The sequence below is a fragment of the Hibiscus syriacus genome, unplaced genomic scaffold (genome assembly GCF_006381635.1).
Source record: "Hibiscus syriacus cultivar Baekdansim isolate YM2019G1 unplaced genomic scaffold, ASM638163v2 tig00110597_pilon, whole genome shotgun sequence".
Lineage (NCBI taxonomy): Eukaryota > Viridiplantae > Streptophyta > Magnoliopsida > Malvales > Malvaceae > Hibiscus > Hibiscus syriacus.
In genome coordinates this window covers 4,359,376-4,502,392 of record NW_024062795.1, presented here as the reverse complement: position 1 = coordinate 4,502,392, position 143,017 = coordinate 4,359,376, and the positions used below count along the sequence as shown (strand labels likewise).

Sequence of the window (143,017 nt, the reverse complement as noted above, 5' to 3'; positions counted from 1 at the left end):
GAAAATCATTTCTTCCTATATTCTTATTCTCCTGAATAAAAATATTCAGTAGGAGACATGAGCATCAAATTCGATTTCCACAACATGTCGACACCAATATCAAGCCATCTACAGTGCTAAAATACTTGCTGCAGTACATAAGATGATGCTTCTTGTTACTGATGCTGCAACGACACCTAAAAGTCTCATATGAAGTATAATAGTAGTGCAATTTACATCTGACATGAGGATATTCATCTTTCTTTTCATGAATATGGAGGGTTCTTCATGTGGTCGTGTTCGAAGATGTGTTGTACATAAATGTCGAACATGAATACTTGAGAAAAATAGAGTCTGAACATATCAGTAGTCTAACTCTTATAGAAGCTGATAAAATCAAGGTAGAAGCAGTTAACCTTTTAATTCATTTATTTTCTTGTTTTGTTGGCAAAAGAGAATGTCATTCTCTTTGAAGGACTCGAGTTCCTCAAAAAGGAAAAAAACAATTACGTGCTTCAGCTTAGAAAATCACAGTAGCTTAGCAAGGACATATGGTTCTTCGTGTATAAATAGAAGACCGACTTCTTTCCCTCAGCAATCACTTAAAACTAGACCACCAAGAAACTTATCAGAATGGAAAGAAAGTGGCAGCCATAGGAAGATAGAGAATTAGTCCAGTAAAGATGGAAGCTGCAGATCATTCTAATCAATCATCTACTGATATAGGCTGATTTGTAACATACACAACTGACGAGAGACGTCTTGTGATCCCCTTGGCTTTTCTCGGCAACCACAGTTCCCTTGAGCTCTTCAAGATGTCTGAAGAGGAGTTCGGACTAACAAGTGATGGGACTATAATGTTTCCATGTGATTCAGTTATCGTGAATTACATTGTATCCCTTGTGTAAAGAGGATCGGATAGGGGTTTAGAGAGGAAAGTATTGAATTCCATAACTATCTATCATTAATTTTCATATACTTTATAATAATCAAGCACACACAATCAACATTTGGTGTCATGGTGTAGTTAGTTATCACATTGGTCTAGCACACTAAAAGTCTCTGGTTTGAATCCAGGCAATACCTTCTTTTCACATTTTTATTCTGATATCGCTGCTCATCACATACTTATTTCAATCAAGTACATGCGAATCAACAGCCACTTCTTCGTTGATTCGAAGTAAATATGCTTAGTCATATTGTAGACGAATCTGCTACATAAAAACAACTAATGTTTCTAGGTGTAAATTATTCAAATGTATCATATTCATAGTGTATAAACAAAAGATGTTTCCTTATAAAATGATTCTGATTAGAAGATGTTTCACTTTCAGTTACTACCCCTGTTCAACTCTTTCAATGTCAGGAAGATGTTTCTAGGTAGTGACAAAGTGCATTTGCCGGCTTAACCGAAACTAATGCCGCCGATGTTCTTCCATTCCGGATCATATTGACGACCATCCTCCTTTTTCACCAGCTTGAACTTGTAAACATGTGTACCAGAGTTCCTTCTAATCTCTTTCCAGTATTTAGTCACCAAGTACAAGCCTTCACCACAGTACGTAAACGCATTGGAAGAAATTTTACTAGCACTCTCGCATCGACCGACTCGACAATGCTTGTAGCCTAGGTTCTGCCATTGAGCGGTGAAATACAATCTATTAGTCTTTGAAGCTTGTTGTGAAGCCCAACAATACATAAATCACCTCTACAATGGAATTCATCACCGATTTTAATCCCTGCAACAAATCTTATTTGCTTCATCGATCTCTACGAAAGTCATGCCATTCTTGGGTAAAAATACTCCCTTCTTTACAACAAATTTCTTTGGAATAATCCTTAACATGTTGTATTCTTTTGGCGATACGACTTGTTTACTTGGACTTGGAAAAAGATCCCTTCTTTTCTTGGATTTGGACGTGATGCCACCATGGTTAGTCCTAGACATGGCAAAGATTTCAACTTTAATAGGCAAGAAGGGTGAGAAGAAACAAAAATGGGTTAATACCATCAAACAAATAGGATGTGTTGCAGGGATTAAAGTCGGCGATGAATTCCACTGGAGAGACGAATTATGTATTCTTGATCTTCACAGCAAGATTCAAAGAGGAATAGATTGTATTTCGTCGCTCAATGGCAGAACCCGGGCTACAAGCATAGGCGATCAATATGGAGAAGCCTAAAGAGTTATACAAGCACTTCAAATCTTTTCTTATTGATTCACTCCCTGCTTCGAAACCCGGAAATTATAGCAATGGCTGTAGAAAAGATTGAAAGGTATGCAAAAAGACCGAGGATAACTCGGAAGTTGCTAGTTTCTCACGTAAGCCTACTTTTACTGGTGTCTAGCCATTTTGCTTGAAAATGTCTTATTATCACCGTTAATGCCAAATCTTCTTGCTCGTTTTTCCATGTCTTACCATTAAGACTTTTTGTTCGAATTTGGAATTTATGTATGAATTCTCCAATCTCAAGCTTAGATTGTCATCAATGATGTGTCCAGGCGATGCCATTTTGACGTTTCTTTATTTTTCAAGTGTTCTATTAGAATTATATAAATTATTTGAAATGGAATAAATCGATGGTGTCGTGGTGTAGCTGGTTATCACGTCAGTCTAACACACTGAAGGTCTCCGTTTCGAGTCCGTGCGATGCCATTTTAAAATTCCTTCTTTTTTTGTTTTCACTTTTTTTTATACCGACGCGCTTTTCTTCTTTTGATGTTGGGATTCATGCCGTCAGGGACAGTAGGAACTAGAATCTCACGAACGTAAGGCAAAATCAAATTTCTGCTCTGAATCCAGTGCAAAACATATATTGCGAATCCCATGAATAGACACAGTCTTCCGTTTTTGGACATACTCTTCCTATTTGAAAGCATTTATATTATGTTAAACAAGTGTAGAGAAAGATCCAGAAAGTGAAACAAAATATGATCCAGCAGCAAAGGAAAAATCTTAGCATATGAAATTTGGATATTTTTGCAGGATTCAGAGGAACTTGTAAGAGAATGGGAGATATATAATTAGTCCAGAGATTGAACCATACTATCTTAACCAGCAACCAGACCTAAAAGGACGGTAGGCACAAATAAAATCCAAATTGAGGAGCCCTCGCAAAATCTTAGAACTATGAAAAGCAAGTAAAGAGGCGGAGAAAGCATTGATTATGTGCGTAGTTAGTGTCCGATGCTCGTCATCATCGTATCCCTATCAGCAACAAACAAACCAACGGTTGCCACAATTGAGCTTCTAAAGATAAAATGTCATGTTCGTAATTTACCCTATATATATAATGAGAAATCTCCATATTTTGTTTCATTTATAGTTGTCTGCCATGTCAATCATCCTTTGTCAGCTCAACCATGGAAGATTGTTGTGAAAAGTGGAAACCGTTGTTTCAAATTGACCCAACTGCATATGCCAAAAATGTGTCTGATAATTGAAAAAAAAATGGCATGGCCACCTTCCAGGACCTGTCAATTCCCTCGGTTATCATAACACAGTAAACACCGTACAACTTGCTGATGTCGAATATCAAAATTCTTTCTTTTGGCACGAAAAAAATGTTTTGATGGGCAGAATTGACAGACTTGATGGATTAAAAAAGAAGAAGAAGAAAACCTCAGGTTGGAATTTTCTTGAGGATGAGTCTCATGGAAGGTATGGATGTTCAGGTTTCATGGCTTCCACAGTTGTGATTAAAATAGCTGCACCTTGCACTTTACAATATAATCAGACATTTTACCGTTGACCAATCAAACTGAGTCGGCGCCGAAGCAAGCGTACCAACTCATTTAGCATTAATAATTGATCATGTGGACATAATTAGTTAACATCTGCTATAGGTTGGTAATATTGGCTTCTTCCTTTCGGAGGACTGTCATTCTCTGTTTCCTGCTCATTAATTAACAACTATTATTTTGCCTATAATCGTAAAACAAATAAATCAACTTTTCCCTATTCCATAAACCGATTTTTAGTTACTAACTTTTGTAGTTTTTAATTTAATCTTTTAAATTTACTTGTTGTCGAAGTTAATGTTTAAATGTGATAATCTTCTTCTCTTTAGTCCTTATGATAGTATGATACTATGAGATTGTAAAAAATTAAAGTTGTGAATTCGAGCTCGGAAAAGTTCATCTTAAAGGGGTAAACCTTATAAAATTTGGAAGAATTCAAAGTATTATATGCATACGTTTATATGTCACGATCTGAAATCAATAAGATGAATGGTGATTTTATATAACAAATATAAAAAAATTAATATCATGTAATTACATAATTCATTAGATTCATTAATTAAAAATGAATAAAAAAATAAGTTTAAAAAGTCAAATTATGGGTTGAAAAAAATGATGAAATTATGCTACAGTATTTTATTTTCCTGCATTTTGAATATTAGTAGTAGAATATTTATAACTATTTTTTTCTAAAAGCAACTACTCCTCGTCAGCAACCAGTAAACCAAATTCATATTACTCCATTAAGACTATGTTCCAAAAAGTCTATATATCGGAGATATTTTAGTGCATATTTGTGAGGGAACATAAGGGGAAATCATTTACCAATAATTTGAGAGAGTTCAAGGTGAGAGCATATTTGGGAAATAAAAATGGTTGATGTTAATGAAATAGGCTCCTACCCCGGAACACCGAGACCGGCTTGCCGCCGATATCGACTACTCCTTCGCAGTTTCACTCTCCGTCACTCGCTCGATCACCGCTTCTTTCCGGGGACGATCGTATCCAACCCGCGACCAAAAAAACATCGAGAAATGTTACCCCGAGGATTCGAACCCCATGATTTATTACTCCGTTGGAAGTCCAATTAGAAGGGCTCTTAAGCTTACCAGGCTTGACCCTCACTATGCTTGGCTTCCCATCACTGAGTCGAGAAATGGAAATGCCTACTACGCTGCGTTTCATACTCTCTGTTCTGGGATTGGTATCCAAGCCCTTGTGCTCCCTGTTGCTTTCACAATCCTTGGGTGGTACGTAATGGACGATGAGCTCTTCGATTCGATCTTTGTTTTATGAAATTTGCAGCTAAAAGTGACATGTTTACCTATGCTTTTTGTTGTTTCCAGGTCTTGGGGTGTCATAACCTTGACGTTGGGTTTCATATGGCAGCTTTACACTCTGTACTTACTGGTGCAACTCCATGAATCAACCGAAACCGGAATGCGTTACAGCAGATATCTTCAGCTCTGCGGCGCAGCTTTCGGTAAGTCCGTTGACATAACGTAATGTAACATTCTCGATTCACTTGCTAATTTCGAAGTTGATATTGAATGCTTATTCATGATCAATTCAGGTGAGAGGCTGACAAATTGGCTAGCAATGTTCCCCATCAAGTACCTATCGGCAGGAACATGCGTGACCCTGATCATCATCGGTGCCTCATCATGTCAATTGTTTTTTGATACTTTAAGTGGGGGAACGTGCTCTGCTCATCCGCCGACCACTGTGGAGTGGTACTTGATATTTACCTCTGCCACAGTGCTTCTGTCTCAGCTGCCTAATTTAAACTCGATTGCCGGTGTATCGCTCGTCGGAGCCATCACGGCTATTGGATACTGCACTCTAATTTGGGTTGTTTCACTTGCTGAGGGCAGAATGCCTGGAGTATCACACAACCCTGTACGAGGAAGAACTGAAGTTATTAGGATTTTTGACGTTCTAAATGCGCTTGGGATCGTTGCTTTTGCGTTTAGAGGCCACGATCTCATACTGGAGATTCAGGCAACCATGCCGTCGGACGAGAAGCATCCGTTCCGTGTGCCGATGTGGAAGGGAGTCAAGGTCGCTTACACGCTCGTTGCAATGTGCTTATTCCCTCTTGCAATTGTTGGCTATTGGGCTTATGGTCAAATGGTACTACTTGCTACAATCTTTCACTATAATTCAATATTTTCAACATTAATCCAACAACAAAAATTAAAATTTTGTCACTCATTGACAGATACCAGCAGATGGGGGCATGCTAACAGCCCTATTCGCATTCCACGGGCAAAACACATCCGAATTCATCCCCATGGTGGCTCCGAGCAATTTTCCGAGCTTTGTTTGGTTACATATGCTTCTTCGTGGCGGTGGCGATCCCCTTCTTGTCAAGCTTCGCCGGTCTCGTCGGCGGGATATCGGTGCCGGTGACCTTAGCTTATCCATGTTCATGTGGCTTAAGATTAAGAAACCCAAGGTTTTTGGCCCAAGATGATGGCTGAATTGGTCGTTGGCTCTCTTAGGGATGGTTCTAAGTGGAGTTTTGATAGCGGCTTCGCTCTTCGTTATTATTGATAGGGGAGTTGAAGTGAATTTCTTCGACCCTTAGTAATCTCATACATTAATGTCATTAAATCAAATAAGTTCTACATAAAGTTATGTACAAGAGTTTGGTTCCATATAAATGTGAAATATTTTTTGTATACAAAATAATAAGATTCAAAGAATAAAAATGAGTAATATTTTGTAATTGGTCATATTCTCGCATTAGTCCTTATATCATGTGTACATTGTGAATTTGATCTTTGTATTTTAATTTAATATTCTTGTACCTTTATTTTTGTAATAAGTCTCACCCGAGGCCATCAAAGTCATGCTAGGCAGCTTGAAATATCAAAGCTCCACGCAGCAGAGCAAAGTGGAAAAAACTTAATATGTTAAAAGCCAAGCCAGTGTCTCACCAGACCCAATACGAAAACGATGGATTTAAATAGCAGTATGTTATTAGAATAATGTGTATTATATAATAGTAATATTATCGTTTGAAATTGTTATTGTATGAATATAATATCGTAATTATCGTAATAATATTTATTACGTTCATAATCATAATAAATACGATCAAATCAAATACACGACCGTAATCATAATTTAAATTTTATGATTATAAAATTCTAGATGTCTTATGGATGCATGAAGAATCAGTTAACTTCAGATGATTTTGGTCGGTATATAAATAATAAACAATGGTTAAAAAGAACCTGAAACAGAAAAATTCTCGAAGAATCGTAGCGATTTGAGATAATAAATTGACGCTGAATCTGCCGCTTTTGTTCTCCAATAAAAGGAGAGTTGGCTGAGCTTTTAGATTCTAAATAAATAAAATTTTATAGGAACCCAAATGTGATCAGAATCTTTTTTTTATATAAATTATGTTAAATATCACTTAATTTTTAGTTATGTATCTTTTATTTATTATGCTTTAAATCATTTTAATTTTAACATTGAATATTAGTTTAGAATGCAATTAAGCTGTTGGGCCGATAAACTGTTAACAACGTGATGATGTGATTTTTTCTTTTTTATAAATCTTAGTTTACGTATTAATTTTGTCATTAAAATTTAAAATTTCTTAATTTTAGGCATTAGACTTTTATTTATGTATCAATTTGGTACCAATAAAAATTGTCAACTCTTTTGACTTTCATTGTCGGTCGATCGTTGCCCATCATCGATCATAAAATAATAGAGTACAATTACACAAGTTCACCGGTATTTAGGGTGATCGTGAAATACACAAAAAATGACAATTTTCAACGAACGACTAAAATTAAATGAAAGAACTCTTTTTTTTCATTTCTATGTCAGTACAAATCAACACATCAGACATGTGTTAATGGCTTAAGGGTCCAACACTTTTATTGAACATGAAACTAAAGTTTAATGTTAAAAATGAATCAATTTAAAATTCAGTGGTGAGATTAATACAAACTCTAAAATTCAATCACATTTAAGATAGTTTACTCTTTGAAAACATTTTTCTTCTTATTTTTTAAGAGGTTATGATAATGGTAAAGAATTATATGTTTAAAATATTTTTTTTAGTTATTAATAATACGCATCCAAATACAGAAAGACCTAGCTCACATATAATGATTAATGAGATTTAAATATGTTGCGAAACTATTAAAAATAGATAAATATAGTTGTTGAGATAAATATTGAGAGAATTGATTATAATAATTTAGGATATATAAGACACATATAAATGATTAATGAGATTTAAATCAAATATAAATTTAAACATAATAGACATATAATTTTCATAAATTAAGAGTCAAACTCGAGAGTGCATGGAGGATTCCTTAAATAAGTTCAAATCCTCTAAGTTTGAATGCAAGAGATAATAAAACTATTTATAGATAATATGATTTAATCGAAAATTTAATTATTATAGATACTTTAATAATTTTGGACATACTCTGAAACAAGTTTTACTTAGAATAAAAATGAAATTTATTTAAAATCGTAAGTCAACTTTATTCTAATATTATTATTCCGATATGATAATATTGAATATTAAATAGTTATGGGAGTGGACACTATTTATTCCAACGCGAACGAACATCAACTTGTTTACCTTTTGACGAGGATACACCAATGCAAAGCAATTCCACCTAATCGTCACCCGTTTCGAATCACTTCTTTTCGCGTACACATCTCCTAAAAGAAGATTGTCTTTGTTTGCAGGCTAAAACTATCATGTGATTTGATTTTGATCGTATGTGATTAAAAAACTAAGGATAACGTCACGTTATTATTGGGGAAAAAATAAAATACCATGTTAGTAATTTATTGATTTTTTTAATAGTGCATGACAAAAATAAAATAAAAAATTAAATATGATTCTGAAAAAAAAATAATTGAATAATCAAAACATAATCACTTAAATAATTGGATGACAAAATACATAATTTACCTATGATTATAAAATGTATATCAAAGAACTCACGATTTTTTATATAAATTTTTTATATTCTTTGGATGATGCTGTCACGTTCGACGATCATGTTAATGATCGACACTATTAAATTAATTTATAAAACATTAAATTATAAAGTACTAAACATATAATTATAATTTAGTTAAAAATCTAAATGTAATTTAATTAAAATACAACATTTATAAAATATTAGTTTTTTAGGATAAACTATATCATTGACCACCTAATTATTTACCCCTTTTACTTTAACCATTGATTTTTAATTTTATAAATCGGGTCCCCTAACTATTTAAATCTTGTTAATCAAGCCACCTATCGATAAATATTAACGGAGGAGATGATGTGGTCGTTAATAAAATTTGTATAATTATACATTTAGTCATCATTACTTACACATTCTATTAATTTGACCCTAACTTTTATTTAATTCAATAAATTTAATCTTCAATTCGATGGTGGCTTGTGCCACTGTGTGATTGGAATTTTTTAATATTTTTTATTTAATAAATTTTTCATCCAATCAAGTTGTGCCGTGTGTCACCAATTAAATAAATGAAAAAAATTAAATCAATAACCGCAATTGGTGGGATTTGAACCTGGGAGTCTGGGACGCAAGCCGAAAAACTAAATGCCTTAACCACTAAACTGGACCACTAAATTTGTACAATATACATAACATAATCTATATAATTTATAATATATATAATTAATGATAATAAATGACCTTATAAGGATTCAAACATGAAATAATTGAATAGTATAAAAATATAAAATATATATAAACAAATATTATAATTGATTAACAAATGAATATGTTTTATTTATATTTTAAATCACATTTAATGTAAAATTTAAAATAAAATTGAATTCAATATGTCATAACTGAAATGTATCATTTACATATTTCAAATTAGTAAATTGTCTTCATTATTCTAATTTTATTGAATTGAAATGCATCATTTTACATATTTTAAATTGATAAATTATCTTCATCGTTCTAATTTTATTGAACTGAAATGTACCATATTTTATATTTTAAAATATTATAACATCGATCGGATTCTAATATTCTTTAACAACACTCTATTAAAATAGACTAATTCAATAAAATTAAGTTTCCCCTAAAATTTTCTTCAAATATTTAATGAATAATTAATAAAATATAAAATTCTTACTCTAACTCGGATATAAACAAGTCAATGCATAGGTTAAAATACTTACTACGATAAGCCTTCAACTATCAGAAAAATTCTAAGTTACTGAAACTCTTCGTTATATTTCAATTATAATATATTAAAATTAGTTTTATTTTATTTTTCATTAAAATGATTTAAAATATAAATAAAATACATTGACATATTAATCAGTTATAATATTTGTGTGTATACATATATATATTATTGTATTATTCAATTATTCCATGTTAGAGTTCTTATTACGTCATTTCTCCTCTCTTTTTTATTGCCATTAACTATATATATATTATGTCGTGATATGTTTGTTATTTGAATGGTGCAACACAATGGTTGGGGCATTTTGCTTCCTCTCCTCAAGTCTTGAGTTCAAAACTTACCAACATCGGTTATTGATTCAATTTATTTCTATTCATTCGATTGGTGATACGTGACACCATTTGATTGGATGAAAATTTATTAAATTAAATAAAAATATTAATGAACAAATCTAATCACATAGTGACACATGTCACCATCTGATTGAGAATTAAATTTATTGAATTAATTAAAAGTTAGGATCAAATTAATAGAATGTGTAAGTAATGAGGACTAAATGTGCATTTATACAAAATTTATTAACTCTCATGTCGTCTCCTCCTTTAATATTTAATGACATGTGGCTTGATTGACAAGATTTAAATAGTTAGGTGACCCGATTAACAAAATTGAAAAATTGGTGGTTAACATAAAAAGGGTAAATAGTTAGGTGACCCGTTTGATAAAATTGAAAAAGCGGCGGTTAAAGTAAAAATGGTAAATAGTTAGGTGGTCAATGATATAATTTACCCTAAAAATTAATGTTTTTATAAATATTGTATTTTAATTAATTTACATTTAGTTTTTTAACTAATTTATAATTATACATTTAATACTTTATAATTTAACGTTTTATAAATTAACTTAATGGTGCTCATCGTTAACGATGTTCATCCACGCTCGACGTATTTTGTAGAAATTTTCATATTCTTTTTGACAAACTCTAAATTTAATTCTAATTCTATCTAAAGGAGAGGGAGAGGAGAAACTCTAGCGGAAGGAATAGAAGTACTTATAGTAGGTATAAAACTTATAATCTAAAAGAATATAAGGGAACAAAGATGAGCAGCTAGGCCAACTATCCAAATATACTTCAATTTTATTTTAATTGTTAACGTTTAAGTCTCCCTTTATGTATATAATTTACGTAGATTTTATTTAAATTTATTTTTACTTAAATTTTATCACGTATAAAATTATTTTGGTCTAATTTTTTTTATTGGAGCGCAAAACAGTTAATATATATATGTATGAATTATTATCATGTATACTATCAATAAAAAAATAAATTTTTTCATAAGTAAGATTAGAACACTTATAAGTGTATAATTAATTTATTTTTAAAAAACACATTAATCTTTTAATATTGATTAATATAAATAATAGTAACATTATATAAATCAACAACCAGTTGATCTAGTGAGATGAGGCATTATATCCCTTGAGTTAAGTAAGATGTTTGAATCCTAACATTTGCGAATGGAGCAAACTGGGTTATAATGATCGCTCTTGCCTTTACCGTACTCAATCTGGATTAATCAATTAATAAATTAAAAATCGATGTCTATATCAAAAAATAATAATAACACTATATAAATATTCTATCAACTTTTGAGTGGATATGTTAATGACATAATAAGATTCCCCATTTTGTTGCCTTTCATCAGCATAAACTACGTTCTCCAATGCTTTTATTTTGTTTGTTATACTTCGGTTGATGCACACGTTAATGGAATTTGTCCCCTTTTTTCGTTTTTAGTTTAGGTCCAATTTTATCATTACTCACTATACATATCATTACTCCCTATACCATGTACAAATTATAGTCTAAACATTTTGATTTGATCCATTATAGTCTATGTACGTTTTGAAATTTCAATAATAACACAAAATGGTACGTTTTGAATTATTTAAATTAAAAATGATCAAAATTTTAGAATAAGGACTAAATCTACTATTTAGACATTGTATATTGACTAAAATAAAATTTGACTAAATAGATTTAATAATTATCATTTAGTTCAGAATTGAAGTTTCTAAATTTTGAAAATATAGGAAACCAAATCAGAACATATAAATTGTATCCGTAAATTATACAGAATAAAGGGACTAATAGAAGAGTTTTACCTTTAATTTACTTGTTAAGAAGTCTTCCATTTCTTTACCACAATAACAAAACGGTTTGTATTGAGGAAGATATCGATTTGTATCTGAACATACAGTTCACACATTCTTGGTCACCAAATTAACTACCAACCTTTTCTTGTCATTTTTTATAAATAAAACATAGTTAATATTTTTATATAATTATCGATATTTGATTTGTAGATCGATTAATCTAAATCGGATATTATAAAGATTTATTATAAGAACAATTCTCTTAATTTATTATGTTTCATTCACGATGTTAGAATTTAAATCGTCAACCTTACTTGAACGACTTGTCTTTTATATCGGTAGACAAACTGTTAATAAAAACTATTTAAATATTCCATTAATGTTTCAAAAATTCGTGCTACTTTTAATTTTCTAGTCATCAGATTCTTAATATGTGAACAACGTGTCAAAGTTTTTCATAAATACCAGTATTATTTTAATACTTTATATTTGAGTTTTTCACGACTTTGGAAAATGATGTTGGTAATGCATTGTTTCTGACTTATTTTACGTTGAAAAAAAAACAATTACAATTATTTTGAACTGATATTTTAAATATTTCTGACGGAATATAAAAAATTAAAGCGAATAAATATTTTGGGAAATAAAATTCGTCTCTTGTGGTGATAGACTCTTGGAATGAAAGATTTCCAGGATCATAAACGAGATTTGGTAATATTGTGTATGATTCGCCAACGACAGCATTATTAATATGCCAAGAAAAATATATATTTTTTCTAATCAAAGTGGGGGGAAAATCATATTTGAACAGATTTTCCATTGACATGAGTCCCATGCATTAAATTAAAAATTAGGGGAAATAAAATACTTGATCTAGAAAAAAAATATTAATACATAATTATGTCAGTGGTATAAAAATAACAAACGTCGTAAAGCCATAACCGTGTATCAGCCCAGCGTATTTTCCGTTTTTTTTTTTTGAGTTAATAATTTAATATTATAATTTCTTTTAATAGTTTATGAGATTATAAGTTTAGTATTTATTCATAATAATTATATCACAGGTACAAAAAGATTCATATTTATTTATACATATTGCTGATATGAATGCTTAAATCTGAATATTTTAAGAAAAATATCATTTATTTTTATCATTGATGTCACTTAATAAATTCAATTTAATATTGTAATAGAATTAAAAATAATATTTTTTATTTATTAAATTTAGTTATATTGGTATGATCTTTGGTGTAACATACACAGAAACAAGAATCGAATATATTTAAACATTCAATATCTTTTAATGAGTGGAAATGAGTCTTAATAATCTAAACTTTGTATCTTAAATAGTTTGATTATATTTCAAATTAAGTGTAAATTCAAAAATTAATGTTCAATCAAAATTAAAGCTGATATCGAACATTAAATTTTAAATCAAAATTAAATTTATCACTATTCAAATTCAATTCAATTCATGTTTTTATTTTTGAAAGATTAAATGAAATGCGGATGATTGATTAATCTTGTAGAAACCTATAAAATTATTATTATTATTATTTAGAAAAGAAAAAGGGGAAGGAAATTGATGATGTAATGAGGGTGACGTATGCCATTACACGTTTAAAGTAGCTCACAGGCAGTCTGCTGATGGTGTAAAAGACCAGACCATCGTGAAATTCATTCTTTGAAATGAAACAGCAGATATTTAGGACCCGCTGTCCATTTCACATGTGCACAAGTTTTTGTCAACTATATAAACCCCAATCTCCCCCATCGTTTTCGTTACTCATTAGCTTCCATTATCAAAGGGGGTTTTAGTTTTTGGTTTTGGATCATGGGAGAAACAGTAGTTCCCATTGACGATGATTCTATCCAAGAGCTCCCCACCTCAATCAAGGACACCCCCGTCGCTCGACAAGCGGTTCCGGGACTCGATCTTCGGGAACTCGAATCGTGGCTGCCGCTTACTGAGTCCCGAAACGGCACCACATTCTCTGCTACTTTTCATCTGCTGTGTTCTGGAATTGGATTTCAGGCCCTTTTGCTTCCTGCTGCCTTTTTAAGTCTTGGATGGTGAGTTTTTGCTAGTAGTTTTGCCATCACTTTTATCCCACACTCTTCAAATTACTACAAAAAAAATGATCAAATTCTTTTTGTTTTAATTTGTATAGGGCATGGGGGATCATATGTTTGTCCATAGCATATACATGGCAACTCTACACCACATGGCTTCTTGTAAATCTTCACGAGCCTGTTCCCGGAACCCGCTGCAGCAGATTCGTCCGCCTCTCAATCATTGCCTTTGGTCCGAAGCTCGGGAAGTTGCTGGCGATCTTCCCGGTAATGTATCTATCGGGAGGCTCTTGTGTCATGCTTATCATCACAGGAGGGAACTCCATGAAACAATTCTTCAACATCATATGCGAAGAAGGCACCATGTGTAGATCCAAGTCCTTGAGTGGTACACATTGGTTTCTCATATTCACTTGCATAGCTCTCATCATTGGTCAATTACCCAATTTAAATTCAATAGCCAGAGTCTCTCTAACCGGTGCCATAACTTCCATTGGGTACATTACCACCATATGGGCTCTATCGATCAGCAAGGGCAGGGCTAATGGTGTTTCTTACAGCTTACCGGAAGCGGAGAAAACCGGTATGAATGGATTCAGTAACATCTTGAATGCCATTGGCATCATCATGCTTGCATTCAGGGGCCACAATCTTATCCTAGAGATTCAGGTAACGATCATTACTGGATTTCTCGATCTTCGTATATGTGTTGGACATTGATTATTGTGTTTATTTGTTGATGCAGGGGACATTGTCATCCGACTCACAGCATTCATCTGGGAAGTCTATGTGGAGAAGTGTAATGGTGTCGTACCTTATAATACCAATGTGTTTGTTTCCACTTGCTATTGCAGGATTTTGGGCTTATGGAAACAAGGTAAAACAACATTCATTCACATCACGTATGCAGTATTGCAATTGAACATGCATAATTGATTAACATAATTAACTTTTCTTACAGATACCTGCAAGTGGAGTGGGGATTCTAACAGCATTTTCAGAGTTTCGCATTCAAGACACTTCGAAGTTCGTGATCGGCCTAATCTACGTATGGCTAACAGTAAGTTGCATAACCTCGTACCAAATCTATGCCATGCCCGCTTTCGACAATTTGGAGTTTGTTTACGCCAGAAGTCGAAAAAATCGATGTCCGGGGTGGGTTCGGGTAGGTTTACGTCTTTTCTTCGGAGGGCTCACTTTCTTCATCGCGGTGGCGTTTCCCTTCTTGGGAAGCTTGGCACCTTTGATTGGGGGAATGGCAGCTGTGCCTTTAACGTTTGCATATCCATGTTTCATGTGGATTTCAATCAGAAAACCCAGATCAAATGGTGCAACGTGGATTCTAAACTTGGTACTTGGTTGCTTTGCCATTTTACTCAGCATTTTGTTAATAGTTGCTGCTATATGGAACTTAGCTTACAATGGCTTGAATGCCAATTTCTTCAGACCTTAAATGACATGTAAAAATCTTCCAAAAAAATGACATGTATAAAAGAGGGAAAAAACAGAGACAATAATGATAATGGTAAAATTGCAAATTCCAATAACCATAATCATCTTGCTGTAATTTTTATTTTTGTTCATAGGAAATAGACAAAAGAATTAACCTGGCTGTATGAATGGGAAAAAGCAGCAGTCAAAAAGTAAAATCGGATGATAAATAAATAAAAGAAACAAGCTTGCCTATGAATTGAGGAAGATTTGACAAAGAATTGCTACGTTTTTGGTGCAGTTCCACCGGCCATTTGTACCTATTTTATTTGTTGGTAACACTCAATCCCACGTAATATGGAAAATGTAATTGGGAATAAATATTTAAGGCTTGTATTCTCTGCACCCTTATTGAGTGATAGAGAATAAATACAACTCTTGTGCATGGCAGTTGTCCGTCTTGACTTTGTACTCGTAGTAATAAATGTCTTCGACGCATGAATATTCTCCAAAGATTTTATTCTGATATTTATAAGTTGTTGATGACTATTTAAATTTTAAATAATTCAAAAGATAACAACTGATTAATTAGTTGTTTTAATTTCTAAAAATTAAATAATTTAACAATAATTTTTCCTAAATTAAATAAGTACGTTAAGATTTATCTGGATTGATTTAAAGGAGAGACAAACTGTATATTTTAAGAGTTATAGGAGTTACAAGATTTAATAGCAGGAGTTCCAAATTGTTAGATATTGATGCAATGAACCTGGGTTGTTTTAGTCCCAGGTTCATCAGATTAATTCAACTATTATAACAAGGGTGTTAATTCCATAATTAAATCAGATATTAATTTATTTTTTGTTGGACACTTTTATCTCTATTTCGAGCCTATAAATAGAGAATTTTGTTCATTTTCTCAACTCATTCCTCCTCACAATTCACTCTAAAAAATGTTCTTAGTTGTTCTCTACTTTCCATCAAGAAGAGCAATAGCGCAGATAGTCTACTCTAATTTTGGATGTACAAAATCTTGGAGAGACTGTGTTAACCATGAGGGACGATTCGCCTACTTTAGTGATTACACACAACGGGATGAATTCGTTTCTAAAATAATGTTTTTACCACGATACGATTACGATTTCAACATTTAAATTATTATTTATTTTTCCAATTAATGCTAACGGTGTTATTTTACGGTAAATATTTTCAACATTATTTCCTCCAATATGGTTTATTTTTCTGACCTTTTAGAAACCCCAATGCTAGAATTGTATCATGGGTGAGCATTATTGAGATTGTAGCTGCTTTAGGACAATGTTACCCACAACCTCCTCCTGTATTATTCCATACTAGTTGCTTTTTTCGATTCATTTAGCAGGAACAAAATTTATTGAAAGGTTTTGGAACTTGTGTATACTTTTAGAGTAAATTACGTATTTAGTCACTTAATTATTTTTATAGTCTTGTTTTGATCACCTAACTATCTTTTTTAAAATCATACTAAAGTTACATTTTAGTTCCATTTTAGTCACCTGTTGTATTAAAAAATAGAATTGTTGACGTGATATTTTTTCGGTTTTCTTCATTGAAGATGTAGTATTACCTTATGGTGACACGTCATCATCACCGTTAATTTTTTAACAGTGAGTGACCAAAAGGTAACTTTAGGTATGATTTTGAAGAAAAGTAATAATTGGATGACATGAACAAAACTGTGAGAATAATTTGATAACTAAATACATATTTTACCCTAATTTTTATGATTTTATAGAAACATAATTTTGATTAAATAAATTTTGAAGCTAATAAATTGCTTGTTTAATTTAATAATTTTATAATAAATATGATGAGAGAATCATGTGAAATGTTGTTTATGGTGCAATTGGTGGATTCTCAAACAAATTTGATACAACCTCTAGTTAGAGTTTTATCTCTTGAATTGTGCGGAGAGCTACTAAAAGATTCAAATAGACAAAAGTAGCTCATACTCAAATGGTACCGTGTTAGTTGTTACCATAAAATTTGTCAAGGTTTTCTCTTGAACTCTGTCGAGAGTTACCAGAAGATTCACATAGATGAAAGCACCGCCGCCGGTGATATCGAAGCAACAGGAGCATAAAGAAATAACCATGGACAGAAGAGTAAAGAGGACAAGGCAAAGTAAAATTGAAGTTAAAAGTTGCCAATAAACAGTATCATGGATGCATGCTTGTTGTCAATGTGCTCGCACTGCATTCTGCTCTTATCAGCTCCCTATTGCATTTGAATGCTTTTCTAAATGCATATCAAGTTAACGAGTTCAAAAGTCATACATTAAACAACCGTAAAAAGAAGGAATCGAATTCGACAAGAATCATCGATGTCTACAACGAAATATTCAAGGTTTCACCGTCTACCGCATAAGTTTTAACCATCATGGAGTATATGCATTCTTGGTATTTCGGATAAGCAAAAAAAATGCGATTAACTCAGTTCGGTCATGTCACTGATAAATACATGAATTTGTCAAATTATGAGGCTTCCCAATCTTGTTACCTCTGAGAGTGACGGAACATTGGATTCGCCCGTAGAACTTCGTCTTCACTAATCTTCCCAAAATGTAGGCCCTTGACCTCATCACAAAAGTCAAGTTAAGAGGCACCGCAACGGTGTTCAGATGCTCCCTAGAGTTCACAAGAGCCGGTATCACACCATACAGTGGAACTTGAGACCCTCCGACGATGGTCACCAGTTTCCGCTGACTCTTCCGCGATTGCCTAAACTTCTTCATCTATTTCATACATTAATGACAACAGTAAACAAAACAACATCAAACGAAAATAGACAGGATAAGGGATCCCAGTTTAAAACCATGTAACATTCCTTACAATCCTAGGGAAGAATGTGTGAAGCCATATTGTGATCCAATGTCTGCAAGACAGCTAAGCAGCAAAGGTCCTTTTTGAAAGGCATTTTTTTCAAATCAAATGGCCACATTCATAACTGAACTTGAAAAAAAGACACTTTGATTTCTCTGTGGGGACCAATTGAGATTATGTTGGGTGCAGTGTTTGCAGCCTTTTTAAGGCACTGGAATAAAGACGTAAATAACAGTATTCAAAGCGCCTCTGTTCCAATTTCCCACTTCTCTAGGCTGCTAACCCAAAAGTCATTGCTTTCCCATTAGTTTAATTAACCAAAAGTTATCACTTTTGACCCTTTATTTTAAGGATTTTTAAACTGCTAATACAAAGGATTAGAAGGGGGAATGGATTCTATTTTTTACCTGTCCAGAGGCAATTTTGAGCTGGAAATAGTGAAGCTCCCAAGGGGTAGATGTGACATGGACGGCATAGAATGTAGCTGGGTTTCTGTATGAAATCTGAACCGTTGAATTCAGTGAAATCATATCTGTTGGCACCCCAGATTCATCATTTCCTGCCTGATAATGCAAGCTCTCAAACACTATGTGCTGCTCACAAGATCAAAACATATAATTTTGGGAATGTTTAGCGGTGTAATGATTTTATTAAATTAATTATCAAAATAAGGCTCAAATTACGGGATAAAGCAATTAAACCAGCGCCCCATTCCATATTCCTAAGCTCTCCTAGATATCTGTAAATGCCCCATATTTCATGGGAAAAACTAGTTAACTGAGTCACTGAGCTGACTCATGTAGTCTGGGTTTAAAATTTCATCAATCAATGGAAAAGAAAAATCCTTTTTGTTTTCCCAAGAGCATTCAATGCTATAGGTGCCGAATTGCGAATGCCAACCATGTTTTGCAAAAAATTTAAAAAAAAAAGGATTAAAAGTTACTTTACACATTTTAAGTAGAACAACAAATAATCACTGAGTCAAAAAAAAAGCCCCCGGGGGGGGGGGAGTTCAGTAGCTCTACAAGCAAGCACCGATGGCCCAAAACAAATCGGGTGGCAACTGAGTCAACTCAAAGAAGAATCAATTTTCCAAAAAAAAATTCTAACCTTGACGAGGATTTTAGGCTTGTAACTCCTGCTAGCACCCCACAAGATCAAAGAAAACACTGTGAACAGCACGAAAAACAAGAAAACCAGGCAAAGATAAAGCCTGACTTTATCAGCCTTACTGCCATCACGACCGTCCATTTCGTCGTCGTCGTCATTGTCGTCACCGTCGCCACGACCAAGCTGCACATGCTTCCAAGCAGAAAGACCCCCGGGGTTCTTAAGAGAAGCCGAGAATCTAGACGTAGACGATTCCCGGGAATGATGAATGGGGGAGCAATGGTAATAATGGTGCGTTGGTGAAGCCGTGGGGCTCGAACCATACGACATCTTCTCGACATCGTGGTTCGAGGGACTCTGGACATAGTAAACCGGCCGCCGGGGCGACCTCGGCGGCCATGAGGCATCGACGCTCGTCCCTTCTGAATCCGTTTTTGCATGCATTTTTAAAAGTTCCGGGTGTTCTTTTCTCTCTTCTTTAGAGTGAACGACAAAGGACGAAGGTCGAAGAAGGGGGAGTAGCGTTTGTTTGTGTCTTAAAGGGACTTTGGAGCTTTTTTTTCTTCTTCAAGTTTTGACAGTCACGAGACACGGAAAATGTTCCATTTCTGTCTAATGGTTTCCAAGTTTGTGTTATTGGAATAAATATGGGACAGAGAGTCAGAGACACAATGAGAAAGAAGAAATGGCAGGCTGGGCTTACTTGGGTAATTACGTTGGCGCACGTCAAGATTAAGTCAACGGTTATTAGTTAACCATCGTTTCATTCATCAATCAAATCCAAGAACCGTTACTTATTTTTTTAGGTAAATTATAAATTTCATCATCAAACTTTCTTTCACTCCTATTTTAGTTTTACTCAGATGACAGTATTTTTTATATAAATTTTAAGATAAATTATTTATTTGGTATTTAAATTATTAGTTTTGGTATGTTTTAGTATCTAAATTTTCACTTTTTCAAATTCATACAGAACCCTTATTTTTTTCATTTTAGTATCATGCCATTCAAAATTTTACAGATGTGTTGACATGGCATAATTTCGGTGGACGGACGACCAATCTGAACGATAGATCACGAGAGAATGACGAATCGACCAACATGGTACAGTTTTAGACCCATCAGACAGTGGGCTATAGAGATTGGAGGATGAAGAAGTTGAAAAGTCCATTGTCGATTTGGGATATAGAGGTGTTTCTCGATGAAATGGAGGCCAAAATCATATTTAAGTGTTCGAAAAGGTGTGGAATAAAAAGTTCGAGCTTCACCGGCCGACAACGCGATGATCGACTACTGTAGACGCTGGTCGTCAAGTCCATCTATTAAGTTTTTAATGTTGAGGAAAATTAAACAAAAAAACTAAACTTAGGCATAGTTTTGATTTTTTTTTGAAAGTTTAGGTACTAAAATGGATCAAAAATGATAATTTAGGCACTAAACGCGTAGTTTATCTAAATTTTATCATTTCTCAGTTAACAAATTAACATCGAAGTTAGACGGTTATCAAATTTTTAACGAAAAATGATAAGTTTGGAATATATGAATAATCAAGTGATTATATTATAACTTTTAATAGTCGGGTGACTCAATAAAATAATATTCTATAATTAGGATTATTTTATAACTTTTAATAATTAAAAGATTCAACAAAATAACACTTTTTAAAGGGAAACCGTTTATATACTTTATACTAGTTTAAATATTGTAGTCAGATATTAATTTAAAGATGATGTGATTAGTGAGTTTTATATTGATTATATATAATATAATTAAGGGTGTTGACTACTCGCATTTTGTTACAAGGTACCCACATAGCCCAACCACATTAAAGCAAAAAACTTGGGGCTTAAATTAATGATATTAAACTTATAAGGATAGCCCATTGTTAGAGGAATAGAAGTTGGTTGGGGTTCCGTATTCCGTCGTCACAATCACCAACGCCATGAAATTTCGTGGCAAGTCGCTCAAGAGCAGCCTGCTATTTCAATGCCTTCCCAAATCGGGTTGGTTCAGTTTCCATGACATTAAGAGGTTGTTTGTTTGTCTCTTAATGGAACCATTTAGGGCTGAATGCTGAACCGTTCAACATTCAACGTGTTTGTTTCGTATCTCTGAATGATTCAATGCTGACTGATTTAGCAAAACAGTGCTGAATGATTCAGCACAGAAGTACACTCTGAATGATTCAGAGTCATTATCAAACAGCATGTCACATTCAGAGCTAATTCATACAGAATCTCTGAATCATTCAGCGCTTAATCATTCTGAAATAAACAAAACATCCCTTACTGTGAAACAGAGCTGACTATATAACCCACCCAAGTGATTCCATTGCAACACAAAACAAAAACAAGCTGTAACTTGTCCAACTTCATCTTTAGTCTTTAGTGTAAAGTGGAGGTTGTTGCTATTGGTTTGTTTACCTCTTTTTGTAAAGTGAACGCAATTATAATTTCACAAAACTTGGACCACATTCCCTCTTTTGGAGTCTACTTTGAGGAATCAATTCCTTCATTTCGGGATCCAAATTTTGATTACAAAGCTCCAACTCTTTTCTTTTACAATGGAATAAGAGAAGAGGTTGCTTCCAAGACTAAACTTTCGATGACTTTGAAGTAGCAATGGTTTGAAAGCTGAGTGATGCTTGCCGGAGGTCAATTACTTGTGCTAACCAGCAACACAGCTCAGCAGCTGAAATTGAGGGATTGTCCAACTGGCAAACTCGCCTGAAAAGAACTATGACATCAACATGTTCTATATAGGTTCATTTTCAATCTTGTCGTCAAGTATTAAACAATGCTTATTTAATCAAAACGTTTCCTCAATTAATTGTTTGACAACTACTTCAAATAATTTGGAAATGTTTTTTTTAGTACAATGGCTATCGTTTTCGTGTCATCTCGTCTCAATAACATTATGGAGAAATCAGAACCCATGCGCTAAATTGTAATCTTAGTTTTACCATATGCACAAGTTACAAGCCAATGGATTTATTAGCATGACATTCGACTTTGCAATCAGATCAAAGACATTCACAAATATGAAAACTCACTGTCATAATTCTGTCGAAACAACTGGAAGAAACGTCCTACAGGCTACAACATCTCATTTGTTCCCATTACATTCTCCGCGTACAAATTAATGATCAATTTCCCATTGTCCAGAAAAGACTAATTATCATCCATCTCCACCCTTCATTAAAATGGGTCTCAACTTATATCAGCCGTTTGATCTAACCCAACCTGGACTTGTTAGGTCCGGAGTCCACAGTAAAGCAATTTTCCCACATGGAAATGCCGTGTGTCTCGTCAGAAATCACGGGCATGCAATTTTAATTTCTCTAATTCTACTTTTACTCCCTTTGTTATGTTTCAGTTTAATATCTAACCCTTTTACTCTAATTTTACATAGTTTAATTAATTTTTTTTTTGTAATTTGATTAGTGAACTCAAATTCATAACATCTTCAATCGATAACGATGTAAAAAGTGTTAATATTTTAATAAAAAATCACACCATCACTTTAAAAATAATAATTAACTATGTTCTCAATTTAGATTTATTAATAATATTATAAAATTATAATGATTAAATTATATTAAATTAAATTTTAGTGGTAGATTAGACGTTGGCTTAGTGACAAAAAAGAGGATTTAAAAACTTTGAAGTCCTAAATTCAAATATTTATCATATGTGTGTTTGATCGAGATTTATTTGTTTTTGAATTCAATCATATAGTTGTAAGTTATACCTTAAAAATAAACGAAAGGATTAAATATTTAATTTTTAGCATGGTAAAGGGACTAAACTGTAATTAAAACATATCAAATCAACCCAGCTCAGCTCATGCATCAAAGTCCCCACGCGGTTCCCTATCGGTCTTGATTTCATACTTTCTATTATTATTATTATGAATGAAATGACATCCAAACACAAGGTTTTTAATTTTGGGTCGTAGGATCGAGTACCACAGAAGATATTTTATAATTCGGAGGTCTCTTACGAAATATGTTCTCAACTTAGTGTTAGGATAACCTACTATCATACCTCCCCTTACCCTCGTTATATATGGGAATGAGGGTAAGCTAATTTATTATTATTATGAGATAAGTTATTATTATTATTACTATATATTTCAAGGACTATATATTTGAGATGCACCTTACGTGTCAGACACTTTAGGGGTTTAATTACAGTTTAGTCCAAATAAATTGTAAGATTTTCGTGGCTCAATCACCGCGTAATTTCACTGAACCCCCAACAAACTTAAGCACACTATAAAAACATGATTAACACTTCAACAACCAACACCAAATCATTCAATTCTTCTTCTTCCTTTTTCGCGGGGAGGTTGGATTTTCCTTCATCTTTTTGTTTATTTCATTCATTTCTTTATTTTCCCCCCCTTTAAGTCACGTACCAGTGTCTCCTGCTCTTCTGTAAAGCTTGTAACATTTTTTGTTTCTGGAGCTTCTTAAACCCTCTATATATATCTTCATACTGTGTGCCCTTATATCACATCCAGTTTCTTCAGAAAAAAAAATGTTGCTTAAAGGATCATCTAGCAGCTTATGGAAAAGATTTGCTGTTGGTTTTGTTCTTCTTTCTGTTGTTGTTGTTCAGGCTGAGGATCCTTACAGGTTCTTCACCTGGAATGTTACTTATGGAGATATTTTCCCACTTGGGGTTCGCCAGCAGGTTTGTAACTTAATATTTTTCATTGATATTCTATTTTTGCAATTAATTTTACGTGCGTCTCTGTCTATTATGATGTAGTAATTTGGTTTTCTATTTCTGGGTTTTAGCTGATCATTTGACAGAGACGTTTTCATTTGTGCTTTTCTGCAGGGAATTCTGATCAATGGACAATTTCCAGGGCCTGATCTCTATTCTGTTACTAATGACAATCTCATCATCAATGTGTACAACAACTTGGATGAGCCATTTCTTCTTTCATGGTGAGCGATACTTTTAAACTCGTAGTCTTTAGATTGTTACAACATTAATCACGATATCGACTGAAAATATATCGTTATTTTATGTAGAAATTGTAAGTATAAAAAGTATTTAGTATTAGTATACCTACATGCATTGTGTAGATTTCAACTAATTATAAATCTATATAAAAACAGGAATGGGGTGCAGCAAAGGAGAAACTCGTTCGAGGATGGAGTGTACGGCACGACTTGCCCTATCCCGCCGGGCAAGAACTTCACGTACATTCTACAAGTGAAAGACCAAATCGGTAGCTTTTACTACTTCCCATCCCTTGCTTTCCACAAGGCCGCTGGTGGGTTCGGTGGCATCAGGATCCTCAGTAGGCCGAGAATCCCAGTTCCTTTCTTGGATCCCTCCAGCGATTTCACTGTTCTTATCGGAGATTGGTTCAAGATCGATCATAGGGTAAAATAAACAACTTAAACTTAAAAGTACGATAATAGAGATTACGAATTCGAATATTTATATTATTAAATTTTGGCAGAAATTGAAAGCTAGGCTAGATGGGGGTCATAAACTTCCTTTCCCTGATGGTATTCTAATCAATGGTCGTGGACCTAATGGCGCATTCTTCACAGCTGACCAAGGTACACTTTGGGTTAAAAAATTTAATCATTTTCTTTTACCAAATATGAACACATTTGAACAAATGTTAACAATTTGGTATTGTTCCATGTTACCCACAGGCAAAACTTACAGGTTTCGGATATCAAATGTTGGGCTTCAGAATTCACTGAATTTCCGAATTCAGGGTCACAAAATGAAGCTGGTCGAAGTGGAGGGAACCCACACGGTTCAGACCATCTATGAATCACTCGATGTCCATGTGGGTCAATCTTATTCTGTGCTTGTTGCTATGGACCAGGCTGCTCAGGATTTCTACATCGTGGCCTCGACTCGATTTACTGACAAGATCCTTACAACCACTGGAACTCTTCATTATAGTAACTCCAACAAGCCAGTTTCAGGGCCGATTCCTGGTGGACCGACGACCCAAATTGATTGGTCTCTTAACCAGGCTCGATCCATTAGGTAAAAGTTTGATCCAACTTTTCAATTATTTTTGGGTAAAAATCAGTTCTTATTTAACACTTCATATCCAACCTTTCCATCTGTGTTTTAAACGTATTCCATGTTAAATTTGTTTAGGGATGATTATGGGTTGGTTTGAGTCGATTTTTTGCTTGTTTTAAAGACTCGAGTATTACACCCCACCCAACATTCAATTGAGTTTAGAGAGGTTATACCCCATTTTGATCTAATACAAATATATGAAAAAATTCTTATTTTTATTCGACAAAATAAGGATTATTTGAAAAATATATATAGAGAAAAAGGTATTATAAAACTTATTTTTGATAATGTATTAAAATACTTATCCTTAAACAAATTGAGGACAATTATATTATAATAATTGAAAAATCTAATCTCATAAGATAAAAACTTATCGAATTTGAATAAAATAATTATCTTGAAATATATTAACATTTTAATGTCCAAACTAATAGATAGACTAACGAAATGATCTCATCCTCATAATATTTCATTTTGGTGCACTTCAGGACCAACCTAACCGCAAGTGGACCAAGGCCGAATCCACAGGGATCATATCACTACGGTCTCATCAACATAACCAGAACAATCAAGCTAGTGAACTCAGCTGCTCAAGTCAATGGGAAGCAAAGATACGCTGTTAACAGTGTTTCTTTTGTTCCACCTGATACACCTTTGAAACTAGCCGACTACTTCAAGATCGGAGGCGTTTTTCGAGTCGGAAGCATCTCCGATAACCCAACCGGTCAACCAATGTACCTCGACACATCGGTTATGGGTGCTGATTTTCGAGCCTTTGTGGAAATCGTGTTCGAGAACCATGAAAGCATTGTCCAAAACTGGCATATTGATGGATATGCCTTTTGGGTCGTCGGGTAAGAACTCGTACATAACAACCAAAGTAAAAAAATATTATCTTCTTAAGCAAAAATCCAAACATTTTCCACCCTAAACTCGCATTACTTTTCCATGGCAGCATGGATGGAGGATTATGGACACCGGACAGTCGTAAAGAGTACAATCTAAGAGATGCAGTTTCCCGATCCACCACACAGGTTCGAAACCTTTTATATATATGGGGAAGAATTCAATTACATAGGGCTGAGATTAATAGTAAATAAATATGAAAATATTCATTGAAAAAAAAAACAATGAGTTAATTTTAATTTTTGATTTTCCCTCGTCCAACTATTCTAAAAAGAAGTTTTACACTAAGTGGATCCTAACCCCTCTCTCTCTCTCTCTCTATATATATATATTCAAATTGACCGAATTTAGATTAACCCGACTCGAACAACGGTTGGTGTTTGCAGGTATATCCTAGATCATGGACTGCTATTTACATGGCTCTTGATAATGTTGGGATGTGGAATGTGAGGAGTGAATTTTGGGCACGGCAATATCTTGGGCAGCAATTTTACTTGAGAGTGTATTCACCCGTGCGATCAGTGAGGGACGAATATCCCATTCCGAAGAATGCTTTGCTCTGTGGCAGAGCCCAAGGGAAAATCACAAGACCTCTCTGAAACAGTTAACAGCCGAAACCATTCTGAAGTGTCGATAAATGTATCAATTTTAAGCATTCTTTTTCTTTGTAACAAACTTATAATGTTCGATTTCTGTTATAAATAAGTCTTCTGAACCCTTCCCTATTTTAAGACATTTTGGTAACAAAAAACTGTAATCCGGAATACAAAGTGTAGTAAATGTTAAAATTCAAACTTGGAATATGCTAGCCATACAAACATTTTAATGTTAAGAGAGATCAACAGTAACTCTCGAGTTTTCAGCCTGATTCTTATATGCATCTGTTTATCAAATTGTTAACAAGAAACCTTTACATTTGACTAAGGAAACTAGGAGGTTTTTAGTTGCCGAGTCGTAGTGAAGAGGGTTCATATAATAATTTTTCCAGAAAAAGGCCAAGGAAGAGAACCTAAGGCTTTTAGTTGAGGCCTCCTAATGTCTCCTAATTTCTCAAGTTTTTTAGTTGATCATTGTTCTCAATGTTTATTGTCAAACCGAGTTGATTTCATACTTCCAGAAACCGAATGTTGTCCCGATGGGAGGGCAGGTATACCAATTCTCTATGGTCTACAACGATCTCCTGGCAATCAAAGGTCAATCAGAAACAGAAGCTTTCCTCTCAAAGTCTCTGTTCTTCATCAGCGTTGGGGAAGAAATAGCAAAGGCTGAGATCCGAACCTACAATGATTCGACCCCATAAATCCGATGGTTCAAACCCCAAAAAATTGAATTCAAAATCAACTCAAACTTGAAACAAACCAAATTCAAAACTGATTTGAACCCAAGTGGCTCGAAACTTTTTAAAATCTAACCCGACTCGCCCAATTGATAATATGATTCCATCTCAATCCATCGAATCGATTAGCTAGGTCATGCTTGATACAAGTAGTCAAGATAATTTCTGTCCATTTAGAACTGAAGCCAAGCCAATATGCAGAACCTAATTAAAGTTGGGGCAAGGGAAAAAATTAGCTGATGTAAAAAATGCATGTTGTGGAAACGGCACATCATTTTTTATTAGCGGCAACACTTGGCTCAAATCTCCGTAAATACTTGTTCCGGGATCTGTTGCACACCACACAGACAGCTTCAAAAATGGCAGTTTCTATCCTCTATGGTGGTGAAACAGAATATGTAACTCCTATTAACTTTTCCCGACCAGCAGAGGCTTATTATTAACCTAGAGAGTGCCTTAAATCTTAATAATCTATAGAGAATTTCCCCTCTGAGTTGCTCTCTGTAATTTATCCGCTTGTAGCAGAATAAATAAGGGGTCGGTTTAATTGTATAATCGAGCATTCTTGTAATTTTTTTATATATAAAAAAAACAAAAAATATTATATAAAAAAATAATATAAGCATGCTATCTATTCTTACAAGCAGGAAGAGAAACATTGTATGAGCATGCTACTCCAGAGCTAAAACATCCACATACAGTTTCAGTGATGGTAATAACTAATAATAGACCAGCTATGTTTAAAAGGAAGGAATAGTAGCAATCCAGCAAGTGTCACAAGACCATTACTCTCCCAACAGAAACGATCTATTGAGGTCATTTGGGTGTGTAACACTCGCTACTTATATATGTCCAAAAACCTTATGTTTCCAGTCTAATGTGAGATTAAAGTAATCTACCAAGCACCATCTTCACATTGTAAAGAGGTAGATGGAGATGTCAAAAGAAATGTCTTTTAAAGAGAAGGCAATCAGGCAAAAATTGTCAAGAATAAGCATTCCATAAATGCATGGTAAATGAAATTGCTGTAGGCTCCAATACCACCTGAGCATCAGTCTATTATTTCCTAACGAGGAGCAAATCCAAAATCCATAACAGTGATAACACCATAACACGAGTTAGTTTCATCATATGCAAATCAACCGATTGGATGAATAACAATTCATAAGAACATAATTTTGGTAATGTCCTTACCCGAAAAATCAGGTAGAACACATTCGCAGTTCACATCAATATTTCATAATCTCATGATGTAAGGAACCATATTGGTTAACTCATCCTTATTATTAAAAACAAGACATGTATTGATTTTTCATTGATGCGCCTAGTCACAAGTAAAAAAATTACCCTTCAACTACGTTATGGTATGGTCATTAAAAGAAATTAGTTATTGCACATTAAATTGGCCCAACTGGAAGAATGATGACGGGCATCGTTCTAGTGCATGAGAATTTATCACTATTCCAGTTGAGATAAATACATGCATGAGAATTTAATCAATAGACTTGAGATAAATACCATTTCATAGACTTATTGTTACCTCATTTTTTATTTAATCAATATTCCAGTTGAACATACAACTTCAGTTTCTAATCTTCCAAAAGACCATAAAGACCACAAAAAGAGCCATTCAGCAATATTGATGACACATAACATCGAAGAATTTATCACATTTTTCCACGGAAAATCAGAAAGCAACATCCCATAAAATTTGAAGAGCATTCCGATGAACAAATCACATTGACCTAGATATCTAAAAGCATCACGAAGACGCAAGCTTCATTAGACCTTTTCAATCATTGAAACAATTTTATTAAGGCATTGCATTGCTAATTCATCCTACTACAATTGAAAAACTGGTTGAGAACAATGTTTTAAGTGAATTTACTTCCATCTCTGAGGAGTCATACCTTGTTAGAATCCTTGGCCAGAACGCTTCCAAATTTTTATTCACACTAGATTCTAAGTGATAGCATACCTGAGAGAGCTGATGATAATGTGGAAACCTGGTCTTGGATCCATGTTGGACCAATGGTTGATTTAGCTGTTAAATGGATACCATTGAAGTCTGTATGGGTTTATTCTCAGGATGGAATAATGGGAAATTCTATTCTCCATGACAAATCTTCCTCTCCCTTATTGTCGGTGTACTCAGCTGTCATGCACATGCTTTCCCGAATGCTTGAGAAGGTGATCCCTGAGGATGCCATGGACATGCAACAAGATGGTGGTCACGTTCCGTGGTTGCCAGATTTTGCTCCTAAGGTTGGACTTGAAATTATTAGAAATGGTTTTTTGAGCTTTACAGATGTGGACAGTGCACAATATGGAATTAGCCTGGCTGCAGGTAGTTCTTTTATTGAGCATCTCTGTTCTTTAAGGAAGCAAAATGAATTCGAAACATCATTTACTTCTCTATGCTGCCTTCATGGCTTCTTCCAGGTTTTTATATACATTAACAATTTGATCCAGTTAACAAAGATTGGTCGATAATCCTTCTCAAGTATGCAGTTTATCACATGAAGAGAACATACTTGCGAAGGGGATACTGGTGGAATCTTTGTTTGAATTGACTTATTTCCTTAGCTTTACTTCTTTCTCTCTTATTATCTTTCTTTTTCCTTCTTTGTCCATCTGATTTTATTAGTTTCGCGTAAAAAATTGGATTACATTCTGATTGTCTTCTTGATTTTCGGATTGTTTAAAGCTTTGGGTTTTCATTAGTTCGTCCTTTTATTTCGAATTAATTTTGTTTTCATTGTCTTATTCTCTGGTTCTGTCAATGGGCTTGGGTGAGTGTCATTTCTGTATTGAGCTCGAGAATGGAACAGAAATGGGTGGAAATGACCTGGGTTTGGAGGAGGAGCCAAAAACTATGGCCATTGAAGAGTGTGTTTGATATTTTCTCCAAGTTAGTCGCATCAGAATGGCAGTTTGTGAAGTCAATTGAGATTTTGGTCGAAAACTGTTTTATTGGCACAAACAGATGCTTGGTTGCTCAGTCATAGAAATTTTGTCCTTAGATGAAGAGAGGACCTTTACCGGGGATATAATCCTTTCTGCTATAGGATTATGTTTAATTGCTGGACCAAGAGACAAGGTCATCGTGGAGAAAGCCTTGGATGTTATGCTTCAAGTACCTGTGCTAAAGTACCTGGATCTTTTCATTCAGCGTTTTATCCATGATAAGGGAAGTATAAAATCATATGGGTGGGAATATAAAGAAGATGATTATATGCTCTTCAGTGAAAAATTAGCTTCTCACTTCAGAAATAGATGGTTGTCTAATAAGAAAAAATTGAAAGCCTCGGGTGTTGATAAAACACCAAGGGGTAGTGTTCCTCTGGAAACCATACCAGAGGACCTGGACACATCAAAGATGTGTCCAGATCATGACTGCACTTCATTGATGATCAAATGGGCACACCAGAAGCTGCCGCTTCCCTTGCACTGGTTTCTTAGCCCAATATCAACCTTATGTGATAGCAAACAAGCTGGGCTTGGAAAGGCCTCTGATATACAAAATATTTTGCAGGAGCCTGGTCATATAGTTGAAGTTTCTAGAGCTGCAATGTTTTTCCTTTTAGGTTTGGAAGCCTTGTCCACGTTCTTGTCTGCAGATGTTGTCTCACCTGTTCGGAGTGTTCCTGTAATCTGGAAACTACATTCATTATCCATCATATTACTCGTTGGAATGTCTGTGCTTAAAGATGAGAAGACTAGGGATGTTTATGAGTCTTTGCAAGAACTATATGGACAACTTCTCGACGAGAAAAGGACTAAGGGAAGACGTGAAACTATTTCAAATACGTCTACCAGTTTAACACCAGGGACAGGAGAAAAATATATAGTGGAATTTCTGATGTTTCAATCAGAGATTCATGAAAGTTACTACATTTATTGATACTCTTGTCGAGCAGTATGCTGCTTTATCTTTTGGTGATTTGACCTATGGTCGACAAGTTGCAGTATATCTACACCATTGTGTTGAAGCTCCTATACGCCTGGCTGCCTGGAATGGATTGTCAAATTCTCGTGTCCTTGAACTTCTTCCACCCTTGCAGAAATGCCTGGGAGAGGCCAAAGGATACCTTGAACCTGTTGAGGTACTCCCTGTTATCTGTTAATTTTGTGTTCTATTAGTGCATGGCCATCTGCACTGTAGGCTAATGTAATTGAATGTGCTTCTCATTAATTTCTTATAATGTATCGTAATGAACCCTCAGTTTGGATTCAACGCCTGAGATAGAACATTGTAAATTTATTAGTTTATTTCTAAATCGTAAATATTGTGGAGATAGAAATAATGAACTGTCGTAAAGTTGAATCTCTGACTCCAATTCCCATGGTTAACTAGGAAGTGAACTCCATTTTTGTTTCTGATATAATTTGAGGGAAAACAATACTTCTGGTTTCTATTCCTAGAGGACTGATGATTATTCCCAATAGAAGAACCAATTATAAATACATACATATATATTCTGGGGAATTTCTGAAATAGATAGAGCCGTATACTTGGTTTCTATCTGATTTAGCATCTTAACAGAGGAGATATTTGCCAGCTACATGTTATGAGAATGCCAAGTTTTTGTTGTTTACAGGAGAATGAAGCGATTTTGGAGGCATATGCGAAGTCATGGGTGTCCGGTGCCCTCGACCAAGCTACAACTCGGGGATCGGTTGCATTCATATTGGTTCTTCATCACATTTCATCTTTTGTTTTTATCTCTAACAAAAGTGACAAGCCTTTGCTACGGAATAAACTCGTGAAATCCCTACTGCGAGACTACTCCAGGAAGAAGAGCCATGAGGTATGCAGCATTTCCGAAAAGCTCTCAAAACTCTGAACTGGTTCAACAAGTCGTTTGAAAAATGAAAAACATGTATATGCTCAATTACCAATGCCTGCTTCTAATTATTTGCAAGTATTCTGCATGACAAGCATTATTGTAAAGACATTTATGCCATAACTCACTAAACAGGATCTAAAATCATACTAAGAACAATATTGTAAAGACATCCAGGATCTGTTGCGACAAAGGATGGTTTGAATCTGAATTGATGTCTATGTGAGTCAAAAATTAAATGGTTAAATTAAAATTTTATGAACTTTAGTTACTCAAAATAGGGATGATAAGAAAGTTGAATGATTAAACTTATAATTTAACCTTGTCGAATTCGTACGTTTTGTCTTTTTCGTATTTTTTTCGCACTAAAAACTTTTATCTTTTTGATGTCGAAACTTTCACTAAATCGTAGTAATTGAGATTGACCTAACAGCGAAAGTTTGGTTCATTTCATATTGGTGAAAGAAAAGAGCCAAAAAAAAGAAGCGAAGGCTGAAAAACACAGAAATGATGGCTTTTTCTACTGTGTTAACATCGATTCCAAACCTCTACTTGACGAAGAAACCCAAGAATTTCCACATCCCAATTCGATGCCTTTCGTCACCATCTGTGTCAGTTTCAAGCGGTCAATCAAATTTGACCCAATTCGATTTGAAGACTTACTGGGCTACCCTTTATGCAGAAATCACTCAAAAGCTTGAAGAAGCAATCCCAGTGAAATACCCAGATCAGATCTACGAAGCCATGAGGTACTCTGTTCTCGCAAAGGGTGCTAAGCGATCCCCTCCTGTCATGTGTGTGTCCGCTTATGAAATCTTTGGGGATAATCGGCTCGCTGCTTTTCCTACAGCTTGTGCTCTTGAAATGGTTGATCCCCTTTCTCCCTTTTATCCAAATTTCCTATGTTTCTCAGGTTATTTAACTTACTGTTTATATGATATGATCACTTGGATATCTGTTTAAATATATGATATGATTTCTTTTACATTAGTAGACGCGGCTAAGAAAATTGAATTTTAATTTTTTTTTTAGAGAATCAAGGTTTATATGATCATTTTGTTTTTCAGCTAGAACTATTGTTGATTATGGAAAAAGATGACCTTTTTTTCCAAATGATTTCTGGATTGTTTTTGAATAATTATGTCAGTGTTCATATTAACATAAAATCTTAAATGGAATGAGAATATATCGCTGGATCGTTTACAATGATTTTCTAGTTATTGTGCTCTTTACTTTTGGTATTTGCAGTTAGATTTATTCGATTAATTCAGCTTAACGGATTATTTTCTTAGTACACTCTTTAAGATTCACTGGCCATGGAATTCAGACTTCAATTTAACTTCAGCTTTTAGTTTGTTTTACTATGTAGTATATCATCTTTTTGCTAAGTAATTAAACATCCAAATATGAAAGAAGGCCGCCACGATAACCAATCTCTCTGTAGCCCAGCAATCTAAGAGACGTCTTTGGTTTGTTGTGTGCAAGCTCTTCTATTTGGACTGAAGTCGTCTTCTATGTTGTCTTTATGTAGTTTAAACTGGTACCAATTGGTGTAATATGCTGGTAATTTTATCGAAACTCAATTGAAATAAGTGCAGGTTTTATTGATCTCTTCTTTTTTGCAGGTTCACGCTGCCTCCCTCATTCATGATGACCTTCCTTGCATGGATGATGCTTCGGAACGCAGAGGCCAACCGTCGAACCATAAAGCCTTTGGTGTTGACATGGCAATCCTTGCTGGTGATGCACTCTTCCCTCTTGGCTTCCGCCATATTGTCATGTATACGCCTCCTGAACTCGTTCCCGAACCCCGCCTCTTGCGTGTGATTGCCGAGATTGCCCGCACCGTGGGATCTGCTGGCATGACTGCTGGACAGTTCCTAGACCTCAAGGGCGGCCTGAATTCTGTTGATTTTATCCAAGAGAAAAAATACGGTGCAATGGGCGAGTGCTCCGCCGTGTGTGGAGGGTTGTTGGCTGGCGCCAAAGATGACGAGATAGAAAGGTTGAGGAGATATGGGAGAGCTGTTGGCGTATTGTATGAAGTGGTGAACGATGTTCTGGAGTCAAAATCTATGGAACAGAAAGGAATTGAGAGGCACCAAAAGAAACGTAAAGGCTACGTGAGTTTGTACGGGATTGAGAGGTCGGTGGAGATTATAGGAGAGCTTCAAACGAAGGCTAAGAACGAATTGGATGGCTTTGAAACGTATGGTGACCGTGTGGCACCATTATATAGCTTCATAGATTATGCTATTAATAGAGGCTTCAATGTTAGTGACTTTAGTCAATGATATGCTTTTTTTCTTTGCGATCTAAAATCGATGATACACTTCATGCTTGTGAATTTACATTGACGATTGCTAGTTATTGATACGGTTAACATCTGTGGATTTTCTTAAAATTGAGTTATTCGAGCCCCAGAAAAATAGTTGTCCCTTTTTCCCATATGTATGGGGTAAGGGAGATGTAAGATAGTAAGCTACTCCCAACACCAGGTTGAAACAGTTTTCGTAAGAGACCTTCGAATTATGAAATGCCTTCCGTGGGACTCGATCTCACGATCTCATGATCTCATTTGTCTCAGGCCGCGATTGATGACTGGCGTTGGTCTTGTCGCTGGTGCTCTTTTTTACTTCCTTTCTTGCCTTTCTCCTATTGATATGGGAGACTTTATACCGGAAAATAAGACCCCTTTAGTCAGTTGTGACTCGGGACTTTCGAATCGTTGGTGACTCGTTTTTAAGACGTCTAATTTATGGTTAGTAACGTGATAAGGCATCACAAGCACTATAAAAGGAACAGTTAAGTTGTACGCACTAATGGATAAATCTGATCTAATGACGGACATCAATGAGGCATGTATCCGAACAATCAACACCCTTAACAGATTTTCATTTTAACAGTTCTAATCTCACCTATCGGTTCATCAGAGAGAGTCATCAAGTTGTAATCTCTATGTTAATTAATATGCTTATCTACACATAACTGCACTTTCTTTTTCTTGACCACTCGTATATATTTAATACTTAATCGGCCAGCGCCAGACCATCTTTTGGGTCCCACGTCTTCAACATTCTCATTACATGATGTTAACTAATTGCTTTTCGTTTGACTAAGAAAATTATATTAATTGCCCTCTTTATTATATTAGGCACGATCTTAATTAATAAAAATTAGTTATATTATCTTTTAATCAATAAATGTTTACTTATATTTTTCCATATGAATTTTGTAATATATTTTCTAAAAAAGTATCATTTGAGTAAATTAATGATATAAAAAGTTATGAACGGGTGATTTTGATTGATTGAGATGTGACAATTGTTTTAATGAAGATTCATAATATAATTTTTCTTTCAAACGTGAATATCATTTAAAATTAAAAACAATATTTTATATACTCTAATAAAATAAAAACTAAACTATATATATATATATATATATATATATATATATTAAAGTTATGGTTAGATTACTAAAACAGTTGAACTTAAAAAGTTACAAATTAGTTATCAATTGTTAATTTATAAATGAAAAAAATAGAATAATAATAAATTTATTTTTTCTATTTATATATATATATATATATATATATATATATATATATATATTTAGATAGTGGTTAGCAATGTGGATCGAAAGATATGATTGTTTACTTAATCGTTAATTTTTTTTTAAGTTATGATATGGTGGTTTAAAGGGGTTATACGTAATGGTTCATGCATTACAAAAAATTATATCCATTGTTTGATAAGTAACAAACGAAATCTATTTATCAATGAAAGGTAAAATGTCTATTGGTACAATATTATCGTCCCTCAACTAATCACGAAAGAGTATATCGTCTTGACTCATCATTATCATCATCATCTAGACAATCATAGCAGACATTGTCGATGTCACCAACATTTAACCAATCGAAGCAGATGGAATATTCACTAGATATGGTTCACCTCTTTTGAGTTTACCATAAAGTTACGATACATAAGTACTATCAAAAATTCAAAATTGTGATTTGTTTTTCATATATTATTATTAACAAGTGATGCTCACTTACTAGTATCATCACCACAACCAGTCCAGTCAACAACATCATATTCATCAATGACACCTTATGATTTTTTGTAGTTTATATTTAAAGATGAGATTGTTAATCAGACACATTCACAATTGTTATTCTTTAAAGGTCAGTCATCATCGAAGGAATGAGTCATGTTGGCGAATGTATCTATCTTATCAGCATACATTAATGACAACAATAGTGGATATACTACCAACAATATTAAAAATAATAACAATAACGGTCTTGTTGAAGATCGATTAATACAAATAAATCATGCATATAAAAAACGATCATCACACCATAAAACTCATTCACGTATAAATCTTAAGAGATATGGTTTCTTATTCTTATTTTTAAGTTACATGTCAATTATAATACCTTCATTTTCTTTGAATTTCAATTTTTTTAAAAAATTTTTTATTTTTATTTAACTTAATTATTTATTTGATGTTTTTATAGTTTAGAAATTAAAAAATTGCACATACAGCCCGCATGATAAAATTTAAGAGAAAATGGAAAATCAATGGAAAAACTTTGTGGTGAAGAAGACCAAGACAGAAAGGGGTGATTTTACCGATATATCACCGGTGATCGGTAATATTACTGATCTAACACCAGTCAGACTATATTTCTCGATCTAACACCCTTAGCAGTAAAGCGCGCCCCCTGCACCACGCTATACGATGATTTGGCGCTACGTGGGGTATAGCGCGTCCCCTGCACCGCGCTATACGATGAGCTGGCGCCACATGGGTATAGCGCGGCCCCTGTAGCGCGCTATACCTATATATCTGACACGTGGGGTATAGCGCGGTGCAGGGGGCGCGCTATACCCCTAATTCACGTCCCCAACCTCCCTATAAATACCCCATCCTCAATAACTTTTATCACACCAAATTTTCTCAAATTCTCTAAATTTCTCTCAAATACTCTCTTTTTAAGGTATATTTTATAATATTTTTACTATTATGTTTTTACTTTATTTAATATTTTACTAATATAATTCTTTTTCAGATATATAATGGAAGGCAGTCTACTTCGCTCGGATAGAAATCATATATCTCTACACTTTGCTTATACGGTAACATTTTAACGTTTTAATTTAATTTAAATTATTAGTAATATTTAGTTGATTCATTTAATGCATGATTATTAGATTAAGAATTAATTTTTGTAATTATTTATTTTTAGGAGAATGACCGTGCATTAGATCCTTTTATTAGGAATCTTAAGTTAGTGATGCCCAGTCGTGTCTTGTCGTATTTAGTAGAGGTTGGATTCGGTTACATAGGTAGATATCAGGGTCACTGTAAGATAGAGCCAGACCTGATTTCTGCTTTAGTAGAGCGGTGGAGGCCGGAGACCCACACATTCTATTTTTCGTGCGGAGAGTGCACGATCACGCTTAAGGATGTTTCTATGCACCTGGGGTTTCCGGTGGATGGAGATGTGATATCGGGGATAACTTCCGGTTCTTGGACTGCTTTGTGTCGGGATAGTCTAGGACGTGTCCCATAAAATTTTATCGGAGATAGGATACCGTTAAATTGATTAGATGCCAATTTTCGGGAGTTGAGTGCAGACGCCTCTGAGGATGAGGTTAAGATGTATGGACGGGCATGCATACTGCAGCTGATAGGAGGGTTGCTGATATCGGACAAATCGCGCAGCCTAGTTCATTGCATGTGGTTGCGACATCTTAGCGACTTTCGTCTCGACGGATCATTCAGTTGGGGCTCGACAGTTTTGGCTTTGCTGTACAGGGAGATGTGTGGAGCCACTGACTACAGGCGTAATGCTATCGGTGGACGTATCCTGCTGTTGCAGTCTTGGGCATGGTATCGATTGCCCTTTTTATGTCCCGTTGTGAAGAATCCATTCGTATTTCCACTACTTCTGAGGTAATTATAAAACTGATTTTGTATATTAATAATTTTATACAGCGTATAACAAATTTTTTTTCTTGAATAGGTGGTCTACTGATAGGAAAAATCATCAGGAGCTACCTGATGATTTAGAAAAGATAAGGGTGCTAATCAATCAGAAGGCTGGCACACATGTATGAATTTTAATGTTTAAAAATTGATTTTAGATTATAGTTATATAATTAGATTATTATTTTGATAAAAATTATATATTATTTGTTTTAGTTTGAATGGGTGCCATATTCTACTGATGATGTGAGGGCGATGATCCCACCTGAGTTGAGGGGTCCATTAGATGTTTGGATGGCGATGGTCCCTCTGATCTGTTATGCGACCGTCGAGTGGCACTCCATTGATCGCGTGCTCCGGCAGTTTGGTTGTTTTCAACCAATTCTGGAAGCACCTCGCAATATGGACGAGTTGCATAGCTTAGATAGACGCGGCAAGACAGATACAGATTAGCTGGTGAGGCATCATGGGTGGGTCATATTGTGGGAGGATCGACATTGGCGTCTTCCACGTAGAGAGCCCATTTTTACTGACTTCCTGATGTATACTGAGGATTATTATGAGTGGGTTCAACAGTAACGGGAAACCGTTTCTACTTCCCGAGGATGCACGAGGGAAGATATTTCCACGACGTCGACAGAGACGTTCACCGACACAACACCATCGTCCCCCGACTCGTGGACGGAGAGCAGGTGCTTCCGGTTCATCCTCAGCTGCACAAGCAGGACCTTCCTAACAGCCACCGCAACCATATATGATGCCGTAGCCATATATGATGCCGCCATCGCCTTTCCATTACCAGATGCCACCGCCGCCTTCACCCGGTTTTATGACCCCGCCACCGTCACATATGACCCCTCTTGGAGGCTATTATGGGTCTATGTTTGCAGACCCGACTTGGGGTTCATATGCTGGATATTTGGCAGGTTCAGCCTCATCACCCATGGCACAGCACAAACACCGCCTCCTGTACAGTTTTCACACTCGGCGATGTCTGGGTTTTATGAGTTTTCCCAGTTTTCGCAGGCTGGTGGGATGGTCAGTCATACACCTCCAGGGTCCTTATTCTACAGAGGTGCTTCATCGTCATCAGCTCCTCATGTACCGCAAGATGACGACGACGACGACGATGACAATGATGATGATGACAGCGAGGAGTCAGAACCAGTGATACGAAGAAATCCTCCTCGAGACCGACAGCCACCGCCCTGCAGAACACATTCGCGTCGCATGCATCGATAGATTTTGTTTTTTTATTATATTTGTATTTACTTTATTTTGTTAAATTGTAATTTTTTTTATTTCTCATTTAATACTTACTTTATTTTGTTAAATTTGTTTGACTTTTTTAATGTATTTCAGTTCGTTTTTTTATTACCATTTAATATCAGTTATTGTAATTTGATTATCATTTACCATTTAATACTTATTGTTATTAGTTTGTTAAAATTTAATGATTGTGTTTGTTTTTTTAACCTTCATCGGTGATTATCAAAAGATATTAACTTGAAGTAAATGCAAATTAAAGTAGAAGAATTATTATTTGACAATAAAATACATCATTTCCTCATCAATTGTTACTTGATGACAACAGAAGTGGACATGTTTTTCTAGTGTGTCCTGGGTTTCTACAATCCCCACATCTTCTGCCTTGTCTAGATCTTTCTCTAATATCCATATCGTAATGAATTCGATTGGATTTTAGACAACCACGCTCCCTCAATAAACTCAAATTTGGTACAATCGGAAGCCAATCTTGAACCTCATCAGGGTCTTTGTCATTACCTATGTGGGAAACTCAAATTCGTATACCTTAAAAACTTTAGATAGTAGGTATACGGGATCCACAAAATGGTTATAGTCTTGACGTGTATGCGAGCAAGTTGTTATCACATGAGAGCATGGATACTTCAGAGCTTGAAAAAACCCGCAGTCGCACATTCTGTCCCTTAGATTTACTCTTAACGACACAGCTTCAATCCCTTGAAGAGGTCGCGGCAACTCTGTGACACGAAACATTTCATGCCTTCTAGAGAAACTTGTTACAGACATTCCATTTGATGCAGCAATTTTTTTTGTAGATCTGCAACTAATTTAGGGTGATAGACATGACCGCCTTGCATCCAGGTTTGAGCTTGTCCCCCAAGCTTCGCAAAAAGCGCCCCCAAACAAAAATATGTAGTTTTTACCAAAGCCGCTACTGGTAAGTGACGTGCACCCTTTAAGGTTGAATTGATTGCCTCTGTCAAGTTGGTCGTCATGTGTCCATATCGATATCCACCATCATATGCGTTCGTCCACATTTCTTTATCGATGAGGCTGATGTAATCATATCCTTCCTCGTTCTTCGCCTGCAACTCTTGAAACATGTATTCAAATGTTCGAGGAAGTAGTTCGTAACCTGATCAAAAAATGTATAACTTACTAACATGCTGTCTTTGCAAAATTAAAACGATAGAAAGAAAACAAACTTGCTAAGTTTCACTTACCCATGCACACAATTAATTGACGCTCATCATTCTTCTTGTATCTTCCATGGTAGTTCGCGGCAATGTGTCGAAGACAATACCTATGTTGGACAAAGGGTGATTGCCACATTGGACCCAAAGACTCCATTGTTGCTTTGATCCCAGCTTCGCGATCTGAAATGACACAGATGTTTTCCCTTGTGATAACATGTGCCCGTAAATTTCGGAGGAAAAAAGCCCAAGAAGTTGTATCTTCTCCTTCGACAAGAGCAAAAGCAACTGGAAGAATGTTGCGATTGTCATCTTGGACAACTGTCAATAATAAAACTTGCTTGTATTTTCCATACAATAAAGTCCCGTCGATCTGGACCACAGGCTTGTAGTATTTGACAGCATTAACGCACTGTGGGTAACTCCGAAAAACCCGGTAGAATTGGCATCGATCGCGAAGAACTCGATCATTATGGTATGCATAGGAGGTTTCGAAGTCCACAATTATCCCAGGATTCAACGTTCGCACCAGCCTAAACCAACCTGGAAGTTCGTTGTAAGATGCATCTCATTTGCCATGTAGTTTGACAATGGCATTTTGTTTTGCCAACCAAGCTTTATATAGGAGACAGTGTACCCATACTGCGATTGTATAGCTGAAATAAACACTGCAACAGCTATATGAGAGCTTGCTTTGACCGTGGGCATGATGGCTTGGCATATCACTTCAGAGTTCAAGTTGGGATGATCTTGGTTGACCCCTCAAGCACAACATGTGTGAGGATCGTTGTATACTGTTAGTTCCCATCTGTTGTTTTTCCTCTTCCTCTTCGATACGCGAACCATCCAATTGCATCCGTTTTCGCGTTGGGCACAGTAATATACATATTTTTCGGTCGTGGACCGGTCTACTCTGGACTGAACAGAATTACGGATGTTGTAATTTTTGATAGCCATCATCGCTTCTTCTTTGCTTGAAAACTCCATGCCTAAAGATAACTCACCATTATTTATTGATGAGTAATGCCCATAGTCACCGAGATGAGGCATATCCGCAAATTCTGGCCCGTACATTGCACCATAATCAGCTTCATACATGTGTGCAAGAGGGTCAGTTTGTGCCACATTTCCTGGAACTTCATCATCATCGGAGTTGAATTGCGGTGATTCTGGGTCAATAAATAGTCCAGTCTCAGCACCATCCGCATCAGGCTCATGAAGTGGTTCTTCTAGTGGAGATGATGGTTCCTCCATGCTCTCCACATTTAGGTTGAAGAACCTACTACTTGCACGCCTTCCCCTTGAACAGGAAGGCATATCAACATTGAGATCGAAAAAGCTCGCAGTCGAATGCCTCCCCCTAGAGCTTGAAGCCATCGCGTCAAATGGAAATGCACAGATGGTTACGTCGATGGCATCTCTATATTAAGGTCAAAGGGATTTGCAGATGAATGCCTTCCCCTTGAACTGGACGCGATGTTGCCATATGGATTGTTCGTGAACCTACCTCGGTACATATCGTAAGGAGTTGCGGATGAATGTCTCCCCATTATGGCATTAAAATCATTACACATTACTGTCGTCGGACTGTCAACTTGATCAACTTGTTCAGTCAGCCCATAGTGGGAGCTTAATGATTGACCCCGAACAGCACGCACTTGAACAAAATGTGCATACATCTCAATAGCGGCGTCTGAATAATTACTTTGAGCTTCAACCATCATTTCAACATCATCATTGTTCGAAAGTTCAAACACTGTATAAGTTAATGGCAACAATGATGTTGGAAATCTATACTGCAACGACGACACTCTTCTACTACTTCCAACATGAATCTTCCTCGAAATCTTCGCTATCAGCTCCTCAAGAGTTATGTTTCTCTTGAATGATATTTTAACACGCTCATTTGATACGAAAACAACGCCGGTTTCATCTTCTCGAATTTCACCATCATAATAAACAATAACTGAAAGTCGCGCCATTATTTGAGTTTAAAAGTGCGACACTATTAAATTTGCAAAAAAAAATAAATGAAACAAACCTGATTTAATAAATTATATATGAACGAACATATAACACAATAAAATTTTTACACATCAACGTAAATAAATTAAATAATATAATTTAATATTATTACCTGCACCGTAAAACTATTTCGACGTATGCTCCCGCTTTCCAATTTTACAAACACAAAAATTAATTGAAAATAATTAGTATAATATTTTTTTTTCAAATAATCATAATAAACAATAAATATAATAAAAAATTATAACAAAATTACTTTATAATGAAAAATCGCACGAACTTCTAAATAAAATATGAGAAGATTGCCAGAATTATTAACTCGTTGACGGAATTGTTGTATTAATTTATAATTTGAGAGGAGAGATGTGAGAAATTAACCAGCGGAGAATGGTATTTATAGTGAGGAAAGTTATACAAAACGCGGTACATGATCCGCGTTATATAAAATTATGTCAGAGTAAAGGTATGTCGCGATACCTGCCCCGCGCTATATAAAATTATGTTGGGAGTAAAGGTATAGCGCGGTTCCTGATCCGCGCTATACCCCTACGTGGCATATAGCGCGCTGCAGGGGCCGCGCTATACCCACGTGACGCCAGCTCACCGTATAGCGCGGTTCAGGGGGCGCGCTATACTTACGTGGCGCCAAATCATCGTATAACGCGGTGTAGGGGCGCGCTTTACTACTAAGGGTGTTAGATCGGGAAATATAGTCTGACCGGTGTTAAATCGATAATATTACCGGTCACCGGTGATATACTGGGAAAATCACCACGGAGAGGTAGGTGTAATTTACGTAACTGTTGCCACCTACAATTGATGCTTAATAATTCTGCAGATTTTATCCCACTTTCTTTCATACCTTGGGAGAAAATGAATTTTAAAAAATAAAGGAGAAAATGAAAAGATAAATTTAAAAATTTTAAGAATTAAATTTATTTTATTTTATTAACTATCATATTAATTTTCATTATAAATAAATAAATAATGATTTTTTATAACTTTTTAATAGTTTAAATGATCAATTTATATTTTTTTAAAATTTAAATGATATATTTAATAATTTACCTATAATCGAATGATTATATGGATAATTTAAAATAAGTGTCATTATAAATATAATAAATTGAAAAACTCTTTTTTTAAATCAAATGTCTTTGTGAATTTTTAATCAATGTATCATATAATAATTGTTATTTTTAATATTTTTTCTTAGCTTGTAAATTATTTATAGAACAAGTGATTAAAAAACTTTAAATTTATACTTTTCTTTTCTTTTAGGTTGTGCGTTTAATATTCATTACGGATACAATTTTTCTTCTTTCTTTCCTGCAGTGACAGATCCATTAAGGGCTAAGGGTGGGCACATATGTACCATGAAATATGAAATTTCTTTCGTTAGTTACTTATTTTACTTGTGTTCCCATCCTAAAATCCAAATTTTCTTCAATTAATTACCTATTTCTTTTTTAGATAAACCATTTTTATTATCCAAAGAAGCAGTAAAACTGTTACAATCAACAAGGCATACAGCCACAACCACAACCACCATTACAAAACATCAAAACCCCAACCGTTCACCTCAAATGTTCCACCTAGAACAAATCCTTATATTCACAGGATCATCCCTACCCAAATTTCTACCCTGCAATCTAATGCCAACCACACTAAAATCCCTGTGAGGCTTATTAAACAACCTAGCATTCCTCTCATCCCATACAAAATAAATGAAAGCATTCCATGCCAACTTAAGAATGGAAACGATAAGAGACTTACCTTTCAAATGATCAACCAACCAATCCATCTCCTCTTGCCAACATCGAGCCCCTATCCTCACATCACACAATTCTAGGATGGCAGCCCAAACGCCAACCGAGAAGGAGCATTCATGGAACAAATGATCCCTAGTCTCAGCCCCAACCCAGACAACAGGCAATGAGCATCAACAACCATCCCCACCCGTAAAAGCCTATCTTTAGTAGGAAGCTTCCTCTAATAGGAAGCTGCATCAAACAAGCTTTGTTCCATCCGTGAATATCCCTAAGGCCGAGACCCCCCTCTGACCGTAACGAACAAATTTGTTTCCACTTGAGCACCAACAGAAGGAAGGTTTCCCCCTTTCCAGAAGAACCGAATGCACAACTGCTCAATCCTATTGAGCACACCTTTGGGAAGCACAAGCTGTCGACACCAATAATTAGATATGTTGAATAAAACAGATTTAATAGGCTGCAATCTTCCCCCGTAACTAAGATGCTTAGCCGACCATTGCCCCAACCTCAACTTAATTCGATCAAGTAGGACAGAAAAGTCCTTCTCTGACAGCTTCTTAGTAACCAATGGCACCCCCAAATAACGCACCGGAAGCTGCCTCACCTGAAACCCGGAAGTGCGTTGAATGCTTCCCAACACCTCCACAGAAACCCCAGATGCAAACAACTCAGTTTTAGAAGCATTAAGATTTAACTCGGAATACACATAAAACTGATCAAGAACATTTTGGATCCCAATCACAGAATCTAACGAACCTTTGCAAAAGATTAATAAGTCATCCGCAGAACAAAGGTGAGTCAAAACCAACCTTTTACAACGAGGATGAAACTTGCAAAAGATTAATTATTTATTTTATCGATTATGTTGATCTGAAATTTTATTTATATTATCTATTTATACATTTTGTGTTATTAACATACATTTATCAATCTTTAAAAATATTTTTAAATTCACCAATATTTTTCTAAATATCAAATTTTTTAATTTATTAATATCTTATTAATATAATTGTTCGAATTTGAATCCCTTAAAAAAACGTGTTTTTGTTCAAAGTAAACCTTGGTTCGCGGGCAGTGTGCCCCTCGCCTGACCTTTGGTGAAGCCCAAAGGCTACTTTTGCCACGTCAACTATTACCTTCAGTAAAACGGCAACCACCAAATCCAAAACCAAACAAACGAGGATTAATTAATTCCTCCCTCTGTCCAGATACCAACTCTTATCCTATCTTCTCCAGCCACGTGTGTGTGCATCCTCCAACATTAAATTTAAATTATATAAGAATATTAAGCCAAAATTATCCTTCAAATGATGAATCAGACATCATTATTCATTATTTAATTTGTTCTATAATAAAATAAATTATAATTTTCTATTGGTCATTAGAAAACAATTATTTATTATAAAAATATTTTAAAATCAAATCGTATATTGATTAAATTTAAACATTTCTCATTAAGAAAACGTTTATAAAAAATCTTAGTTTTAAAAAACATGGGTTCTAGTGATTGTTATGCCCAAAGTTGCTGAATTATGTTAATGGAATTGTTTTTTTTAATAGTTGATTCTCAAACATGATCCACGATTTGCAGTAAAGGATTTAAAACCTTTAAGCCCCGTTTGGTTCAGGATATATTTATTTCCTGAGAGGAATATTATTTTCTTGGATGAATATACCCATGTTTGGATAGGTTGTATTACCAAGTGCCGGGAAAAATTAATACCAACAAGAAATTTTTTTACTGCATTCCCGGGAATGTCTATCCCTCCTCTCCCTTAGGTATTTACTCATTCCCGTCCCCGTTGTCTAAAATAGCCTTCTCTCTTGCCTTTCGTTCCGCTGAAATCTTCTTATTCTTCTTCTTCGATTTAGCTTAGATATTTGCTTTTGACGTTCATATTTCAGGTTTTACATATTTCTTGGTTATGAAAGAACACAAAAAAAGAACCCAGAGTGGTGCACCGCTTATCCTTCACTTCTGTGCTTCTTGGTGTGAGGCTTCAAAACAAATGGACAAAGTCTTTTCTCATCTCTCCATTGATTTTCTCAACGCTCACTTCCATAGGGTTCCTCTTCGAATTTCCTCTTCAAAGCAAATGGACAAAGTCTTCGGGCTTCGTGACCGAGTTTTGATTTTTGGTCGAAATTCCGTTATACCCATGGGAGTGTTCAGAAGAGGAACTCGTCGAGCTCTGTAAACCCTTTGGGAAGATCGTTAACACTAAGTGCAATGTCGGCGCCAATCGAAACCAAGCTTTTGTTGAATTTGTAAGCTTATAAATCCTTCCATTTTTTTTTGAAGTTCTTTGTTTATAGTTTATGGATTGCTTTGTGTCAGCGAAAAATAATGTTCAATTTGTGTTATGTAAGGGCAATCAATTGTTGATTGTCTACTATTTTGGGAATTTGATTTTCTAGTGTAAATTTCAGTGTGTTCCTTCAATTTGTCGAAGTATGAGTTCTTTTTGTGAGATTTGTTTTCTTTGCATACGTTTATATTTAGCTGGTTTTTTAATGTTTTGATGAGTAAATTTGATGGTTAATTGCATAATTGCAAAGTGTTATTATTATTTTTTAATTTGGTGGTAAATTGGGATGGGGAACTGATGCTTTTCACATTTGAAAGTGTAAAAGAAATGTTATTATGTGACCCGAGTTAGAGCAGTTTTGTCAGCAGTTGTGTGTGAGTTTATTCTTATTTGAAATCAGACACATATACAGCCTTGTAATCATATTAGAATCTTCAAGAAAAGAATGTGTAAACATTGATGTGTTACTTCACCGCCAATCGGGTTGGATTTTGAATTTTCTTGGATAATGGTTTATTTTGATTTGTTTGGGGTTAACTTATCATTTGGGTTCTATTCTTCTTCTTCTAGGTTGAATATCGATGGGTTAATTTCATGCAGTGAAATTTAGAGAATATTTGTAGGTTGATCGGTTAGTTTTTATGTTAATTATGTTACTTTTATTTTCAGGTAGACTTAAATCAGGCTATTTCGATGGTTTCATATTATGCTTCATCAACAGAGCCATCACAGGTTCGTGGAAAAAATGTATATATTCAATATTCAAACAGACATGAAATTGCCAACAACAAGAGTTCCAGAGATACCTCAGAAAATGTTTTGCTAGTTACCATTGAAGGTGTGGAAGCTAATGATGTGACCATTAAGACGATTCACTTGGTAAGTGCTTATTACTGGCATGCATTTCTCAACTAAATGCCTTCAATTGTTACAGATTCTCTATTCTATTTCTGCTATAAGAATTGGCTCTCTAGAATTTTTAAAGCCTCTTTTTGCTTCAGGTGCTCTAGATTAAGGAATGAGCATATTTGTATGACTAAATGGAGACATCTTGAATTTCTATGTCTAGACTCTAAAAGTGGCCTAATTTAGTTCATCAAAATCTTGTGAACTGCCATGTATGAAGTATCACTTCTATTTTCGTGTGTTATTTCTTCTACGACTGATGAGAGATGCTTAATTTTCTTAAATCCTGTATTTTAAGGAATATGCTTTTTAATATGAGAGCACAAAACTGTTTCTTATAGATTTAAAATGAGTTAAACAATTACCTTTGTTGGAGATTGCAGATTTTTTTATCGAAATCAGTTGAATCACATATGGTTATGCCCCTATTTATATTCCTTTGTTGGAGACAGTTTGGAAATATTATCATGTACGTCATACTCCTTTCTAAGGTCTATCTTGAGCCATGTATGCACAGGTGTCATTCTGCACTTATTTCTTGTCCATTTGGATTTGTTAACAAAGACTTTTACATTATACCTATCTTTGTGACGGTTTATAATGTTCTTTTCTTATTTGTATTTGTGATATGTACTTGTTTCTGATTTAATTTTGTTCCAGGTATTTTCTGCATTTGGTTTTGTTCACAAAATTACTACATTTGAAAAGGCTGCGCGATTCCATGTGAGATGGCAAAAGTGCATTTAGATTTTTGGATCTGTGGTGATTTCATTTTTTTCAATATGATGTTCATATTTATTGCAATTGTTGGCAGGCATTAATCCAATTCACTGATGCTGAAACTGCTTCTTCAGCGAGGAATGCCTTGGATGGTAGAAGTATTCCCAGGCATGTACTTCTTCCTTGCATCTTCTTCCTCCTTCCACACCAGCACATTCATTTTTCTCATTTCTCTAGCGTCATCTAATTCTCTTCATATTAATTATAAATGTATGGTTTGAGAATTGTAAAAAAAATTGGTTGCATGTTAATGTTCTTTTCATGATGTTGTTTAGGTACTTGCTTCCAGATCATGTTACTTCTTGTCACCTGCGAATCTCGTATTCTGCACACACTGATCTGAATATCAAGTTTCAGTCTTATCGGAGTAGGTACAAGTGGATCCATGAAAACCAAGTTGTTTTCTCATTGAAATTCACTGTTTTGGTCATGTTTATTCCTGAAATTTCAAGTAATGTGACTACTAAGCTTTTATTGTGGCATCTGATACATTGTTCATCACTTTCCGTTGGTCAAAATGAACGGTAACATCTAGAGAGTCGGTTGTATTATAATATTCTTTAATCAATAAAGTTTGAAAGCTTTTGTTTCTCTTTGTTATGTAATTCAAATCAACTGGAAACTCATATTTGCTTGATCTGTTATTTATGTTAATCAGGATGCTGCTGTATTTGAGCCCACAATTCTTTTCTCATTCTGTATATTCATTTGCAATAGCATAACTTTGTTACCCTCGTATGCTTTCTATCTCGGCCAAATTGCAATAATTATTTGACATTGGTGATTTAATTTTATACTGGTGATTTAATTTTATACTGGTGAAATAATAAGTTTTTTCACTTATTATACTGGTGATTTAATTTTATTGTTGTCAAAGATAATAAATTAGTTCTGATTAGTCCTTAGTTTATTGTTGAGAAAGAGATTACTGGAACACAATTATTTTTAGTAATTATGCTTATAAATATGTTTTTTATTATTATAATAATGATCATACCAATCAAAGTAAATATTTTAGGTTATATAATAAGGATAATCCATAGCTTGAGAAAGAAAAAGTAAATTATTAGCTTTAAATAATTTTTAAGTAAAATAATATTTTAACCAATCAAACATGGCTTTTAGATTATATAATAACAATTAAAATGATTAATTAATTGTATTTTTTCAAATAAAAATTTAATTGATCCATAAATTTTCAAATATGAAATATTTTTTGTTTAATATTGGCTTATAATTACATGTAACTTGAAACAATAAATTTAAACAATTGTACTCGTTAATAATGTGTCGGAACTAAGATTGACGAATTTAGAAATACTTCATTTGAAAGACAATTTCAACAGTAGCAATATATCATCTTTTGGTAGACTTCCAAAAATAAAGCATTTGTCTTTTGAATATTACGAATTGAACAAACCGACACATATAGTTAAATGTTGATGTAAAATTTTAATATATTTTTACATAAATTATATAAAATTTAATATTAATTAAAATAAAAATAATACATGATATATTTAAATATTCAAGTAATATATTATCAACAGATGAAATTTTTATATAAATAATTTTTATTTAAATATTTAGAATTTTACTTGTTAAAAATATAGAACAAAGACAATTTGATTAAATATACATTATAATAATCTTTTATCATTCATGTTCTTTCTCGGCCTTCAATAAATAAACAATATTTTGATTTTGAATTTTATATTTACTAAAACATACTTTTATTATATATATATATATATATATATATATATATATATATATGTATGAATATATTTGATTTGATATAAATTATATGCACATTTTGTGTTATTTTTTTATTAATATGAGGTAATTATAAAATAATATATGTATATAATTTTAAATTAATTGATAATAAACAAACATATATTCGAAAAATTTATACTCAATATCTTTAAAGAGAACAATATTATTTTTATCACTATATATAGTTTATCATATATTAAAACATATATAGATTAAATTTATCTAAATTAATATCATTATTAGTATATAATATAAAATTGAAAGACCATGACCTTCTTCATTACATTACATTTCATTATATAGTTTAAACATTATAATTTCTACATAACTTAAAATGTATTCTTCTTTAATATTAAAATTTGAAAGCATGTGGTTGAAGTTCTTTATACAAATACTCAAATATGTTCATGTTTATTATTTTCCCACTTAAGTTACATTATACGATATATAAATTACCTATAATCCTTATAGTTTTTTATAAAATAAATAATTATACCTAAATGTATTCAATTTGCAAACTTATAAAATTATCGATCAAATTAAAATTAATCACTTTTATTGTAATTTTAATATAAAAAAACCTTTATTTCCTTTATTATTCTCTTTTCTAGTGGCAGATCCATTTTTATTTGAAGGTAGATAAATGTTGATCAGAAAATTTAAAATTATTTATTTTATTATTTGTGATTATCTTGAAATTTTATTTGTACTCGTTCATATATAAAATTTTATCTTATTAATATATGTATCTACTTTGAAAATATTTCTAAATTCATCACTATTCTTACTTAAATATAGAAAAACCTATCAATAATCTCTATAACATGTGAGTAAAAACTCTAAATTGACAACCCCTTTCTCCTTTAGGTTGTAGGTTTAATAACCATTAGGAATAAGTTTTTTCTTTACCTCCTTTCAACTAACAATTGTTTAAAAAAATAAATAAAATAAATAAAATATCACATGTATTTGTAGTTTTTATTTTTTAAAGGAGAAAAAAACCTCATTAAAAATCACTTTATACGAAGATCGAATCGAAGTTCAATCGCGATAGTGAAAGGGGAAAAGAGTGTCCTAGATTATGTATTTATAGGTTGTTCTTTGTTTTACAGACATTTTCGGTCCTAATTCAACTCGACTACTCAAGCATGTAAGCCTAAAATATAACACAATCAAACGTTACCGCATAAGGGAAAAAGAACAGTTTCATTATGTCAAATAATAAAGCTACTTTATACGAGGTGACCCTACAAACTGACTACTGCTCCAAGCAGTGATGAGAGATGGCTTATTTTGCTCACGGTGTCGTCTTCCCTTTCCGTATATGAAAAAGACATGCCATCTTCCTTTAATCGGGACCGTTTTGGTTCATTTGGCATTTTAGTGAAAACAAATTCGCATGAGATTCAATTACAAAATCAACATTATCAATAATGTCTTAATTTAATGTACAGAAGATATTTAAAAAAATTTAAGATCCCATAATCAAACTTGTTTATTCTAGTTTAAATATTTTCAAATTATTTAAATTAAGCTCAAGTTTTTTATTTTTTAGTTTAAGCATTTTTTAAAATTTTTAAATTATATTATTTTAACTCATTATTTTATTCTAATTATATTGGAATATTAAAAAAGTCCGGTTTCAAAAAAAGAAAAAAAAAGTGGGGAATATACATTTAGGTCCACAAAAAGAAAAATAAAGAGGGGAACATACATTTGAATCAAAGAGAACACTTGTAATACGTCCAAACTTTATTTATTAGGAATGACGTGTCCCAAAAAAACTAAAGGGGTATAATTGTCTTTTCGAAATCAAAACCTTATCCAAATCAGTGGGTGGTGGCTTTTCATTACGGATTCATAGGGGATTATTCATTTTAATTTAATTTAATTTAATTTAATTGTTTTATTTTCACTTTATTTAATTTAACTATTGAACGTATTACTGACGTGGCTTGCATAAGGATTAATTAGTGATTACACCTCACATAATTTAATAATTTTACGATACAGAACTTCGAAAAAGAAGGGAGAAATATACAAAGTTGCGCAGCCTTATCAAGTCTGATCATCTGATGTGGCTTAACCTTTTCACCTCACTTAATTTGACCAGACCCAAATCCCTTTAAGAAGTCCACCCATTAAAAAACAATTTCAAATATTGTTAGTTATTTTTAATTTTTCATAAAAATTAACTAGTTGCCAATAAATAAATAAAACGCAATAAAATAAATGCATCGTTAAAAATCCCCTAAACCAAATAAAAAAATAAAATATATTTATACAATTGGATGAAAGATAATTTACATTTGGATAAATCATATTTATTTGGTAGTTAATCTTATCTTTATTTCTATTTTGATTATTCAATTTCAATTTTTTTGATTTTATCATTTTATTTTTTAATTTTATTTTTCTATCACTTAACTGTAAAGTATCTTTTTAAATTTGTTAATAATATGTTAAAAAATATATATTTTTCAATTTAAAATTTTAGATTCATTTTTTTGTATCGTTATTGAAAATATTTTCTGTTAGATCAAAACAGTTAGAGATAAAGAAAGAATAATATATCTCAATTTCACAATAATCTAACAATAGAGATAACATATCAAATTAAGATGATATTAAAAAATTAAAAAAAAATATCATTTTTTTAGAAAAACTAAAAAAATAGAAAAAATAAAAATATTTTGATATTAATTTCATTATGAATGAATATTTGATGACAGTCAAAAGATAATAAAAAATTAAATATTAAGACCTTATTCATCGTTATTTTTTAAAATAGTTGTACAAAAGTGATTTTGATTAGTGTTTTTAAATTATTTAATTTAGAATTTAAATATTTAATATTATCATTAATTTTTATAGAAGACAATGACTATAAATTTAAAATATACATTTAAACGATATTCAATTTTTTAATGTTATAATATAAAATATATCAATTTAAATCATAATAAAATTATAAAAAAATATTTAAAAACATTTTTTAAAATTTTATATGTTTTATGATAATATATAAATTTTAAATAATTTTTATCTAAAAAATTTGACATGAAAAGATATAAAAATTTTCAACTCATTAAATAACTTATTAATAAAATAATTATATTTTGATAAAATTATAAATTATAATAAACATATACTAATAATATAAGAAAGAAAGGTCAAGATTATAATTTGACTAAAAGTATTTTTCCAAATGTAAATACTAAAAATATTAATTTTTGTGTTTAAATTAAAAAATATTTTTTAAAATTACTTTTTCCCTAAAAGTTATTTATTTAACATTACTTGTAACTCTAAAATACTGTTAACCTCAAATACATTTTTAATAAATAATTAGTAAATATAACAAGTTAATTTTATATTTAAAAAACAAACAAGTTAATTTTACAAATTAAACTATCGAAAGTTTCTACGGAGTGACTAAAAGCGTAATTTACATATAACATTTTTTTTGTTAAATCTTCGGTTTTCCCGTATAAATCTCAACGTAAATGAAAAGCAAAAGATCATCTCATTCACGCCTTTCTTTTCCTTGCCTTGCTTTTTAGGCCTTTGCCTAGCATTTTATTTTTCCCCCTTTCATTGCTTTTTTGTTTTCTTCTTGTTTTTTCAATGGTGATAGAGGATAACGAGAGTTACGTGAGCAAAGCGAACGATTTGTCGCCGTTGCAGAGCCGGCAACAGCGGCGAAAGCTCGAGGTCTACAATGAGGTGCTCCGGCGGCTACGTGATTCCGACCTAGAAGAGTCTAATCGGCCTGGCTTCGATGACGAGCTTTGGGCTCACTTCAATCGTCTCCCTACTCGGTATCTCCTTTTTTACATTTTGTTTTATTTTTCTTGAAAATTTACCTGCATGCATAAAATACAAAAACAAATACTAGTAATATTTCTACATATTTTTCATGTTCTTTTATCCGTATCTGTTATGATAATTTTCTTTTTCTTTTTGAAAAATTTGAGATACTGAATCTCAACTTGGAGATTCCTTTTTATCCTTTTCCTCTGTTTGGTTTTTGTTCTTCGCATTTAACTTAGCTAAGGAACTGTTTGTCTTAATATTTTGTCTAAATCAGTAAGGTTTAATATGAATTTTTTGCTTAAGGTTTTGTTTTGCTTTTTAATTATTGTTTTGATTCTTCATGTTTTTTTGTTGATTTTTGGCTTGTTGCCTATAAGATCAGAAATAAGTAGAGTGAAGCAGATTTGATTCATCCTTTTCTCATTTTGTTTTGATTTAATCATTAGTTGTTTTAATTAAGCGCGAGTTTACTCATTGCAGCTATGCGTTGGATGTGAATGTGGAAAGGGCAGAAGATGTTCTTATGCACAAGATATTACTGCATTTGGCTCATGATCCTGCCAATAGACCGGCAATGGAAGTCCGGCTTGTGCAGGTGTCTTGTTCTTTCTTCTTAGGTTTCAATTTCATTACGGGGTACTATGATTTGCTTTACCTTTTCAGTACAAGTTTAAATTTGTTATGTTTCTTTGTCAAATCTTTAGAATGATGGGATGCTTATAGGTTACTGTCATGAATCATCTGATTTGGTGTACCTTGCCTTATCAGGCCTTGTAAATTGAAAGTTTTCAGGTTCCAGTTCCAATTAGCTGGTTTTTTTATATTATATTTGTTTTCAAATGTTTTGGTACTTTGTTGTGAACTTTTGTTTATAGTCAAACGCACCATGGTGGTTTCCTTCTTTTGTAGGTCCAATCTGTTTCTGATGGAAATTCAGCTGTTTCAAATCCCATGTGTGGGGAGTCTGCTCAATGTTCTCCAAAACACTCTATAAAACAGAGGTTTTATTTTAAAAACTTTGCCATCTGTGATTTACATTTCATAAAACATGTGTGGGGCTGATATCTTTTGATTTTTTCCTTTCAATATTTTTGTTGGTCATTTTGCATCTTGATTGTTGTTGGTGTCAGTGCTGACAATTTTAGCTGGCTTTTGGATTGTCAGCATACATCCGCCTCCTGCCTTTGGCTCATCCGCTAATCTGGAAGCCCTTGCACTTGAAGCAAATAAATCTCAAGATGAAGATGGTGATAGCTCTGTACATGCCAATTCACATTTTTCCCAGTATGTATTCTGTCTTTAAAAGTCCCTTGTCAAGAGCTTCCTTTGGATTTTCTTATCATTTTCCAATATTATATGCTATTTCTTTTAAATACTCAGTAGTGCATTGATAAGCTCGTCTTCAACTTTCTTACTTAGAGCCATGAATCCTCACTATCTTTAAAATATGCGGTTTAGGTGTGTTTTTGCATGTTCATGTGACGATGACATCTATCGACATATTCAACTTTTGTCCATCTTTGTTTCTGTTCACAGACTGATACATGTGTCATTATATTCTATCCATTTGGACGGCAAAATTTACTTTGTTTTCTAATTGTTGCTGATGCAGTCCCATGCATGAAATTATGTTTTCAACAGAAGACAAACCTAAACTTCTCAGTCAGGTATATATAATTTTGTTCGTCAAATAGAAATGTAAATTTTTGTGTTCATCTTGTTATTTTGAAGTTGTTGCTTTAAGAACTTGGATGGTCAACACTTGGATTTTTGGAATAAAATAATAGATAAAGAAGCATCTTAAATTCCATCTAAGCTCCTGACAATTTATACTGTTCTTAGGCTAGTCATTTTTCTTGCAGAAACAACTATTTTTATACCTTGAATTACTTCAGTATTGTGTCCTTGACCTTATATGTGAGACACAATTCAGTATTGTTTCTCATTCCATTGGATCTTGCTCGTGTGATACTTGCAGTTGACTGCATTGCTTGCTGAGATTGGGCTAAACATCCAGGAAGCACATGCATTTTCCACCGTTGATGGTTACTCCTTGGATGTTTTTGTTGTTGATGGTTGGCCTTATGAGGTACATTTCATTATAATATGTTACATATGGACATAATTTTTTTTTTGCACTGACCATTTGACTAGAATAAAAAATTACAGACCCAGTATTTTATGCTTATCTGTCAATAGAACTGTTTCTATCATTCCTTAAAAATTTTATAAACTGTCCATTTCCTCAATTTGTGATTTCTATTTGTTAATTTAGAGGGCAATTATTTTTTCCTTTCACACTCATATTAAGCTTTCAGTTAGTGAACGGCATTGGTGCTTAATGTACTTAAATGGTTTAAGCGTTTATCTACCAGAAAATTATAATATTTCTAGAACTTGTTTGACATGTTTGTGATATGAAATTGTCAGGAGACAGAGCAGCTTAAAGTTGCTTTGGAAAAGGAAGTGTTAAAAGTTGAGGTAATCCATCCATCCGTCCTATCAGCGATTCAGCATAGCTTATATTCTCTTGCACTGAGTGTGCTTATCATTTTTATGTTTCCGGATTATGCTAACATACAGGTTTATTGAGAGTCCAATTTAGAAACATGTTTGAGCTATTTGTCTTTTGTTGTTTTCTATAGCTTTTGTAATGAAGCCCTGCAAAATTATTCAGCTGTAAATAGGTCTACGGCCTTTTGAGTACTTGAAATGATTATTTATGATATCATTCTGAATTATTACTTTTCATGCACCGTTAACCCTTTTGTCACTCTTCACTGGAGGTTTACATCTGGCCAACGTCAACTAGTTCTAAGTAGTTTGATGACGGACTTTAAATCTTTATTGATTAATATGTGTCTTCTGATCTGCATAAGCTCTTTGGATGTATTACATGCTTTCAGCCGTAAGTGATTGGTACCACATTACTGCTGACATGCTGAATGTTAATAGAGAAATGGACATTTCTGTTGTGAAAGTTATAATTTTTTAGCTAAAAGATTGTATTTTATTATGAGCAACTCAAACTCAGTTTTTCTCTTTCAATTGGTTTTCTGCAGAAGCAATCTTGGTTGAAGCAACATTCCTTTTCTCCTAGGAGGGACTATGAGAAAATGGGGTCAAATGGTGATCAGAATCACGTTGCGATTCCTAGTGATGGGACTGATGTTTGGGAAATTGATCCTAGACACTTGAAGTTTGGGAACAAAATTGCATCTGGGTCATATGGGGATCTGTAAGTTAATTAATTAATTTCTTATGAAGATTCTTTTAAGCTTTCATTCATATAATATTTTTCCTTTTTATCTTTTTTAGGTTTAAAGGTACTTACTGTAGTCAGGAAGTGGCTATTAAGGTCCTCAAGCCTGAGAGTATAAATACTGATTTGCAGAAAGAGTTTGCCCTGGAAGTTTTTATCATGAGGTTCGTGATGAAATGTCTCAATGATTCTAACTTTAAATTCTAACAATATGGCATCTGCAGATTTTTTATTTTATCAAAATGTAATGCTTCTTAGTTCCAGGAATAATCTATTCTGCTCACCAACAATTTTCCTTCAAATGTGCAGGAAAGTTCGGCATAAGAACGTTGTGCAATTTATTGGTGCATGTACCAAGCCACCAAACTTGTTTATAATAACAGGTACCCTACTGATTCATTAGTTGTCTTTATTAACTTGATGAAAGTGAAATGTATGATTATTGATCTTTCTCACTTGGTTATTCTCTTGTAGTTGAAAGAAAATGCTAATGCTAGTTTTCTTTGTCTTTTCTCTCTACAGAATTTATGTCTGGTGGAAGTGTATATGACTACCTTCACAAACACAAGGGTGTTTTCAAGCTTCCAACCTTGCTTAAAGTTGCAATAGATATTTCTAAAGGAATGAACTACTTACATCAAAATAATATAATCCATAGGGATTTGAAGGCTGCCAATCTTCTAATGGATGAAAATGAAGTAAGATGATTGAAGTTACTTAAGTTTATACATCGAATTGACTTAAGCTTCTCACGAATTACTCCTTTCCTGAAACCTTTTTTGGGAACATTTTATTGTGGTCAAATTCTAATAATGGCTTTGCATTACAGGTGGTCAAGGTTGCTGATTTTGGGGTTGCTAGAGTGAAAGCTCAATCTGGAGTTATGACAGCTGAAACTGGAACATATAGATGGATGGCTCCTGAGGTGAGGTCTTATTGCAAAAGCGTTTGAAAATGTTCCATGAATATCCCTAAACTCTCCTTTGGGTGTCCCTTGAATTATAAAAAAGGATATGGTAATCATAAGCGGTGTACCATGTTCTAGAAATGTGGTTTGCCTTAATGAATGCAAGCTGATCCAGTTAGTTAATTTCCGGTAAAAGTTAATTAGAGAACTGAAATCCTTGATGAACCATGATCCAAGTTGTTTTCTTCATTTTTGACCCTAGTTTAAAGCCATGCGTTCGCTAGTTTTTTTTTTTTGTAATTTAAAGTGCAAAAGTTGTCCTCCTAGATATTAGATATTTTAAAACATTCAGGTATTGGTTTATTTGCCTCTTCATCTTCGCTTTTGTATCTTTATTATGACTAGAAAGGACAAGAGACTTGTAATCAGTTTGCTCTCTTTATTCATTCTTGCCTTTGTTTTCATCTTTAAGTAAATTGGTTATACCATTAATCCATTTGAGTTTAGATTATGTCATTCCTCCTCTAATTGGTTGTTCATCTCCTCATTTTCTTACGACAGTTCTTTTGCATTGAAGGTAATTGAACACAAGCCATATGATCACAAGGCTGATGTTTTTAGTTTTGGAATTGTACTGTGGGAATTGTTAACTGGAAAGGTATTCTCTCGGTCGCTATCTTTTCTTTGATGTGTTCGGGTTACTTATACCTGAAGATGCTTGCTGGTTTGTTTTGGTATGTTCGTTGGTTCCCCTGGTTATTTGCTTTTGTTTGCATTTTCAGATTCCATATGAGTTCTTAACCCCATTACAAGCTGCTGTTGGAGTGGTTCAAAAGGTTTGCCCTCTGTCTCTATCCATTTAATCTTAAGGTTTAGAACAGGATTACTTTTGTAGTGCTTAGACAAATGGCGGTCACTTTTGTTTTAAAATTCATATTGATTCTAGGGTCTACGTCCTACAATTCCAAAGCATGCTAACCCGAGGCTCACCGAGCTGCTCGAGAGATGCTGGCAGCAAGATCCGGCACTAAGACCCGATTTCGCTGAAATCATAGAGATTTTACAGCAAATTGCCAAGGAGGTTTGTTTTCATTCTCTGCTAATGGCCTTTTTGTTCTCTTTTATTTTCGAACAGTCACTCTCTTCCTTCTCTTAAAGCACAATCTGGACAGCGAAGCACAAATAATGAATATGAACATCAATATAGAAAGTTTAACGCTGGATAAATTTGTAAAACAGGTAGGAGATGAAGGTGAGGATCGACGGAAATCTTCAGGAGGATTTTTGTCTGTGCTTAGAAGAGGCCACCATTAAAGACAAAAGACGTTTTATACGGTAGATATGTTTATAACCTGAATATAAAGCTTTTTATAGCTATGTCGGGCAGGCCATTCCCGGCATTTTTATAGCACTGTACAGTATTTTTCATTCACTTTTTTCTCTTATGATTTATGGTCGTCTACAACCATGCATGCCAATTCTTTCAGCCAGCTGTTTCCATTGGGATATAAACGAAAGGGTACATTTTGTAAGTGTTAGCATTCGAATCTTAAACTTGTCTTACCAGTGATTTGCATTATCCGATGGGATAAGTTTCAGGTTCAATGTGAGTTTTCCTTTTATTGAACAATTTTCCCCCTTTGCTGTTAGATCAGCAATCAAGTCATTGTTTTATTTATTTATGAGCAATTAAATCATCGCTATATCAGAAGGGCGAATATTTGTTGTTCTAATGAATTAGACAATATATTATTAGAAATAGGTTTAATTTTAATATTTTATAATAATATAGATACATGAAATTTTATATTGTTAATGCATCAAATTTTAATCCTTATAAAAGATAAAATTTCATTAAAATTATTTTTATTATCCTTAAAATTTTGAATATCAAATCTTAATTGATAGAATTTTATAAAAATTACTTTAAATTTCCTTAAAATTTATATTCAACATCTTATATAAACAAAAATCAAATTTTATTTTTTTAAGTTAATTGTAGAAGAGATTTTCAAATCATTTTTGTCATTTCAAAATAATTCTTAAAGTTTAAAATAATTTATTTTAATATTTAAATTATCTATATTATTTTGCTTTTTTTTTTTTCATTTTTCGTTACCTGACTATTGTTTATACGGGTTATAATCAATCAATGATACATACCATCATTTGATTGGACGTAATATTTTGGTGAAGGAAAAAGTTTAACAAAAACATTTCTGCCTGAAGGAATCAAACTCAGAAGACATTAAAATCAATCATTTTTCCTTTCTACTTTTTTTTCTCAGTTCTGATTATTATATTGTTGAGAATAGAATATTTAGAAGGAGATTATAGTTTGGGGATCTCTTGTGGAATAAACCCCAAATCTTAAATTGTTCGACCTAACATGGGTTGGTAGAAGTAATTGTTTATTTATATTCCGGTGTTTAAAAGTGCAAGCTTCTTATGAGTCGTTCGGTTTTAGTTCTGAAGCTGAACATGAATGCCCATGGCTTCTACACAGTGACACGTATGAATTGGTTGACTTTAAAAAAAAATTGTTCCAAATATTGGTATCACTCTTCATCTATCTCGCGTGAAAACTTTCTTGCAACATGTTAATGATTTTCACATGTCTCTTCCTCTCTGTCAACACGTGACGTATTAACTCTCCACTCCGCCGAGATTTTACCTACTTTCAAGTTGCGATCAACGTGAGAAGAGGGACCAGACAAAACAGATTACCGTGAGGATTTACTCTGATAAAAAATAGTAAAAAAAAATTGTTCCAAATATCCTAAAGGACTTTTTCACCAAAATGGAAGAGGAAGAGGAGTCTCCGCCGGTCACCAAGGCGACCCAGGCGGTGGAAGGGGAAGGCAATGCAGTAAGAATTCACAAAAGAATCCGTCCAATGGAAGGTGTTGGTGCTCCCGTAGAGGAATTGCCAAGAAGATCTTGGAAGGATGCGGTGATAAGCCCTACCTTCTTCCCGGAAACTTTCAATTCTCGACTGAAGATGAAGATGAAGATTCTGATGATGAAGTTATTCCCGAAGGGGATGACATCCCGACGGTTTTAATCCCCCAAGAATTGAAAGGTAAGTTGAGGAAACCATGGAGAAAGGCTTTAATTATTAAGATTTTGGGTAGAACATTGGCTTACAAAACCCTAGTCGGTAGGTTAACAAATTTGTGGAAATTAGAAGGTGAGTTTGAATGTATCGATCTTGGGTATGGGTTTTATGCAGTTAAATTTCAGAATATGCTGGATAGAGTAAAGGTTCTCATAGACGGCCCTTGGAAGATCATGGATCACTACATCACGGTGCAGAGATGGCGCCCCAATTTTGTGGCAGCGAACGCAAGCATTCCTTCTACGGCAGTGTGGATTCACATCCCAGGGCTCCCTATCGAGTACTTTGAGGAAAGTATACTATGTAACATAGGGAAGTTAGTCGGAAAACCACTCAAGATTGACTATCATACAGCTTGGTCAACAAGAGGACGTTTTGCTAGAATATGCGTGGAAATTGATCTAGGCTCTTCCTTATTGTCCAAAGTACGCATCGGAAAAAAGGTATACAATATTGAATATGAGGGTTTGCACTCGATCTGTTTCAACTGTGGTATGGTGGGGCACAGAGTCACAAACTGCTTAGCGAAACAGAAAGCGTCTCCGACGAACAGGGAGGTCAATAGAGATCCACAGGATCAAGAACATCAAGGTAGTTACGTGGAAGTTGAACAGGAGAATTTTCAACATGAAGAGAATGAAGTACCTAAGGAGAGATACGACCCCTAGATGTTGGTTCAAAGGAGGGTTCGTGGAACTAGGGTTAACCAGAAGAACCTAAGTGGTAGAATTAATGAATTACGACAGAATAATAGATTCGATAGTCTGAAGAATATTGATGTAGATGAGATGAGTAAGGTGAAGGAGGATCAACGCTGAAATCAAGAGGTGCGTAGAAATACTAATCAGATGAAGTTGGCATCTACAGACAGGAGACTGATCCGAAGTGAAGAAGGTAGCAGCAGAGCTAATGCAAGTTATTTGGCAGAGAGCTCGGAAGGTGAGGTTCGTAGGAAATCAGTTGAGTTAGTTAAATCTCCCAAACTCTCTTCTAAGAGAGGTGAACAGGGTGGAATGTCAGGTAGTAAAAATAGTTGGGGAAAAAGCCATAGAGTTTTCATGGAGTCGAAAATGGAAGTGAGCAAGAATTTGGAATTTTAGGGAGACATAGTTATGGAAGTTGACAACGTTATTAGTGAATCTGATTTTCAATTTACTCGGGGTTTTGTTGCCGATCAGAGTGGATCAGAACAAGGTGTTTGTACAAATGTGACGATGGCCGTTGAGGCTTGCACGAATAATAATCTCTCTTTATGAAGTTAATTTCTTGGAATTGTCGTAGAGTAGGTAATAATAATTTTATCAGGAACAGTAGAGAGTTGATTCGGGCGGATAATCCTACCATGATTTGTCTACTTGAAACGAAAGCTAAGACTTATACTGGGCCGTTGCTTCAGGAAAAATTGAAGTTTGATATGCACTTTGAGGTTCTCACTCAAGGCCTCCGGGGAGGTATGATTCTTCTTTGGAACTCGAGTTCGCATGAGGTTATTATTCGGCAGCACACGGATCAGGTTATTCACTGTGAAATTAAAGAAGACGATAGAAGATGGTTGCTTTCTACGGTCTATACACAACCTCATTCACTTAAAAAGAAAGAAGCCTGGGAGAATATCTACGCTTATTCCACAACTATTGATCAGCCTTGGATAATAATGGGCGACTTTAATGATTTTGCTACTTTAGAAGAACGATTAGGTAGTAACTCCGATTGTATGGACCGTATCATCAAGTTCCGTGATCACTGGAATAGATGTAATCTTATGGATGCTGGTTATGTTGGTAGTAAGTTTACTTGGACTAGATACCTGCATGGTAGAGTCATTCTTCAGGAAAGACTCGATAGGTTACTTCATAATATGGAAATGATCGATTACTTCCCAAACCTTAGGGTGGTTACATTAACAAGAGTGTACTCTGATCATAACCCGATTCTGATAAACACGAATTTGGAAATTCCTGTTGATAAAGAGAGAAGACCTTTTAGATTTGAAGCAGCTTGGCTTACGCATGAAGATTTTAACAGAATCTTTAGTGTAGCTTGGGATAAAAATAAAGATTCTCTTGTGGATGCGGTGGAAGAGAATAAGAAAGCGATCATAGTTTGGAAGGAGAGTTCCTTCGAGAATATCTTTAAACGCAAGCGAATTCTGTTGAAACGAATACAAGGGATTCAACGATCTGCTCTGTAACATCCCAAATTATGGGTTAGTGACCAATTTGTAAAGTTTCAGAATTTGATAACTAAAGTAGAAGAATGAAATAGTTCAATGATTATTGGATATATATGATGAAGGTTATTTAGTAATTATTAAAGGAAATAAAGGGTAAAATGGTCATTTGATCATTTAAGGAATAAAAAAATGGAATTATATACACGTGGAAAGTGAGAGAATTCTCCAGAGTTCTCTTCTCCTTTCTTCTTCTTCTTCACGTGGAAGCCAAGAGCAAAGGTAAGTTTGATTTAGCTTTTGATTTCTTGAAAGTTTTAAGTTGGATTCGAGTCTTTGAGGGTTATATAAGCTTAAGGAAAGCTTATATAAGTTTAAAACAACAAAGAGATAGAATTAGAAAGGAATTTCTATTAAGGGTTTATAAATAAACTTTTGTTATATAAAGGTTTTTGAAGTTCTAAAGTTGGATTTGACTTGCCATCAGCTTAATTAAGAAGTATTAAGTGTTATAATTGGATTTTAAACATGTGGAAAATAGGGTATGATTCTTGAAATTCCTAAAGAGGAGAGGATATTAAGGTTAAAGATGAGATAAATGAATATTAATGAGTTTAATTATGTATATGAAAGTTAGGAATATGAAAGGGGTTGAAATATGAAGGATTTAATCCAAAAAGAAGGATTTTTCGGGTTCAAAAAGAGGTTATGGGCAGAGTGCATCGATGCATATTCATAGTGCACCGATGCATCAATGTTAAAACCCAGAAATTGTTTGAAGGTGTATCGATGCATTGGTAGTGCATCGATGCACTCTTTTAAAATAAATACATCGAATGCAATTTGTGCATCGATGCATAAGTAGTGCATCGATGCATCCCATTAATAAGGAAACATCGAATGCAATTAGTGCATCGATGCATAAGGCATGCATCGATGCATCCCAGTAATAATACAACATCGAATACATTTTATGCACCGATGCATCAGTAGTGCATCGATGCATACCTTCATTAAAAGATGAAATTGACTTTTCTCTTGGTCTAAAGAGTAAACCATTAGAGTATATTAGTTATGATAATGATATAGATCTATGTATGATTATGTAGATATAGAACGTGATCCCGTTCCGAATCAACTGAAGGATTAGAATCGAATCAAAGCAAAGCTAAGGTGAGTGCACCTTCTCTAGTATATGAGGTTCAAGGGAAAATAAGACTTGTGATAAGTCTATTTCCAATAGTGAAAAACATGAATTCATAGAAGTATGTATTTATTATGATTTATATGTGTGCATGAGTATATGTGTTATTGATATGAATATGGTAAGAAAAAAAATGATTAATGGTGATGATAAGAATAATAATAAGGATAATGAAATGATACGTATATGTGAATATATGTATTGATGTGTTTTGTATGTATTGTAAGATGATATGTTTATGTGATAACATGATAAGATGTCAATGATTTACATGTTATATGAACACATGAGAAATGTTATGAGCCATATGAAAGAGAAAGTATATGTGATACATGAGGGTGAATCCTATGCTTATATGAATATGAACTCATGTGAGAATTGACCTGAAATATGTGATTACATGTATATGTGAATGAAACCATGAACTTATATGAATATATGATATGGTTAATGAATATGTAAAAGGATATAAAAGATAATGCCCATGTTATGTGTCATGAGAGCTAGGGGTATAGTTGGCATGCCAAGAGTCGAGGGTTTATGTGGTCATTCGGGACATATATGTATTCTTTGGAACATGTGTGAAGTCTGGTGAGACACATACTTGATCCTTGGCATATGTATATGATTCTTAAGGAATGATATGTGGTCCTTCGGGACATATATGTATTCTTTGGAACATGTGTGAAGTCTGGTGAGACACATACTTGATCCCTAGTATATGTATATGATTCTTAAGGAATGATATGTGGTCCTTATGGACATTATTATATGGCACTACGGTGCAATTCTACGCGGCACTCCGGTGCAATTCTACGTGGCACTTCGGTGTAATTATATGAGCTGTGGTGACAGCATTAGTGCACAACCTCTATGTACTCGCATATCTTTAGTTCTCACATGAGTATCATGGGCTATTAAATAGATAATATTAATAAAGTGATATGATAATATGTTTGTTTCCTTGTGGAATTTCATGTGTGATATTGATTGTACAAATGGTAACTTATAAGACCATATGATGAAAGGAATCAATGATAGTGAAAAAAAAATAAGAAAGAAATGAAGATGATAATATAATTGCTTGGGTATACGTGTTTTATGATAGTATATATATATATAGTGTACATGACATGATATGTATATGTGCAATTGGTTATGGTATATGTTATATGATATAGACATAAGAGATCATAGGAGCATGAGATAAGAGATATGAATGATAATGACATATATGTATGCATATATTTGTTACATGTAAAAGTATGAGTGATATGAAATGATAGTAGTAATTGTTTAGGTATGATTATTAGTTACCGTTTACCTTATATGTTTATATTCCTCACTAAGTCTTTGACTTAGCGTGTAAGTGATTTACACGTAGGTTTCGAGAAGAGTAAAGAGCAATGTGGAGCAAGACAGGTCAGTTCTTCTTACTAAAAGTCAGATCAGAAAAGATGTAAATAATATGTATTTTAGTATATAAAGTTCTAGTTGGCATGTTTTCAAAAGAATCTATTGTTTAAGCTATGAACCGTTTTATAAATGTTTCGAATAGTTATATGTAAATAATAAGTGAAAGATATATGCTCTGATTGGTTTTGTAATAATGAAAATGTCTTTTATGTAAATTAGTCATTTATATGTTATAAAAGTTTTAAATTACTCACTATTTTATACAAGTACATGTTTTTAAAGGTCAATGTGACACCTCGGATTCGTATCCAGGTTGGATACGGGTTGTGGTGTTACATTTAATGGTATCAGAGCTACGGTTTAGCCGATTCTAGGCTTAAATCGAAGTCAGAAGTGTTTTAAAAAGTGTACATGCCAACTCAAAGTGAAAAATTCTGATTTGATAGTGTAAGGAGTATGTTGTCTTGCTAATAAAAAAATAGATTATTATGTGATAATAGAAGTATGATAATAAGAGCTTCGAAAGAAGTGAAAGGTAATAAACCTGAAGGTAATAGCATTCACCTGCCCTGGCCAGGCAGGGAGAAGAGCGAACACCTCAGGAAATGCCTGTATAAAATTTGGAAAATTATTCTTCATGTTGAAGAATGTTCTGATGTGTTTTCAATTTATACTTCTTTAACTCATAGAATGAATGTATCAAATTAGTTGATAAAGTTGCGAGCACCCAAGTTCAAGGGTGGATTTAAGGAAGGTTCTATTGTTATAGACCTTTGATTGAATGGTATGATAGAAGGTTTTCATTTCTTCAAAGTGGAGATGTTTAATTGAGTAGTTTTGTTACTACTTTGGTAAGTTAGAGTATGGTGGACAATTGTCACCATAAGAACGTTAAAAGATTAAATGATGTGATTAGAATTGTATAAGAGTTCAAGAATAAGTGTATTGATGACCAGTTTATAAGACAGATGAAACTGGAATACACGAGCTTGAAACAAGGGAATTACACCTTGTATGAGTATGATTATAAGTTTATTAAGCTAAGCAGAATTGCTGCTGAGTTAATTCCGACTGAAAATGATACATGTGATATTTTGTTAGGACTTGCGCCTTAAATTAAAAGAGTGTTACTGGTTTTCAATTTGTTATCATTTCAAGAAATGGTTAATTGTGTTAAAGCTTTAAAGAGAAAAAGCTCAGAACGAAAAGTTTGGAGAAATAAAATCTCAGATGATTAAGAGAATTAGTGCTTCATAGAATTTTAGCACCATCAAAGAAAGGTAGAGATTCTGGTTCAACTTTAAACCAGACATGAATTAGTTGTATTCTCCGTCAGATAATCAAATCAGATGAGAGTTTGACAGACTCCAACCATAGGTTTGATCTTGAAAGATTAAACAAAGAGTTAATTGAGGATAAGTCAAGGTTAAGGACAACCCTTGTGAATTGGGTTAAAAGCTCTTTTAGAAGTTATGTAAATCGAAGCAGAAAAAGTATTTTAAATGGATTAGATGAGTATTGAAATCTGGTGATTTTTTTAAAACAAGTGGAGAAAACATAAGTATAAGAATGATAAAGAATAAGGTTTTGTGCGAGTAAAGTTGACTATCAAAGTAATGAAAATGTGATACGGAGTGATAGTTATGGATAAATATATGTGATATAAAAGAGCATGGGATTATAAAGAACATGATATGGTTTAGTTATGTATAAGACAATGCGGATTATAAAAGGATAAATGGATAAAGATCAAGGAATGAATTAAGTGTTTTGCTAGAAATTAAATAATGTGAAGGATAAGAAGTATTTTAAAGGTATCAAGTGAGGTAGATACTGTTTTTGTATTTAAGATAGAAAGAGTTAGCGTGGGCTAACAAGATTATGGGACGGAATGTATTGAAATTACAAGATTTCAAGATATGGTAGGTTATGATAACCAAATATGAAGTGAATCTGGATACAGTTGTATACTGTAATTATAGTAAAGTGATAGAGTGAAGGAAGTGAGGATTCAAATGTTTGAGTAAAACTAAGGATTGATAAGAAGAGTTTAAGTATGGGTACATCAATGATCAGTTTATAAATAAAGGAAGTTAGAATGTTAAGCTTGAATAATGAAAGTGACATGGTGTATGAGATTGAATGTTTATTTGATTAGTTGAGTAAACTATTGTTGAAATAATTCTGACTGCAAAGAATGTGTATGAATGGTTCGATGAAGGTTTATGTTTAGATTGGAAGAATCGATGTGACTAACAGAGTTATAAGGTAGTAGTGTATTAAAGTTAAAGGATTTGAAGATGATTTCAGGGTAAGCTAATTATGTATGGTGGATTGAGATATGGTTATGTATTTTAATCATTGAAATGAAAGGTAATAAAGGAGACAAGGCATAATACTGTATATGAATGAGAGTATGGGTTCAATAAGTGAATTACACTGGGATGATTTAACTGAAATGATGTGTATGATAATTGATCAGGGCTTACGCCCTAGATTGAAAAGTTGTTATTAATTAGCTATAGTGGCATGGATGTTAGAATTATCAGATTTGAAGGAAACATAAAGTAAGTTAATCAAATGAGATACGAATCTGGATGTGGTTGTGTATTTTGATCTATAGATATATGGCAAGGAGATAAATATTTATGTGTTTTAAAGAAAATTTGAAGGAAGAAAATACAAGCAAGATACGATAAGAATGAGGTTTTGTATAGTGTTGATTAGTAAAGTTGTAAAGATATAATAAAGACTGGTAATCAGGGATAAGTTTAAGTGATAGGAAAAGAGTATGTGAACATGAAAGAAAGATATGATTAGTGTATAAGAAGATTTTGAGTTATGAAGAAATAAAGGATGAAGTTTAGATTAGATGTATAAAGATTATGTTGAGATATAGGTTATAAGTTTAACCAGAAGTAAGAAGGTATGTCAGGTAATATGAGAAATTGTTTAGTTATGCAAAGTGTATGTTTAATCAGTTATGATGAAGATTTAAGGTTATGTTTCTTGGTCAAGTGAATGTAGTCAGAGAAATGAATAAAGATTTAGTATTAAGGAAGTTTTGGAGTCAGTCAAGTAAGGATGAAATAAAGTTGGTGATTCTGAAAGACAATTGAAGATTGACAAGGAATTTGATTGGTTTATGAGTTTGAGTAATAAATTAATGTTATTGTCTATCTGATAAGTGACATGATAGGAGATATAAAGTAAACAAGTAAGGATGAAATAAAAGTTTGGTGATTCTTGAAAGACAATTGAAGATTGACAAGGAATTTTGATTGGTTTATGGTTTGAGTAATAAGATTAATGTTATTGTCTATCTGATAATGACATGATAGGAGATATAAAGTAAAAGGTAGTCCAAATGGAAAGATAGAACCAAGTTATTAAGATGATACAAAAGTTTAAGTTCAGAAAGCAGCATGAGAACGTTAGAAGATATGCCCTTCTCAGGATGTGCAGTGAAAATTCGAGGACGAATTTTTTTAAAAAGAGGGGAGATTTGTAACATCCCAAATTATGGGTTAGTGACCAATTTGTAAAGTTTCAGAATTTGATGACTAAAGTAGAAGAATGAATAGTTCAATGATTATTGGATATATGATGAAGGTTATTTAGTAATTATTAAAGGAATAAGGTAAAATGGTCATTGATCATTAGGAATAAAAAATGGAATTATATACACGTGGAAAGGGAGAGAATTCTCCAGAGTTCTCTTCTCCTTTCTTCTTCTTCTTCACGTGGAAGCCAAGAGCAAAGGTAAGTTTGATTTAGCTTTTGATTTCTTGAAAGTTTTAAGTTGGATTTGAGTCTTTGAGGGTTATAAGCTTAAGGAAAGCTTATATAAGTTTAAAACACCAAAGAGATAGAATTAGAAAGGAATTTCTATTAAGGGTTTTTAAATGAACTTTTGTTATGAAAGGTTTTTGAAGTTCTAAAGTTGGATTTGACTTGCCATCAGCTTAATTAAGAAGTATTAAGTGTTAGAATTGGGTTTTAAACATGTGGAAAATAGGGTATGATTCTTGAAATTCCTAAAGAGGAGAGGATATTAAGGTTAAGATGAGATAAATGAATATAATGAGTTTAATTATGTATATGAAAGTTAGGATATGAAAGGGTTGAAATATGAAGGATTTAATCCAAAAAGAAGGATTTTTCGGGTTCAAAAAGAGGTTCTGGGCAGAGTGCATCGATGCATATTCATAGTGCACCGATGCATCAATGTTAAAACCCAGAAATTGTTTGAAGGTGTATCGATGCATTGGTAGTGCATCGATACACTCTTTTAAAATAAATACATCGAATGCAATTTGTGCATCGATGCATAAGTAGTGCATCGATGCATCCCATTAATAAGGAAACATTGAATGCAATTAGTGCATCGATGCATAAGGCATGCATTCCAGTAATAATACAACATCGAATACATTTTATGCACCGATGCATCAGTAGTGCATCGATGCATACCTTCATTAAAAGATGAAATTGACTTTTCTCTTGGTCTAAAGAGTGAACCATTAGAGTATATTAGTTATGATACTGATATAGATCTATGTATGATTATGTAGATATAGAACGTGATCCCATTCCGAATCAACTGAAGGATTAGAATCGAATCAAAGCAAAGCTAAGGTGAGTGTACTTTCTCTAGTATATGAGGTTCAAGGGAAAATAAGACTTGTGATAAGTCTATTTCCAATAGTGAAAAACATGAATTCATAGAAGTATGTATTTGTTATGATTTATATGTGTGCATGATATATGTGTTATTGATATGAATATGGTAAGAAAAAAAGGATTAATGGTGTGATAAGAATAATAATAAGGATAATGAAATGATACGTATATGTGAATATATGTATTGATGTGTTTTGTATGTATTGTAAGATGATATGTTTATGTGATAACATGAAGATGTCAATGATTTACATGTTATATGAACACATGAGAATGTTATGAGCCAAATGAAGAGAAAGTATGTGATACATGAGGGTGAATCCTATGCTTATATGAATATGAACTCATGTGAGAATTGACCTGAAATACGTGATTACATGTATATGTTAATGAAACCATGAGCTTATGAATATATGATATGGTTACATGAATATGTAAAAGGATATAAAGATAATGCCCATGTTATGTGTCATGAGAGCTAGGGGTATAGTTGGCATGCCAAGAGTCGAGGGTCTATGTGGTCCTTCGGGACATATATGTATTCTTTGGAACATGTGTGAAGTCTGGTGAGGCACATACTTGATCCTTGGCATATGTATATGATTCTTAAGGAATGATATGTGGTCATTCGGACATATATGTATTCTTTGGAACATGTGAAGTCTGGTGAGACACATACTTGATCCCTAGTATATGTATATGATTCTTAAGGAATGATATGTGGTCCTTATGGACATTATTATATGGCACTACGGTGCAATTCTACGCGGCACTCCGGTGCAATTCTACGTGGCACTTCGTGTAATTATATGAGCTGTGGTGACAACATTAGTGCACAACCTTTATGTACTCGCATATCTTTAGTTCTCACATGAGTATCATGGCTATTAAATATAATATAATAAAGTGATATGATAAATATTTGTTTCCTTGTGGAATTTCATGTGTGATATTGATTGTACAAATGGTAACTTATAAGACCATATGATGAAAGGAATCAATGATAGTGAAAAAAAATAAGAAAGAAATGAAGATGATAATATAATTGCTTGGGTATATGTTTTATGATAGTATATATATATATAGTGTACATGACATGATATTTATGTGCAATTGGTTATGGTATATGTTATATGATATGGACATAAGAGATCATAGGAGCATGAGATAAGAGATATGAATGATAATGACATATATGTATGCATATATTTGTATATGTAAAGTATGAGAGATGAAATGATAGTAGTAATTGTTTAGGTATGATTATTAGTTACCGTTTACCTTATATTTATATGCCTCACTAAGTCTTTGACTTAGCGTGTAAGTGATTACACGTAGGTTTCGAGAAGAGTAAGAGCATGTGGAGCAAGACATGTCAGTTCTTCTTACTAAAAGTCAGTTCAGAAAAGATGTAAATAATATGTATTTAGTATATAAAGTTCTAGTTGGCATGTTTCAAAAGATCTATTGTTTAAGCTATGAACCGTTTTATAAATGTTTCGAATAGTTATATGTAAATAATAAGTGAAAGATACATGCTCTGATTGGTTTTGTAATAATGAAAATGTCTTTTATGTAAATTAGTCATTTATATGTTATAAAAGTTTTAAATTACTCACTATTTTATACAAGTACATGTTTTTAAAGGTCAATGTGACACCTCGGATTCGTATCCGGGTTGGATACGGGTTGTGGTGTTACATACTATTTCAATTCGGTTAACCTGCAAGAATTAGAAAAGACCCTGGACGCCGACTATCAACGAGTGTTGGAGCAGGAGGAAATTTTTTTGCTTCAAAAATCAAGACTGGACTGGATTTTGAATGGTGAAAGGAACACAAAGTTTTTTCATCTAACGACCATGGTCAGGCGCAAATTTAATAAAATTGTTGGTCTATATGTTGGGAGCGATTGGATCACAGAGAAACAGACTATTTGCCAACACGTCTGTAATTTTTATAAGGGTTTGTTCGCTGGGAAAGAGTATGTTCAGTTGTCAAGGGATTATGATAGGTTCATGCCTAGATTAAATGGAGAAGACAGAATAGAGCTAATGAAGCAAGTCACCTTGGAGGAAGTTAAAGTAGCTTTGTTTTCTATGAAGGGTTTGAAAGCTCCGGGTCCAGACGGTATTCAACCCATATTCTATAAAAAGAATTGGGACACGGTTAAAAATATCTTATGTGGTTTTGTGAACAAAACCTTGGAGTTGGGAACGATGGAGACAAAAATTTTAAGAGCTTTCCTGGTTTTTATCCCGAAATCTGGTGCAGCAGATAACATTACTAAATTTCGGCCAATTAGCATTTTGAATACGTCTTACAAGATCTTCTCCAAAATTGTTGTTCGTCGTTTGTGTCCTTTGTTGCAAAGGCTGATTGGTCCCTACCAGAACAGCTTCCTGAAAGGTAGAAGCACGTCGGATAATATCTTGATCGTTCAGGAGGCAGTTCATTCCATGATGAAACTGAAAGGAAGGAAGGGTGCGGTGATTGCTAAAATTGATCTTCAGAAAGCATATGACAACGTTAGTTGGAAATTTCTCAAGAAAACCCTCCAAGACTTCAATTTTCCTGGAAGACTGATAGAGACGATAATGTTTTGTATTTCTTCGTGCATAATTGAACCGTTATGGAATGGGGAAATCACTGAGAGTTTGAATCCTGAGCAAGGACTACGCCAAGGTGATCCGTTGTCACCTTACTTGTTCATTTTAGTTATGGAAAGACTGTCTCACATCATTATGGAGAAAGTTGAATGGGGAATTTGGAAACTGTTTAAGAGCTCGAGGGGGAGAATTGAGTTAAGTCACTTATTTTTTGCGGATGATCTCCTATTGTTTGCAGAAGTCGATCCCATTCAAATGCAGCATATGAAAAATTACCTTGATGAATTTAGCCGAGCAGCTGGAGTTGAGGTAAATCTCCTGAAATAAAAAAATTTAATCTCACCAAATATTAGTTCTTCTACAGCCCATCACTTAAGTGAATTGTGTGGTATCCCTCTTACGGATAACTTGGGAACCTATTTGGGAGTCCCTATAATCCACACAAGGGTTACTTCAAGAATCTATGATCCCCTCATTGAGAAAGTTATGACAAGATTGGCGGGCTGGAAAGGGCGTGTCTTATCCATGGCGGGAAGAAAAACTCTCATTCAAAGCATCTCTAATGCTATTCCAATTCACGTGATGCAAACGTCCGTGCTTCCTGCTTCGGTGTGTAATAAACTGGACAGATTGAATCGTAATTTTTTTGTGGGGAGGTGACATCCAGTATGTTCATAATCATCTCGTCAGCTGGGATAAAGTTTGTCAAGCCAAAATGACGGGAGGTTTAGGCATTCGTAAGGCAAGGTTAATGAACATCGCTCTCATGGCGAAGAACAGCTGGAAACTTCTCACCAGACAAGAAAATTTATGGTGCAAAGTGATAGAGGGTAAGTATCTAAAACATAAAGGATTCTTGGAAGCAGATAAAAGAGGGAATTGTTCGTCCACTTGGAGAGGCATGTTAGGAACTCGCAAGTTAATAAAACAAGGGCGTAAATGGCAGATTAAATCAGGTGTACAAGCTAAGTTCTGGCAGGACTGGTGGGTGGGCAAGGAACCACTTAAAAATTTGTATCCTCTAATGGATAACCCGAGTAGTAACGAAGAGGTGGCTAGTTACATAGATGATGTCAGATGTTGGAACTTTCAAGGAGTTCAGCACATTATCTCTGAAGATACAAGAATGGAAATCCAAAGAGTTTTGTTACCGCATTTAAATGATCCACTCGAACAATATATAAACACGTGGGGCTTCTCCAAGGATGGGCAGTTCACGGTTTCTTCAGCCTACCAAACCATGTCTACAATGGTAATGGGTGGTCATTATGGAGAAAATCTTACGTGGGTATGGAAAACTAGAACTAGTGAAAGAATTAGATTCTTTATTTGGTTGTCCTATCTTGACAAGCTTAATATAAATGAAGTTAGATGCAGGAAGAACATGTCTCAGGATGTGAATTGCAAAGTTTGTAGAGATGATACAGAGTCAATTGATCATATATTCCGGACGTGTCGAGTAGCTAATTTCGTTTGGGAAGAACTTAAAGCGAAGGAGCAAGACTGTCAGTTTAGTTCGATGGAATTCAAGAGTTGGTTGAAAAGGAATTGCCTTTCAAAGAAGGTCGGGTTGGATGGATTAGAATGGGGTCCTTTGTTCATGGCTACTATTTGGGGCCTGTGGAAAAGCAGGAATGAAAGGATTTTTAAAGTGATGAGCGTTGATCATTTTAAAATTATACATTCTACAAAACAGTTTGCAAGGAATTTAGAGAAGGTCCTGTCTAACCCGTATAGCATAGTGGTTAATGATCCTTGTTGGATTAAATGGAAAAAACCTCCTGAGGGAGGTTGGATTCTTAACACTGATGGGGTGTATAAGTTGGATTCAGGCCTGGCTACGGCAAGTGGCTTAATCCGTGACAGTAAGGGTGACTGGAAAGCGGGCTTCATGTTGAGACTAGGGAGGGTTACTAGTTCGATCGCGGAAATTTGGGGGGCTCGACAGGGTCTCATTTTGGCTAAAAGTCTTGGTTTACAGAATTTGATCCTAGAGATGGATGCAAAATGGATTGTGGACTTCTTCAATGGAGATAGGACGGACGATTTTTCAGATTCTGATCTGATAAACGACTGCTTAGATATGATAAAGGAAGGATGGGTTTCTGAAGTTCGACACATCTGGAGAGAGGGGAATAAATGCGCTGATAAGCTGGCGAACCTCGCGCTTAATCAATAAGAAGAATTTTCCATTTTGTGGTCGCCTCCAACTGAAATGCAGGGGTTGTTAGGAGCTGATAAGAACGAAGCGAGCGAGCTGCGTTTTTAGAATTTTGTTTTCTCATGTGTATCAAAAAAAAATAAACTAATAAAAATGAGATAAATTATAAATGTCATCACTCAACCTTTTTCTTACTTATATTTTAGTCACTGAGGTTTTAAAAAAATTAATTTACTTGCTGAACTTTCGACTTTTTCACCACTTTGCCGTTAAATGCCTAAAGCATTTTGAATGGATATTTCTCTTTTAAAAAATGTGAAAGGACTTCAAGACTTTCTTATTTTTTGTGAAATAAACTCCTAGTTTTGATTTTTTATGAGTTTAGATGGTGAAATATATTCTTTCAAATTCTAATGGTGGGGAGGTGGAAAAAGAGGAAGTTAATTGTATATTTTAATTTCACGCTGGTCGAATTATGAATTAGAATGATTTAAAGTTTCATTAGTTTTATGACTTTTAAAGTGATTTAGGTAAAATATAAAATATTGAGTGATGGAAGACAATGAAACAAGTTTATCAATATCTTGAATGATTAGAAAAGATGATAGAGAGTAATAATTGGAGCTTTGATGTGACATGTGATTGAAATTGTAAAATTTTTATTTTTAGAAAAAGAAGATAAATCAAAAAAGAAAAAAAAAGAAAAATGACATGGATCGCATATAAATTCCATGTCGATAAAAAGCAATCTATATCAGCATCACGTGGTTGCTATGCCATCATTTTTATTTATGATTTAACACCTTAGTAATAAAAATAAAAACAAAGAAAATATTAACGAGTATATCTTTTTACGAATTTTAATGATCAAAATAATAAAGAAAAGAAAATTGAATGATAAAAACTTATAATTTACCCTTCAACATTTTTATTAAGACGTCTATACAATCTTGAATAAAAATACAAAAGTTACTGGTACAAAAAAATGTTACGAATATTAGAAAATGTGGTATTATTTGAGGGAAAAGACCTTGAGCTTGGGAATTAGATATATATTGACCAGAAAAAATATTAATTATTACAGATGAAAGAAAAACCCAGAAATTCTTATATATTAATTTACTCTTTATAATTAGCAGTAACGGTGTAACCATGCATTTTCTCCGTCTCTTTCGTCTTCAACTCCACCTTTTACTCTTCGCTTCATATTGATTCTCTCTTTCTCCGCCGTTGTTGATTGTTAGAATGTTTTCATTAACGATTTTTTCTCTTCCAGTTTTCTCAACAGAAAAGAAAAGAAAAACTCATTTGGAAGTAGATCAAGCACGACATCAACATCTTAGCAACCCCAAACCCCACGTTTAAGATTGAAATTTTTGCACGCTGCAATGCAGCGATTGCATCCATGGCCTTCATTGAAGCGAATCCTCAATGCCCAAATGGAAACCGAAGGCCTTCTCGTCGTAGAACTCGTCCAAGAATGTAGAGGAAAACAGAAAAGGCAGCAATAAATCCAGCACCGAAGAGGTTCCCATTGTATCCGATTTCGATAGCCACGAGGAAGCGCTATTCATCATGGATGGTGATCCCATGAAATCTTCGGTATCGCTCGAGCCGGCAGAATCAAGGACGGGCAACAGAGATTCAAATCACGAAACCAGTTTTAGGCAACCTAATTACGAGTTCTGGGGTGATAGGAATGAGAGGATGGACGGTGGTAACGATAACTTCGATTACAAGCAACGATGGCCAGCGGGCGAACAATCGTGGAAGATGATGAATGATCATCTCATGAACAAAAGCACCAACAGCAACGAGATTGCATTAGAGATGGGGATAGAGATAGATGATCTTAGACATGACCCGTCCGCTATATCTCGAGACTCTAGAAGAGTTTCTTTCGAAACAGGCGCTGCCAGTTTCCATAACCAATCGCAAGGACAGGACGGAAACGGAATAAATGATAAGACCGACAATGCGTCGAGACGTGTATCGAACGTCTCAGCTCCTTACGGAAAGTCGGGTCTGTTATCAAGGCTGAGGAGTACCAAGTCGAGGCTTATAGACAGGTCACCGGAAGAGGTACAATTGATGTCCGGTTTGTTAGGAACTTCAGGTCAGATGAAGTCTGGAATGTTAGGAAAAGCTTCGGAAAATGAAGAAGACGATGACCCTTTCGCAGATGAAGATTTGCCCGATGAGTTCAAGAGAACCACTCTTAATGCATTCACTTGGATTCAATATTTGAGTCTTGTTGCTATTATCGGTGCTTTGCTTTGCAGCTTAGTCATCCCTTCATTGAAAGATCTGGACCTGTGGCAACTTAAGCTATGGAAATGGCTAGTTTTCTTGCTGGTTTTGATATGCGGCCGATTGGTTTCAGGTTGGGGAATCCGAATAATCGTCTTCTTCATCGAGATGAACTTCTTTTTAAGGAAAAGGATGTTGTATTTCGTTTATGGTGTAAAGAGACCGGTGCAGAATTGCTTATGGTTAGCCCTGGTGCTTTTGGCTTGGCATTTATTGTTTGACAAGCAAGTTGAGAAGGAAAGCCTATTTCTTCAATACGTTACCAAAATCCTCGTATGTTTCTTGGTGAGCACGTTCTTGTGGTTACTCAAGACACTACTAGTAAAAGTACTGGCCTCATCTTTTCATGTTAGTACTTATTTCGATAGGATTCAAGAAACGTTGTTCACCCAATACGTGATAGCGACACTCTCCGGTTCTCCGGTAATCGAAACCCGAAGGATGGAAGAAGAAGATGAGAGAACTGCAGCAGAGATCAGAAGGTTGCAGACTGCCGGTGCAACCGTGCCCTCAGATCTTCGTGAAGATGCCTTTCTACAACAACAGAGGAGTAGTGGGATGTTGAAAAAAACATTCACCAGGTTGAAAACACTTCCTAAATCGGGTTCACTGAAGAAAGCCGATGGCGGGATCGCATTAGAACATGTCCACAAACTCAATCAAGAGAACATTTCGGCTTGGAACATGAAGAGGTTGATGAAGATGGTCCGGCACGGGACACTGACGACATTAGATGAGCAAATAATGGAGGATGACTCGGTGAAACAGATCAGAAGTGAAAAAGAAGCAACAGCGGCTGCCAAGAAGATTTTCCATAATGTGGCTCGCCGTGGCTCGAAGTGAGTATCATTGCAAAAATGAATTTGTTTCAAAGTTAAAAGATCAAAATAAACTTGTTAAGGAACAATCATTTTGGTTGATAGATTCATCTACTTGGAGGATTTGATGCGGTTCATGCGAGAAGACGAAGCTTTGAGAACAATGGCTACCTTTGAAGGCGCTTATGAACAGAGTAGAATCAGCAAGAAATCCTTGAAGAATTGGGTGGTAAGAATCTATATTGCTCCGACTCTTTATCTTTATTAAAATATCCATGTCCGACACATATTCGAATACGAATAGGACTATATAAGTACCCTACCAATCTGTAAAAGAACTAATTTGTTCATTGTTGGAACTCTATCTATACATACATTAGCTTTTTGTTTCAGTTGAATGCCTATAGAGAGCGAAAAGCTCTTGCCTTGACCCTGAACGACACAAAGACGGCAGTGAACAAGCTTCACAAGATCATAAACGTCGTCGCCGGAACCATCATCGTCATAATCTGGCTCGTCGTTCTTGAAATCGCTTCGTCACGGATAATCACACTTTTCAGCTCCCAGTTGGTCCTAGCGGCCTTCATCTTCGGGAACACCTGCAAAACGATCTTCGAATCCATAATCTTCTTGTTCATCATTCACCCTTTCGATGTCGGGGATCGGTGCGAGATCAATGGAGTGCAGGTACAATAAAAAAAAGGCCATCTTTGATTCATTTTTGTGTTTTACATCATGTCATCTAAACATGTTTTGGTGGTTTTAGCTGGTGGTGGAGGAGATGAACATTTTGACCACCATTTTCTTGAGATACGACAACATGAAGATGGTGTTTCCCAACAGTGTTCTTTCAACGACGCCGATTGGAAACTTTTATCGCAGTCCGGATATGCTTGATTTAATCGACTTCACCATCCATATTGCTACACCAGTCGAAAAGATTGCCATCGTGAAGCAAAGAATAACAAAGTACGTACAGGAAAACACCATCTCCATTGATTGAATCATACCGTATATTGAATTCATTTCGTTTTGTTTGCAGTTACGTAATCAACCGAAAAGACCATTGGTGTTCTGATCCGATGATTGTGGTCAAAGAACTCGACGAATTGAACAGGATGAAGTTTTCGCTTTGGGTAACTCACAAAATGAACTACCAGGACATCGGAGAGAGGCTGGAAAGGAGATCCCGACTTGCAGAGGAAATAGCCAGCATCTTCAGAGAACATGACATTCAATACCGATTGTTCCCCATCGACATCAATGTCTGCTCCTTGCCTACCTCCTCTCGTTATCCTTCCACGTGGCCTACGGCAGAAAATTCTGAGCAAAAAGCTTCCGATTAATTGTTGTATAAATAAGGTTATATATTTTACTGCTACTGAGATGTTAGTGTAGACAGGGACGACATCAGAACCCTATCCTCAAAACTATTTAGTTCCCTAGAAAATAATCATACAATTACTACTCGACATTTTAAAAAACTATAATTTAGTCCAGTTGCTTTCGTCCTTTGCTCAAGTTCTTGGGACCTTTTATGATTTTGTTGCTAATTTTCATTTTTTTTTTGCCTTCTTGTAATTCATTTCTTTTAATAGATGAAATTTCATGAGAACAAATAGTAATAAAAATTCATAATAAGATGATATGAGTGATTGTGTCTCTTTCGTCCGTCCATTCTTTCACCATAAAATACTCATGTTCTCCTGTGAAAGGTAAGAAATCTGACTTGTATTCCTAGATGCCAAGCTAGCTTTACCATCTAGAATGACAAGAAGCAATGTTTTGTGGTGTTGACCAGTATTCTGATGGTGATTTTTTAATTCAATTAACGCATATGTAATTATTTGAACTCGAATCTTCTATAAAGAATAATATTTTGTTTTACTCTTAGATCATTAAATAAATTCAGTTTTTTTTTATGTAGACCTTGGTATTGTTGCTACTTTCGCTGTTGGTAGTCTAAGGAGGTCTCCCTATCATCAAACTTTGAAAGAAAGCAATCATCTGACAGTCGAAAACAAAAGAAACCGTTTCAGTCGCACAAGGAATGAAGCTGTTTCTGATAATAAAAAACATCGATAGAGTGCGAATGATACAAAAGAAATCATTTGGTAAGTAAAATGGCAGTGTATCATATAGGCAGTTTCATACCAAAGTGATTGCTATGCAAGTAATACTAAAGCCAGGGATTTTTATTTCAATAACATAGGATGATTATAATCCTTAAGTTTGAACTTAAGTCTTGAGGGAGAATGATACTCCCTTCGACCATTGAGATTGTTTGATAGCGTCCTAAAGTCATTGATATAAAATGGTGCTTCTTCCGACATCAACGATAAACATTTTTGTTAGGAATTTGGAAGCAGAAAAATAATCAAAATGACGTCAACATAAAATAAGACATGCACAGGAGACGAGATTTAAAGTGATTTGGTCTTTTCTACCTCTACAAACAAGATGAATAATAATTCATTATAAACGTAAAGAACACGAAGAGCATAAGTGCATGATATTACATGTATCCCAAAACTTAATGTATGTACCAAAACGCAATATATTCTAAAAACTCTCAATATCCTTACAAAATTATCTCTGCAACATAAATCTCAAAAGTTGCAGAGAACCAAAAAATGATTATATTTTTTCAAAATAATTCTCTTTCACACATTTTAAAAGCTAAGACATTATTTTTACTTGTAGAGTTGAATACTTAATCACCAAAATTTTATATGAATACTTAAATATGTGTTTAGATTAAAATGTTTAAATTAAATTATAACTTTTATATTTAAACCAAAATATTTACTTTTTTAAACGTATATGAATTAAAATGTTTATTTTTTTTTTAAAAAAAAAAAGGTAAATGAAACTTTGTTAAAAATCTTTCTCATAACTCGATTCAGTCGAGACAGGAAAGAAAAATACTCAAAATTTTATTAATGGGCTCCAAGATGTGGGATCCACAACTAAAAGCCTAATGAAATCACAATGTATCACGTAGACAGAGTGGCCCCTGAAGGAACAGAAAGAAGAGAGTGCAGTAACAGTCTCCTAAGTCCTAACGCAAATACTTCCCTACCAGAAAGCCACGAAAGTCCAAAGAGGGCCTTCTTGCACACTATCAAAGCCATCTGAAATTACATCAACTTTTAGTAGACTAAAACGTCTCCTTTTTCATATAATAATTGCTTTACATAAACTTTTAGTATACTTCAACCAATATTATAATCACTTTATCCAATTAAATTATTTTTAATTAATATTACATTTATTTTTACATAATAATACAAAATATTATTTTTAATATTATTTATTAATATTAAATCATAATGGAAATTCTCATCTATTCAAAAATTTTATTAAACTCACTTTTCTATACATTATTGAATATATTAAAATAAGACCACGATGAATCATCATCTTATTAGTCGAATAAAAATATTAAAAAAAATCCTTACGTCGTCTTTTTTTATATTTTTGTTTGATCGACGGCGACATCAACCTTAGTGCTAGTTGTCAATCGCCGGTGTTTTTTATTTTTCACTTATTTTCTTATATTATATCTTTATTTTCATTTTGATTTTTAGTTTTCAATAATTCTGTTTTTGTAGCACGTTTTCTCCGTCCTTGTAGGTTTTCTCTGTCCTTGTAGCCATTTTCTCTGCCTTTATGACATGTTCTCTTCTGCCTTTTGGTATGTTTTTTGTCGTTTGATTTTTTTTTTTCGATTTTATATTCTCAGGGTTGGATTTGACCACGCTTCAACTGATCAAGGAGACGCTTATTTATTATCTTTATGATTTTTCCTGCTTTGGACACTGTGGTTGAATTAGGATACGTGATTGCGTTTGTGGATAGTTTCCTACGTCGCTCAACTCTGATATGCGGTTTGTCAGTGGTCTTTCGATAGTTTTTATCATCTTTTGTGGTTCGTTTGCCGATGCAGTCAAATCTTTTCGTATCTATATTTGTTCGAGTATTTTGGTTGGGTTTTTAACATTTTCCTTATATAGTCCTTGTGTGATCTCGAGTGGCTAGTTTCTTGTGTTAATAGTTATAGGAAAATATCCTAATTATGTGTTTAGTTTACGGTTATGTTGTAAACATTCATTATAATTTTGGATATTTTTCTTTTGATAAAACTAGCGGCTTTTATTCAAAAAAATTAAAAATATGATTAACGATGAAATAAAAATGATATTAAAATTTGAAATAATATAAATATTACATCAATATCAACATTAATTTTTGTATGGAGAGTGATCAAAACAATAACGAAAATGTTAGATATGATTTTTTTTAAATACTTATTTAACTAAAATAAAAATACAAGAATAAGTGAGTGACTAAATAGAAAATTTACCCTTATTGTTTCCGCCGTCTCAGTTAATAGTAATAAAATACTATAATACTAATGGGTTTGATGAAAGGTGGCCGCTGACTGAAACAGAATTAACGGTTACGCTATTACATTCTAGAAATCCAAAGAGGAGCTTTTGATTTCTAGTGGCAATCTCTCCAACTGCTGAATCTTGATACCAACTTCAAAATGGCTGCAACTCTACTCACTCACAATTACTTTCCCAATTTCAACGCACCCAGAATTGTTTCTTTGAACCCCTTCGAACCCCCCAACCCAAACCAAAGCCATGACGCTGTAACCAGACCAAGATTTCCCAAACCAAATCAACTCCGTTTAACCCATTCCAATGCTTCAAAAACCTTAACCGAACGGAGCAATATCACACTCATGGATGCACTTTATTCCTTCATTGATTCCGGGTCGATAGATGATGCACTCTACCTGTTTGAAGAAATGAACCACTCGGATACCTTCTCCTGGAATATTGTGATTAAGGGTTTAGTCCAAAAAGGGTTGTTCGATGAAGCAATTAGTTATTTCCACAGGATGGAATTTGGAGGAATTAGACCGGATAAATTTACATACCCATTTGTGCTCAAGGCCTTTGCTGGGTTATTGTCTTTGAAGGAAGGGGAAAAAGTTCATGCGAAATTAATTAAGGTTGGATTAGACTTGGATGTTTATATTTGTAACTCTATTATTTCTATGTATATGAAAGTCGGGTGCGTCGAATCAGGAGAGAATGTGTTTGAGGAGATGTCTGTGAGGGACTTGGTTTCTTGGAATGCTATGGTTTCTGGGTACCAACTAGTTGGTGATGGTTTGAGCTCGTTGGTTTGCTTAAGGGAAATGGTTTCGGTAGGAATCAGACCGGATAGTTTCAGTTTTATTAGCAGTTTTGGGGCCTGTTCTGTGGAGGGTTGTGGAAGAAATGGGAAAGAGATTCATTGTCAGGTTATTAGAAATGGGTTTGAAATGGATCCTAGAGTGGAAACCTCACTAATTGATATGTATGGGAAATGCAGAAATGTGATTTATGCAGAGAGGGTGTTCGACATGATCGTTGACAAAAACATGGTCGCTTGGAATGCTATGGTTGCTGGGTATGCTTCCAATGCTCGTTTCTATGAGTCATTCTCTTGTGTTAAGAAGATGCAAGATGTTGGTAAGCTGATGCCAGATGTTATCACAATGATAAACTTACTTCCAGCTTGCGCACAAACGGGAGCCCTTTTGATGGTTAAGTCTATTCATGCTAGATCAATCAGAAAAGGGTTTCTCCCTCATATAGTATTGGAGACTGCTCTGGTTGATTCTTACAGGAGGTGTGGGAAGTTGAAACTGGCTGAACATGTCTTTACGCGAATCAAAGGAAAGAACTTGGCATCATTGAATGCGATGATTGCTGCTTATGTACATAATGGATGGTATTCAGAAGCCTTGGAACTGTTCCTAGACATTTGGTACAACTCCGTTAAAGTTGATGCAATAACATTTGCAAGTATATTACCAGCATATGCTGAAGTAACCTCCTTGAGTGAGGGTAGGCAAATACATGCTGTTGTTACGAAATTGGGGCTTAGTTCGTCTAATACCATCATCTCAAATTCGATTATTTATTTGTATGCCAAGTGTGGAGATCTCCAGACTACAAGGAGATGTTTTGATGGCATGGTTTGTAAAGATGTTGTGTCATGGAACACAATCATTATGGCTTATGCCATTCATGGGTTCGGGAGAATTTCCATCCAGTTATTCCACGAAATGATAGAAAACAGTATCAAGCCGAACAAGAGCACTTTTGTTTCTCTATTATCAGCTTGCAGCATTTCTGGCATGGTCGATGAAGGGTGGGAGTACTTTAATTCAATGGAAAGAGACTACGGTATTGACCCAGGAATAGAGCACTTCGGGTGTATGCTGGATCTTATTGGTCGAACTGGGAATCTTGATCAAGCTAAGCATTTTATTGAAGAAATGCCGCTTGTCCCAACCGCCCGGATTTGGGGTTCTCTACTATCTGCAAGTAGAAAAACCAACGACATTGAATTAGCAGAAGCTGCATCCAAGCATGCTTTATCACAGGAGCATGACAATACAGGGTGTTACATCTTGCTTTCTAATATGTATGCCGAAGCTGGGAGGTGGGAAGATGTTGAGAAGATCAAAACACTTATGATTCAAGAAGGCATAGCAAAAACAATGGGATGTAGTGCAGTTGAGAAAGACTATAAAGTTCACAGGTTTGTCGATCAAGATGGGTCAAACGCTGAGGTGAACATGGTCAATGACGTGATGGATATCATTGTGAAAATGACAGCGGAGGAGGAAGATGTTTATGCTCGTCGTATTACCAAGTTGAGAAGAACAGATTTGACAAGAAAGAAACCAAATGTACCAGAGAATCATAGTGTGAGATCGGCCATCTCTTTCGGATTGATCTCGACAAAGTTGGGGTCTCCGGTTCTCGTTAGAAAGAACATCAGAATTTGCGAGGATTGCCACAATTTTGCAAAGAGGATCTCAAAGATTAGTAAAAGAGAGATAGTAGTGGGAGACTCCAAGGTGTTTCATCACTTTGAAGACGGAAATTGCTCTTGCGGTGATTATTGGTGATAGCTTCTGTTGTACAACCCATATAGCTAGAAAAACAATTGTAAACAAACCTCCTACACAATTGTAAAAGACCAACGACAAATGCATAGGGACAACTGGACATTGTGTATAGACATGTAAATTCATATTCGAATTCGATACGATTAATCTAGATTAAATACAACATCTTGGCTAAAGAAAAAGGTAGAAGAAAAGGGTAGACAATAAAAGGCGACCAAAACAGCAAATCAACAGCAATCACAATGACCCAAAACAGGCGTGTAGGAATGGAGTTCTTGCACCATTAATTAAGAAAATGATTTGTCATTTGTTTGTGGTTATGAAAATTTCAGTCAATAGCCATAGATGATATTGGTGTTAAAGACTTAAATGTAATTGAGACTAATCAAACTCGACCATTAAATAATTACTCCCATGTATTAGCTTTATCACGTAAAAAAAAGTTAAATTATTCTTAAAAATTTTAAATTTTCATATAATTTAAATATTTTTTTATATTTTTCATTTAACAATTTATTTTTATCTTTTAAAGTTTTATAAATTCTTCTAAAATTTTATAAGTTCGCCCCTAACATAAAATCTTATATCCGTCTCTACTTATATTTATCCTTTTCATTTTGGTACAATGCTATTTAAACTTTTTTTATCGTATTTTAATATTTAAATAATCACTTTAACACTAATTTAACTCAAAATAAAAATATATCAAAATTTAAACTCTTAATATTTATCAAAAGAATTTGATAATTTATTATATTAGAACAACTAATAAATGACTAAAATCAGTTTCTATGATTGTATGTAAAATCATTTTGAACTGTGTAAACTGCAAACAACCTTCTACAACTCACATTTTATTCATCAATAATATATAATTTAGTATTTTAATTATTAAATTAAAAATTTTCTAATCAATTTAAATTAATCTTCATTCTAATAGTTGCATTCTAAGCTCCGATCAAGGACATCGTGCAAAAAGTAGAAAAATCCAGGAAAAAAGAACTCTAGATAATTATGAAAAAAGTGCATATTTACAAATTGAACCATTATCTACCGGTCAAACAAGCATCGATTTGAGTTTCAGTCAACCTTGTCTTCATCGTCTTCATAAGAATCATCCTCTTCTCTGCTCTCCCAAACCGCCTCCCTGACGTTGCTCCAAACGACATCGTACAGCCAAAAAAGGCACCCACTTTCACGGCAGCACATTCCCTTAAGCCCCCCAAACGAACCCTTTTCCGCCGTCGCCGTGGGACTCGACATAGGCTGCAAATAAGCCAACGCCGCATGCTTAACCAGCGGATTCTTTATGGGAATTTCTTCGTTCCAACAACTCCAATAACTACTATTATTATTTTTATTATCGTGTATCGTCGGGGTACTGATCCCGGTCTGATCTGCTGTTGGAGAAGACAACAAGTCCTTCAAACTCGTGTAAGAAACCGACTGTATCTTGATCATCTCTATGTCTGAAACTTGATGGGATGAAGGGAAGCCGTCGTGTAAGAGAAAAGTTGGAGAGTGGGAGTTTATTGAAGAATGATTAAGGTTCATGTTGCTGGCTTCTTTAATCATACAAGTTTCCATGAATGGGAAATGGTGACATAAAACGGATTTTATTTCATCTTTTTCAATGATGATTGGTAAATGTGAAAGAATTTCCAGGGAGAGTTAATTTTAAGGTTTAGTTTGTATTCTCAGATGCTTCTTTTGTCTTTGTTTGAGGTAATCACGATGAAAAACACACTCATAATTCTGATCACTGTTGATAAAAAACATATATGTCTCATTGTTATTAATAAAGGTTTGCATTTTATCACATAATCATTACTTTATTTTCAAAAACATACGATAAGGAATATATAAGACCATATTTATAAATTTCAAAATTTGTCTCTTATTTTCTGATGTAAGATTCGCAACCCTATTTCTTTAAGACGTGAGATTCTCTCTACGTCGCCCTCATCATGAGGTATCGTCATGATTCTCCATCCTGTCTATCTTATCCACTGTATACTTTGCGTGAAATCAAATAATAAAAAACCGCTTAGACACCACTTATCACCTCCTCTCAAGACATATCTAATAGGAAATAAAATCCCACCGTTCATAAACTCCAGGATCTTCATTTTCTTTTTCGATGTGAAATTCATATCCCCACTTTTTTTACTTCCTCAGATTGGCTGTCATTTGCCGAAGGACAATCGTGCGTTTTTAACTGGGTTTGTCCTCTGGAATCAAAACTGTTGGGACTCCGTCATCAAACTTGCCAAGTGAAACCCTTCGTAAAGCTCCTTTTTATGCTGTTATTTGTGCACATTTTGTTGCTTGATTCCACTTGAACTAATGGACATATCAGGGATTGCTAAAATCCTCTGCTAACGTGTATTCAAGTAGCGGTTTCCGGCTCGACAATCGAACGAATGATACCAATAGGGATCTTAGCAAAACAGCTTTCAAGATATCGTAGCGCCGGAGAAATAAGCAACATTAGAACTACTTAATACAATAATTAAACAAATATGATCAAAACAAAGAAACACAGTATGGCATTCAAAGAATCAGACTGAGAGACCAGCCTAACATTTATTGTTATTTAGGCAAACAGTAAAAAACAAAGAAAAAATCAACCCTCCAATTCCAATAGTATGTTTCAGATCTAGAATAATACAGAAAATAACACCCCAAAACTAGGAATAATAGAAGACAATGAAAGCCCTTGTACAAAAAATCTGTGGAATCCACAGATCAAAACCCTATCCCTATCTCACAAAACAATCAAACCAAGAAAATGTCTCAGTTAAAAATAACAAATGCAAATGCTTGAACCAGATTACCTTACCCCATGTTTCAATTACTAAACACCAAATAGAACTCCCTCTTCAAACTTTTTGGAGGCTGCATATTCCTGCATGCTAAAATCCATACATAAATACCCCTCCCCCTCCTCGAAACCATGCATAATGGGGACAAAGCCAACTTGTTTCAAGACAACAAAAATGATATGCTTTGTCTCGGAAAAATCCACGACCACCTATCGAAATTAGCTTATACAAATCGCAGCTCCAATACAGTCCGATAATGCATAAAATATACCAACAGTATTGATGCTGATAAACATCTCTGAAGAACCACAAATGATGTAGAATAATGACAAGCATGGATAATGACCAAGTTCTTATACTTGATACTTTGAAAGTTTATCCTTGACAGGTGGTTCCAGAGCAGACATACATTGGTCCCATGCCCCATTCCTAAGCATCTGCAGGCAACATTTATTCACTTGACTCAGTAACTGAACCTAGTCTATTGCATGTTATAATAATAATGTATACTTAGCAAAAAATAAGCAACCAAAAAGTACTAAAGTTCCCTTGTTAATTGGATAAAGAAAGAAAGAATGCAAAGGAAAAGAAAAAGAAAAAGAAAATTCAATCAATAAAAGGGCACAAAACAAGAGATTCATAGGCAAGGAGATAGCGTAACCCATATGATTGCACAAGTACATAGAAGCAAAAAAGGCATGCAAAAACAAAATATAAGGATTTTGATCATTTTAATATATATTAAGGGTTGTTTGTTTACTTCAGAATGATTAAGCGCTGAATGATTCAGAAGTTCTGTATGAATTAGCTCTGAATGTGACATGCTGTTTGATAATGACTTTGAATCATTCAGAATGTACTTATGTGCTGAATCATTCAGCATTGTTTTGCTGAATCAATCAACACTGAATCATTCAGAGGTGCGAAACAAACGCACTGAATGCTAAATGGTTCAACATTCAACATTAAATAGTTCCATTAAGAGGCAAACAAACAGCCCCAAGTTAAAATAATCAGAACACCACAAACTTCCAGCAAGAAGGTATAATCAGCAAAAGCAAAGCTGACTATGACAAATGCCTACCTGTTTGTAACCATTCAAGACCTGACAAACTTCATTATGTAGTTCTCCGCTCCTTATTTCCTACAGGCAGAGAAAAAAGTCGAGGTCAAACTTTAGTTTAACATGACACAAAAGCCTAAAATACAACTAATAACAGCATCCTTACATGCCAACTTGCAATAGCTTTGCACATGAAAACAAGTGAACTCAAAGCCCCTGATGGATTTGCCCTGACCTGGAAAAGTGTACATCCAGGAACAAATTAGTTTCTTGCCACTGTTAATTAACATTATTACAAAAACAGATGCATACCATTGCACAAAGACCTCGAAAGGCATCTTCTTTCTCAGCATCATCCCGTATCCTGACAGTTATTTGTCAAATGAGTTGAGATAGACGAAGCAACAATTACAGGTGTAACTTAGCTCTACATCAAAGCAACAATTACAAGTGACGAAAATAAATTATACTTACATAGACAAAGCAATACACCAGGATTGCATGAAATGCTCCATGTGTGGTGATACAAGATCTGGACAGACCCATGCAAGCCTCCCTAGTGTAATTGCACTATTTTCAACAAGTGACTTGTTGAGCCCCTGCTAATCATACAGAGATGAGATTATGGCATCAAAATGACTAACACAAGAACTAACATACAAACAATAGTTATGCATATATGAGGATGCATACCAACAAACTTCACCAAAAGAAAGGGAATATTACCTCTGCATGCTGAAGGATCGGAACCAAACATGAGACCACTGACATGACAATTGGAGAAATTTCTTGACGAACCTGAAATTCAAAAGGCAAATAGTAAAAAAAAAGATTCAAAGCACCCAAAGGGGAATCAACTTATGAAGGCAAGTCAGTAAAACGTTAAGTAATCTAATTTTATCATGATTGAGAATGCAGAACACACATACCTTAATTGCTAGCTCGCCGATAGCCCAGCATGCATTATTTGCTACTGAAATGGTTTCCTTTATCTTGGGGGTATTCTGCATTGGGCATAATATACTTTGTAAAAATGTAAATGTGGCAAACTGAAATATGGAATCCCAAAATGAGTCCTTACCAATTGCTTTGCTGCGATATCAAGAAACTCAGACAAATGAGGATGCAAATGAACAGGGCACACCTAATCAAAGTCCAACATTTGAATACAGTTAACATAAGTGGCAGAAAAGTCCTCAAGAAGGGATGTTTTATAATTGACCATAATTGAGACTTATCTAATAATTGACTTGCAAGCTTCATGTCCTTAGAGGTAGAAAAGTGATGTTTTATTTAGTCTATAGCTCTAGACTAGCAATAAGTGGTGAGTTCATTTTTAACGTACTCTTGCAAGGTCCCCAAGAAGTGCAAATGCACTTTGACGAACATCAGAAGCATCATCATCCATGCAACACTGCAGAAGCAGATCCCTCAAATTGCTCTGTGAAACCTGGCATATAAAAGGTCCATGTGTGCAAAACAACATCTCAGTTCACATTACACGTTTTAACTTATCATAAATTTTATAGTTAAGGAAAATTTCCAGTTTGCACACCCAATATCAGGAACAAATGGACAAGTCCTCGAAACCTAGGTATGATGACAATTAATCCATTATACAACAAGGCAGGAAATGCGAAAATTTTAAGGGACATATAGCGTAAGAAAGTTTCCATGAATAATAGTCCATTGGCTCATTACAATAATCCATGTGTTCTCTGCAATTACTCCAGCGCCTAACATTGGATAATGGTAAAAAATCTTGCTACACATGATTTCTCATTAAATACATAATTCCATGGACTAAAAGAATAGCCCACTTCAGTTCAAGAAACGAAAAAAGGATGCAAGGAGAAAGCAAGTACCAAACTCTCTATTCCGCTACCAAGGCCCTCCGTCAGTCCAGAGAGCAAATCAAGTGCGCATACAATGAACTCCTTATCATACTGAACCCCAGATGAAACAGGATCAACCTGCAATATAAATTCCATCAATTTCTTCAAAAAACTAAAACTGAAATATGTTTATAGATCAGAGAAATAATCATATATCCCGTAAGCATTATGCAAAGAGAAAAGCATCATGAGATTAAGAAAATGATTCAGTTGCTTTGAGGTTTCAGGCACAGGTTGGAGTAACATTACTATGCAAATAGAACATCAGATTGAAAAATCATGTGGTGAAGTGTATCAAAATTACATGCAAAAACTTTCACTAGTGGATAATATAATACACACACACATATATGAAGGTGCAGATAAATGCAACTGATTTCTTTCTATATCTATTTTAGCTTTAAGCTTTTCAAATCAAATAAATTTGAACATATATTGTTAATGCAACACAAGTTAAAGGAAAGCACTGTACTTGACATATATTGCACAAGGAAATTTAAGATAGTCTTGGCTAAGCATCTCAATCCCCTAAACCAAGCACATAATAACATGACAGAACAGAACACAAATTAAACAAATAATCAAGGCACTAGTCAATATGCTGCTTGATTGAGGTGATTAATTACAGTGAACAAAAAATCTATAAAAGCATCAGTCAACCACGAAGAGGAAAGCACAATTTAACAAATTAAAGTTGGAAAATTGTTGATGAGCATAGAAGTAAAAAAGAACTTCATAAAAAACCTTGGCCAATTGTTGACTCTGGATGATATTTATGCACCTTTGGAATACAGGTGGAGCAAATTGAGAGAACCCAGTACCCAATGCCTGAAAAAGTAAAATACATTAATCCCAGTGTTAACTTTACTATAATAGCGTACAGTCATCTTGTACAAATATATAATCCAATATCATGTTGAAGAATGCTATGGTGCTAAACTGACAGCAGATAAAAAAATTATGCAGATTGGACTGTCACTAGAATAAATACGAAATTCTAGTTTGCACACACACCCATCTTCCAGGTTATATTATGCAGAGGAATATGTAATTCAGACAACTCTATATCAGCTTTAAGTCTCTTTCCAAAATACTTCAAGATTCAAAGACCGTACATCTATCCTCCTTAAAGAAAAATATTATAAATAAAAAAGTCAGACAAGAAGAGACAACAGACCTGTGCTATGGATGTGAAGCACTCAAGCAGTGGAAAGAGATCCTTGTCAGAATTTGGAACCTGATGCCACTTTGCAATAAGTGGAGGCATCAGAATTTCAAGATAAACAGGCTGCAAAATGACAAACCAGTCAATAGAGAGAATCATCTTTATACCAAAACAGTGCAACGACTTTTGTGCATAGTAAGACACAAATACACAACAGAAGAGACAAAGTGCAAAGAACATTGTTCATATTTTAGCATACAGATATACCTGATTTAATTCCCCTCCAACAGCATCTGCTAGAGTTCCAATAGCATCATAAACAATTCTAAGGTTCCGTCTCTGTAATTATACATAAATGAGAAAATCTTATTCAAAGTTGAAGATGAAGCAGAGCATCTATCATAAGGCATAGTCGCAACAGGCGAAAGTAGATTTATTATCCAGAAAACAACCTGATACTTGCCAAAAGCGCACATAAGATGCTGCAAAATTACTTCCAACCTAGGTGCCAACTCTTCGGCAGCCTCCTGCAAACAAAATTAATATATTATATATATGTTGAAATGTATAAGAATTTAAACCCCATATGCAACAATTTGTACAGCATGTTTATAACAACCTCTTCAAGTGTTGCAAAAGCCGAACAAGCAGCCTCTTGCACTCGCTTGTTAGTATCCAATATTCTTCGCAGAAGACCCATAAGAGTTGCGTCAAATTGCTCAAAACCTTTTTGATGGCCACTATCCTGAAATAAACGAAATATTAGAGTTTTAAAGCACAAGTTCCAAAGACATAGACAGAACAACAAAAATGTGCCGATAACAAACCAAAGATTGCCGTATGATGCAAAAGAATATATTATTTTGTTCGATATAATAGTTATTTATCATTAGTAGGTTAAGAAAGATTTACAGCTAAACAAAATCGTGGAAATTATGATCTTCAAAAGAAACATCTGAAGCAGCAATTTTCATCCATACCTGAACAATGTATTTGCTGAATCGAGAAAGTGTCCAACAAGATATACTCCTTATGAGAGGAAACTTATCATCCAAAAGAGGAATTAAAAATGCCACAATCTGGGAGGAAAATATGTTTTTCTATTAATTCAACATCATGGCAAACAAAATAAAGATATGTTCTACATGCACAATTTATTCTTCAATGAATAATCTGCCTACGAACTTTGTGCATCAGTACAGAACAACAACAATTACCTCAGACAAAAGAGGATAAAGACCGTTGATGCAACCTTCACCAACTGCACCAAGAGCCAAAACAGCAGCTTCTCTATCTTTCCAGGCTTCATCACCACTAGCAGCTAACTTGGCCTACAAAAAATCAAGGAGGAAAATCTTGATATAACTCCCATCACTGTTAACTCCAATCAAGCTCATGCACAGAGCAGCAGAAGTTTGACATTTGCAACAAAACAATAACCTTCTTGATCAAACTAGCATTTTTATGTAGATAATTTTTTAAGTTTGCAAAGTTAGTGCATGAAACAATCTTATCTTGATATACTTTCCTTTAGTCCCATGTATGTGGGTGCAACCAGTTCTAGTGACCAACAACATAAATAGACTAGAAATAGATGCAATTTCCATGTCCTAACATTAACATCCATAATAGGTAAGTTACCTGAATAATAGGCATCAAAGTTGTAAGGATTTCATCCCCAAACACATTTGATAAGACATCAAGAGCTGCCGCACTGCATTTCCGTAAGTTCCATATGTTGAATGAGTCATCATCCTGAACCAAAATGATCATTTAGGGAAAAGTTCCACTAGAAAACAGATATTTCTAAAACTAAAAGTTAACTCTGTTCTCGAATTGACTGGCACAGAAAGGGGGATCAAATACTTACATCATCTTCTGCATCCTCAGAACCATGAAATCGTGATGTATGAAAGCGAGGTTTTAGATCCTGAATGGAAAATATTAGGGAAAACCACATTCATCAAAATGCTGATTTAGAATACATTATGGAAAACTAAGAGAACACTGATCAGAAACAAATTATATCAACCTGATCTCTGTCTTGAAGAGACTCATCTTCCTACAAGAATAAATAAATTCCAAGTAAATTATCAATTATGATTGCAAATTCATATAGTCTGAATATAATAAGTTGACAAAAAATAACCTCGGCCTCAATAAGTGATTCATCATCATCTGCATAAATCATGTTTGACAACAAAATCTACAAAGAAGAGTGTATATGTGTGAAAACTAAGAACATGATATTATAAAATAAATAAAAAAAGACAATATAAAACTCAGCAAAGTATTAGCGTACTGGAATTAGTCGAGGCAAATATTCTCTCAAAATCGCAGGTGGTAATTGGGCATCACAATATGCAGACCTACAAACCAAGATCAATGTTGAATCATAAAGATTAACCAAGACCAAGGTAAAATGCCAGTAAAGTTAAATGCATGACCTTCAACCTCTCCATATCTGAAAGCAAGAAAAAGAATCAATATTTTCTAACAGAAACTATTAAGAAAATGGTGGCTAAAATATTCAATTTCTTAACAGGTACAACCCAGTTTACAATATACTAGCACATAATGCAAAAAGCGTGGGTAACGCATCAAAAATGCAAACAGAGATGGAAAAAAGGATCAAATTTCAGAAGATACGGCGTTCCGCCAAAAATTATTTGTTTGAAACTTGTCAAACTGCATAAACTATCAAAAATACGGTTTTAATAATTTCTTAATCTACCAAGAAACTTGGAAATGTAATGCACAAAGGAAGTTACCAGAATTCACATGCTTCAAGTGCCACTTCAGCATCGGTGTCCTTATTGACTTGCAACATATATTCAATTACATTCTTCATATGTGGCTGTGAAATAACACAAAGTCACTTCAGAGAAAATAAAATGCAGGTTGTAAACAAGCCTAAAAGGATAAAACGAACATGACAAAAAACTATAAAGTTTTAATATATACTGCAATCAAGAAAGAATGTATGAAAACTAAAATGCAACAAACAAAAGATACCTACCTCCAGAACAGATGGACGGACTTCAATTAGCTGAACAAATGCTGCACAAACCTGATCATTTGGTAAGAAAAAGAAAAGGGAACATTGGTGTGAAGATGCATAAGCTTGGAAGAAACAATATAGCTTTCCATAATTCATCACTAACTCACAATTAAAAATTCGGAAATTTTATACAGACAAAATTATAACAGGAGTTGAAAACAGTCTTTGTCAGTAGTATTCAGTTACATAATATATACAGGGTCCATGATAGAAAAAAGAAAAGAACCATTAAACATCAAAGACTAGATGAGAAAATATGTCGGATTCTAACACTGCATTCAAAATAGATGTTCAAATCAGAAATAATAAGTAATACATGTCAAGCTTTTATAGGCTTCAATAATAAATTATAAGGAAAATTAGGAAATATTCACAGTAGAGTATTCCATTCAAAATATTAGGTTATTAATACAATAAGAATACGTGAGAAAGGAGAAACTACTCACCAATTTCCGCACTTCTGCTGCAGGGTCATTAGCAAGGCCAAACAAACCATTTAAGTATTTATCCATGGATGTATATAAAGCCTGAAAGAAATCAATGCAAAATTCAAGCATTTCCCTAAAAGTATCATAATAACATCCGTCACTAGAAGAATATAAATGTTCAAACTTTCAAGTTAACTTACGGAAGGCATCAACATAATATATTGGTTTACAGAACCCAATGACAGCTTTCTCAGAGAAGCATGGGGAGATTGAAAAAACTGCTCATAGAAAAACAGACATAATTAGAAAATTTTAAAAAGCTGACAATTTAAAAATGCAGAAATGCATTCACCTGAAATAACCGAGGAAGAAATATGTTGATAGGCCTTTCAGCTAACCCAGGCACATCTGAATCCAGCACTTGAGGTATATCCTCACAAATCTGTATTACAAAAGGAATGGTTGATGCGTTAAAGGTAATTCAAAGTAAGCATATAACCATGTCTTTGCCAGAGGGTGTTTGTCAGCTACATTTAAGTTTGACCCTCAGAATGCAGTAAGACCACCAATAAAAGAAGAAAAAATCATATAGATTAGCTGGTGTAAGTTAACCCATTGGCATTCACCAGGATATATTGCTATTCATTAGTGGAAAAGGCACCTAGAATAATGGAAACACGTGGCAAAAACCATAGAAAATCAAGGATTCTGCATCAGGAAAACTCCATATAAAAAGGAAAAGAAAGAACTAAGGAAAGTAAAACTTGTGGGAATCCTCTACCTGGTACAATTTGAAGGCAACCTCTCATTGAGGCTTAGAACCTTGTTCCACCAACAATTCTTGTTTTTACATGTAGGCAAATATATTCTAGATGGCCAATCATCTCATTTATCTCACTAGACAAACTGGGGGAAGAGTAATACATCTTACACTGAAGTTTTTTGCTTGCTTACTTCATATAACTAATGGGGACATTTTCAAATAGCTTTCACACTAAATTACAGTCACACTATTCTATTGATTTAAATTGACTCTTACAAAACTTAATGGCATGAACTATGTAAAAGCATGATAAACCATGGTTCAATATTGAATAAACCCACATGCTTCTATTGATTTGACTGATTCATTCAACGTTTAATGGCTTAAAGTCTTAAACCATGTAAAAGCATTACAAAACAATCATTCTATATTGAATAAACAAAAAGGAAGCTTCTCCGCAATAATATGACAACTTCCATATAATAATAGCAGAGATTAGAAAATTACTCATCGCATACCTTTGACAATGCATCCATAGCACCTTCCATGTGGTTTATGTCATTGCTATCCAAACAATTTACAAAAGCTTGCAACAACTCAGGCCATCCCACAATTCCCCCTAGTTGAACAACCACAGTTATAATATTCCCAACCGTTGACCTAATGTGTTTATCTGCAGCTCCTAAACAGGGCAATAACTCTGACTTTATATATTGTTGGTGTGCAGGAGCCATTATCTTATAAGCAGTTCTTAGATTATTTTTCAGAAGCAAACCAGCAACTTGTCGAATCTCTACTGATTTACCCTGCATAAATTTACAAAAATGAAACAAAGTTTCATTAGCACATCAAAGAAAACAGATTCTCATAGTATATCCAAAGGCTTCTAATTTACCCTGCATAAATTAACAAAAATGAAACAAAATTCTATCATCACATAAAAGCAAACAGGTATTCCTAATACATCCAAGAGTAAGAATATTGATTTCTTGCATTAGACATTTATAAGGGCACAAAACTGTATTTTCAGTTTTAAAGGTGTAATTCAATAAAATACCCGGAATGTAGTTCATCAAAGAAATGCACAATCTTTGCAAATTCTATTACAGTTTAATTAACCCTAAAAAACCCCAATTCTAGTATTGAATAGAAGCATAATCCAATAAAATAAAATAAAAAGAAATCCCCCCCCCAAAAAAAAAGACAACAGCAATCGTATCTCCTCTATAAACACATAACCTGATCAATAACAATAATCCAGTTCCTCAACAAAAAACCTAGCAGAAAATAAAATATCTGTAAGCTAGTCAATGAGGAAACAAACGGAGATAGAAAACGAAGCGAACCTCAGCTCGTGCTAGGATAAAAACGAGATAGTTGTTGAAATCAGGGAACTGAGAGTAGTGCTGAAGCTGTTGCCATATCTGAGATTTATCAGCCGAAGAAGATGGTGAAATCTGCTGCTCCAGAAGTCCACAGATCTCCTTCAACCCCTCCTCTTGTGGCTGCCACGGGGCACTTCCGGTAGCCGCCATTTCTGTAATCAGATTCTGATTCAAATAAAATTTTATTATCTGGTTTCTACTTTCACAAACAAATATGGGTTTTTGGTATTTTCTTCGATTGAGGGGTTTTCGCAGAGTTCTAGGGGATTTTCTTATAAATATATTTTAATAATAATACCATGAAATAAATATATATAATTACAATAAATTATTAACTAAAATATTTTTTCGATAAAAATATCTGGTTAAGGCCAAAGGGTTTTGGGTATAGATAACTAGAGTGATGTTATAAGATGTGATCTTAATTTAAAAAAAGAATTGGATAAAGTATACAAATGATCTCCTAACTATATGGTTATGTTTTGTTTAGTCTCCCGATTATTAAAAGTTATAAAATGGTCATCGATTATAGGAAGCTACTTTATTGAGTTTTTCAACTATTAAAAGTTATAAATTGATCACTCGACTATTCATTATGTTCCAAACTCATCCTTTCCTGCTAAAATTTGAACGGTCATATGAGTTAGATGTTAACATGTTGACTGAGATATGATAGTCAATTGAGATTATGAGATCAGATTTTATCATATCTCAGTCGGCATGTTAACGTTCAGCTCAGACTGTTGTTATTTTATTAATGAAAAAAGACGAGTTTGAAACATAATGAATTTTCAGGTGATCGTGCTATAATTTTTAATAATCGAGTGACTGAACAAAACAACTCTCTATAGTCGAGGATTATTTTGTAACTTTCAATAACAAGTGAACTCGACAAAGTAATATCTTATATCTGTGTACTTCACCCTTAATTTTTTATATAATTTTTATATTTTTATTAATAATTTATTTTTAAAAAAAATTAATATAATTTCATAAAAATGGTATTATTAATTGGAAATGATGCACTATTCTCTGAGTGTATCATTTTTTTAGGTTTAATTTTGGTTTGAAATTAGATGTAATAACTGATAAGTAGGTCAAACAAAAATCGCGGTTTTGGAGTGGGGTGGGGTCATTCAATTATTGACTTAAAATAATCATTCTGTGCTTGAATTTAACGCTTCCCATGAGTGCCTAAAGTTCTATGAGATGACTAACACACTACTAAAAGTTTTGGTATGCGGTGGAAATTTGCGTAATTTACGTATGTTCGAGTATGAATATAAAATTTTATGTGAAAGATTAAATTTATAAAAAAAATAAAAAAAATATTAATAAAAATATAATGTATAAAAATTTAGTAACTTTGAAAATTCAATCACCAATTAATCTTCTCAATTCATTCATGATCAATTTGACACTTTTTATTTTCGACCTCAACATTATCCGTACTGAGAATACATAAGTTCCTCCACCAGTTTCTTGCTTTTTTTTAGGGATAATTCAGAGATCTAAAGGTGTGTGCCTACTCGAAAAATCCAGTATCGACAATGTGATTGGTGATGGATTCATGATCGAGAGTGTTGGCAGGGTGAGCGGTGATGGGTTGGACGAGGAGCCTAAGCTTGAAAATCTTACATTGCAATGTGGGTGGTGATGAGTTCATTTCAGACGGTATCTACATCACGCATTGAGCATTTGGAAATCATTAACCAGGAACTTGTTGGATTTTGTTCAATTCAAATCGTTGCACGTGAACTTAAAAGTATTAGCATTACAGTGTATTCATATGATTATACACAAACACAAACTCTCCTTCCTTGCTCCTAAACTTATAGAGTTTGAGTGGCATGCATCACCTCTGCAAATCTTTTAATTGCTCCTTGTTGTCTCACTTGCAATTTATCTCACACTTTATCCACCCCAATGGAAGACACATCTACCCGCTTACCATCAACGAATGTGTACTGTTGTCGACATGGATGGATTGAGAAAATAGAAATAGACTGTCCTTTGAAAATTTTAAATTTTTTATATAATTTAATTACTTTCATATATTTTATTGGCGATTTAATTTCGTCTTTTAAAATTTTATATTTCACTCATCTAACATAAAAATATATATTTATTCCTGATAAATAATTACAGTATGAAACTACATTAATAGGGACGATTTTCCCTCAATCTCAGAAAGAAAAAAGTTACATTTAATATATATAATTTAAATATTTATAAGATAATTATAAATTACCTCTTCACTTTTAAAAAAGCTATACTTTATTTCTCTTAGATTGAGATCCTGAATTCATCCATATTAACAATGTTTAATACAAAAATAAGTGTTCAAATTATGTCTCGAAAAACGTTTTAGTATCTAAAAAAATTTTCGCTAAAAAAGTGTTTAACATTTTCTTTTTTACAATTTTAAGTGTTCGAACGTTAACTGCTATTAAAAATATCCGTTAAGTGACACGTGTTACGTTCTGATAATTTTAGGAATTTCTATTTAAAATAAAATATATATACATAAGAAAAAACCTAAAAAAATTCAAATCTTACAAAAAAAACTCAAAACTTTTAAAACCTTAATTTTAATCCCTTTGTCACTGCCGACCACAACCAACACCACTAATCGGCCGAACACCCAACGACATGTGACCAGCCAACCACCCATGACGGAAACCCTCATACTTTCGTAACCGATCGAACACCAAATTCTCCTAAATCTATAAATTCCTAAACATAAGGGATTCAAAACCCTAAAACAAAATATTTCATTTACTTCATTTTTAGGTGTTCGATCGGTTGCGAAAGTATGGGTTTTTTGTCGTGGTTGGTTGGTAGGTCACACGTCGTTGGGTGTTCGACCGATCAATGACGTTACTGGCAGTCGGCGGTGGCAACGGGATTAAAATTAAAGTTTTAAAAGTTTCTTGGGTTTTTTAAGATTTGAAAAAAATTAAGGTTTTTTTAATATATATTTTTAATTTTAAATAAAAATTATCAAAACTACCAGAAAGTCACACATGTCACGTAACAGAGATTTATAACAGTGGTTAACATTTGAGCGCCTAAAATGGTAACAAAAAAGGTTATACATAGGGGTGCTTATTGAGCGTGTCGATCGCGAGTTGTGCAGTGCTCGACTCGTTCTCGTTAAAAAAATTTGTTGCTCGACTCGTTGCTCATTAAGGTCGTCAAATTTTTGCTCGACTCGTGCTCGTTAAATAAACTTATTGCTCAACTCATTGCTCGTTAAGCTCACTGAAATTTTTATCTAATTTTCTTAATTATAGGTAAAATCTACTAATACTATGTAGAGCTTAATATAAAACATAAATTAATAAATTTAACCAAAAATATTATCAAAAGAGTGTATGAAAAAAAATTAAAATTCTAAACTCCAAAATAACAATTTACAAATACATTAAATAACAAATATGGTTTGATTTTTTTATTATAGTAAAATACTAATTAATAATTTATTATTTTTTTATTGTTTATTAGAAAATTAATAGATTAGTAATTTATCATCTTTTCTATTATCTATTAGTAAAATAATTTTTTTAAAGAAATAATTTTTTAAGATAACTACTGAAAAAATTATAGAAAAAAATTAACGAGTTGCTCGTGAACTTATCTAGTTGAGTTGAACTTTGCTCGAATAAACTCGTTAAGGTCTCGAGTCGAGATCGAGTTCGAATCGAGTCATCCCGAGTTGAATTTTATCGAGCTTTGATCAAGTCGAGTTTGAGCTGCTCAACTCATTAAACAACCTTAGTTATACACTTATTTTTTAATAAAAAAATTCTTTAATCACTAAAATGTTTTTCGAATTATAATTTAGACATTTATTTTTATATTAAGCCTATTAACAAATATATTAGGTTAGCATTATATTAAAGTTATCTCCTTGAATGGGGATTACTCAATTAGAGGCCAAATAAGGTATTGCATTAAAATTGGTAATAAGGTAAATTATCAATAAAATCTAAGATATTTCTTTCCCTTTCATTGATAATATTCAATAATTAATATTATATTTTAACTCTTAAATTATCAATACTATTTTAGAGACTGTTGATAACACATATTTTAATCAACCAATGACATGTGTTATAATTTGATTAAACATAATATTTTGATAGAAAAAAAGAGTCAACTTAACATTTATGCTTTAGGATTTAAACTCAAAAGTTGTAAAATTTAATATCAATAATATGATAATTGAAATAAAATATTTTAAAACTAATTTATAAAGATAATCAGAATTTAGGAGCCTCATACGAAATTAACTTAAAAATAAAATTAAAAAAAAGATTGCCGGGGGCAGAGATCAAAGGTATTCAGCTACTATGGTGCTTTGACAATGCTGGGCTTGCACACCACCACCACCCCCTAGAACTCTTGCTCCGTTTCGGCGTCACGGTGGCCGAACTTGCAGCCGCCGTTCTCATCTTCTCAATCAAAGCCTCGGTATTCACTTGCTCCGAAAAAATATCCTCCAGTTGGTGACTGTCAATCACCAGTTTCACTTTCCAAACCCCATTCTTCTTCCGCGGCAACACTTCCATAGCTGACAAGTTCTCCACGAAACCCGCCGCCGATGACAACCCTCCTGCGATTCCACCATAATTCCCAACTTTTTCCAGTGGGAGAAGATAATAAAATCCGCCGCAAACCAACCATTCATCTCCGTTTAACGGGAACATCGAAGCTTCACATTTTCTACAAATAACATACCCGGGAAAATCGTTCACGATCTCTCGTGCAAGTTTAGGCCCTTTAGCGTCGATGATTTCACCAGCATCGGTTAAAACCCTGATGGAATTTCCGCAAGAATTCCCCATTCTCAAATTCACTCCACGGTGCTGCAAAAACTCGGGGTATTTAAATCCAAAACGTGGAATCTATGGCAGAAAGAAGACAATCAAAGTTGTCTTTTTTTCCCAAAGTTTGAACGGTGGCATGTGAGAGTAGAAGAACGGATTAAAATTTCGAGTTTAAGGGAACATGGAAGGGCAGAAGCAGATAAGTTTCAAATTAATGGTGTAGGGGGTCTGCATTTTCTTACTTTAGTGGATTGTTTTCTAATCCAGTTTAGGCATCTAGATTTTATAGACAAAATTAGGGTTCTTGATTTTCAATTGTGTTTCGCTTAAGGACAAATTTTTCACATTTTTTAGCGGTTTTTCTATTTAACTTCTGCTTGTTCACGGGAATAATTCCTAGACACGAACAACTCCCTTGACTATTTGAGTCTAATTCATTTTCAATGCCCATTTTTTCTTTTTCTTTTTTGCCCTCGTGATTAATATGAATCGATTCAAACATCTAATTTTAATAGGTGAATCTCTTAGTGAGAATTTACTATATAAACAAGGCCTCAAACTCAGACATATTTCAGCGATATTAAGCAAACACAAAAACTCGAACTCAAGATTTATTTAAACGAATATTTTTAGCATACACAATACCACGTTTTTTAATAGGCATGATAACTTTGTTTATAAGAACTAGGTCAGTTTTGATTTAAATTTGAATAATTTCAATTTATAAATTTTTATTTTTAGTGATTCTATTTTAATTTAAAATATAAATTATTTTAAATATGATATTTTTATCATTAATCATGTATTGCATTTGTAATTTGGATCCTATTTTATACACGTGTATCAAATTTTAATATTGTGTATCACTTTAGATAATTTGAATGTGATGCGTTAAAAATTAACTCTATTAAATTTTAATGACAATTAATTTTTTTATATGACAGAGCCAACCTGACTACGCAACATGTATACATGTGTTTGAAATTTGATCTAAAAATCTTAAATATGCTCCATCTCTATCCAAATTGATATTTAATGCTTAAATAATTTGTTAAACAAATAGAAGGACGTGTTTGAAATGATATTGATAATTTACAGATAAATTTAAAATATTTTAAAGTTTAGAGATTAATTTAGAATTTAAACTATAATTTAAAGATGCATGGTGAAATTAACTCTATAGATTACAATCTCATGCATTTTGGATAGAAAATAAGAGCATGTTTGGTTTTAGAAAATATAGGCTATTTTCCTTTTTATTTTCTTAGAAAATAGAAAAAGTTGAAGAAAACATGTTTGGTTGTAAAATTGAAAAATGATTTCTGAAAAATAAAAACAAAAATAAGTGAAAATGTGAAGATGTTTTCAGTATTTTTATTAAAATTGTTTTGGAAATTTAAAAAATAAGGAAACATAAGATCTAGATTTGTAACCAACTTAAATGGGCTCAGATCATTCTAATAATAATTTTTTGACTTAATGGTATATGAAACTCTCAAATTTTTGCAAAAAATCAATATGACCTCTGAGTTTTTTTTACACTCAATTAGTCCATCAATTGAAAATTTTTAATAATTTAATTTATAGTATTTGTATGTTTAATGTATTGAATATCTTAATAATTGTTTATATTTTATATTTTTTATTGAAATAATTTTTATTTTTTAAAAATAAATAATTCATCAAACTTTCTAAAAGAAATCAATTACATCATCAAACTTAGTAAAAAAAAACAATTAAGTCCATATACCTCATCATCGTTTACCGTGTACTGTTACAATAATATCGCAAACTCTTACATCGATTTGTAGATTGTCATGTAAATTTTTGAACTGCTATGTAAACGTCGTGATGGTCAACATTTGATTCCATTCTTCAAATGATTAGATTAATTTTTTTAGTGCAAAAAACGTTCAGAGCTACGTTAATTATTTTTCCCCAACAGTTTGAAGGTGTCAATTACCATTAAACATATTTTTATATTCATGACACTTTTGTGTGACTTGCTTATAACATTATTTTTTATATTTTTAAAATTTAATCGATGCACAATATATTTTTAATAATTAATGTAATGCAACTTTTAATAATTATAGTTTAATTTAATATTTTAATAATTATTTATTCATTTTTATTTTTAAAAATTAGATACCAAATATATTTTCATTATTTTATTTTTAGATTCATGTTTTCATTTATATTAATCAAACATGTTTTCTAATTTTCAAAAAGTTAAAAATAAAAAAATATTTTCTAGAACCAAACGGACATAATATTCTACAAGCATAGTTGTATTGATGTTATATGTCATTTTCATTTTCACTTTTTAATATAAAATAAACTTCACATTAATACAACTTTGTTTGTGGTATTTTTTTTCCGCCGTCGATATGAAATAGTTATTCGAACTCTAAAAAATTTATACCATATCATCTTGCTCTAATTTAAAATTTTTGTTCAGGTAGGAATTGTACGTATTATATTAATAAAAACAGTTATTTACATTACACCAGTAATAAAGTAAAATATATTTTAAAGTTATACTTAATTTGAGTTTCTAGTCCAAGCCATTTTTTTGGGTATGTATCAATTTTAGATTCAAATTGAGTATAAATTAACTTTTTATGACTAAATCGAATCGAATTAGATTTATTAATTAAGTTGCATTTTCAGTGAATGAAACTATGTTGTTAGTACCTTTGAACAATTATGTCCAGTTCATCCTGCTCATGAGTTTTTCCTTTGGCTAGTATTTTTGTCGAAATGTTTTAATGAATAAAACTCTAAATATTTTGTCACGCTCTAGAGATAAAGTCCAAGCCATGTGTGCTTGAGTCAAGGACAGAGGTTCTCAATAAGGTGTTGGACGTGACTAATCTATCACAATTGGCCCAATCCATTAAAAAAGTTAAGGAGTCCATTTGCAAATATGGAAAGTGACATCATATCCGAAGATGATTACAAGAGCTTGGAGAATATGGCAAGAAACAATATCATATCAAGGAGGATTATGGAGAAATTTTTCCATATCCGAGGAGATCTTCAATCAAAGGAAAAAATGAGATTATTGATTTTGCATGGATGCTAATTTGATTGAGTTTCCTTATATAGGAATATTTGTAATTAATAGGGCTCATCTTAGCCACTAATCTAAATTGATCTTAGCCGTCCATTGTAAGAGGATTCAACTATAAATAGAGGTCTTTTCCACCTCATTTGTACTCACTTCACTTTTCATTTCATTTAGTGGAATACAAAGAGCATTTACTCAACTCTTTCTCTTTGTTTGTGTGAGTTATCTCCTTTTATAGTTCTTGTGTGCTTCTTTGTTGAGCTAAACCTTATAGTTTAAAGTTTTTTCAGGTTGAATTAGGTGCAAAACTCCCAATATTGGTTCTAAAGCATCTAAGGACGCAGTTCCTGAGTTTAAGGCTTCAAGGGGATGACAAGTGGTATCAGAACAAGTTCGTTGCGGTAAATGACAAGTTTTCAACCCGATTTTCAGAGAGATGGACCACAAAACCGGAGGTCTCAGTTTCTATTGTGGGAGTCGAGACTCGTACTATTGTTGAGAAGAAGCGAGGAAAGTCTAGGGATGTTATTTCATCCTTGGAGAAAACGATCGCCAAGTTGGAGGAATTGAAAAGCCAGACCCAATATGAGGTGCAAGAGATTCTCGATGAGTTTAGTGACAAGACGGCTCGAGAGTGTGAGTCAATTAGGGCTGAGGTAGAGGCTCTAAGGCAAGAGGTGAGTGAAGTCAAGAGCACTATGGAGGATATGTCTCAACGCATCCTAAGGTTGGAGGCCGCTAAAGAGAGTCTCGATGCGGAGACTCAGGGAGTCATCAATGACATGGCCGAGAAGGTTGATGAGCAGATCAAGGGTCTCGAGAGCATTTTCTTGGCCTTAAAAGCGGACATGATGAGTGTGGTGTCGGTTTACAAGGCTGCCGTGATGAATGGGACGCTAGGAGAAGCACAAACGGTAAAACGTAGGATTGATGTTCTGAAGCCAAAGGAGTTTAGGGGAACCCGCTCGGCATATGAAGTTGAGAACTTTATTTGGAGTATGGAGCAATACTTTTGGGACATGGGTATCGAGGATGAAGGCACTAAGGTAAATGCGGAATTATTTAACTGATGTTGCTCTGTTATGGTGGCGACACAGATGCTCGGAGGAAAAGAACCAAGAGATCCCAATGAAAAAATGGGAGGAGTTCAAAGTGGAGTTCAAGGAATAATTCTACCCCAAGAATGCCGAACTTTGAGGCACGGAAAAAGCTACAACAATTGAAGCATAATGGTTCCATCCAAGTGTATATGAAAAGTGTAACATCCTCCATGCCGGGTTAGTGATTAATTTGCAAAGTTTCAACATTTGGTGATTTAAGTAAAATGATGAAAGAGTGTAATGATCTATTTGAGTTATTTGGTGTAGGATTGAATTATAAAGAAGGGGAATTAAGAGGGTAAAAGAGTAATTGAGTAAATGAAATAATTAAATATTCCTTGGGGATTATATTAGAACCCACGTGGGCATTAGGTTTCCAGAATCCTCTCATTTCTTCTTCCTTCTTTCTTATCTTCTTCTCTTCCTTCTCCAAACGTGGAGCTTGCAAGTAAAGGTAAGAAGCTGAACCTTGGTAGTTTCTTTGATTTTTAAGATTGGAAATGAAAGTTTGGATGTTATATAAGCTAAAGGAAAGCTTATATGACATTAAAACTACAAGATAAGTGTTTTAGAGATAGATTTGGAAAATGAGTTTTTAGATGAAATTTTGATATGGATGAGTTTTTGATGTTTGAATAATTTTTGACTTGTCAATAAGCTAATTAAGAAGTATGAAGTAATAGAATTGAAATTAGAACAAGTTGGAATTGGAGTAAGATTCTTCAATTCTATATGGATGAGTAGTTTTCTTAGTTTTAGAGGTATTGAATGGATAATAATTAGTTTAAGTAAGTGTATGAGAGCTAAGAGTATTAAAGGGATTGAAATATGTATATTTGAGCTGAAAGGAAAGGATTTTCGAGCTCAAAATAGGATTTTCGGGTTAGGGGAATCGGTACACATTCAAGGGGAACCGATACCCCCTCAACGAATATGAATTTCCAGAATGCTAGAGGGGAATCGATACCCCCAGGGGGGGAACCGATTCCCCCATAAAAAAAAAAGAAGAAAAGAAAGAAAGACTAAGCTATTAATTTCTTAAATTAGTAAGCTATTAAAGCTTAATTTCAAGACATAGACATCTGATGATCATCTTGAAAATTATGTTTATGTAGATACCGAGCCTACACAAGTTCGGGAACAATCTACAAGTAGGATCGATCGAGGAAAAGGCAAAGAAGTATAGGTGAGTGCATATGCATAGCATGATTATAGAAATATACTCCATTCTAGACTTGTGATAAGTCTAGATTTTATATCTTGGTACATGAGCATATTCGGTATTATGAGACATGACATGAGTTCATATAAAATGCATTATATAACATGAATATGTGGGAAAAGTTATGAGCTATGTGAAAAGGTAAGGAATTACATGTCCACGCGATATAGACTACGTGAAATGTACAAGCCCATGTTATGTAGATGAGAACTATAGGTATAGTTGGCATGCCAAGGGTAGAGGGTCTACGCGGTTCTTTGGGACATATGTATATTCTTTGGAACATGTGTGAAGTCTTGAAAGACACATACTTGATCCCTAGTATATGTATATGATTCTTAAGGAATTCTATGTGGTCCTTATGGACATTATTATATGGCACTACGGTGCAATTCTACGCGGTTCTTTGGGACATATGTATATTCTTTGGAACATGTGTGAAGTCTTGAAAGACACATACTTGATCCATAGTATATGTATACAATTCTTAAGGAATTCTATGTGGTCCTTATGTACATCATTATATGGCACTACGGTGCAATTCTACGGGGTACTTCGGTGCATTTATACGAGCTGTGGTGACAGCATAGTGCACAACCTCACATTACTCCGATACCTTAGGTTCTCAATATGCTATCATGGGCCAATAAACTTATTAATACAGATTCATGAATGTTACAGTCATACGCTTACAGGTATGGATATTGATGATGTATACTACATTGATTAAGTACATGTTTGCATCTCATCTCATATGATCATGACATTTTCATTACATTACATTGCCTTGTTATTATTATTGCCTCACTAAGTCGATGACTTAGCGTGTGAGTGTTTCACACGTAGGATCCGAGGAAATAGACGAGACAGGTGAAGCAGCTTGACAGTATTACTCCTGCAACCATCAGATCAGAAGCAACTTAATCAGTAGGTCATTTTGTTATGTAAATAGCAGTTGGCATGTAATTAAAGGGTTAAGTTGTGTATGCTCTGAATATTTTGGTAAACTTATATTACAGTATGTATATTATTGTATTTTCTTAATATAAGTTCAAATATTTTACTATTATTTGTTAAGAGTTGTGTTTTAAAGTCAATGTAGTATCTCTGACTCATATCCGGGTCGGGTATGGGTTGGGGGTGTTACATTTAATGGTATCAGAGCTATGGTTTAGCCGATTCTAGGCATAAACCAGAGTCTATAGAGTCTTTAAATGGAATACATGCCAACAAATAGCGAGAACTTCTGATCTGGTATAGTATGAGTATGCTGTTTTGCTAATAGAACAATGTGTTTATTCTTATTAGATGTCCGGACATAATAGCTCCCGAAGTGAAGCGGGAGAAGATAGGCATGCTGAAAGCAGTAATTCACCTGCCCTGGCCAGGCAAGGTGAAGAACAGGCATCTCAAGGAGTGCCTGTGCAAGATCAAGATACGTTCTTCAGAACGTTAGACGCTATTCTGACGCGTCTTCAACCTTCTGCTCCACTAACTCAAAGAATTAATGTAGCAAAAGAGTTGAGAAGTTTAGGAGCTCCCGAATTTAAGGGAGAAGCTGAGGAAGGTCCAGTGTCAGCGGATCTTTGGTTGAATGATTTGAAAATCATGTTAGATGGTCTCCACTGTTCCGAAGTGGAGAAATTAGATGGAGCTGTGTCTTTATTGAGGGGTCAGGCGAGGATATGGTGGACGAACGTCACCATGAGAATGTCAACCGACCAGTTGACTTGGTCTTTGTTTTTAGAAGAATTTAAAAACAAGTATATTGGAGATCAGTTTATCCGACAAATGAAGCAGGAGTTTATGAATTTGAAGCAGATGAGCCGCTCTGTATATGAGTACGAATGTGAGTTTAATAAGCTGAGCAGGTTTGCAGCTGAGCTTGTGCCTACTGAAAAAGATGCTTGCGAGTGGTTCGTGGAGGGCTTGTGCCCTAGACTTAAAGAAATGTTGATAGTATTAAACTTGTCCTCGTTCCAGGAGGTGATCAATCGTGCAAAAGCTCTTGAAAGGGCTCAGAATGAAAGATTTGGAGACTCAAGAGTTCAGACATCAAAGAGGACGACTACTTCTTCTAGCTCAGTACCAACAAAAAGGGGAAGAGACTCGGGATTTCGATCACAAACTAGATCAGAATCAGTTGCATCGTCTGCTAGGGGAGCAAGTCAGGCAAGACCTAGACAGACGCAGTCAGTGGAATCTGGTGCTGGGAGATCTACTCCGGGTCAAGGGAGACAGTGTCAGCATTGTGGGAAAAACTATTATGGAGCTTGCCGTATGGCTGCTGGGACTTGTTTTCGATGCGGAGATGCCAGACATTTTGTCCGGGATTGTCCATTGATTGTTGGTGAGCCGGCACCATCTGGAAGAGCTGGTTATTTCTCCCAAAGAGGACGAGGAAGAGGCAGAGGAAGGAACCCGTCTGAATTCTCTGCTCAACCTGAAGTTCGATCCACTGCTCGAGTATACAACCTAAAGACAAGTGAAGACCGTGATGACCCTGATATTATAGCAGGTACTTTTCAGTTGTATGATAAATTAGTATTGGTGCTGATTGATCCGGGTTCTAATTATTCTTATATTACAAGTAAGTTAGTAAAGGAGTTGAGGATTCCTATAGAAGCTACGAGTAATGTGATGATAGTAACTAATCCGTTAGGGCATAGTACTCAGGTGGACAAAGTCTGTAAGGGGTGTCCCATAAAGGTTCAGGGAATTGAATTCCCTGCTAATCTGATGGAATTACCCTTTGACGAGTTTGAAGTGATTCTGGGAATGGATTGGTTGTTTCATTATTATGGGAATGTCGACTGTAGATTGAAAAAGGTAACCCTGAAGAGTCCAGAAGGAATAAAAGTTACTGTGATCAGTGAAATATGTAATCCTTTAGCAAATGTAATATCAGTGATGTCTGCCAAGAAATTATTGCTACAAGGATGTCAGGGTTTTCTTGCAAATGTGATTGATTTAAGAGCTCAAGAGAAAAGGTTAGAGGAGATTCCAATAGTTCGAGAGTTCCCTGATGTTTTTCCTGCTGAGTTGCCAGGATTACCTCCGGATAGAGAGGTAGAATTTCAAATCGAAGTAATGCCAGGAACCCCTCCAATTGCAATGGCACCTTATTGGATGGCTCCGAAGGAATTGCAAGAGTTAAAGAATCAATTGCGAGATTTGTTAGAAAAAGGATTTATTCGACCAAGTGTGTCACCTTGGGGAGCTCCGGTGTTATTTGTTAAAAAGAAGGATGGATCAATGCGTCTCTGTATTGATTATCGACAGCTTAATAAGGTGACCATCAAGAACAAGTATCCCCTTCCGCGCATTGATGACTTGTTTGATCAACTAAAAGGAGCTTCGGTATTTTTGAAGATCGATCTACGTTCGGGTTATCATCAATTGAAGATCCAGGAGAAAGATATTCCGAAAACAGCTTTCAGAACGAGATATGGTCATTATGAATTCATCGTAATGCCATTCGGAGTAACGAATGCACCTGCTGCTTTCATGGATCTTATGAACAGGATTTTTCAGCCCTATCTGGACCAGTTTGTTGTTGTCTTTATTGATGACATACTGGTTTACTCGAAGTCCATTGAAGAGCACAACACACATTTGAGGCTAGTTTTGCAAATTCTCAGGGATAAAAATCTCTATGCGAAATTGTCTAAATGTGACTTTTGGCTAGACGAAGTAATTTTCTTAGGGCATGTGATCTCGGCAGTTGGGATTAGAGTAGACCCTCAGAAGGTTAAAGCTATAATGGATTGGGAAGTTCCTAAGAATGTGTCTGAAGTTCGGAGTTTTCTGGGACTTGTCGGTTACTATCGAAGATTCGTTAAGAATTTTTCGATGATTGTGATGCCTCTAACAAAGCTAATGAGAAAGAACGTACCATTTGTTTGGACTTCTGAATGTCAAGAAAGCTTCGAAGCTTTAAAGAGAATTCTGACGGAAACTCCGATATTGGTTCAACCGGAATCTAGCAAGAATTTTGTAGTATACAGTGACGTATCCCATAGCGGGTTGGGGTGTGTATTAATGCAAGAAGGAAAGGTGGTAGCGTATGCATCGAGACAGTTGAAACCACATGAAAGGAATTACCCCACTCATGATTTAGAAATGGCTGTTGTAGTATTCGCTCTCAGGATTTGGCGTCATTATCTTTATGGGGAGCGTTGTTACTTATATACGGATCATAAGAGCCTGAAGTACCTGATGACTCAAAAAGAATTGAATTTGAGACAACGTAGATGGGTAGAGTTCTTAAAGGATTATGATGTGATAATTGACTATCATCCCGGAAAGTCTAATGTGGTAGCAGATGCTCTGAGTAGAAAGACGTTTGCAGCTTTACGAGCTATGGATGCAAGATTATCTTTAACGGGAGATGGTGGTCTTTGTGCAGAATTAACCCTTAAACCAGCATGGTTGGAACGAATAGGAGAATTGCAAAGTAAAGATGAAATGTGTTTGAAAAGAATTGAACAAGTAAAGAACAAAGAGATTAAATATTTTGAGATTAAGTCAGATGGAAATCTATATTGTAAGGGAAGAATTGTAATACCCGACAATGACGACTTGAAGAAAGAAATTTTTTCAGAGGCTCATTGTAGTCCGTTAACGATGCACCCGGGTGGAACCAAGATGTATATGGATTTGAAGGATCGATTTTGGTGGTCAGGGATGAAATGAAGCATCACTGAATTTGTGTCTAAGTGTTTGATATGTCAACAAGTCAAAGCCGAGCATCAACTTCCATCAGGATTATTGCAACCGCTTTTCATTCCTCAATGGAAATGGGAAAATGTTACGATGGATTTTGTTTCGGGGTTACCCTTGACCCCGAACAAAAGAGAATCAATCTGGGTAATTGTTGATCGATTAACTAAGTCAGCGCATTTTCTTCAGGTTAGAACGGATTTCTCTATGGAAAAGTATGCAGAGCTATATATTAGAGAAGTTATTAGATTGCATGGAGTACCTGTTTCCATAGTCTCTAATCGAGACCCTCGATTCACTTCTAGATTCTGGAAATCTTTGCATGGAGCGTTGGGGACTAGTTTAAACTTTAGTACGGCTTTTCATCCTCAGACTGATGGGCAATCAGAGAGAACTATTCAGATATTGGAAGATATGTTGAGAGCATGCGTAATGGAATTTAAAGGATCATGGGAAAAGTATTTACCGCTGGCAGAGTTCGCTTACAACAATAGTTATCAGTCTAGTATAAAGATGGCCCCATATGAAGCATTATATGGAAGAAAATGTCGTACTCCATTAAATTGGTATGAACTCAAAAACCGAAGTGTTCTTGGTCCGGATTTAATTCAAGATGTAGAACAGAAAGTTCGAGAAATTCAGCATAACCTCAAAGTGGCCTCGGATCGGCAAAAGTCCTATTCTGATCTTAAAAGGAAAGAAATTGAATTTCAAGTTGGAGATAAAGTGTTTTTAAAAGTGTCTCCATGGAAGAAGGTGTTGAGATTTGGTCGAAAAGGAAAATTGAGTCCTCGGTTTATTGGACCATATGAGATTGTAAAGAAAGTAGGACCTGTAGCATATCAGCTAACTTTACCACCTGAGATGGAAAAGATACATGATGTCTTTCACGTTTCAATGCTTCGAAGATATCGATCGGATCCCTCCCATATTGTAAATCCAGAAGAGATCGAGGTACAACCGGATATGACTTATGAGGAAGAACCGATTCAAATTTTAGCACATGAAGTTAAGCAATTGAGGAACAAGACTATTCCTTTGGTCAAAGTGTTGTGGAGAAATCACAAAGTAGAAGAAGCAACGTGGGAGCGTGAAGAGGATATGCGACATCAATACCCTCATTTGTTCGTGCAATGAAAAATTCGAGGATGAATTTTCTTAAGGGGGAGAGATTTGTAACATCCTCCATGCCGGGTTAGTGATTAATTTGCAAAGTTTCAACATTTGGTGATTTAAGTAAAATGATGGAAGAGTGTAATGATCTATTTGAGTTATTTGGTGTAGGATTGAATTAAGAGGGTAAAGAGTAATTGAGTAAATGAAATAATTAAATATTCTTTGGGGATTATATTAGAACCCACATGGGCATTAGGTTTCCAGAATCCTCTCATTTCTTCTTCCTTCTTTCTTATCTTCTTCTCTTCCTTCTCCAAACGTGGAGCTTGCAAGTAAAGGTAAGAAGCTGAACCTTGGTAGTTTCTTTGATTTTTAAGATTGGAAATGAAAGTTTGGATGTTATATAAGCTAAAGGAAAGCTTATATGACATTAAAACTACAAGATAAGTGTTTTAGAGATAGATTTGGAAAATGAGTTTTTAGATGAAATTTTGATATGTATGAGTTTTTGATGTTTGAATAAGATTTTTGACTTGTCAATAAGCTAATTAAGAAGTATGAAGTAATATAATTGAAATTAGAACAAGTTGGAATTGGAGTAAGATTCTTCAATTCTATATGGATGAGTAGTTTTCTTAGTTTTAGAGGTATTGAATGGATAATAATTAGTTTAAGTAAGTGTATGAGAGCTAAGAGTATTAAAGGGATTGAAATATGTATATTTGAGCTGAAAGGAAAGGATTTTCGAGCTCAAAATAGGATTTTCGGGTTAGGAGAATCGGTACCCATTCAAGGGGAACCGATACCCCCTCAACGAATATGAATTTCCAGAATGCTAGAGGGGAATCGATACCCCCAGGGGGGGAACCGATTCCCCCATAAAAAAAAGAAGAAAAGAAAGAAAGACTAAGCTATTAATTTCTTAAATTAGTAAGCTATTAAAGCTTAATTTCAAGACATAGACATCTGATGATCATCTTGAAAATTATGTTTATGTAGATACCGAGCCTACACAAGTTCGGGAACAATCTACAAGTAGGATCGATCGAGGAAAAGGCAAATAAGTATAGGTGAGTGCATATGCATAGCATGATTATAGAAATATACTCCATTCTAGACTTGTGATAAGTCTAGATTTTATATCTTGGTACATGAGCATATTCGGTATTATGAGACATGACATGAGTTCATATAAAATGCATTATATAACATGAATATGTGGGAAAAGTTATGAGCTATGTGAAAAGGTAAGGAATTACATTTCCACGCGATATAGACTACGTGAAATGTACAAGCCCATGTTATGTAGATGAGAACTATAAGTATAGTTGGCATGCCAAGGGTAGAGGGTCTACGCGGTTCTTTGGGACATATGTATATTCTTTGGAACATGTGTGAAGTCTTGAAAGACACATACTTGATCCCTAGTATATGTATATGATTCTTAAGGAATTCTATGTGGTCCTTATGGACATTATTATATGGCACTACGGTGCAATTCTACGCGGTTCTTTGGGACATATGTATATTCTTTGGAACATGTGTGAAGTCTTGAAAGACACATACTTGATCCATAGTATATGTATACGATTCTTAAGAAATTCTATGTGGTCCTTATGGACATCATTATATGGCACTACGGTGCAATTCTACGGGGCACTTCGGTGCATTTATACGAGCTGTGGTGATAGCATAGTGCACAACCTCAATTTACTCCGATACCTTAGGTTCTCAATATGCTATCATTGGCCAATAAACTTATTAATACAGATTCATGAATGTTACAGTCATATGCTTACAGGTATGGATATTGATGATGTATACTACATTGATTAAGTACATGTTTGCATCTCATCTCATATGATCATGACATTTTCATTACTTACATTGCCTTTTATTATTATTGCCTCACTAAGTCGATGACTTAGCGTGTGTTTCACACGTAGGATCCGAGGAAATAGACGAGACAGGTGAAGCAGCTTGACAGTATTACTCCTGCAACCATCAGATCAGAAGCAACTTAATCAGTAGGTCATTTTGTTATGTAAATAGCAGTTGGCATGTAATTAAAGGGTTAAGTTGTGTATGCTCTGAATATTTTGGTAAACTTATATTACATTATGTATATTATTGTATTTTCTTAATATAAGTTCAAATATTTTACTATTATTTGTTAAGAGTTGTGTTTTAAAGTCAATGTAGTATCTCTGACTCATATCCGGGTCGGGTATGGGTTGGGGGTGTTACAAAAAGATTCATATAACTTAAATTGAAAATCCCAACCATGATCAAAGATGAGGGATTATGCGTCTTTATGGCTGGACTACAACGATGGGCCAAGATGGGGATCCAACAGAGGGATGTCCACGACCTTTCTAAAGCACTAACCGTAGCCGAGACCATATCACAGTTTGAGACTGTGAAGAGCGAGCCAAAGCTGAGATACAAGGGTAATAGTGGGAAGGTAGAGAGAAATCATACAAGGATGAATCTGAAAAACATCAAAAGGGCGAGGGAATGCCAAGGAACGGAGGATCCAGACGATTCCGTATGAAAGGCATGTTCTGGTCATCTGGTGACAGAGACAGAGACAGAGACCTAAAGAGAAATAGAGAACATCTCACATGCTACATTTGTGGGGGCAAACACATAGCAAGGGATTTCCCTAAGAGGGACAATTTGGTTGCCATCTTGTGTTAGTAGAACGAGCCATAGGTAGCCACACTTGGCACAATTAGGATCATCAAGGCGAGTAAGCCGAAAGGAGAAGTGGAGCAACCGAGGTACCACCAAGGTGAGGGGTCACATGGTTGCGGGGATCGAGCCAAGGCGTTCAAGGAGGTGGACCAGCCTACAGGTGATGAGGCTATGAGGTTTGGAACGATGATCCTAAGTTCTGTCAAGGCGTATGAGAGCCAAAAGCAAAAATGGTTGATGTATGTGGACATCAATGTTGTGGGACGATTGAAGAGTGTTATGGTGGACACTGGGGTAACCGATCTATTTATGTCCAAGAGAGTTGCTGACAATCTTGGTCTCCAAGTGGAGAAGAAAAAAGGGTGATCAAGACTATCAACTCTGAGGGAGTACCAATTATTGGAGAGGCATAGAAGATTGAACTACATATTGAGGAATGAAAGGACAAGGTGTGCATCAAGATAATCCCATTAGATGATTTTGATTTTGTGATCGGTCTAAGTTTTCTTGACTGTGTTAAAGATTTCATTTTCCCCTACTCTAATGCTTTAACCATCATTGATCCTAAACAACAATGCATTATGCCTTTGAAACGAGATGAGGTAAAAGGGATCAAGGGAGTGACATTTACCTAGTTTGTTGAATATGTTACAAAGGAGACGAACATCAAGGAAGGGATCCAAGCTCTCGAATGACATGGAGACACCACCAATGGGTGAGGTGGTAGAGGCACTGGACTTCAAGGTGGAAGATTTGATGCAACCAGGGGCACTGAATTTCAAGGGAGAAGTGTTGATGCATGAAGCCCAGACTCCGAGGAGAAAGTATGACTGATGCATTTTTAGGTGAATGTAACAGAAAGGAACAAGGTACATCTCGAACACAATTCTTGTGTCGTTAAGTCTAATTTTCCATCTTCAGTGAGTCTAGGCCAATGAGGACCTAACCACCAAAGTAGAGTGGTTAAAGGTTGGAAGAGACCAGGGGAGTCGTCTAAGCCTTTGCCAAAGGATCGAGACAATCCGTACGGAGACAAGTTTAGGCGGGTATAAAGGGGTTTCTACAATCGAGGTGTGCGCAAGGGGATAAAAGAGTATAAGGTTACATGGCAGCAGAAGCCGAGGCAAGTAGTTCATATAGGGGAACTGCAACAAGCCAATGCATCGGGAAGGAATCGAGGTGGGCAAGTCCAAGTACATTTCAGTGGTGCAACGAGGGCTTCGCTAGGTTCGATGGGGAAGAATGTCACGCCCCTAGAGATAGAGCCCGAGACATGTGTGCTTGAGTCTGGGATAGAGGTTCTCAAGAAGGTGTTCGACGTGACTAATCCATCATACTTGTCCCAATCCATACAGAAAGTTAAGGAGCCCGTTCACATTGAACCTGCAAATATGGAAAGTGGCATCATATCCGAAGTGGAGAATATGGCAGGGGACAATATCATATCAAGAAGGATCATGGAAGAATCTTTCCATATATGGGAAGATCTTCAATCAAAGGAAAGAATGAGACTAATTGATTTGCATGGATGCTAATTTGATTGAGTTTCCTTATATATGAAGATTTGTAATTAATAGGGCTCATCTTAGCCATTGATCTAGATTGATCTTAACCTCAATTGTAAGGGGATTCAACTATAAATAAAGGCATTCCCCACCTCATTTGTACTCACTTCACTTTTCATTTCATTTGGTGGAATACAAAGAGTATTCACCAAACTCTCTCTTTGTTTGTGTGAGTTATCTCCTTTCAGAATTCTTGAGTGTTCAATGTTGATCTAAGTCTTCTAGCTTAGTGTTTTTTCAGGCTAACTTAGGTGTAAAACGCCCAAGAATGGTTCCAGAGCATATAAGGCCACACGCTCCCAAGTTTAAGGCTCCAAGGACGTGACAATTTGATCAAATGGGGAACTTGATCGAGCATGTGCTTGAGTTTCTAGTGCAACTTTAGTTTATACAAGACTAATAAAAAAATTGACAGTGATAAATATTAATTTCATTAATATCATTATTATAATATGAGAATATGCGAGCTTGATTATATTTAAATACAACTATTTTCAATTAAAGAATAGAAGGATTTTGAATCCATCAATTGAAGTCTGTCACAAAAAGTAATTTTGTTCTTCTTAGAAATCTCAAATTTGAACAACCATATACATAGAGTATGTGGGTAATCAATTAATTAAGAAAATTTAAAATTTTAAAAAATGACACTTATAAAATTTAAAGAAAGCGAAAACAAATTTTAATAAAAATACAAAGTATATATCTAAGAGATACAATAATTTGAAATTTTAAGGGTTAGTACATCCTTATTGTATAGTTAAAATGTGAGTTTAGACATTATCTTCAAGGCTTCTCTACATCACTTTTGTTTTTCGGCAGCCTGTTCAAAATCAGAATCAAATGTCAGATAGTGCAAATTTAACAATAAATTTAATGTGATCTAATTAACAAACTTAAAATTACATACTGCAGGCAAGGCCATACCTTTTTCAGTCTAGATAAAACAGAATCTTCAAAAGCTTGGAAACCAGCCCCAACCAGATTACTGAAACCATCAGATTCCTCGGCCTTCTGGGGAGCTGGAAAATCTGCAACAATTACCGGTTTAAGAGGCATGACCAGCAATGGATTGTGTAGATCCCCAGTAACGCTTCCCGTAGCAGTAACCTGCAAAGAAAAAAAATACAAGTTGAAGAAAATAAAACAACGAAACTTAAATAAGATGACACAAAAGAAATTCACTTACAGCTGCTTCTTTAGTAGCCATGACTACTAGAGCAGACCCTCTTTTTTTTGAGCTTTTGATTACGATATCCTCCACTTCCCCAAACCTGGAAAACAATTGTCTTAGCTTCTCTGCTGTATAACCTTCCCCAATTCTTTCCCAAGAAACCTTTAAAACCTCTTTATCCAACTCCACACTAGCCCCACCCCCATTATTCCCTTCTCTTCCAACCTTGTCTTGATTCGAGCCTGAACTTGAGCCCGTACTCATACCAGTACCCTTATTTGCATGCATTGCACGTATCCTTGCGATCTCCTCTTTTAATTTTCTTGAAATTCTCTCTTCTTCTTCTTTAGCCGTAACAGCAGGATCCGGAGTAAAAGAAGCACGTTCTCTATCTTCCAAATCTGACATCATTTTTCTTCGCTTTGAGTCTTGCTGTGCAAAACGACGTTGCTGTTCACGTTTCACCCAGAGGAGATCATCGAAAAGCTTACGAGCTTTGTCGTCAACAAGAATTTCGTATGAGGATTTGAGCTTTATAAAATTTTCATGGGCATTTGGATCATCTTTTCGTTTATCAGGATGAAGATCACGGGCCTTTTCTCTATAAGCCTTGGTAATTTCTTTTGTGGTCAAATTGGCTCCTTCCTCGCCGGAAGGTAAGCCCAGGATGCAGTAATGGTCAGCTTCCATAGCTGAATCTAATTCAAAGAAAATACAAATCAGTAAACTGAATCTAGTGTCAAACGAAATACAAATCAGTAACAAAGTTCCAAATTGAGGTGGTCTTGCCCTCTATTTCACAGTTCCAGTGCTGTCAGACACCGACTAAAGAACAAAGTAGATGTGTGACAAATTTCACATCAATAGCAGCAGATTGCTGCAGAAAATAGAGGCCATAGCGATCCACTATTTCCAGTAAACAAACAGATTTTTTTAAAAAAAAAATCTTCTCAACAATGTAAACAGAGACAGAGTAACAATCAGAAGGATTGAGAACAGAAAAAAAGATACTACACTGATGCAGAGACTATAAAACTCAAAATCTAAGAACTCAAGCAGAATAATCTTCCAACTTAGGTTTTGGGTTCCAAAAATTACCTTACTTAATACGCTGATCAATCGGAAACTAGAAAGCAAGAGGCGGCTTCCGTCAGGCACTGGATGAGTAGGAGAGGGGTAAACATCAGGGTCGAAAACAGAAAAACAAATATAGAAGATTGATTTTGATGCAGAGAGACCAGATAACTCCAAGTTTCGTGACTCAAGTAGAAAGAAATCTTCAAATTGGGTTTAGGGTTTCAAAAAATACCTGATATATTCCCTGGTCTGTCGGAAGCTTGAATGCAATAGAGGGCTTGCCTTGGACACTGGAGGAGGAGACGAGGGATGAGCAATAGGATCGAAAACAGAGAACACTATACTAGCAGAAATCAGATAACACAAAGCAAACGTTACTCAAAATCTCGTGATTGAAGTAGAAATCTTCAAGTTGAGTTTAGGGTTCAAAATAACTTATTTAATTCAAATAAGGAAAAATACGGCTTTGGGTCTGGGACGGGGGAGGAAACGGAAAGGGGTAAAATTAACGGAAGAGAGCGGGTCGGCAACTTTTAAAAGGAAAAATTATACGGTGTTTTTAGTCCCAAGTGCGCCTTAATTTTAAGATTAAACTACACCACTATCCCGAAGAAACAAAAGTAAACTACACCATTAATCATTAAATTTAAGATAAATTACTTATTTAATCACTAATTTATTATTTTATTTTTGTTTTAATCACTTTAGTAAATATTTTTAAATCATATTCAACGTTATATATTTATTTGTACATAAAAAGATATGATGTAATAAGTTAAATTTAATAGCACCTAAATAACAACAAAATTTCATTCATGATGTAGTAATTATTCAAGCATCACCACACAACAATGACCATCGTAGTTTGGCAAGAAGATATTTTTCATAGGATATTATCTTATCTTTGGCAGCTAATTTTAAATTGAATCTACACTGGTTCGAATGCATTCCTTGGTGATAATTTTGAAGAGAAAGGTTGTGTGCAAGTTTCTTCTGATTTTGAATTTAAGAAGAAAATGATTTGTAGACCGAAGACAACTTTTAACGGGCTCAAACATTCTTCACAACTCTTGTTTGAAAAATTTATCAAGTCAATGATCTCAATAGATATATGTAAAGTTAAGGTGATCATATATTATTCATAAAGCACTCCATTTCTGGAAAAAAATTAATCATTTCTAGTGTACGTGGATGATACGAGTGATGACGTTGAAGAAATAAAGAACTTGAAAGAATGCCTTCGAAGGAATTTGACATTAAAGAGTTGGGAAACTGAAACACTTCCTAGACAATTGGTTGCAATTTAATTAAGACGTCAATTAAATTTAATTATGGATTATGTGATGCACCAGAAGAACCTATGGTGATAAAAGGTCCAATCATAGATTGATCGCAAAGTTAATATATTTGGCGCATGCTAGATCATATATAGCTTTTGCAGTAAATGTAGTCAATCAGTTTATGCATCGTACAGAAGAATCATGTCTAAATAGTAAACAGACTAATACAAGACTTGAAAGGCAACCTAAGAAAACAAATTTTGTTCAAACATCAAATAAACTCAAGCATTTCGTTAGAAGTATATATGAATGCAGATTATGCATGATCTTTAGTCGATTGACAGTCAACAATTGGAACTGTACAATCTTAGGTAGAAATTCTAAACAAGTTAATAATGGCAAATATTCATTTAAACTAAATTAAATTTTATCTTCAGCAGAGAAGTCAGTAACTCAATTTATTTTAACTATTATAATCTCTTAAATTCAATGATCGAATTTTTCTTTCTATACCTCTTTTATCCTTTCTCTCTTCTTCAGTTTATTTCCTTAAATTATAACATAAATTGTAAAACATGTAACTATTCATTTTCATGATCATAACCAAGCCTTTTCAGGATGTGTATCATTGCATGTAGTATAATATTACAGATTGAAGCTAATGGAGCTTCAATCATTATGAAATCCAATAAAAAAAATCATGTTTGAACATGTAATTAACTTCGGTTTGTGGGTTGGCTACACTACTTCCATTTGCATTCCTGTCAAAGGTTTTGGTTCATTACAAATAGCTGTTAGTATTAGCTAATGCTTATTAAAATGCAGCACTTGCAGAGGTCTTGAACCCGAAAAAGAAATGAAACTGATAATCTTGAAGTTCTTGCAAAGATCTTTCATCAACAGCCATTAGACATGTAATGATGATGATAAACAATCAGCTATATCATCAGAACTGAAACAGCCCGGAAACATAACTAAATTTGCCTAAGAGAGCTGCTTAGACATGATATGCAATAATATACAAGTAGAAACTGCATCAAACTCATTAAAGCAAGATTCTCAGAAATCTCTTTAGATTTGTTATGTCATCTGCTACCATTTTCCTCAACCTTGGAGCCCTCGACATACGACATATTCCCCATTTTTGCAGCATTTTCACTTAGAGTCACAAGGTCATTGTAGATTTTCGTAGAAGCCTTGGAGAATTCGATTAAGGACTCGAAAACAGTTGAAAACCCACTCTGAAATCCATTCAATGTGATTCTCTGTGTTTCTTGCATGTAATTGTGGTGTTTCTCTCTTTCCACATCCAACCTATTCCTCATCATATCCAACTGATCTTTCTTCTCCATTAGATATTCATTCCGCTGTTCCGTATCGTACTCGGATTTTAATTCCGTAAGCAGCTTGGATTCCAAGAACCTGGTTTCAGCCTTCTGGAATGCCATGGTCCTTCTATCAAGTTCTTTTGCCATACCATCAACTTCCTTCTTCTGTTGCTGTTCCTCCCCTTGCTGAGCCCACAGTGCCTTTACATCCTTAGAAAAGCTTTTCAATGAAAAGGTGACTGCCTTATCTGGTAACTCTTCCATGGAATTTAACCAATGATAACATATCACAAGAAGTGGAGGCCCATTACCTCCATATGGGGCACTAGAGCTCCTCCCTCTGGAATAAAATTCTACTTCAGGAGCCATGAACTTAGTTAGCCAACCATGAAGAGCTTGAATGTATGCTCTTTGAGCCGCAGCATACTCCCTAAAGCAAGCACGCCAGTTTTGAAGCTCGGCCTCTAGTTGAAGCGTAGCAAGCCGGTGAGAATCGTTGTAGAACTTTCCAAACGAAGAGCAGGCGAAAGATTTCACTTCAGAGAGAATTTTGTTTTGGGTTTCATGAGATTCAAGCATAACTTTCCAGGTTCGTTTTAGGCTGCATAGAAGGGAAGGTTGAATCAAAATCCAAAGTTAAGATGAAAATTTAGGTTTCTTTAAAGATTCTTTTACCTACCCTTTTAACAGTTCAACAATTTGAGGAAGAAGTTCTTCATCTCTGAGTTTCTGAATTCTCTTTGAGATTGATTCAGCACTTCGAATTGCAATCAAGATTCGGGCATACAAATCTTTTACTGCTGCTCTGGTTTTATCCATTGTAAACTCATCATATCCCTTGACATCCTGGTTTCTCAGTCGAGAACATTTTCTCTCATAAATTTTCCTTGTGCTATCACCAGCCTATATGGTAAGTTAAAACATATCAAATACCAAAACAGATTAGGAGGAAGAGAAAAATTAAGTGAGCAAAAGAAAAGGCTAACTCTCTTAATTTGCAGAATTCATGCGTCACATAACTATGTTCGAATATGTGTCAGAACTCGAACTCGAATTGGCTTTGCTAAAATGAATATTGATTTTTTTTTACCTTAACCTCTTCGTAAAGCTTCTTTTCCCACGCACAAAGTGTTCCCAGTGTTGATGAATGGCTTCCGGAATCCATTCCTCCATATTGATCAAACAGATCAGTCTTATATTCTGTCCATGCTGAAGAACCTTTTGAACTGGATGCCACCAGACTCTTACATGATTGAGCCTTAGACAAAGTGGATCGATGCCATGTAATAGCCTGGATGATTTTAGTCGAGTTCTCTGCAAGAAAATTAGCAGTCAGTGATCGCCTGTTATGATATGGACATTAGGACCATCAAATTATACTAGAGGGCCATGGACAAGGCAATAACTGAATGTTAGACCCACAAGTGTAAATGCTGGGGGATAAAGACTCGAGATTTTTGTACAATATACTCATAAACTGGAGTTAACCCACAAGTTTGAAGCAGAAAATAACTTCAAATGCAAACTTAAACAATTTTTACTAGTTCTAAACATATACTAAAGCTTGAATCAAGCTCAAAATATGTGAAGGGAGACAAAAGAACCGACCTTTAATTCCCTCCAAACCAGATTGCAAATGAACCATATTAGCTTCCAACATTCTTGATACATCTTTCCCAGAATCATAAGCCCTGATGAAATAATCTTCAATATCTTTCAAGGCTTCTAAAAGTTCCCTTCCTTTTTCTGGGCTATCCATCACTGTAAGCCCTTTTTGTTCTCCTTCGCTCACATGTGTCTCTTCCTTCACTTTCAACACACCACTTTCACTCTCCCCATGCTCCCTTTTGTTATCTTTTTCTTCAACAATGACAACTTTCTTCTCTTCCTCTTTGGTGTCCCCTTCCTCTTCTAGCTCCGGAATCCCTTCCTGTTCCCTCACCGCTCTTAAATCATCCTCGGAACACCTGTTATACCCACTCAGAATCTCTGGTCTAGCAACATCGAACGGATTAAAGAAGTCCCACCCAAAATCCCTTTGCGGTGATGGCATTGGTGGTGGCATTTGCATATAAAAGTACTCACAATGTTGTTGTTGTTGTTGTTGGTGGTTGTGGTGGTGGTGTTCTCTCACCACCTCTTGCTCAGTCACTTCCTCTGAACTGTCCGAGCTTGTCGAAGAACCACAAGACTCACGAGCAATGGCTTCATGGGTAGTGGACTCCGAAGGCCTTTGTTGAAGCAACATTGGGTTGGTCATCACGTTTTGGTCCGTGGCCGGTGGTGTAGTCGGACAAGGTGGAGGAAAAGTGATGAGAAAAGGTGAAGCAGGTGATGAATGGCGAGCTACAAAGAGCTTAATGGCAGCTGACACAGCATAAAGAGCTTGACAGTACCTAAAATGTGCTTCTGCAAGTGCATATCTTCTATCCACTGCTAACTTTATAAGACGTTTCCTTTCTCTACAAATTGACACAACCTCTTCTTCTTCCTCTAGCTTTGAAGCAACACAACCCATTTCCCTTTGCTAAAAGCCTTGGGTGGGGGAGGGAAGGGGGGAGTTTTTGTTTTCCTTCTTTTTCCTAGTTTCAGTAGGCTTAGAAGCTACTAACTTATGAATGTATGGGGATATGGTAAAGAAAGGTAATCTTTTGGAGGAATCTAAGCTTTCTTTTCTGGTTTTCAAAAAAAAAAAAAGCTTTCTTTTCTGATAAAAAGGAGGTGTTGTTTTAGCAAAATGGAAGAAAGAAAGATTTTACAAGGAGCTTTATGAGGAGTTTTAGAACCTGCAGAAGTACTGTAATCTAAATATTTAGTTAACTGTAATGAAAATTAGTTACTTCATTTAGTTAAATATAATGATAGAAAGGGCAAGTAGAACAGTAAATGACAGAGTTAAAAGGGAACTGGTAAGAGATTAGAGTTAGTAAGGTAAAGTAAACAGGGTCGGGGCTCGAGAAGGAGAGAGAGACAGAGAAGAGAGCTCCTTTGTTTAGTTATTTGCACACTATGAAATTGGTGACTAAAAACACTAAAAAATATATATTATTTCCATTTTATAAGCAGACATATTTACATAGTAATTTGATTAAATTGACACCTTCTAGTTGAAATTTTTTTTTTAATATTTTTTTACTAATATTTTTTTGAAGTAATACCTTTCGATTGAGGTGGCATAAAGGAGCATTCCGATGACGCGTTTTACTTGAGTTTTTGTTGATTGGGATGTCACATGTGTAAGGCGCATTCCTGAGGATGCTCTTTATATGGGATCTGCTGAGTCGGATGCCACGCTGGTATTTTTTTTAATAATAATAAATTTATTTTTATTGTTATTATAAATTATTAATATATTATGTAAAGTGTTTCGGTTATAATTTAAGAATTATTGAATGTATGGAATGAGCATCGACATGATTTTACGAATAAATATGAAGTGATAAATTGATTTTAATGTATATGTTTTAATGTATATGTTAAGGATAAAATCATACGTATGGATAAATTTAATTTCAATTTAAGTAATGTGAACTATAATTGGAAAACTTTTAATTTGAATACAATTGGAATATTAAGTTGAATTTAATGTTAAATTTCGAATACCATAATTTGTTATTTAATTTTAAATTTCGAATACTATAATTTGTATATTAAAAACATTTAATGTTAAATTTGAATAAAAACATTAAAAATATTATTCTAACAACCATGAAACATTTAAATAACATAACCAAATTACATAAATTTATGAAATATAACTATTTAAATAACATTAAAATACAACTGGATCATCGATGTCGTCTACTCGAATGAGTTCCACATGGCAGTGGTTGTCTATTTCGCTGAGGATTTCTTCGGGGAACTTGTTCTTCAGTCTCCTCATCTTCACTATCATCATCATCATCGGCATTTTCTTCGGCTGGTGTTGTAGATGACGCTGAAGGGCCGGTATAAAATAATGACTCTGGAGGAGTGCTACTAACAATCCCACCACTTATAGAAAATTGAGAAAAGTGTGAAAACATTGGTATCGATGTCTGTGATCCAGATAGAGATTGAGGTGTCTGTGGAGAATGACCACCAGCCAAATAAGATGCATATAAACCATATATTGGATCATTAAACATAATCGTATATGCACATCCATATGGTGTCATAAAACCCTGCGGGCTAAACATATAACCTGGCGGGCTAGGAATGTAACCCTGAGGGCTAAGAATGTAACCCTGTGGAGATGACATATAAACTGGTTGGCATGACATATACCCCTGAGGAGATGACATCTGAACTGGAGGACTGTGCATCATTATTGGTGGATAGGGATATTGTGGTGGGACTGATGCAGAACCGGTAGCATATTCTCTCCGTCCACGAGTCGGGGGACGATAATATTGAGACGGTGGACGTCACTCTTGACGCCTAGGAATGTTAACCCCTCGTGCGTCCGTCGAAAGTAGAAACATCTTTCCATTTTCATTAAATTAGTCCATATAGTTATCTGTAACCATATGACCAGTTTCAGCGTAAAATTGTCGAGGGGCTAACTGTGCATACCGGTTCTCCCAAAGCGCAATCTAATCTCTGTGTCTCACCACCCAGTTAACCTTTTTCTTGCCTCGTCTATTGATGTTATGCATGTCGTCTAAATTCCTAGGTGCTCAAGGAATATATTGCGTACAACCAAACTAACGAAGCATGCGATCAACTGGATGCCACTCAATAATTACATAACATATAAGATGTACAACTGACATCCAAACCTCTAATGATCCTCTCAGGTGGGGTGAGATACAAGTCTTTACTTCATCGCTCGCATAAGGTATCCATTGAAACTGAAATATAAATATACAATTCAAATAAATATAATATTCTAATTATATATAATATTTTAAATTATATATATTCATATTTAAACAAATTTCAAAACATACCTCAGACCCAACTTTTGTATCAATAAGTAAACGAATTTCCTCTAGTCCAGTAGGTATATCTATATGGTTATTTCTTTCAAAACCTATGAAATAATATAAACTAAATATCATCGTATTTAATTAAAAATATTTAAATCAAAATTTAGTTCGAAAATTACCTCAATAATAAGGGGAATATGTATGTTCATTGACGATCGGGCATAAGAAAGGCATGCAGAACCATGCCCATGATTGCAGAAGCAGGAGGCATCCACCGATAGTAGTTTTCTTATAATTTGTCGTATGACACATTTTTCTAAAGAGAAATGTCAAAACTGCAGCGCTCCAACTATATCTTCTAGCTTCATCAAAATCAATCAGATGACGCAACCACATACAATGCACCTGGTTGCATTGTATTTGTCGGGCATTAATATTCCTCCAATGATTCATAGAATAAGTCCGAGCACATGCATTTACTTCATCATCTGAAGCATTTTCATTTAGAACTTCAAAATTAACTTTCAACCATAATAAAACTATTCTACCTCCATTAAACTCTGGCGGAACAGCTCCAAGATACTCCATGCACATTGACTATCAATCACCATCCGCCATACCAAACATAATATTCCCATCGACAGGAAGCCCCAGATGCATAGAAACATCCTCCAATGTAATTGTAGCATCTCCACATGGAAGATGAAATGTGTGTGTCTCGGGCCTCCACCTCTCAATCAATGCAAAAATTAGGACAGGTTCGAGTTTACAACCGCCAATAATTGTTGCAATATACCCGAACCCGGTAAAAGACAAATATGGCAAAATACGTTGCGGTGTCAGTATATGTGGGGTTTTAATAAAAGTCTCTAAAATACGATCAGTTTCCTAAATAATATGCATTATAAAAATTTATAATTAATATAAATTCATTATAAATTTAAATTAAAATAATAATAAATTTACTTAATATAAAAAAAATTACCATATTAGTAAAATGTCTGGAGATATAGTTTGCATCCAATCGCAATAGCATTTCACTTTTCATTATATCCGTAGACAAAAATATATATAATTAGCACAAAAATAATTAATTAATAAATTTAAATAAATAATAATTATATAAATATTATTTTAATAAAAAATAATATTTATATAATTATATTACTAAATATAAAACTATTAAAAATACTAATTTAAAAATAAATTTCTTACCACTAATAAAAAATTTAAAACTTAAATAGTTGAAGAATATGAGTTATATAAGAGAAGAGAAGATTTTGGTGTGAATAATAAAGGGGCTTGAGGGGGTTTATATAAGGGAGGAGGAATGGTAGTTGGGGGAAAAAACGGATGGGCATTTATTGCATTTAATGGAAGGCGCGTCTCCGGGGATGCGCCTTACCCACTTGTCATTCGACTCAGCAGAACCCCGTGAAAGCTCATTCCTAAGATACACCTTACACACGTGGCATTTCAATAAACAAAAACTCAGGTAAAACGCGTCTCTGAATATGTGTCTTTGTGCCACCTCAACCGAAAAGGTGATAGTTCGAGAAATATTATTAGAAAGAGAAAATTTCAGTAAAAAAGGTCAGTTTAGTCAAATCATCTATTTCCATTGGGCAATCTGATGAGTAAAACGAAGAGTCAAATGTACTCTAGTTATAAGGATAGTGACCACACCACTGCAAACACCCCAGAGAAGGAAGGGGAGCTCTTGTCTTTTGCTTAGAAGTATGTACTGGATGAATCTTTTTCGTATTATATATTGTTTTATATTATATTTTGTATTATATTAAGCTTGTATTAAATCTTTAATGTGAATTTACAAAAGCAGTAGTTTAAGCTTGAGTGTATGTACTTGTCTTTACTGCTATTCACAAATCTCTTTAACTAAGATTGTTTATTGGCAATAAGTGAAAAGCATTACCATATTTTTGCAAGGATTTAGAGCTCTGAATGGTGATGTTTAGAAAAAAAGAAGGTTCTTGTTTGGTCCATAAATGAATAATGTTATGCCAGAAAACTACTGACAATTCCACATGAAGTTGCAGGTTATAATTAGCCTGTGTTATACAAAGGTGTCATCAGCTTCATTCTACTTTTTTTTTCTTCCTTTTTCCATTTTTTTGTTGTTGAAAAAAAGGAAAGGAATCCTCTTACATATATTGGCATATATTCAACTTAATAACAAATGTACTTAAACAAAATATAATTGATAAGATTACTGGATTTCAGTTTGGAAAACCAAAGGAAAGTACAGAGGACAATGCTGAGAAAAAAGTCTGGTAAAGATAAAAGAATCAAATCTCGAAATTCCATTTCAAGTCAAAGTATATATTATTGTTAGCACAATCTTAAGTTCCTAACACACAAAACTCTTCATAACTCATTTTCATTTGTTTTTTTGTCACCCAATGGCATTGCCATTGAGGGAGCAAATGCAAATGGGGTTTTATGTCAGTGGTGCTGCTTTGGTGGGTTTTGCTTTGTTTATTGATTGATGCTGAGGATTGAGGATCAATGGCTTTGAGAATGGAGCCATAGTGTGTAGGTTGGGGAAGAGAAATATAATAATAATTGGAAAAGGGGTTATTTAGTGTGGATTTAGCGAGAATATGGCCATGACACAATCTGACAAATGTTATTCCCACCTCGGGAATTGCCTACTTCCTCCATTCTCAATACCCCAAGCTTTGATTGGCTGCAAAAATATATTGTATTCTCCCTTTGAATACAACAGGAAATCAAAATACCTAACGACACTAGTCAAAGAGAGTTAAAGATCTTGGACAACCTCATCCTGGTTTCACTTCATGTCCCAACAACCATTTTTTTATGATGTTAAATCAAATTTAAACTCGAAAACTGATGAGCCATGGAAATAACTTACATATAATATTGTATAAAAGAACAGGTTACAAAGCAGTAACCACCCCACAACCATAAATGCCTGAAACAGCCAATATTCACTAGCAGATGAGCCATTTTGAAGGATTAGGAGACCTGATATAAAACATGGAGTTGTTCTTCACTGACTAGTTCCAGTTTAGTTAAGTGAGATGATGTATTAAATTAATAATCTTGACCTGCTTCATCCAAATCTCACAATCTTTGTACAATGCAACAATGTTAACAGTTGTGAAGCAGGTAAGTACATGAAGTTTAACAGTAAGAACAAATGCACCAGATGAAGAACAAAAGAAGACTAACGTATATACTTTTAAGGCAGCTATTCCCAGGTAAATTTAACTATACTAATTGTCACTTTGTACTCCTTTCTAGTTCTTAGAGTGTTTCGGCGGCACCGATGCGAAATGCAAAGTACTAGCTTCTAGTTAAAAGTTACAGTGTACATTAAAGAATCGAAGGCTTGCTCCTTTCGTCGCTTTCCGGAAGCTACCTGGTATTCACATAAAGAAGACCATACAACAAAGAAATACATGTGATGCGGCATGATCAGGTACTGCCAGCTTCAGTTGGCATAGCACAAGGAGCCAGTGTATTATGAGGCAAGGTGACTCCTCTGCCTCGAACGGATAGATTAGGAGCCTTAACAGAGGTTGCCTTGATCTCGAGGTTTGAGTTAAGAAACACCACAATAACTGTGACGTCGTCGTGGAAATGGCGACGGACACCGCGGTCAATCTTCTTCAAGTCGGAATATCTCATTTCTCTCTTCTTTGCTGCCTCATGTAATGCAGTTTTTACCAGCCTCTTTGCAATTCCCTGCTTGTAGACCAAAGTGGATAAAAGGTTAGATTTTTTCCGTTCTTTTGGAATCCTTATTTTAAGATATTGAAATAGCAGCAACCGCAAAATGTCATATCTCATGTAACAAAGGAAATATTTTCAAGATAAATGATCAAAGCTTCTTAACAACTTGAATTCTATACTCTATTATCTATAATCAGTAACCGACTAGAAAAGGTTTTCATACTTGAAATCAAATGAAAGCTTCAGAGGGATAAGAGAAAAGATTACAATTCATGACAGATACATGACATTAAACATTTAAACTTACTCTTCGTGGATGATTCTGAACTATATCAACAGCTTCTTGATTGCTTAGGTGCTCCCAGAGCCCATCAGATGCAAATATCACAAACTGATCATGTGGCTGCAGCTGGTGCACTGATATTGAAGGGTCTGAGCTCAATATCGGCTTTTTGAAAGTTTCGCGAAGGCGGAATTTAGGATATAAAGGCTCCCTGTTGAACTCAGCCCTTTTCAAATATACATCGCCAATAGATTTGGAAATCTGTAAGGTCGAGAATTCTATCAATAACATACTATGGGAAACAGTATCAACAATATTACAATTCTGTACCACTAGACAGATAGCTCGCACTATTTTGGTGCTTGACTTGGAATATATGGATACATGCCACATCAATGGATGACCGTGATCAAAACACAATACAAAAGACTTAGGATTGCAAAGCTTTTCAGCAACAGTCGGTAAGCTATTTATCCCTTCCGATCATCTTTGTTAATTACTGAGTTTTATCATAGTAGAAATATTTTTTTATTTCCCTTTTCCTTTTAGCTTTACAGATAAACCCAAGCATCCAACTGTAGTCAATAATTATAATAGGTATTCTTCCCCTAAATGGCTCCATCCTATATTAACCACGTTGAAAGAGAAAATATCATGCAGCCGATATAATCTTTTTTCTAACAAATCAAAATCCTTCTTTCGCTTGAACATTGTTTTAGAATTGTAATCATAAAAATACATTTTCACTCCAAAAACACTGCGGACCTGTTTTCAGTTCTTATTTTGAGAAGTACTCAAATGCAGATAAACTTTTCCCAGGTTCATGCTTCTTCCCTAAAATTTTGTATGACAAAATGAAGTTTTCAAATATTTTTCACAAGCATGCTCGATAGTTCTCAACTTGAACAAGAGCTGGTTCAAGCTCTCTATGCATCTGCAGCGCAGATGTACGAGAGTAATAATTGCTCCTTTATTCACATGGCTAATCTTGTAGACAAATGAGATATAAGCCATAAATAAAAGCAAGTCTTACTTCATCTCATTTTATTCCTAACCACTCATCACAGATATGAAAAAGTGTCATGGTCTAGAACTTGATGTTATTACTTAACGATATTAGCAGTCAACTACTCAAAATAAAAATTGTTAGCACTTAGCATGGTGAAACTTACCTGTATTAGACCTTTTACACGCCACACATTGTGCTTCAAAACTACAATTTGTGGGTCATCAGGGTGCAATGATTGCAGCTCCTGTCTCACTGACTCTATACACGCATTATGCTCAGCAGAGAGCTGAATGGCCAGAACCTCTCCTGTTGCTTTCACAGCTCTACCCAAAACAGCACGGGAATCGCCAAGGTTGGCAACATAAAGGGATCCACCACAGATAATACCAGTCAGGCAACAGGATCCAACAGCTGCAATTTGTGGTTTTATAGGCCACTGTTTGGTAACAATAGACAAAAAACCCTCTTCTGTTGCTTGATACGCTTTTTGTATTACATCAACCGACATCGTCTGTTGCTCTGATGTGAACCCTGAACATAACAAATTTTACAGAACAAGAAACATAATCGGTAAAAAAGTGCAAGATAAAAATGTCAGATGAAAGCGAGCTCTACAGCAAGAAATAAGCAGTGAGGCGCAAAATAACAAAAGGACAATCAGGAATCTATAACCATTTGGACTCAGAACAACAAACCATAGCTAGAGCTGCAACAAGTTTACCACAGTAATTCCTTCAATTATTTATCCTATCCAAAACAATTGCTTATTGAATATTTCTTCCATGTAATTAATCAGTAAATATAAAACTTGACAAGAATTCAACCCTGGCAAAGGCTTTTTACTTGCGTTTAAGATGTTGAAAGAGATGAGTATTGATGTAGCGCGAAGTCTCTGGGCCCCCATGCCCGTCATACACGCCAACAAAAGTACCATAGGGACCGCACTCGTGTGAACTCAAACAACCAGACTCGAGCTGGCTCTGATCCTCAAGTAAATTGTTGGCCTGAACCACTGCCATCGAGAACTCGCCACTAAAGTGTTGCCCTGAGTCCTTGTACCACAAAAGCCCATCTTGGCGACCTCCAGCATCAGAGCTTGTGTGAACGAATCGATCTGACCTTGGCCGAAAACAGGCCCTCAAGAAGTTCATAAACCCAGATAACATCCCTCATCTCCTCCAAAAAACACTCCAATTTCTCCACATCTAAATAAGCACTGAATACAAACAGGAGCTAGAAACCAGAACCGTGAGCCTTAAACTCTTTGAGCCTCAACACAAAAATGGAAAACTACAGCAACATCAACAACAAAAGACGCCAAAAAGTTAACAATACTGCAATGTGAAATTACAACTAAAAAGCAACTAAATCAAGCAAACATCAAGTAGAAGTCAGTATCCTTCACTACTCCTCAAAGCTTGATAATACAATAAACTCGATAACTATATAATCAATAGCTAGCAGAGCAATCAAAGACCGTACTTTTGCTGGAAAATCGATAAAAACATGAAGATATTTTTTAAAACAACAGAACCGGTCAAAGGTCACATCTTTTTACTAACGTAATTGGTCACCCATTGGGATATCCAGAAGGTCTAAAGTCTCACATTTGAGAACTTTAAACAACCATGTTTCATATATCGCTTAAAACCCATTAATCGTCATAATTCAACTCATGATTTCCACATTAAAGGTTATAAATCAATAAGAAAAAGAAGCTCACCTTTTTTAAAAAAAAATTGACCACTTTGGTTTATATTTTGAAAGGAGGATCTGGGAAAAGGCTTCATGCGAGCTTCAAAACCAGAATCAATAGATCTATGGATCTATCACATCAAAAGAGAGGGAAAACCAAAAAAAGAAGAAGTGGGTTTTGGTTTTTGATTTGGTTGGTTTCAACTAGTGATAAGATAATTGAAGTAGAAGAACAAAAGATAACAGAAAAATTGAAATGGACGAGTTTTTCTTTCCCCTTTTCTTTTCTTCATTATTCTTCAAAAAGTGGCTCTTTTACTCCTTTTATATGTAAGTTTTGAGGTTTGGCCCCAAACAAAACTTACTAAAAGAAGGTAAACTATTCGAAATGATCTATTATGTTTTTGGTCTGCCCTATTAGTCACCAATTTAGAAAAAGAGTGATTTTGATCCTTACGTTACCAGCCTTTCAATTTTAATCATTCATTCTCGTTAATCAATTAATAGAAGTATTACATGAAAATTAAAATATTAAAAAAATCGACGTATTCCTTCTTCTTATTATTTTTCTTCTTTCTTCTTCACCTCTACGAGAAACTAAAAAATAATATATATCAATCTAAACTCAACATCTAAACAACATCTATCGGTCCAAACACTCGTGCACATTGATCACAAGTCGCAATCAAGTTAGCCATAAATTCTTCCCCTTACATCAATGGATGCTAAGAAGATTGCGGAAGACATCGAACGTGTTGGAAACATGAAACAAAATAATGTACCACATTTGCTCGTTCAGCACTTTTGCAGCAATCATCGCCATGAGTCATGACTTTCACTCGTTCATCACTAGTTGTCCTCAATGGTTAGAACAAAAAAAAAAGACAGTTTTTATAGAGACTTTGAGGGTGATGTATTGTAAAGATTTGAGGAAGAAACTAATGAGAGGGGACGTCTCTAAGGTTTTTGGAATTTTGAAGGTAAAGTTTTAGTTTTTCATTTTAATTCTTTTATTGTATTTTTATTTCCATGGATACTTGAGAATTGGTATGGAAATTAGATTGATTAGATTTGAGGAAGAAACTAATGAGAGGGGACGTCTCTAAGAAATTACTTTTCTGAACCGATGATCAAAATTGATCAGATTGAAAATTTAAAGGAATATCTGTATAGTTTACCAAAAAAAAACTATCTTTCCTCTTCCCTCACTTTTTTTTCTTCCTTCTATTTCTCAGCAGACAAGACCCATGGAAAAACAGCAAAGCAGAGGTCCATTTTTGGGCTCCACCGCTGCACGCCCTTAATCCGGTAACAGAGATGGAGAAACTAAAAAAATAAAGAGAGGATCGAAAATTTCGCAATGCGATCTCTAAATCGCAACGCGATCTTCAGTATCGCAAATCAGTTTATAGATTCGTAACGTGATTTTGATTATCGCAACGCAATAATACATAATCGCAACACTGAATTTCAAATTCGAAACAGGTTTTAGTTTCGCAACACAAATGTTTTGGGTATATAACTACGCAGCAGAAGCAACTCGTAACCTAAATCCCTAAATCGCAACTCATTCCATCTCCATCTATCACTCTCTCCGGTGACATCCGTTCCTATATCCAACGACATCATTCCCCATCCGGCAACAGGTTTTAGTTTCGCAGCTCGTTTGTTTAGTAAATTAATTTACAATAATGAAATCATCTAATGTTGATCATGTTTGGATAAATTTGGATAGATTTGTGTTTTAGAGGGTCATGAGAGAATGTTCATGGTGTTTTACAATATATGCCTTTACCCATGAATCTTCAACTAAAACTGTCATTAAAAAATTTAACTTATGAAACTCTAATGTTATGTGTTGTAAATAAATTGAATTTAGAGCCCTTAAGTGGATTTAGGCTATCTTATCAGAGAAAATGTAAAGTTTATTTGTTAACCGACAATGAAGATGTTGAACGATTCATTGCTTACATTAGTGTTTCGCAAGATGATGTTACATTGTATGTTGTTGAACCTAGAAATAGTGAAGTTGGGTCAGTAGCGGGTAGTAATCAACTAAGTTTTTCAACCCCAGTTTATGGTGCTCAAAATTTAATGGTTCCACCATAATTTCATCACCAAGCAAATTTTGTTTCACCACATTTCCAATACCAAACACAATCTCAAAACCCACAACCTTTCCCTAATCCAAATCCCAATCAACTTTCAGCACCAAATTCCGGTTTTCGTATTAACCAGTTAGACGATGATGAGCCAATAGAAAAAATTGTGAGTAATAGTCGGTATTCGAAATTTGATCTTGGTCAATACCCGGACTTTGATATTGGTCAATACTCGGATTTTGATGATGCTTCAGAAGAAGAAACAGACCCTGCGTGTAATGATTTTGATATTGGTCAATACCCGAATTTTGATGATGAAACAGACGCTGTCGAGGAAGATGTTGTTGTTGATAATGAGGAGGAAGTTACGACTTTGAATGAACATGTTGAACATCCATTCTGTAATTCATATAACCCTGAAGAAGAAAAAGAAGAAGAATAAATCCCCGAAGAAAATGCCACGGGAGTATAACTGGAATATGCCAGAATTACTTCAGATACCGGAAGAAGAGTTGGTAAAAATAACAGTTGATTGTTACACAAAAATTATTCGTATCAAGAAAGATGATTGTTTTGATACAAAGGAAGACTTGAAGATAGCTTTGTATACGAAATGTGTGGAAGATGGCTATCAACTAAAAGTTAACAAATCAAGCAAAGATCGTTTCGAAACAATGTGTATGATTGAAAAAAAATGTACGTGGCGTATGATTGCAAAGAGGATAAAAGATTGCGAAATGTTTCAAGTTAGGACTTTTATTGATAAACATACATGTTCAAGAACCCAAGTTTTTCCTCACCATAGACAGGCAAACAAAAAGGTGTTGGGTGGTTTTCTGGCTGAGTTAATGTTTTTGAATGGCAGGGTATATCAGGGACATGAAATTATGACTGACATGAATGTTCGGTTCAAGATTAGTATCTCATATTCTCAAGCTTGGAGAGCCAAATGTTATGCCTTGGAATTGTTGAGGGGGTCGCCAGAAGCATCGTTTGCCCAACTGTCGGCTTATTATCACAATTTAAAGCTGAAAAATCCTGGGTCGGTAACTCATATCAAAACAGATAGAGATGGATGCTTTGAGTTGCTGTTTATCGTCATTGGTGCTGCGGTTAGTAAATCAATATAATTTTGTTGACTCATTTTTGTTAGTTACATGCATTTCACATTTAAATGATTATATTTCTTGTGTATATGATTTTGTAGATTCGTTCGTTTATTACTTGCATACACCCAGTTATTATAGTTGACGGAGCACATTTAAAAGGTCGATACATTGGAGTAAACTTATTAGCAGTAGCCATGGATGCTAACAATGGGATACTGCCAATAGCTTACGGGGTTGGCAAATCTGAAACCTCTGATTCATGGACATGGTTTATAGGGCATCTTAGGGATTGCATAGGTCCTATTAGCAATCTGACAATCATATCCGATAGGGAAAACTCAATTGACAACGCTGTTAGAAGGTGTTTTCCGGATGCTTTTCATGGACTTTGTGGTGTTCATTTGTATAGAAATCTAAAATCAAGGTCTGCTGGTATAAAAAATCACAAATGGACATACTGGAAGGTTGTAAAAGCTTATCGGGAAGTGGATTTTAATAAGCATATAAATTGTTTAAGAAGTGTTTTGCCTCAGTGTGCTCAAACACTAGAAGATGTCGGGTTTGAAAGATGGTCAAGAGTGCATCAACTTGGAGTAAGATATGGTTTCATGACGTCTAATAGTGCAGAATCAATCAACGCTCTAAGTCGTCATTCTCAGAAATTACCCATTACTATGTTAATGGAGTTTTTTCGAGCCTCTATTCAACAGTGGTACTACAAGAAAAGAAATCATGCAGGTATTATTTCTTTAACTTCGTAACTTATCATATATTTTACTAAGTATTATTTATTTAAATTTACAGGAACATTGGAACATCGTGTTACACCATGGACTAAAAAAAAGATAACGAAACGTGTTGTGAAGTCAACGTCATGGAGAGTTGAACCATGTTCAAACACTTTGTTTGAAATACTGGATAATAACTTAAATGGGTTTGTCTATCTAAATGCAAAGACGTGTAGTTGTATGAAATGGTAAACATATGGTTATCCGTGTGGCCATGTTATAAAAGTTGCTCTTCATCTAAACTAAGATGATTCAAGTGCATACACTATGGATTGCTACACTACAGAAGTATATCGACAGACTTATGCCGAGATTATCTACCCTATTCCACATCCTTCTGAGTGGGACATACCAGATGACTTACAAACAGTTTTGCCACCAGCCATGGACTGAAGGCTACCTGACCGACCAAAAAGTCACGATCTTATACCGTATAAGGGTGAAGAGAAGAAGAGATCGACATGTAGTCGGTGCAAGGAAAGTGGTCATACAAGGTTGACATGTGGATCACCAGTGCCATCACAATCATCTTTTCCTCTACCAAAATATGGATCCTCATCAAAATCCAAAGCTCATATGGTGTCAAGAAAAAGGCAATCAAAATCGCAATCAAAATCAAAATCTCAATCACAACCGGCTTCACCTTTTGAGACTATTAACTTAGGTGATTTTTAAATGCAAATGTTGTATTATGTGTATTTTATGTGTAAACTTTTAACATTTTCAGTTAGGTATGTATTAGTAACTTGAGTTTGAACATTGCTATGATATGTTCAGTTGTTATCACTTATTACACGTTCATTTGAATATCGCAACGCGAATTTGACTATTATGTGTATTTTATGTGTAAACTTTTAACATTTTCAGTTAGGCATGTATTAGTCACTTGAGTTTGAACATTGCTATGATTTGTTCAGTTGTTATCACTTATTACACATTCATTTTAATATCACAACGCGAATTTGACTATCGCAACGCGAATTTGATTATCGCAACTCAAAAATCACAACGCGAATTTGACTATCGCAACGCGAATTTGATTATCGCAACTCAAAAATCGTAACGCGAATTTGACTATCGCAACGCGAATTTGACTATCGCAACGTGAATTTGATTATCGCAACGGGTATTTGACTATCACAACGAGAAAATCGCAAAGCGTATTAGACTATCGCAACGCGAATTGACTTTCGCGTTGCGGTTTTGGCTTTCGCATTGCGATTTTGAGTTTAGCGTTGCGAAAGTGTACCTTCAACAAGTCTTCTGCCTTCAATATGATGCAGATTGAAATCAACAAATCAACTTTTACATTTCAATCAATTAAACAAGCACAAATAATAATTATTTACACATCAATATTAAACAAATCAACTTTTACAAATCAATTTTTACAAATCAATTAAACAAGCAAAAATTGCTAATAATTCTTAGTTTCCTCATCAATTAAACAAATCAGACTTTTAAGAATCAATTAAACAATAAAAAAAGTGTACCCCAGACAGTTGTTTATGCACCCATACATCAATTTCACGCAGCTCACTTCAGGATTAACCTGCAGAAACCAAAAATTTGCTCAAACAACACTTTCTACACATCTAAAACCAACAAACAACAAATTATTATTGAATTATAGGTACTTAACAACACTTGCATTTGACTTACAAATTGTTTATGGACACTTTCATAACGCGGATGCAGGTAGGCAGTGTATCGCATATATCGCTCTAGCCATAAAATGCCAAAACCACAAGCCTACTGCACTTCTATCTCTATCGGTGGGAGGTAGAAACTGTGTACTTCCTATCGTCAAACGCTCCAAACACATGCATACGAGAGGACCACAATCTCCTTTGGCTTCATGCGTTTGTTGTGGGGCGGTCTCGTCTCTAATAACTGTAACATTGAACTTCTTTGACTTCTTGTTTCCAGAATAAGTCCAATAATTAATCGCATAAGTCCAAATGAGAGCTTCATCCCTTAATAATATCTCTCAAATCAGACAATGATATGTAATTTATCATGCTGTCATATACTATTATCTTCATAGATGGGAGCTGAAGCTCGACGAGAAGCCAATGAGTACATTCCAAAACAGGGATAAACACCTGCAATCATAAGTTATAATTCAAATTGCGCACTTATTTATGAACACCTTTAAAATATTTTAAAAAAATAAATACTAACCGTATCGACCTCTCACCATGCAGGATAAAGTTTAGCTTGTCCATTAGCCAACACATATGATTCCTGTCGTTGATTCTTCAAGTGAACAACGTGAAAAGACGTCCACATAATTGTATATCACATATTTTTTTTTATTTTTCTTCAATTTCCTTACTATTAGAAGACGTGACACCCATGCATCAATATGTTATTTTACAAAAAATACATATATTAGTGAATTACATAAATTTAAAAAAATTTAATCAAAATGAAATATAAGAATAAATATAAGACTTACCCCCATCAAAATAGCCTTTGTTTTCAACCCCTACTAACACACCCCACCAAGACCGATCAATCAACAAATGCATATCATCGTTGAGTTTGTATATGTCAGCGTAACACCCTTGGCTCCGCTCATGTAGATAAAAATCAACTGCGGTCTTAGCCCAAAGGGTATTATCCAGAATTGTTTCCGGTAGTTGTCTCCTCTCCACTTCATCTGCCGGAATGGTACTGGCCAGTAACTCATACGAAAGCCAACAGTCATCCATCATGTCCGGAACGTGAAGGGGTTTCTCAATAATTTGACATATTACGCCGTATGAATCGGGCTCTTGAATGGTGGGAGAGACCTCTTCAACGATGACAGGGGCCTCTTGAACGGTGGGAGAGGACTCTTGAGGGATGATAGGGGCCTCTTGAACGATAAGAGAGGCCTCTTGAACGATAGGAGAGGCCTCTTGAACGGATATGTAATGGCACATGCACGCCGTCTGATGCATGAACCCCATCGTGTAAGAAAAACCCGACGTAAAGCATCCACCTTATCGGGCCGCTAAAAATAATTATTAATACATAAATCAGTAAATAAACAAACATGATATTAAACAATGAAAACAAAGACGAATATGTTTCAAACTTGCACGGTATTCACCCAAGTCATTATTCTATCATAGTTCACAAAATGCATCATATAACATTCCGGAAGTAAGCACTAATAAACATTTAAAATGATAACATATAGGTTTAGTGCATGTTCAAGGACAACATAAAGAGTAGTAGTTTATTCTTGAAACTTAAATTTGCAACATTGTGAAGTTAGTATTTGTCTTTGTCTTTTGGTTGAAGTAATCCAATCCATTCAAGTTTCAATTTGCAGAAGATTAATAGTTTATGAAACTTAAAATCGCAACACGAAACTTAAAACGCAACGGGATAATCGCAACGCGAAATAAAAAGCGCAACGCGAA

The 143,017-nt window shown here is 34.6% G+C and overlaps 13 protein-coding genes and 2 pseudogenes across 14 annotated transcripts; 8 read left to right on the top strand and 7 right to left on the bottom strand.

Annotated features, from left to right (window-relative positions):
- The first annotated feature begins 4,470 nt into the window (after positions 1 to 4,470).
- LOC120134148 lies at positions 4,471 to 6,311 on the top strand (annotated as a pseudogene).
- Positions 6,312 to 13,928: 7,617 nt separating this feature from the next.
- Positions 13,929 to 15,649, top strand: LOC120134156 (lysine histidine transporter-like 7). Its single transcript, XM_039150630.1, has 4 exons — positions 13,929 to 14,167; positions 14,266 to 14,836; positions 14,913 to 15,044; positions 15,129 to 15,649. Exons 1-4 carry the CDS (start codon positions 13,929 to 13,931, stop codon positions 15,618 to 15,620), a joined length of 1,434 nt encoding a protein of 477 aa, XP_039006561.1. The 3' UTR covers positions 15,621 to 15,649.
- A 2,237-nt stretch (positions 15,650 to 17,886) lies between these two features.
- LOC120134157 lies at positions 17,887 to 20,159 on the bottom strand. The gene is made up of 3 exons (XM_039150631.1): positions 19,570 to 20,159; positions 18,867 to 19,052; positions 17,887 to 18,371 (listed from the first exon to the last, which is right to left on the bottom strand). The coding sequence occupies exons 1-3, from the start codon at positions 20,011 to 20,013 to the stop codon at positions 18,084 to 18,086; spliced, it is 918 nt and encodes a 305-aa protein (XP_039006562.1). The 5' UTR covers positions 20,014 to 20,159; the 3' UTR covers positions 17,887 to 18,083.
- Positions 20,160 to 24,076: 3,917 nt separating this feature from the next.
- On the top strand, positions 24,077 to 27,271 carry LOC120134155 (L-ascorbate oxidase homolog). Its single transcript, XM_039150629.1, has 8 exons — positions 24,077 to 24,266; positions 24,417 to 24,526; positions 24,701 to 24,971; positions 25,051 to 25,153; positions 25,253 to 25,598; positions 26,129 to 26,494; positions 26,596 to 26,674; positions 26,933 to 27,271. Exons 1-8 carry the CDS (start codon positions 24,111 to 24,113, stop codon positions 27,143 to 27,145), a joined length of 1,644 nt encoding a protein of 547 aa, XP_039006560.1. The 5' UTR covers positions 24,077 to 24,110; the 3' UTR covers positions 27,146 to 27,271.
- A 310-nt stretch (positions 27,272 to 27,581) lies between these two features.
- Positions 27,582 to 32,870, top strand: LOC120134238 (annotated as a pseudogene).
- Positions 32,871 to 33,218: 348 nt separating this feature from the next.
- Positions 33,219 to 35,112, top strand: LOC120134600 (heterodimeric geranylgeranyl pyrophosphate synthase small subunit, chloroplastic-like). Its single transcript, XM_039151038.1, has 2 exons — positions 33,219 to 33,596; positions 34,355 to 35,112. The coding sequence occupies exons 1-2, from the start codon at positions 33,237 to 33,239 to the stop codon at positions 35,021 to 35,023; spliced, it is 1,029 nt and encodes a 342-aa protein (XP_039006969.1). The 5' UTR covers positions 33,219 to 33,236; the 3' UTR covers positions 35,024 to 35,112.
- Positions 35,113 to 54,282: 19,170 nt separating this feature from the next.
- On the top strand, positions 54,283 to 60,059 carry LOC120134707 (serine/threonine-protein kinase STY46-like). 2 transcript variants are annotated; one of them, XM_039151147.1, is made up of 16 exons: positions 54,283 to 54,580; positions 55,056 to 55,170; positions 55,485 to 55,576; positions 55,740 to 55,859; positions 56,188 to 56,242; positions 56,554 to 56,664; positions 57,006 to 57,056; positions 57,638 to 57,813; positions 57,894 to 58,001; positions 58,147 to 58,220; positions 58,360 to 58,535; positions 58,667 to 58,762; positions 59,322 to 59,402; positions 59,527 to 59,580; positions 59,691 to 59,825; positions 59,984 to 60,059. In XM_039151147.1, the coding sequence occupies exons 1-16, from the start codon at positions 54,387 to 54,389 to the stop codon at positions 60,056 to 60,058; spliced, it is 1,713 nt and encodes a 570-aa protein (XP_039007078.1). In that variant the 5' UTR covers positions 54,283 to 54,386; the 3' UTR covers position 60,059. The 2 variants fall into 2 exon arrangements, with proteins under 2 accessions (XP_039007078.1, XP_039007079.1); XM_039151148.1 differs by lacking the exons at positions 59,527 to 59,580; positions 59,691 to 59,825; positions 59,984 to 60,059 and having other exon boundaries at positions 54,284 to 54,580; positions 59,306 to 59,402.
- Positions 60,060 to 74,658: 14,599 nt separating this feature from the next.
- Positions 74,659 to 80,593, top strand: LOC120134237 (mechanosensitive ion channel protein 6-like). Its single transcript, XM_039150708.1, has 6 exons — positions 74,659 to 76,053; positions 77,572 to 79,253; positions 79,338 to 79,461; positions 79,626 to 79,919; positions 79,999 to 80,201; positions 80,275 to 80,593. The coding sequence occupies exons 1-6, from the start codon at positions 74,659 to 74,661 to the stop codon at positions 80,576 to 80,578; spliced, it is 4,002 nt and encodes a 1,333-aa protein (XP_039006639.1). The 3' UTR covers positions 80,579 to 80,593.
- Positions 80,594 to 83,659: 3,066 nt separating this feature from the next.
- LOC120134075 (pentatricopeptide repeat-containing protein At4g35130, chloroplastic-like) lies at positions 83,660 to 86,298 on the top strand. The gene has a single exon (XM_039150551.1). It carries the CDS (start codon positions 83,785 to 83,787, stop codon positions 86,212 to 86,214), a length of 2,430 nt encoding a protein of 809 aa, XP_039006482.1. The 5' UTR covers positions 83,660 to 83,784; the 3' UTR covers positions 86,215 to 86,298.
- An 849-nt stretch (positions 86,299 to 87,147) lies between these two features.
- Positions 87,148 to 87,801, bottom strand: LOC120134236. The gene is made up of 2 exons (XM_039150707.1): positions 87,297 to 87,801; positions 87,148 to 87,260 (listed from the first exon to the last, which is right to left on the bottom strand). Exons 1-2 carry the CDS (start codon positions 87,799 to 87,801, stop codon positions 87,148 to 87,150), a joined length of 618 nt encoding a protein of 205 aa, XP_039006638.1.
- A 1,075-nt stretch (positions 87,802 to 88,876) lies between these two features.
- LOC120134552 (transportin-1-like) lies at positions 88,877 to 99,054 on the bottom strand. The gene is made up of 29 exons (XM_039150984.1): positions 98,761 to 99,054; positions 97,933 to 98,220; positions 97,004 to 97,093; positions 96,852 to 96,929; positions 96,670 to 96,750; positions 96,182 to 96,232; positions 95,934 to 96,019; positions 95,465 to 95,531; positions 95,312 to 95,368; positions 95,195 to 95,224; positions 95,033 to 95,092; positions 94,804 to 94,917; positions 94,380 to 94,493; positions 94,143 to 94,241; positions 93,782 to 93,907; positions 93,615 to 93,689; positions 93,430 to 93,501; positions 93,175 to 93,285; positions 92,742 to 92,825; positions 91,968 to 92,075; positions 91,448 to 91,552; positions 91,184 to 91,246; positions 91,032 to 91,106; positions 90,829 to 90,900; positions 90,577 to 90,701; positions 90,415 to 90,466; positions 90,269 to 90,337; positions 90,124 to 90,183; positions 88,877 to 89,476 (listed from the first exon to the last, which is right to left on the bottom strand). The coding sequence occupies exons 1-29, from the start codon at positions 98,947 to 98,949 to the stop codon at positions 89,393 to 89,395; spliced, it is 2,685 nt and encodes an 894-aa protein (XP_039006915.1). The 5' UTR covers positions 98,950 to 99,054; the 3' UTR covers positions 88,877 to 89,392.
- Positions 99,055 to 103,145: 4,091 nt separating this feature from the next.
- On the bottom strand, positions 103,146 to 103,649 carry LOC120134235. The gene has a single exon (XM_039150706.1). The coding sequence runs from the start codon at positions 103,647 to 103,649 to the stop codon at positions 103,146 to 103,148; it is 504 nt and encodes a 167-aa protein (XP_039006637.1).
- Positions 103,650 to 119,860: 16,211 nt separating this feature from the next.
- LOC120134093 (dnaJ homolog subfamily C member 17-like) lies at positions 119,861 to 121,790 on the bottom strand. Its single transcript, XM_039150568.1, has 5 exons — positions 121,610 to 121,790; positions 121,399 to 121,457; positions 120,316 to 120,998; positions 120,054 to 120,236; positions 119,861 to 119,949 (listed from the first exon to the last, which is right to left on the bottom strand). The coding sequence occupies exons 3-5, from the start codon at positions 120,988 to 120,990 to the stop codon at positions 119,929 to 119,931; spliced, it is 879 nt and encodes a 292-aa protein (XP_039006499.1). The 5' UTR covers positions 120,991 to 120,998; positions 121,399 to 121,457; positions 121,610 to 121,790; the 3' UTR covers positions 119,861 to 119,928.
- Positions 121,791 to 123,528: 1,738 nt separating this feature from the next.
- Positions 123,529 to 126,503, bottom strand: LOC120134234 (protein ALTERED PHOSPHATE STARVATION RESPONSE 1-like). The gene is made up of 4 exons (XM_039150705.1): positions 125,594 to 126,503; positions 125,076 to 125,299; positions 124,665 to 124,888; positions 123,529 to 124,586 (listed from the first exon to the last, which is right to left on the bottom strand). Exons 1-4 carry the CDS (start codon positions 126,501 to 126,503, stop codon positions 123,743 to 123,745), a joined length of 2,202 nt encoding a protein of 733 aa, XP_039006636.1. The 3' UTR covers positions 123,529 to 123,742.
- A 5,787-nt stretch (positions 126,504 to 132,290) lies between these two features.
- On the bottom strand, positions 132,291 to 135,944 carry LOC120134487 (probable protein phosphatase 2C 46). Its single transcript, XM_039150919.1, has 6 exons — positions 135,631 to 135,944; positions 135,141 to 135,197; positions 134,755 to 135,099; positions 134,071 to 134,438; positions 132,923 to 133,159; positions 132,291 to 132,627 (listed from the first exon to the last, which is right to left on the bottom strand). The coding sequence occupies exons 3-6, from the start codon at positions 135,071 to 135,073 to the stop codon at positions 132,358 to 132,360; spliced, it is 1,194 nt and encodes a 397-aa protein (XP_039006850.1). The 5' UTR covers positions 135,074 to 135,099; positions 135,141 to 135,197; positions 135,631 to 135,944; the 3' UTR covers positions 132,291 to 132,357.
- Between the last annotated feature and the right edge of the window lie 7,073 nt (positions 135,945 to 143,017).

What these genes read in the sequence shown, in the direction of transcription:
- LOC120134156 (XM_039150630.1), top strand. Translation starts at nt 13,929, where the DNA reads ATGGGAGAAACAGTAGTTCCCATTGACGATGATTCTATCCAAGAGCTC. An exon ending in GCCTTTTTAAGTCTTGGATG is followed by an intron (nt 14,168 to 14,265) that starts GTGAGTTTTTGC and finishes TAATTTGTATAG; the next exon opens with GGCATGGGGGATCATATGTT. An exon ending in ATCTTATCCTAGAGATTCAG is followed by an intron (nt 14,837 to 14,912) that starts GTAACGATCATT and finishes TTGTTGATGCAG; the next exon opens with GGGACATTGTCATCCGACTC.
- LOC120134157 (XM_039150631.1), bottom strand. Translation starts at nt 20,013, where the DNA reads ATGCATGCAAAAACGGATTCAGAAGGGACGAGCGTCGATGCCTCATGG. An exon ending in AGCCTAAAATCCTCGTCAAG is followed by an intron (nt 19,053 to 19,569) that starts GTTAGAATTTTT and finishes TCTTGTGAGCAG; the next exon opens with CACATAGTGTTTGAGAGCTT. An exon ending in TCAAAATTGCCTCTGGACAG is followed by an intron (nt 18,372 to 18,866) that starts GTAAAAAATAGA and finishes TGTATGAAATAG; the next exon opens with ATGAAGAAGTTTAGGCAATC.
- LOC120134155 (XM_039150629.1), top strand. Translation starts at nt 24,111, where the DNA reads ATGTTGCTTAAAGGATCATCTAGCAGCTTATGGAAAAGATTTGCTGTT. An exon ending in GAGCCATTTCTTCTTTCATG is followed by an intron (nt 24,527 to 24,700) that starts GTGAGCGATACT and finishes ATATAAAAACAG; the next exon opens with GAATGGGGTGCAGCAAAGGA. An exon ending in TTTCCCGATCCACCACACAG is followed by an intron (nt 26,675 to 26,932) that starts GTTCGAAACCTT and finishes TGGTGTTTGCAG; the next exon opens with GTATATCCTAGATCATGGAC.
- LOC120134600 (XM_039151038.1), top strand. Translation starts at nt 33,237, where the DNA reads ATGATGGCTTTTTCTACTGTGTTAACATCGATTCCAAACCTCTACTTG. An exon ending in CAGCTTGTGCTCTTGAAATG is followed by an intron (nt 33,597 to 34,354) that starts GTTGATCCCCTT and finishes TCTTTTTTGCAG; the next exon opens with GTTCACGCTGCCTCCCTCAT.
- LOC120134707 (XM_039151147.1), top strand. Translation starts at nt 54,387, where the DNA reads ATGGTGATAGAGGATAACGAGAGTTACGTGAGCAAAGCGAACGATTTG. An exon ending in AGGAAGTGTTAAAAGTTGAG is followed by an intron (nt 57,057 to 57,637) that starts GTAATCCATCCA and finishes GGTTTTCTGCAG; the next exon opens with AAGCAATCTTGGTTGAAGCA. An exon ending in CTGGAAGTTTTTATCATGAG is followed by an intron (nt 58,002 to 58,146) that starts GTTCGTGATGAA and finishes TCAAATGTGCAG; the next exon opens with GAAAGTTCGGCATAAGAACG.
- LOC120134237 (XM_039150708.1), top strand. Translation starts at nt 74,659, where the DNA reads ATGACGGGAGGTTTAGGCATTCGTAAGGCAAGGTTAATGAACATCGCT. An exon ending in GTGGCTCGCCGTGGCTCGAA is followed by an intron (nt 79,254 to 79,337) that starts GTGAGTATCATT and finishes TTTGGTTGATAG; the next exon opens with ATTCATCTACTTGGAGGATT. An exon ending in GCGAGATCAATGGAGTGCAG is followed by an intron (nt 79,920 to 79,998) that starts GTACAATAAAAA and finishes TGGTGGTTTTAG; the next exon opens with CTGGTGGTGGAGGAGATGAA.
- LOC120134075 (XM_039150551.1), top strand. Translation starts at nt 83,785, where the DNA reads ATGGCTGCAACTCTACTCACTCACAATTACTTTCCCAATTTCAACGCA.
- LOC120134236 (XM_039150707.1), bottom strand. Translation starts at nt 87,801, where the DNA reads ATGGAAACTTGTATGATTAAAGAAGCCAGCAACATGAACCTTAATCAT. An exon ending in CGATGAAGACAAGGTTGACT is followed by an intron (nt 87,261 to 87,296) that starts GAAACTCAAATC and finishes ACCGGTAGATAA; the next exon opens with TGGTTCAATTTGTAAATATG.
- LOC120134552 (XM_039150984.1), bottom strand. Translation starts at nt 98,949, where the DNA reads ATGGCGGCTACCGGAAGTGCCCCGTGGCAGCCACAAGAGGAGGGGTTG. An exon ending in TTTATCCTCTTTTGTCTGAG is followed by an intron (nt 94,242 to 94,379) that starts GTAATTGTTGTT and finishes TTTTCCTCCCAG; the next exon opens with ATTGTGGCATTTTTAATTCC. An exon ending in TCAGCAAATACATTGTTCAG is followed by an intron (nt 93,908 to 94,142) that starts GTATGGATGAAA and finishes CGTTTATTTCAG; the next exon opens with GATAGTGGCCATCAAAAAGG.
- LOC120134235 (XM_039150706.1), bottom strand. Translation starts at nt 103,649, where the DNA reads ATGGGGAATTCTTGCGGAAATTCCATCAGGGTTTTAACCGATGCTGGT.
- LOC120134093 (XM_039150568.1), bottom strand. Translation starts at nt 120,990, where the DNA reads ATGGAAGCTGACCATTACTGCATCCTGGGCTTACCTTCCGGCGAGGAA. An exon ending in TGGCTACTAAAGAAGCAGCT is followed by an intron (nt 120,237 to 120,315) that starts GTAAGTGAATTT and finishes TTTTCTTTGCAG; the next exon opens with GTTACTGCTACGGGAAGCGT. An exon ending in TTTTATCTAGACTGAAAAAG is followed by an intron (nt 119,950 to 120,053) that starts GTATGGCCTTGC and finishes GATTTTGAACAG; the next exon opens with GCTGCCGAAAAACAAAAGTG.
- LOC120134234 (XM_039150705.1), bottom strand. Translation starts at nt 126,503, where the DNA reads ATGGGTTGTGTTGCTTCAAAGCTAGAGGAAGAAGAAGAGGTTGTGTCA. An exon ending in TGGTTTGGAGGGAATTAAAG is followed by an intron (nt 125,300 to 125,593) that starts GTCGGTTCTTTT and finishes ATTTTCTTGCAG; the next exon opens with AGAACTCGACTAAAATCATC. An exon ending in ATTGTTGAACTGTTAAAAGG is followed by an intron (nt 124,587 to 124,664) that starts GTAGGTAAAAGA and finishes CCTTCTATGCAG; the next exon opens with CCTAAAACGAACCTGGAAAG.
- LOC120134487 (XM_039150919.1), bottom strand. Translation starts at nt 135,073, where the DNA reads ATGTTATCTGGGTTTATGAACTTCTTGAGGGCCTGTTTTCGGCCAAGG. An exon ending in TCTCTTTCAACATCTTAAAC is followed by an intron (nt 134,439 to 134,754) that starts GCAAGTAAAAAG and finishes TGTTATGTTCAG; the next exon opens with GGTTCACATCAGAGCAACAG. An exon ending in GTGTAAAAGGTCTAATACAG is followed by an intron (nt 133,160 to 134,070) that starts GTAAGTTTCACC and finishes TCGACCTTACAG; the next exon opens with ATTTCCAAATCTATTGGCGA.